The 144,179-nt window shown below is 40.7% G+C and overlaps 1 protein-coding gene and 1 long non-coding RNA gene across 6 annotated transcripts; one reads left to right on the forward strand and one right to left on the reverse strand.

Annotated features, from left to right (window-relative positions):
• The first annotated feature begins 4,228 nt into the window (after nt 1–4,228).
• Nucleotides 4,229–111,621, forward strand: CHRM2 (cholinergic receptor muscarinic 2). Of its 5 annotated transcripts, XM_080390873.1 has the most exons (5): nt 4,229–4,795; nt 90,066–90,164; nt 91,055–95,608; nt 102,841–104,276; nt 107,559–111,621. In XM_080390873.1, the coding sequence occupies exons 4-5, from the start codon at nt 102,880–102,882 to the stop codon at nt 107,578–107,580; spliced, it is 1,419 nt and encodes a 472-aa protein (XP_080246999.1). In that variant the 5' UTR covers nt 4,229–4,795; nt 90,066–90,164; nt 91,055–95,608; nt 102,841–102,879; the 3' UTR covers nt 107,581–111,621. The 5 variants fall into 5 exon arrangements, with proteins under 5 accessions (XP_080246999.1, XP_080247001.1, XP_080246998.1 ...); XM_080390875.1 differs by lacking the exons at nt 90,066–90,164; nt 91,055–95,608; XM_080390872.1 differs by lacking the exon at nt 4,229–4,795 and having other exon boundaries at nt 68,291–92,570.
• On the reverse strand, nt 15,733–68,209 carry LOC308065194. Its single transcript, XR_013928705.1, has 2 exons — nt 17,318–68,209; nt 15,733–16,428 (listed from the first exon to the last, which is right to left on the reverse strand). It is a non-coding gene; the product is annotated as an uncharacterized lncRNA (long non-coding RNA).
• Nucleotides 111,622–144,179: the final 32,558 nt, after the last annotated feature.

Consider the following 144,179-nt stretch of genomic DNA (forward strand, 5'->3'; position numbering starts at 1 on the left):
CAGAGCAGCAGGATGAGTGGTGGTGAGCACAGCCTGCAGCCAGGGTGCTTGGGGGGGGCATTGGGAGCAGCAGCCCCACAGCCTGCACTGGGCCCTGCTGGGAGTGAGGTGCCCAGCTCAGCTGGCTGAGCATGGCTGCCTCCCGCTTTCACTTTGCACCTTGTGTAACAGCCTTGTGCCTCTTGGGTCAAGTGCCTCTTTGCAAGCATCTCTTTTTCCACAGAGATTAAGGCCTTCTCTCTGCTCTTCCCAGTCCCATTGGCCTAAAACTGGTGGCAAAAACTCTAAGGAAAGAGGTGCTCTGAGTAAAGTGGCTCTCAGAGCTACTTCTTTCCCCTTGGAGGCCATGCATCCACCTCCAGCAGGGGCGAGGGAGGGGACCAGAACTCTGAAGAGGAATCAATTGTCTCAGTTTGCAAGGCTAGCTGTGTCTCACACTTGCTTTCTCAGTCCCCAAGAAAGACTTCTGCTGGATGGCAAGCTGATCATCTAAGCCATGGCAAACAAGTTGGGAGGTAACCAAGCCATCAGGATACCCCCCACCAGGCATCCATGCATCTAGGGGTGCTCCCTTCCTCCTAGGAAACTTGGCAAGTCAGAAACAAGTGAGGGGAGCCAGGCTACTTTCCTTGGCCATCCTTATCTGTCTGGGGATAGAAAGAAGCTAACAGAAGGGAAGTTCTCATCTGCCCTGGCTCCATGTGGATATGGGAGTGAGAAGGAAGCTGGCAGGTTTGCCTGGGGTCTGCCCTTTTCTCATATCCCCTCTAACTCCAATCCTGTTGCAGAGGGGTGAAGCAGGGGACAGTAGGCACCGTAGGAGCAGGGGGACGACCCACCCAGGGCACTTTGCTCCTGGCCTCTTTGTATCCTCCCTGGACCTTGAGGGGACCTTGAGTCTCTGCAGATATCTCTGTGGCCCCCGGGTGTGGGTGAGGGCTGAACAGGAGAGAGACCGCACCCCCTGACTATAAGAGGAAAGACCACCTTGGAAGGGGTCCCCATGGACACCCCTCCAGCTTCTCCACCCCTCGCCCACCCCAGCTATAAACCCCTGGGGACAGGGCAGTCAGTCCTGCCGGAGCGCACCCTGATGAGCGTCCCCAAGCCCAGGGGAAAGTGCCATTTGAGAGACGCTTGGCTGAAGGCAGTGATACGGCCCGCAGCAAAGTCTCGCTAGAAATCATTCGGCATCATTGGATACGGATGCGATTCCTTTTGGAAATCTCCTGGCTAAAAGTTACTATCTTTGCCTCCCTTCCCCAGTAGTGCCTCTCGGTCCCTCCGTGGGAGGGGAAGATCATCATTAGCAAATATTCACCTCCTCATGTGCTTTCCTTCTTTCTGCGAGAGAAGGGCTGAGCGCTTTGTTCTGCGTTTTTATGGTGGGTTTCTCTCTACAGCTGTTTAGCACATTGTAAAAGACTCAGCTCGGTCGCTCTCCCTTCTCTTGCACGAGCCTGGAGTGGGGAGGGGGATTTATTTTAAAATGTTTTAAGCTCAGGAGCAGGGTTTTTCCCCCTCAGGAGTTGCGTCTTGCATGGTAGTGCCCTAAAGAGAGGAGCCGCTAATAACAGATGCTCTGTTAAACTTAGAGGCGCTGCTTACCACGGAGTCACCGGGTGCCATCAAGATGTATCTGCTGAGATTGATGAAGAGCAAGGATCCGCGGGCTCAGGCGGGCAGCGCCGCTCACACGTGCTTCGCTGGTGGGGGGAATCTCCACTCCCCCCAAGCAGGCTGGAGACAGGGAATGTGGAGGTGGGGGACACACAGCAGGGTTTTCAACACTGGCCTTTTATTTCTGTGGGAGATCACAGAGGGGGGAGATGTGTGAGAGAAGCGGAGATGCTCCCCGGCTCGGGTGAGGTTTGCATGGCGGAGGATGCCCCTGCAGCCGTCCCAGCGCTGCAGCCCAGAGACCACTCGGCGATGAGCAGCGCGGCATTGGGGAGCCCCCTGCAGCTGGGTAGAGCCACGCTGAGCCCCAGCCCCAGCCTGGAGGTATCTCCTGCCTTCCCTCCAGCCGTGGGGAGCAGCGAGCTGCTGGGAGCGGGTCCTGCCCCGAGACCTCTGCCTCTCTCCTGCGATGGAGGGAGGGACAGTCCCGAAGACTGCCGTGTGGGGCCAGAGTCGCCCCGGGATACAGCCGCCCCCCCGGACCCCTCACTCCGGGAAGGGCTGACTCGTGCTCCTGGTCATTAAATCTCTGGAAATGAGCAGGCACGATCAAACACTCGCGATGTCGCTGGGAGAGAAAACACCACCACCACCACCACCACTAATAATAATAATAATAATAATAACAACAACAACAACAACAATGATGGGAAGAGGAGGCAGGCATTGTCCCTTTTGACGTTGCTGATCATCTTGATTAATGACTGTCAAAATATGTTAAGCACCAAGGTCTTGGAGGCAGCCCCTGGGAGATGCAGAGGGTGGCCGGGCCTGAGGCTGGGGCTCCATCTTGCAAAGGACTGGACAGCCAGGCTATGAGGGTGTCTGTCCCCTGGCCCGGTGTGACTGTGCTACAGCCTGCTCATGGCTTGCTTCCACGCTCCTGGCGCCAGTTCTCATCAGAGTTGCCTGGATAGCTGTCTCGTAACTCTACTGTAAAGTCCAGCCAAAATTTTCTGTGAGAGCCAAGAAACCAAAAGGCAGACGTCAGGTCCCAGCTCTCTTGATGCTCACAAAGAGCTACAAGTGATCGAATCCTTAAACCCTGTGCAAGTGCTTTCAGGTAAAGAAATGCAAACTTGTGTAACACTGAAGCTTGAGTATCTCCAAAATCCAGAGCTCCCCACACCTCCAGATTTAACCCTGCCACCCAAAGCAGGAGAAATACCCACCCCAGGGCAGAGCAGAGGATCTGCTACTCTGCTACCTGCTACCCTGGAGGCACATCACCCTCTTCAGAGTAAATCCACCCCTGAGATCCTTCCAGGAGCAACAGCTAAATATATGGCGAGTAGCATAGGCAGCTCCTCTGCCTGGGGCAAGCCCAGGCCAAGAAGTACTTTCTGTGAATTGAAGAGGTCTTTGGAGTGGAGAGGAGGGGAGTGGTTGGGCCATGGCTCATCAGCCCTTCAAGAAGAGAGATGGGGCAGGGGAGGCAGCAGCCAGAAGCCAGGGTCACCTTCAGAAGGTGCTTCTCTCTCTCCTCTTCACTTATCACTTCTCCCTATCATTTTTCAGACAACAGGCAAGATGGGTTTCCCTGTCCCACTTCCCACGCTGACAGTCCCTATCCCAAGGGAAAAAGCATCACTGTAGACCACAAATCAATTTCGGTCCAGGAGAAAGGCAAACAAAGACGAAGCAAACCTAAAGATGTTTATATGTAGATTATTTTCATCGAACTGGCAAGTTCCCTTAAGCAAAGTAAATACTTCTCAGCCTAGTGACTATTAATTAAAGGGGAACGCTTTACACTCAAGGAGAATTAACTCTTGTTTGCCAAATGTAATCTGTTTCCCATAATTCATTTGTCATTGTGCCGGGGAAGCAGCTTTCCATGAATATTTCCACACAATAATCAGTTTTAAAAACTAAACTGGATTTAATGTAACAACATTTTTCCACAGTGTGTGGAGACCCCGATGACTGCAATAATCTAAAGGTAAGATCTCCTTCTCTCTTTCTTCTCTAGTACCTAGCTTTAGACTTACAGCTATCATGGAACTGCAAAAAAAAGTAACCAGAAATAAAAAGGAGAGCGTGGCGGGGAGAGATGGGGAAGAGGTATGGGGGTGTGGGGGTGTGGGGGTGTGGGGTGTGGGGGGGAATCGGTTCTGATGTGCAAATTGTAGATAAAGACTTCCGATGAGGAAGAGGGGAGTGTCTGATGAGGAAGAGGGGAGAATGTGTTGAGAGATAACAAGAACCAGTGATTTCTATTCAGCAAAGGCACCAAATCAGAGCGCGAGGCAGATCCCATTGGAGGAGAACCTTCAACAGCCACTAATCCTGTCATATGGAAAGAAAATTGTAAATGTTCTCTGCAGAAACCGCCTGCCCATTGCAGCTAATCGAACCCACTTCGCACTCACACACCCCCACCCACCACTACACCCCCCCCACACACACACACCCGCAGGCGGGCAGCAAGCGGACCCGCAGCCGCAGCACCTCAGCAAGGACATTCACCCGAGATGCTCACCTAGGCGCCCGGTTTCCCCTCCCTCACCACCACCCCCCCCCCCCCACACACACACACACACCCCGAAGGTGGCAGCTTGCCCTCATTTCCTCAGAAGCGCTGAGGGAAGTATGAATTATTACCAGCTCACTCATGAGTCCCAGCTTCTGCTATTTTTAATTTCTCCAGCTTTACCTAAAGCGTTAAGCTCGCTTTGATAGCACTATTGCTGTACATTTTTTTATTTATTTTTTTAAAAGCTCAACTTGGCTGAACTGAAGCAGAGACTCCCCAGGGCCAGAGCCACGGAGGGTGCGCGTGTAGATGTGTGTGCCTGTGTGTGTGGGAGGGAGAGAGCGAGCGAGAGACAAAAACTCCACCAGCCTGGACAATGCCAGCTCTTGTTTAAAGCTTCCAAACTGCTATCCTTGCCCCCCCGTTATCACAGTGCCAAGTAATCTGTCTTTCCCCTACCCCAGCCCCCCTCCCTCCCCTCGGAAGATATGGAAGGGAAAGATAAAGCGGCTGCCGCCGGGCGCTGACTGCGCGCAGCCCGCATGCCTCTGCGCCGGAGCCGGGGCCGCTCCGCAGCCGCCGCTTGCAACGAGCCGCTTCCAGCGGGATGGGATGCAACTTCTGGTAATTGGATCACAGGTAGGAAAGCTTTGGGTTTTGCTGACGTTTCTGCTCTTTCTCTCTCTCTCTCTCTCTTTTTAAATTTCCTTTTTCTTTCCGTTTTCTTGTCTTCTTCTCCCCCCCTCCCATTTTTTTTTTTTTCTTTCTCGTCCTCTACCCTCCGCCCCTTCCTCACTGCACCTTGAATTTCATCCGCTCCTGTCATAGGAAAGCTCCCGCCAAGAAAATAATGTCCAAGAAACTAGCTTACGTTTTGCTTCCTGGTAGAAGGAGCAGAACACAACACAGGGAAACTTTTGCTGAAAGGGTCCATAGCGGTGCGGGTCACCGGGGTAAGGCAGTGAGAGGAGAGAAGGCAAAGCGATTGCCCCCAGCACAGAGCCTTTCCCTGTTGAGTTACAGTTGCGATGCTAATCCCATAACCGAGCCTAGCATGGCATAGAGGGAAAGGAGAGACGCAGCAGCCTGATTTAGAGGAATCCTCACAATTTCCAAGCGCTGTCCACAGGGGTTTTATATAAATGCTGCATTCCGACACAGGGACATCTCCCGGACTACCCTTCCCAAATCCCTCTGTGACATGTTTGTTTGACGACTCCTGCAAAATGTCACCAGGAGCCGGGAGCGGAGCCTGCCCGCGGAGCGCGCTGGCGGGCAGACACGGGGCGGGGGGTACCCCTGCCCTGCCGGGGACCATGCGGGGATGAGCGGTATAAGGGGAGGAGGCTTCCGCTGTGTCAGTGCGGTCCCTCGCCCCTTAGCATCCCTCCTGGGGACCGTGCGCCTGCCCGGGTCAGCCCCCGTCTCCGCTGCCTCAGGTCTCCTGTCCTGCCTCGGGCAGGGGGAGCGCGGCCGGGGGGTGCCGCCGGGGGCGGGGAGGGTGCGGGGGTTTCCCCGGCTCGTTTCCGACCCCGCTTCCCCGGCTCGGTGCCCCTACGGTCCGGACCCCGGTGCGGCCAGGGAGCCGGGGGTGGCGGCGCAGGATGCTCCGGGGCCTGGGCCGGCTCACCCCGCTGCCCCGGCCCGACCGAGCCCCAGGCAGGGCTGAGCCGGTCCCGGCCGTGCCTCCGGGCTCCTTTCCCTTTCGCCCGCGCCGCCGCGACGGGGTGCTTGTGGTCAGGAGGAGCGATCCCTTGCGGGGGAGCTCAGATCAAGCCGTGGCAGCAAAACCGCCTCCCAGAAGCGGCTCTGGGGCACAGAGGTGCCGCTGTCCCCCAGAGCCCAGCCACCTCGGAGGCTCTGGAGGGGCAAAGTGCTTTCCGGGACGCTGCTTCTCCGGTGCAAGTCGAGCAGGGCCGTCCCTCCGCGTAGGGCCGCGCTCCGCTCCGCGCCTGCCCCCCGCCCGCTGGCGGCTTCCCCTCGGCCGCCGGCGCCAGGGCGGTGGGGAGCGGGCGGTTGCGGGCGGCCGGGCCGGCCGGGGCTCCCGGGGGCAGCTTTGCTGCCATGGGGCTGCCAGGGGGAGGCTGCCGGGCCCTGTGACTCATTCCCACCGGCCTAGGGGCGAGTTCATCCCTTCGCTGGGGAACGGACGAGGGGCGCTTCCTCCCTGCTCCATAAGACTGTTTTTCCCTACCGTTTTCATGTGCTGAAGTTCCTTTAGGGCAAGGAGTGGTAGCTTTTATTTTCCAACTGGAAGACTCTGAGGAAGGGGTAATTCTTGTGAATGTAGCCAGAATAACAGCTCTCCACATTTTTATGGGGAGTTTGTCTGCACACATTGGCTCGTCCCTATCCTTTAAGGAAGATCTTCCCTTTGCAGGAGGGAAAAAGGCAAGGGGGAGGGTGGGGGAGTACAAGAGCCAACCTCTGCTTGACAGCCTGCCCTTGCAGCTTCAGGGGAAGGGAAAAAAAAGAAAAAAAGACCAACAATGAGGAAGGTTAATACAGGGATCAGAAGTATTGCACGCTGTCTGCTTTTATGGTATTGCATCGCCTGCAATCACAACCCCTGTCTAAATACACACCAGCCTTGATCGTATGGTTTATGACACCAGCAGCTCTCGATGACTCATCTATAAACCGCATTAAGCTACAAAGAGTACATTCCCTCTCTCCTTTAGGCTCTTTTTGATTATAACTTTGGTTGAACTTCCCCTCTTCAGGGTTCCTGGACCGCAAAAGCAGCCTTGTTTGCCTTTGCAGCAGCAGAGTGAGAAGCGCAGTGGGCTCATTGACTTGGCGAGCATGTACCCCACTGAGCTGCCCTCTCTGCCCCTGCCCGCAGTGCTCTGTGGTTTCTGCATTGCAGTCCACTCGGGAAAAGGGCTCAGTACATGTGGAGGGGGTGCCTAGAATGTCCCCGAGTTGCTTTAGATAGTGGTCAAAATAGTAAAAAAAGAGGTCATGCTCTTCCCCCGTCCGCAACCAAGATTATGAGTAATATCCTCTACCCAAAAGGTTGTAACTCTGCATCTGGGTAGAGCTTGGGGAGATTTGGACCATGTGTGATTGGGAATGTCCTGAGGACCTGGAAGGGGCAGCAGGCATGCTGTGCTGTGCCATCGCCCAGGAGGGACACTAAGACACAGAAAGGGGGAAACTGGGGCCATCAGTGAAAAACATCATCGGTGAACAAAAGCTTTTTTTTTCTTTCTCTGTGTTCAGTCCCATGCCCCCATTGTGATTTTGGCTGTCACCTCTGTGCTGACTCCCTGTGTGTGTTTCATGGCTTTCATTTGCTCTAACTGCTTGGATCTTTCAGACCACTGGGTGTCTAAATCAGTAGTCTTTTGAGGACATCTGCTATGAAATCTCCCACTGTTGTTGATACAATCCCAGGCAGTTACTCTGCCCCATCACTCCTGTAACCCACTCACCCATTCACCCAGACTTTCTCTTCTGCACTAATACCATGACCTACATGCAAAAGACTTATTTTCTGGTCTTGTTTCCATAGCAATACAGCATGGGGAACGCAGACAAGCAGATCTGTGAAATCAAGACTTGTTTTAAACTTGAGTTCAATTTTAAGGAAAGTAGGGATCCACAGAGAGTTGAATTCTCAGCCCAAAGTCCAGATCTCCACACCCTCTAGCGCCAGAGGCAGGGGATGGAGAGCATCCTCAGGCACAGGGAGTGTGAGGGCTCACAGAAATTTACAGGGGAGGGAGAGAAACAAGTGATGTTCCCTCAGTGTATGTTCCCAACCAGGTCTTTCCTCTTCCAAATCCCAAGCTGGAAAAAAAAAAAAAAAAAGCAGATGGGATTCAGCTGGTCCTGGTTTGGTCACCCAGAGTTTAATGTTGCAGTGGGTTAAACTATGAAGGAATAAATATAAAGAAATTGAGAAACAGAGGTGGGAAGCCCAGTCTATATCTAGCCATTTATTCACAAATTTTGGATCATTCTGGCTTTGAGCTTCACAGCTTGCAGCAACTTGCAGCTAATTCTGAGAGATTTGAAGGCACGGAAGAGGATTACTCACTTGTGAAAATGTTGCCCTGACCTTTTATGGGTTCTTTGGGTGGGTGGATGGGTAGACAACAGTAATCAGGCTAAGGAAAGCTGAAAGGACTTAGATCCATCTCATATGAATGGCAGGGATAACTTTTTCACAAATGCTTGTAGCTTTAAATCTTAAAAAGCTTAAATTGTATGGTAGCATTTCAAGCCCTGTTAAATCTGAGCCTGGGTTCCCATCTCTAAGAACCAGTCTGCACAAAGGACCAAGCACTGGGAACTGCTGTAATGAAATGAGACAATTAGCACACTTGCCACACACCACCCTACCCATCTTTTCCAGTTCCTGTATTTTGGCAAAGACAGCTTTAAGTTTTGCCAGGGTCGCCACAGCTTTTCCTGGGTCAGAGCTGTCCAAAAGATGCAGTTACCTACTTGCTTGTCCTTGATCCACCAGCTGAACACCAACTGCCTGTGCCTAGCAGACTGCATTCCCTAGCCCTCTCTACCAAGTTGAGTTAGGATCTCTTGTGGACTTCCTACATCTCCCTGATACAAGTGGGCAGAATTAAAACATGAGGCTGCCCCTGGAGTTGTATTAAAATGCTGCATTCCTTTCCCTTTGGTCCCGAGTTGTTTCTATGTAAAAATGTTTTAGGCTGCGGACATGCCTGTCATTTTGGACCATCTGCCCTACCTTTAAAGCTGTATCATTACCTATATCTAGCATCATTTGTTCCCTGTAGAGGGAGATACATAATAGGAGGTGTTCCAAAGATATATGTCTCTCATATAACAAGATTTTAAGTCCTAAAAGGATGGGACAGTGTGGTGAGTTTCATCTCATTTCTGTCAAGAACTTCCTAAAGAATGTTTGCCAGTGAGTCTAAGACATGCAATGAGATTTTAGAGGTCCATGTGCTTCATGTATTCCTTTTTAAGAGTATGATAAGGATAAAATGAAACAGACCATCATTTAGGGCCAGCTGCTTTGCTGAGGGCGTTCTGCCTGTTTTCTTTTTGACGAGATGATCCTCTGATTCCTGTCTTTCCAGTATCTCTTTTGACTCTGATCTTAATTACATTCTTTCAAATCAGGGGTGACTCCACTGACTTTAATTACTTCTGGTTTATTGCAGTGTAACTGAGCTCAGAATTTGACTTTCACAGAAACATAGTAAGTGTTGTAATTAGAATATGCCAGTGTTTTGTCAACTGCTCATGTAAGAGCTCACTTTCGTCAGCTTTTGCCGAAAGGGAAATGCAATGTGATAATGTATGGGGCACCTCTGACAGCGACGACAATGAAAGATGTCTAGGAGCAGCCACAATACAAATAAGTGAGAAATTCTGTAAACCAGCATCTGACAGGGTTTTCCTTAAGCTCTCGCAAAAGCTCTGAGCAAACTGTGGGCAGGTGTAGGGTTTTTTTAGTTTTTTGTTCTTTTGGGGGGAAAGAAGTGGAATGAGACAAAAAATATCTTTATAGATCTTTCTTCTGAATCATTGTGAAAATTAGTGTTGGAAACCAAGGAGATAACATAAACCTAGTCATTTAAAAGAATTCTCTTGCTTAGTAATTGCTCCAGGTCAATTTTTTTTACATAGCCTGAATATATAAACCTGTCTTGATTTTGGTGAAGATAGGATGATCAGCAAACTGAGGATCAGACCCTTCATTTTTATAATCCATTCCAACATGTGAGAAATAAAAATTAGCAAAATCTGTCCATGAAAAAAAAGTAAGTCTCTGGTATAGGCTATAGCATTTTCGTGGATTCCTGGTAAATTTTCTCTCATCTTTGCAATGAATTACTGATGTCTATTTTATACTCATCTATCTCATATTTAGTCAATTAGAAAGCAGAGTGTTCATATATTGAAAATGATTCACGAATTTGCTCATGAATAATGGCAACAGGTTCATTCCACTATGATTTCTGAGGTCATTTAGTGCAAGCCAGTGACCGATGATTTATTAATGAAAATATTCATACACCTCAGAAGTTTCATGAACGTTAGCATGAATAATTAATGGAAATTGTGTTATTTGTTATCATTACTCATTATTTTTTTATTCAAAAAGGCATCAGTCATCCAGTTAAAGAACGTTAGAATGTAATGATTGCAACATTGGATCAGGCAGGTGTTTCGTCTTGTCCAGTTTAGTGTCTTTATCAATGTCCCTTGCCACATGATTCAGAGGCAGGTGCAGGGAAAGCTGCACTGCTCTGAAATAAAATGTTTTAATGCTCACCAGCTTGTATTTGCTCACTGCCCGGAGACCATTTCCAAATGAAAACAGATACCTGCCTTCCTCACCAAATGGAAACCTCTAGCCATTCTAGACAAACTGCAGATATACTCACTGGCCGGATAAACAGCTAATCTGGATTTGCCTCCCCGTGAGTTCACTACCTTAGTGATTGCATGTAGCAGCAAGTTCAGTAGGTTAATTACATATTTTCTCGGGAAAACCACACTTCAAGAAACCTTTGATTTATTTAAATTAGTTGTCTTGCAATGTTATTGCTACCTCTCTGTTATATGACATGAAAAGGGCAACAGAAGCACCCAGTTCATTGTACAGGTACCATTCACTTACTCAACCATGAACCCTCTTGTTCTTTTCTTCTCTCAGTTAGACAGTCCCAGGGTTCCCAGTCACTTTGCGTGTCTTAAAAGCTACTAATTCTTCTACCTCCTTTTTTGGTGATGGACTGACCAATCTGGACACTATTTTCCAGGTGAGGACTATTGGCTTATACAATAAAACTGTTTTCATTTTAACACCTTTTACTCCTTCTGTACACTAATGGACATTTTGTTTTGTCTGTTGGGTCTGAGGTTTTTTTGAACCGCTGCTGTAGTTGAGCAGAATTTGCAACTGGGTTGTCCACAGTGATGCCAATATCCTTCCTTGAGTAGTCACAGCTGGCTTAGAATCCAGGAAGGTTTCTAAGTATTTCACTCCATCGATGATTGTTCTGCATTGGCCAACACTTATTTCCATTTGTGATCTGAATGCTAGGTTCACGCAACTTAATTAGCACACTCTGAAATACTTCAATCCTTATTCCTGTTTTCTAACAGCAATAATTTCATTAAAGAAGTTATACATGGTATAGAATCTTGGGACAGCTCACCTGTTAAACTTTTACAATTAAAAATGGTCATTCATGTGTAGTTCCTGCATTCTCTCCCTTGAACACTTTCCAACTTGTAATAATAAGGTACTTATTCTATGATGACTTAAATTCTTCAAAGAAAATTAGTCAAAGAATTTTAGAAGATATACAAATACTTATATACACACTTATCAAGTTTTTTTTTCTTGCTGTATTAGCTTTATGCTTCAAAGAATATATAGAAGAGACAGCATTTCTTTGAAAGAAGCTATGATTTTTATTCTTTTTTTGTCTGTCCTGTATGTAATTCTAGTTTTCGCTAGTTTCAATTTACCTGGAAGTGAAAACAGATTTTTCAGTACATAATACCTAAAATCAGTCCAGCGCCTGTCCTAAAGATAGGTGTGCTAGCTGCTGTCCTCCAGTCCTTCTGTAGCATATCTGACTTCAGCAACAGCTTGCATATTTTTGCTATCAGCATAGCCACTTAATTTTAAATGCTTTCCAAACCCTCGCATATATAACTACGATGTCCTTGTGACATGCTGCTGTTTAGTTTATCAGTTTGTTCCAGTGTTTCCCTTTTCGACGTTTCATATTCTGAAAGCTCATGTCCTTTCTTGTGTTGAAAAAAGTAGGTCTAGTGTGCACATTGGCACAGCATCATTTGTGGGGAAGATTTACCCGAATGAATCATTTGGAACCTCTGCAAAGTCCTCTTGCTCATTAATTATTCCTATTACCCCCTGGATGTGTAGCAGATCACATTGGCTCCCTACTAAACTGGATGAATTCAAGGCCTTTCAGAAATGCCCTGCAGTTCCCCCTTCTGCCCCCCCACTAAAGCTCTCATGCGAACGCATCCTTGGCCCTCTTGATTTACAGCTGACATTCTGTTTGTCCTTTATTATAATTTCCCTCCCTCAGCCAGGGGTTTCACCAAAGCTGAAGTGTCATTTCCTGAGAGCTGCTTGCTTGACTCAAACAACCTCTTGGACCTTAACATTTCACATTACCTTTTTTTTTTTTTTTTTTCCCTATCTTGCCTTTCAGTTTGCTTTCTGCATGACTTCACTGAATCAGAAACTGTCTAATAATATACCTGTTGTTTTGAATCTATGGATTTTATTTTCTTTTTCTTTCATTCTTTGCTTTTCTTTCTCCCCCTCCCTGTTTTATTTCTATCTACCTCCATTATTTTTTAAGCAGTTCCCTAATTATTATCAGTTTTAACCTCACACCCGTAATGTAGTAATAAGTTCATTACTATTCAGTGGCTGACTGTATCATTTCTTCAGCTACTTCAGACTAAGTTAAAAACACGTGTTGTTATGTTCTCCAGCTATTTTAAAAATCACCTAGAAATTGGGATTTTTGTTTTTTAATCCATTTGTACCAGCTGACCTACCAATATACAGGTGGGTGAAGTCACCCATGATTACCATTTTTATTAGACTTAGGTACCTCTTTGATCTCTCTCCATATAACCCACTGAATATCAGACATTTCCTAGACTAAATGTGCTAATGCTTTGTGCAAGCATCAGGATTTAATTAAAGAAGGATATTTTTATGCTTTGCACACTGGACCAAGACCAAGCAGATCGCGGATAAGATTCTGATCATGCCACCAACCTCCTGCCTGATCTTTGACACATTCCTATGGCCTGACACAAAGCCTGCTGGGGTCAGAGGCAAACTCTTATTACCTTTGGGTAGGCTTTGTCTCGGCATCCTGAAGCGGGAAACTCTTCCTGGTCTCATGACAGGGTTGTGAGGGTTCACTCACCACGTGTTGTCAGGTATTGAGGTTCAGATGTGGTGCTGCACATAAAAACAGGAACAGACAGACTCCATCCACAGGGGCTTTCTTTGCACTGGGGTGTTGGAGAATTGAGCCTTTAGGAGCTGATTATCAGGAAAGTTTCTGTTCAGAACAGATAATAAGCTAAAATGTTCAACATCCCTCAAACAAAAAGGTAACGAAGCTCCTAATTGCTCCAGACCTTGGTGAGGAGTAAAAGAAAAAAATGGCTAATAAGGTCAGTTTTACATGGAATAAAGTAGATCTTATAATCTGGTTTTATTTGAAAAAATGAAAGGAGAGAAGTAAACTGAAGGTAATGTTTAATGACTGGATCAAGGTCTGGGGCTTTACTCAGTTCTTTGTGTTTTCAGCTTAGCCAATGTTAAGTGGGGGTAAAATTGCCAAAGTAGAGTTTACAATGCAATGACTTTGCTCAGATCATATACTGCATCAGAGTTGTCTGTAAAAGTTATAAGGACTTGCTGGTTCTCCTGCTCCCCCCTGCCCCAACACTGATTTCTCATGTAAAACAGAGCTAGTGGACTCTGAAAGCAGGGCACATGAGTGCAGCAATGTCCATATGTAGACAGAGAGGGTACATTTTTCTCCTCCACCATTATCTAGGGTCCTTGAGGACTTGCATTATCGTTACTGTGGTAGATTAAATGTAGTGCTTCACACTTCAGTTGATACCAAGGCCAGATGATGTATTAAAAATTGTTCCCTCCGATACTAACTTTCCCATGTGTCCAGCAGCATTCTGCCATGGTGGGAAATTCAGTTTATTCCATTTTATATCTAATATTGCATGACAGTAAATTAATACATGTGTGGAAAATGAAAATAGATTAGGCCTGGTGGTGGGAACCTTGGTGAGGGTTGGTATGGAACAAGTACATGGACAGTTTGCTCCTCACTGAACTTTAGAACTGCTGCTCAACATGGATGTTGGGGGAAGACTGGCTTTCAGGGGAAGGGGACTAGCCAGGGAGATATCTTCTTTGCTGTTGCTTTTCTGTGCTTAGGCTAAGCTGCAAACTGATCTCCTGAGCTGTTACTGGGATCTTTCACCCACACTAATTTCACTTTTCTAGCAGTGTATTCTCAGCTGATGAAAGCTGTCAGAATATGAGTGACATGAAAGGAGAGGCCATCACCGAACAAAGTGCTATATTTAACCTAGCAATGTCATGCCTTCTCAGGTCTGACCTTGAGCTCTAGCAGTGAGGATATAAACAGGCCATCTTGTTTGTAAAGCTTCTTCCTTTAGCCAAACACCGAAGGCTCTTAAATATATCTATAAAAAAAAAAAAAAAAAAAAAAAAAAAAAAGCAGGGAAGAAAGAAGTTAATACAAGTTACTCTTCTGCTTTTGACATTTGTGATATCCGGCACACCTAACTGCCACTAGAAGGAAAGAATACATGAAGGGCTCACTGTTAAGTTCTCATTATAAGCGTCTGTTTGATGTCTGCAAGTCATTTTCACAATCTTACCCACTGGGAGTAAATGTAAGGATCTTTACTGAAAGGTTTTGGCATCAGAAGCAGTTACCTGCAAGGAATATCCTACTGTTATTAATCATTTTGTGATGTGATTCAATAAAGGGAAAAAAATCCCAAAAGTATACAATTGGAAAGAAGCAAGGAAGGAAAAAGAAAGAAGATGAAGAAAACTGTTTGGTCTGTTTCATCTGAAGAAACCTTGTAACTATCTCTCTTCCTTCCTTTAGCAGAGAGTGAGACTGTAAATGTCCTACTTTGAAGCACAAGGGAATGCAAAATATCTGGTTTTTAAAAAAACAGATAGCTCAAGTATTGCCATTCTTTCGAATGACAAATTTGGCAATTAATATTCCACATTATTGTCTTTAATACCTCTTAGAAATCAAAGTGGGGTGTGGAAATGACACATAACTAAAAAGATGAGGAGCAATTTTCTTGTTACTTCTTTCAGAAAATAGTGACACAAGCTGAATTCCTAGTTTCACCATACATTGCTGATGTGGCCTTGGACAAACTCAGCAGCCTCCTGTACCTCAGCTTCTAACATGGACATTGTAAACAATAGCATTTGCGTTCTTACATCTTTCTTTGCCCTTTCTCTTTAGATTTTAAAGTGTTTGGCAGCACTTCTGTGACAGTCTGCACAGAGGAACCTTACTTAAATTTGAGTATCCATAGAAAGAAATGTTTGATACAGTATCTTTCAAAATCTCAGTTGTTTTTTATTCCATATAAAAATTGGCTTATAACATGGACCTGATCTTTCTCCCCTTTAGGGAGTAAGAGCCTTTCCATTCCCCCCTGGGTGTTGCTGGCACAGGCAGCTATACACGGGATACCTCTCATCAGCCTCTGTCTGGAGCAGGTCTGAGATAGATCTTCTTAAACCCTGAGACCATATCTGCCCATGCATGTGCTGCAGCCATACAGAGGAACTTGGAAAGGTACAGAGGAAGGTGACAAAGATGGTGAGAATTACTTGCCTTCTAGAGAAGAAGTGTTCAATAGACTAGGACTTCTCATCCATCAAATGATGTGACTCATAAGAAATGCCTGTAGGTCTAAGCAACCTTGAAGAAAGGGAAAAGGTAACAGGGGGCTGTTTCATTTTTTTCACAACATCAGACCCAGAGCTCTCAGGTGGACATTAACAGGCATAAATTTAGAAAATCACTGCATGCTTGAGCTGTATGATGTTTTGCTGATTCCAAAGGCATAAATGCATAAAAACCATTCAAGACAGAATACTGCAAGAAAAACACTACCAAAATCTTTGTAATGCAAATACAGTCACAGGGAGCTCCCCACACCACCAGCTGCTTCAATCTAAGAAATGTATGCTGGGGAGGTATCACTGTATACCTGTTCCCTTTGCTTGCTTTTTGCTACTGGTCACTTTTGAGAGAGGACAGTGGGTGAGCTGGCTTAGGGAGAGTTGCTCTTGCACTCAGAGCATCACTTGGAGCCATTGGGGTAGTCATCTTCTTTGGAAGATGCTCAACTTGTTTTGCTTTTGCTGCTCACCAGAAATGTGTTGTCTTTCTGCCTGGGTGCTTTTCAAAACAACCACAAGACATTTTGGAAAGCTGTTTAATTAGCCCCTGACTCCTCAGAAAGACCTCCTACAAATAAATCCAAAGATTCTTTGTTTTATTTGTTCATTATAACAGTTGGAGATTTTTGATATACACGTGGTTTCCAGGCAGATCTCAATGCCAGCCACAGAGTCTGCTTTCCTGACCCACTGTCTGAAACTCTGATATAACAGCCTGAGATAACCTCCTTGCAGACACACTTCTCTTTCAGCTTAATGCCTTTGTGTTCCCTTTATAGGCATTCCTTTTACAGGGGAACAGTGAGTTGAGAAAGGGAAAATGTGGTCGTAGTTCTGCCTTTAGTCTCTCTTCTCATTTAGTCTTCTACTTCCAGCAAGCAAACTGGAACAAACAGGCTATACGTGCCAAAAATGAGGAAGGATGTTGCAGGCTTTAGAAGACCTTTGCATCCCTGTAAAAGTGACAGGAGAGAGCCTCCCTTGGCAGTTGCATGTGTACAATTTCTTACCTCGTTACAGCAGACCTGCCCCTCCCAAACGCCAAAGAGAGATGATTCCTCCTTCTTGCTTTTCACTTGAAAGCTGCAAAATCACAGCCTCCTCAAAGCTCTGTATCATTTTGTGTGCTGTACCAGGATTTAGACAACAGGTTTTTAACTAGTGAGTCCTAAGGAAAAAACCAATTTTACAGAATAGAAAACTAAATCTGAACTTATGATGAAGGAGATACTTCCTGAAGATGATCTCTGCTTCACTGATGTCTTTTATTTCTGTAGGTGGTGGGACATAGGTTCATTGGAAAGCTCTCTAGGTTAAAGTCCTCCTGTTATGACCATGGTCCTGTGGGAATCGCACCATTCTTTCACTTACGCAGGATTGGTCTGTACTGCAACTACATGTCAGTTTAAAGGCATGAACTTAAACGTGAGTTGAAAAGCTTTGAAATGAGCAGAAGTCAAGCTTTCTGTTTATTAAGAAACCCACACAACAACAGTGTTAAATTACATTTCCAAGCTCTTAATAGCTGAGGCCCCCACATTTTCTACTAAATAACTGTAAAAAAAAAAATCTGGGTGCTTTGCTTGCTTAAAAATCAAGCTGTTAGTGTATGTTCTTGACTATGGCTTTAGAAATCCAAGTTTAGGTACAATATTTTTAACTCTAAGCCAAAATCTTTAACTAGCAAAGCAAAATAAATCTGAAGGAAAATGCGGGTTTGGTTCCATTCCATCTGGAACCTAATTTCTTTCCTTCCTACCCACAAGGCTGTAAAAAACTGCAGCTCTGCTTGGGCTACACTTCAAAGCTATTTTATATACATAAGGATGACTGCAAAATACAGGAAGGAAAGGAAAGACAGGCTGATACCACAAAAATTGGCAATGTATTTTTTTCTGGAAGCAGTGTTTGTGGGTATTAGAAACCACTGGGCAACTTTACAGGTAGGTGATGTAATATTAAGACAGGCCTCAGTGAACAGGAGTTTTTCACTTGACAAATATTTCAATGGCATTCTCCAACTTATTGTGAAAAGAGGACAAGGGAAAGAAGTTAGGTTTGGGGATGCTCACCCTTACTTTGTCAGGGCTGGCTAGGCTGTTTAACAGTTTAGCACTGCCTTTCATTTGTGAGTTATCAGTTGCCATGATCTGTCACCAGGTCTATTATTTTTTTTTTCACTTTTCCCAACCCATTTCATTCATTTGGTGATTTCCTCAACATATTTGGTGATACATACATAAACCAACACATGATATATGTTAGTGTAATAGAAATTCCCTCCCATTATGGCTGGTTTGCACAGATGATGTTGAGACAGATTCACATGCATGAAGATTTATTAGTGGAGTCCCAAGTTGATGGCCTAGATTGTTTCTAACTGTGAAAAAATGGGGAAAACATAAGCCAGGGAGAAATAAAATAAAGGCGAGACAGAAGGGAAAAGGAAAGCTATCCTTGTGGCACTTAGCTGGGAAGAGAAGCAGCCAGGGATTCCAGACCTGTCCTGGGCATCCTCTGCTGTGCAGCAGCTGGTTTCCTCATAGTACTCTGCCCACAGTAACCATACAGTTTCCACCAGGACATGTTCAAACCCTGAGCTGGTTGTCACTGCTTATCATTTGCGGTGACTGGAGCATGTGTTGATCTGTGTTGTGGTTTAACCTGGCAGGCAGCTAAACACCTGCTTGGCTCACCACCCCACCTCCACCCCAGTGGAATGGGCAAGACAACTGGGAAAACTAAAAGTAAAAACTGTAGGCTGAGATAAAGACAGTGTAATAGGACAGAAAAGGAAGGGATGATGATGATAATAATAAATAATTAGAATACGCAAAACAAGTGATGCACAATGCAATTACTCACCCCTTGCTGACCAATGCCCAGCCACTTCCCAAGCAGCGGCCCCCAGCCAGCTTTCCCTCTAGTTTATATGGTGAACACAATGTCATATGGTATGGAATATCCCTTTGGCCAATTTGGATCAGCTGTCCTGGTTGTGTCTTGCTGTGGTGTAACCCCAGCCAGCAACCAAGCACCACGCAGCTGCTCACTCACTGCCCCCTTACCCAGAGGGATGGGGAGGACAATCGGAAAAGAATGTAAAACTTGAGGGTTGAGATAAGAACAGTTTAATAGGTCAAGCAAAAGCTGCACACACACCCAAAGCAAAACAAGGAATTAATTCACTACTTTCCATTGGCAGGCAGGTGTTCAGCCATCACCAGCAAAGCAGGGATTCATCAAGTGTAACGGTTACTCAGGAAGAGTTCCCCCCCTTCCTTCTTCTTCCCCCAGCTTATATACTCAGCATAACATCATATGGTATGAATACCTCTTTGGCTAGTTTGGGCCAGCTGCCCTGGCTGTGTCCCCTCCCAATTTCCCGTGCCCCTCCAGCCCTCTCGCTGGCAGGGCCCAAGGAACTGAAAAGTCCTTGACTTAGTATAAACATCACCCAGCAACAATTAAAACCGTCAGTGTCTTATCAACATTATTCTCACACCAAACCCAAAACACAGCACTGCACCAGCTACTAAGAAGAAAATTAATTCTATCCCAGCAGAAACCAGGACATGTCTCCTCCTAGCTTCTGGTGCCCCCCAGCCTACTTGCTGGTGGGGTGGTGTGAGATGCTGAACAGTCCTTGACTTAGTCTAAACACTGCTTAGCAACAACTAAAACGTCAGTGTGTTATCAACATTATTCTTATCCTAAATCCAAAGCACAGCATTGTACCAGCTAGTAGGAAGAAAATTAACTCTGTCCCACTGAAACCAGGACATCTGGGGCAGGACCTGCATGCCCAGTGCTTGTGTGCACGTTGAACATTATTGTGTTTGCTCTCATAAATCACCAAAAGCCATAACCACAATGTAACAAAAGTGGGGAAAAAAGTCTGATTCTCTCATTGGTGGCAATCACTGCCCATGACAACCCACCTCAGAACTATTGGGGTGTGCAGGTGCAAGGCTGTAAGAATAGCAGCATGAGAATTTACAGAATGGGAACAGTGAGTGGAAAACACTGCCCCAGGGGCTCTGAAAACATTGCCCCAGTGGCCTGTATGGGAGCATGCAGAGCTGTGAGGGAAAGGCAGACTGCAAAGTTGCAGAGAGAAGGCCCTTAGCCACACAAACCAGCAACAGCAGTATTTCCCTAGTATGGGAAGATGTGACAAGGCGACAGAGTGGCACCCTAGAACTGAAATGTGCTGCTGTTCAGGGAGAGGCGCTGGATCTGGCTGCTTCGGGCAAAAGGTGCAGTTTCTGAAGACACTTCTGCTGGAGGCTGTCTGAATCATCTTTTCCTTGGGTGGTCACAGGCTGGCTGGCCCTTTCCTCTCTCAAAGATCTTCCTGCTAGAGACTTGAATAAGTACCAAGCCCTTCTTTTTCCACAATTTAACAGTTGAAGCATCAAGTTTCCCCATGGCAGGTCAGCAGACAAGACCAACTGAGGATATGTTGATTCTGTGTTAAGGATGATAGCATAACAAATGCCTACAGTACAACAGCAAAGGAGAAATGCATCATTTGCATTTTCTGATACATTTTAAATGCTATGTTCAGTTGAGTCAGCTGGGAGGAGCAGAGACTCCTGATTGCATGTCTTAGCAGGTGAAAAGCTCTCAATTCAACTGTTATTCCAGCTTGAGTAGAAGCAACAAAGAAAAAAGTCTTCAGCTCTTTCCTTCAAGGCATGAGGAGGCTGTGGTTGAGCTTGTTTCCTAACCCTCTGGCAGTGTTTGTTAATGCAACACAACAATGAGAACAAGGAGAAAAACACAGGAGAGCTCTCCTGGTTTGTTTGAGGGGTTTATTTTTGTTTGGTTTGTGTGTTTTGTTTTTTTTTAAATTATTTATTACACAATAAAAGCTCCATATCAAGATTTCATTTGTTGCACCTCATTGCTTCACAAACCAAGGAAGAAAACTAAACGCACAACAGCCAGGAAGGAAGGAATTTTTTGCAGCTGAGCACGTAGACAGAAAAGAGCTAATAACTAAGTAAATAGAAATCATTTACTTATTTTGAAAGTCTGTTAAGACCTCTGTGGTCGGGATTACACCAGTTTATTTATTTTTGTTGCACTGGCAAACACCCCATCTCTTCGCCCTACTGTGCTCTGCCACAAAGCCAGTTTCTGCACTGCAGCATTAAGAAGGTAATTATTACCCTTTACTGTGTAATGATTAGTTACTGCACAGGCCACTGTGGATGACTTCTGCAGTCGTCATGCCAACTCTCTCCTCCATCCTGATTTAACCCACTCTGCTGCAACAATCAGCCACAAGTGTGCACGGGGGACATTCTGGCTGTGCACATCCCGTTCTGATTTCACTGCATCCTGGACACTAGAAGAGCACATGGTCTCACCTGGTGTGTATGGGCAAAGGGATTTTAAAGACTGTTACCTCCTGCTTAGCCCGAGCTTCCCTGCCATGATCTGAGAGGATTAATATGTACCCTGAGTGCCAGACCTCTTGCTGCTCTACAGTGAACCCCTCTGGGTGCTTAAAGTGCAGCCTCAGAAGGAACCTAATCCAGTCCTTGTCAGCTGGCAGCACGTTTCCTCTGATACGGGGGCTTGGCAAGCTGGGGCTTGATGGGTGTTTAGGAGAGCTGCATGAAAGGAGGGGGAGAGGTGGTAAACAAAGCTGTATCTTACAGAGAACCCAGATGCACTTATTTACTCTGAGAGAAGCCAAGGTGTTTTTCCAGTTACCTCTCAGAGCTGCTGCTGCTAGGATCTTAAAGTGGCTGTTGGTCCTTTTTGGGGGGACAACTGCTAAACTAGAAAGTGAGATCACTGTCTTTGCTTTAAAGCAATGCAACATGCCAGTGGGGAGAAGGGAGAAGGGCTGCATGTTGTCTGCTCTCCCACTGCTCCTTAAACTCTGATGTGAATTGCACAGTGAGGAAAGTGAGAGCTAGTCTTTGCTTAGATAAGCATTCTCTGAGCAAATTTACAAAATAATGACATAGCTGTTTGCATTCCTGCAGGAAATTATGTACATGAAATTCCAGCTTTGGGTTCAGTCCTCCAGTCCTGTGTGCTGAAGAGTACAGGACCAGACCCTTTGTAGCTAGCTCAGCTCATGAATAGCTGGGATTCGATGCAATACTGATATTTAATGCATTTTTTTCTTCTGATGCTTGCTGAAATTAATACCTACAGCCCCTCAAGGGGAAAAGGAAAAAAAATCTGCAAAAAAATTCCACATTCTCCACAACAAAGCACATCATGTCGTGCAGTTGCTCTTACTCTTATTTATACATAGATGATTGTGCTATCTGCCACACTGTAAAGGATGAATGTCTTAATTGGAGAAATAATCTGAAAATAAAAATAATTCTTTTTTTGATGTTTCTTCAAATCATAGATTTTTCCAACATTGCTCCACATTGTTGTTTGGTTTTTTGTTTTTTTTGTTTTTTTTTTTTTAAATAATCTATCAGTTCTGTAATTAAACATCTAACTGATGGGAGCAATACTTTTCTGAAAAGAAGTGAAAGACATTATTTCATGGAAAGGAGCACTCTGGTAACCAGAGCTGATGGGTGATGAGCAAAGGATGGGGAGAGGAGAGAGGAAAGTTTCTTCAGTCTGCATCCAATGCACTAAAACCCGAGGACTCTCCCATTCAGTTTCTGTCCTTCTTACTACCCTCTCCTCCATACACTTCTCCCTTCTGCCATGCACTTCTCACCACTCTTCAAATAGAGGCAGCCCAGAGAGCTGTCAAATGACATAACGTGCTGTTTAAGTCTTTGAGTCAATAGGTTACATGACCATCTAAGATGCCCCAGTCACACACAGAGTTACTGTTCTGCTTGGTACTGCACATTCACTGCGTGAGAGCATTGCTGCATGAACAGTTTGCAATCTGTCTCTTTCAGGGGGGTTATCTGCTCTAAGGAGGAGAGGACAGGACACAAAATGTTGTCAAGATGTAGGTAAAGAATAGATGCAGGACAAAACCTCACAATTGCCTTATATTTCAGCCTGCCACCTTCCCCACTCAGCCTTGCTCATGTGGTCGGTATAGGCTTGTGCCATCCTCTGGGGTAATGATGAAGAAATTTGTTTGCAAGCAAGTAATCTGATCAGGCTGGTGTGCTGGAGCACAGTGCCAACACAAATGGTTATTATGGGACATAATTAGTGGGCTTCTATACAGGAAAATGGCTGTAAATGATTGATTGCCATTAACCTGAAAGACATGAGAAAATTATTGGCTTTCCAAAAGCCCCAAAGACAGTTGTGTGAAGACGGGCTTTTCTGAGAACAGACATTCACTCTGTCCTGAGTGACTGGTCACTGGTCTCATCAGACAGCTGATGCTCTGCTTTCAGATCACTGAAAATAAAATGACCTATGCTGAACTATCTGTTAATTGTAATTAATTTGTCCACTGGATATTTTCCCCCTATATTTTGAATTGTCCATCTGCAAGTGTGCTGGCTAAGCTTGGCAGTCTGATTAATAGTTTCAATGATCATGTCAAGGCCAAGAGGTTCTTCTAAGTTTTTCATGTTCAAACATTGAGAATTTGGTATTTTTGCATGTGATTGTTCATTTAACTCAAGTGACATGGCTTCCACCTCTAATTTAATGACCTGATATTTAATAAGCAGAAGCTGAAGGTGTTCTAGATGGTGGAACAGACAGATAAGCTGGTCAATAACTGTTCCTTTTTGCTCTAAGAAGGGCTCAAGAGCAGCACAGATGAGAGGACAGATACCAAACCAGAAGAATTTTGAAGAAGAGACAAAAAAAGAGGGGCAGGCTGTTCAGCAGGGGCTGTGTTTATTGCCCCTTTTCCCACATCAGATAATTATTGCAAATCTCTGGTGGCTGACTCCACACCTCAGCTTGTTTTCAATGATGGTTTGCAGCAGGATCTTTTGGTTCAATACCTCTGAACATAATGCTGATATGTTACAGTTTAAGGCAAGAAGGGGTGTTATTTTGTATCATCCACTCATCTTTTTGAAGGGAAAGGTAAGGGCCTTTAAAGAGGCATTAAAGTCAAGCACAGGTCCATGCTGTGAGTATCTTTGGGGCAATGGTGGGCAGCACTGGAAACTGCCTTTGAGGACATTTTTATGGCTTGCATCAGGACTGCCACCACACGGGATAGAAACTGTGCTGCATCAACTCTACCCTGGCAGCAGCACTGGGTTCAGTCCACTCCAGAAGTACAAACCTGGTTACCTGTGTGTGTCCCAAAGGAAAGTGTACCATCCCAAGACAGGCCTGGCTTCTCTGGGAAGCTGATTTCTGTCTCACGGTTTCCTTCACTTCAGCATCTGGCTGCTTCATCATCCCCTTTCTTGAATGCTTTGGACCTGCAAAGCAAGCAAAGGGATTCCAGTCTTACAACTTCTCTGCTAGTTTAGCATTGCCATTTTTTATATCATCTGCTGTCTCCTGCTCATTGTAGGATGCTACTGCTCTTTTATGAACTTAGAGTAGTATATCATTGCTGAAGACACGTCCCAGAAATGTTTGTCATATTGAGTGCTACATACTGTAAGTGACAGTCCCTGGGTCTGGGGATACCAAAATACCAAAGGAATGAAATGGTATTCAGTCTGAGCAAACACTACAAAATCTTTCACAATCTTTCTCACATCTTAGCATCTCTTCTCCCCCACATATGACCTGTTCACACATGCTGAAAGTACAGGGCAGCACATTTGAAAATGTTGCAAGGGATATTTTACTCACTGGCTTTCATGCTGTTAGATGGCACACTACAGACAGTTTCTGAACTAAACAGTGTAAGGTGTTTTTGAGAAGCATTGGTCAGTCGTGAAAACAAGCATCACCTCCAGGTATACTAGTTGTTATGCCTTCTATGATTAAAATTACAGATGGTATCGGTTCTTGTGTGCCTGTTTTGCATTGATTACCAAGTCAGAGTTCAAAAAGGTATCCTTCCATTTAAGAAAGTACTGCTGAGGGATGAGCAAAGTGCATGGTTTTCCCTTGAAGCATGAAATAAATATAAATAACTATATGTCAGCATGTATAATTACTGTACTTTTGGGTAGGGGCATCAGTGATCTCTGCCTACATGGAAAGTCATGTTACAAAAAATGTCTCAGATTCATGAAAGAATGACCAAAAGGAACATGGGAAATGCACAGGGCATCAGGGACCTGTAAATAGACAGTTTCTCAGCTAGCATGGTTAAAAAATTCTATTTGAGATGTCACTTCTAAAGAGTCTGTTCTTGATTTGATGCACTTTGTTAGTAAAGCAGAGCTTATAAAAATTTGTTTCCCTGCATCAGAGTAAACAAAGGCAGAAGGAAAACTAAATGGCTTCTGTCTACTCTCATCTTGATGCCAAGGGGACCAGAACCCAGATGTCCCAACTCTGAATTCAGCACCATGCTCTTAGTATTGGACCATCATTTTACATGGAGCTTTTTTTGGGGGGAAGGTGGGGGAGTAGATAGGGGAGGGATGTATTTCTTCACATCACCCAGGACCAAAGAAAAAATATTATGTATAATTATTACATAGCAAGACAGGCTGAGACGTCACCCATCAGAATAATTTAATCTCTGATATTATTCTGTTCCTACTCACCCTCGTGTCAGCACTGCCTCTGCCTTCACCTAGAATCCTTAACACCTCCCTCCTCTGACAGGAGGTACAATAGCCAGAGCAGTATAAATCAAAGCCTAGAATCAGGAAAATTAGAATAGATTGGAAGTGCCAGTTCCTCAAGAAGGAAAAGAAAGAAACAAGACTGCAGGAGATCAGAAGAGTGATTGCAGCTTCATTACGAGGGCCATTGTGCCATCAGAACAGGTTATTGCCTGTCACAAGTTGTTTTTATTTTCCAGCTCCTGACTGATGCAGAGCTTGATCTGAAATAAATGCCATCTATCCACTTACTTTATAAATCTCCTTGCTGTACTCCCATTTAACGTCCACTGGTCTTCACATTTTTCAAGTGAGATATAATTTTATAGTTGTGGTATCTTTATTGTAAAGCAGCAGGAGAGAGGCTAGGGGCTACATAGGAGATCCTACTGATCCATGCTGAGGTGGGACTGACAGGGCATGAACTCAACCGTGTTAAAAGGCAGGATAACCATGGTGGGACTTCCATGCGGTTGAGTGGTCAAAATACTCTAGTACTGAATTTTCAAAGATCTGTTTCATGAATTTACTTAGCAGTTTAAAAAAACCACCAAAACCCATAAACTTCTTCCCAGCAATTCCATAATATCAAGGTTTTGATAACAGAAGAGTTTCAACAGCATGTTTTTAAGAGTTTCACATTTCAAAAGAGCAGTAAAAAAAACCCACACCTGGAGCAGAAAGTGGTAAAGATGGTCACTGTGTGAATGCTGGCTGTGAATGCTGGCTCTTTCTTTGATAAGAACTTTCACTGAGAGCAGATCTTCATACCGATTTTCTTCTGGGGGAAAAAAAAAATCTCTTTAGGATAAAGATTTTTATTTTAAAACCTATGTGTAAAGCAATAACTGATCTTTATATTAGCAACAGCTAACAGTTGTTAGACCTGCTACTTAACACAGACCACACAGTATACCTGGGGATGTTATTTAGCAGTTGCATTTGGTGATAACTGTAGCAACATTTGCAGTATAGCTCACAAATTCGTGGGAAGGCTTGTTCTCCCTGTACTCTGTAAACAGCAAAGTGCTTTGCGTTATACTTTGTGAGTAGCTGCAGTCTTTAAAGCAGCCTCAGTGTCCTTAACCTGAGGTAGAGTGGGTGTTTTTCTCCCATTGACAGTTTTGAAACTGTCACTCTCACGAGTGGGTCCCTCGGATGTAGGTGGGAGATTTGCATGAGTTTAAGGGAGGACTGCAGGACTGGCCTCCCTAACTGGGAATAAGGAGCTGTCTTTGCATGAGCAGCAGCTGTCTCCCAACAGCGAGGGAGTGATCCAGCTCTGATTTGCCGCCTGTGTGTTATAACTCTGTGGAGGAAGGCTGCTAATGACACGGCACAGGAGTTACTGTTTTTAGAAAATGCAGAATGTAAGTGTACGTGTACAAGCATGAGAAAATCGGCTAGTATTCAGTATCAACCCGCTGTAAAAGCTGGTAATGAACAAACTGGTTAGGTTAGTTATGCATTGGTGCCACTGCACTTCGCTGCAGCTGAAGTTTTGTCCCCTGATCCCATTAATCATGTTTTTAGCACATAGCTAGTCTTGGAAGAGAAAATGTTCACTCCATGTTTTACAATAGGTTTTCGGAGACCAAAATGATCTTATATTGGTACTTTAATGAAGTATCACTACACTGTTGCTTTAATTAACAGGAGGCAACAACAGAAGTAAAAAAAAAAATCATCAAGTTTCTTTCATGTACCTGTTTATCTCCTGACTTGCGTTTTCACTACAGTGGAATTTAAGGGTAAGATTTCAGCTGTGTTTGCTTCTATTGAATGGTCAGATTTAGGCCTAAGGGTTACAATTTTAGTTCGCTTTTTTGACCCTTTCTCTTTATAATCCCTAATTAATAATTAAAACTGTGATCTGACACCAGAGTTGCAAGGAGCTTCAATTTCAGACTCAGTCTTTTTTTAAATGGTCTGCTTCTTTCATTTTCAGTCATTATAGTGTTTATTAATGTATTAAACTTCTTTACTTGTATATGTGTTATAGAACTACCTCTGTCTCTAATGAAAGAAAGTATTTGAGCAGAGGAGCTTTATTTCTTTTAAGATACAGTAATTTCCTATGCATAAGCACTAGAAAACACCTGATAGGAGAGGAAGATAAAAAATAAACAGCTCAAACTGCCAGTAACTGACAATAACTGCCATTTATCTGTATTAAAAAAAAAAGAAGGTAAAAATACAGAAAATCAAGAAAATTATTAATAAATATACTTCTTAAAGACTTCTCAGTTAAATACTTGATTTTCTATTAGCTAAAAATTCTAGCAGAAAATATCTGTTTGGATTAAAAGATCAACAACAACAACAAAAATAACCCCCTAATTGCTTCATCAGAAATTCAAAACAATACATTTTCTCAAGTTTTGGCCAGCTCATTGAAACTGTTTGCTTTTAATTACTTTCATTTTAAAACAAAATTTAAAAACCTTGCTGATCTTTTTTGCTTGATATTGTTGTAAGAGATGACAGTACCAGCTCAGCAGTGTGCAAGGTATACGTGGAGAAATCAAATACAATGACAGATCAAATTAGTGGAGGCAAAGAAGTAGAGAAAAAGGACATAGATGCATTAGAAGATAATGGTAATTTTATAAAGATATATTTGTTACTACTGTAATATAGCCCATGAAATGATAAGACTGTGGCCCAAAGGCTTGGCCTTTTTTTTGAGTAAAATAGAGTACGTGTTTTATTTGACTGAATCCATTTATGTTTGAAATGCCTTGTAGTCTCCTATACAATAGGTAATTTTATCTGGTTTTTTTGTGAACAGGCTACTGTGAGAATTTCTTAGAACAGACTGCATTGATTTGCTACATATACACTTTCTGAACCTGAAAACACTTTTTCATGTTTATCTTTAACAGAAATACTTTTTTGTGCCTTCTGTGGGACTGTTCATGTGTTTGGGCAAAGTGGATATTTACAAGTTTGAAAGTAACCCTTCTTCCATCTTTTCCTGTTAAAAGTGCTGCAAGGTGATCACCTTTCTATCAGTATGACTGTAAAACATAAGTACTTGCACAGGATGAAGTATGGTCGCAGTTGTTTGTGAGTGCCTAACTGTATCAAAGCTTTGACTACAAGGCAATTGCATTGCAGGTTAATTTTCTTCAAATTGTCACCTGTCACTCAGTTTCTTTCACTACATGGAGACTTGGAGGGGGGTGAAGTAGTGTTTTGGGGTTGTTATTTTCTTCCAATAAGTTTTCTGTTTATAGACACCTGCTTATATCCTACTAAATTTTAACAACACGCTCAACTGACAGTCGCAACGGGATTCCTGTGGGTGATGTATTTTAGACAGAGACTAGTGAGTATAGGAGAAAACTGAGCAGTCTGACAAGCCACTGCTTGCACCAAAGCTTGTAGGAGCATGTGGGCAGGCAGGTGTTTGGCAGATGGTGGGACATGCCCACCTCGGTGCAGGCATGAAGATACAAGGAGCACTCGAGGTGTGCAGTGCTGGCAAGTGGAATCTTGACAAATGGTTGGGGAGCCGTGGGACAAAATGAAACTGATTGCTGGCTTACACTGATACCAGCAGGAGCACATGTCTTTGCAAGAGATGAACAGGACAGACTACAGAGCTGGAGGGAATAATGCTGAGACAGCACTTTTTTGGCCAGGCTAAATCCAAAGCCACCCCCATGGGGTGGGTGGGATAAAATCCTATTAATGACATTGCTGGTTTGTGGTTTCTACTATTTCATCAGCTCTGGAATAGAAGGTAAGAGCAAGATGGAAAGGAGAAAGCCTGAAACAATAATCTCTGCTTCTTCAGGAAATAACTCAGTCTTGAAATCTGTTTTCTGTTTGCAGCTGAAAGAAAATCATTATAGGAACCAGAGGAGGTCACACAAACAGATATATATATAAAATTATACCTCCATAAAAGTTATGCAGCTTACACATTTTTTTAAACATGATTCCAAACCAGTTAATTATTCCTCTCTATTCTGAGCTAAAATGAGTAACAGATGCCTTTCTTATTCTTATTGTATGCAAAAATGTATGGGAAAATAAATAAAAACATCAAAATCCTTCCCAATATCTGGCCACAGAGATGAAGGAATGGGTTAAGAAGACAGTTTGAGATAACCACCGTATCCCTCCAACAAAACACAGGCAAACCAGTTAAGTGAGAAATGAATGATGTTAGTAAATTATGCTCGTTTTCTTAGCTAAATGAATTGGTGATGGAACCATCCCAGTGCTTTGGGCCAAACTCTGATTTGCCTCTTAAACTGTTTAGCTGTCAGTCATTCCTCCTTCAGGTGTTTTCCTCCCTATCCCAGTGTTTTTTAAACTAACATAGATTTTTCACTGGGATTCAGAAGGAGGTTGTATATTTTACTTAATTTACTACAGGTTGCCTTCATTTTTCCTTTCTTTTTAATTTCTTCTGTTATATTTCCTTTTTAAGTTTCTTTTCCATCTTTTTTTATTTTTCAAGAGGGTTTTTTGCACTTACACAGAGGGATTTTTACAACTTTTTCCTGCCTCTGCTTTCTCTTCTTGACCTTCCTACCTCACATCTTATTCCCTATAGATGTACGTTCATCTGTAGTGATTTTGCAGAGTCAATGATGGCAGCATTCTGACCTCTGATTGTTTGCAAGCTATGAGTGTCACAGAGGGAATTCTAAACCCAAGTGAAATAGCTAGGATTTGGTTCACAAATCTGGGACTTGTTTTTTTGTTTTACTTCTAATGTATACTCTTGAAAGTACAATACAAACTTCTTTTTCATTTCCTGGCTCTTTTTTCCTACCAGCACAGAGGGTGTCAGTGTTCCAGCTCCTGTTACGCAAGGTTACTTAAACAGACCTATCCCAGGATTATTTATATCTTGGTTTCCATTCTTTGGTTTATGTATCTTGGTTTATATTCTTGTTATATTATACCATGCCCTTCCGTTATACCCACAGGTAGGTGCTGGAAAAGAGAGTCCAGCCTCAAACCCATTGACATTACTAATCTCCACAGTGCTTGGAGCAGGCTCACCCCAGCACCTGAACAGCAGGTCATGCTGCTGCGGCAGCTTCTGTCAGAGCACTTACATTTGTATGTCTTTTAGAAATATCTGGCTACAAGAAGAGGGTAAAAGCAATCTGTCTTCCGTCACACCGTCAGCTACCAGTAACGACAATTATTTCAGGGGCACCAGATGCCAGATGAACACCCTTTTCCTGCCTGCTCCCACCACCCTTACACCTGCAGAGAACAGCCTACCAGCAGCGGCCACAATTGCAATAATACAATGAGTGCTAACTTAGACAGACTGGCAATTGCAGGCCGGAGGGACTTCAAAGGTCTCCTACATTAAGCACTTCATATGAGCCCTGAGGAGTGGTCAGTGCCTGGAACAGAAGTGGGAACACACGTGTGCTGGCTCCATTTGTGCCGTATCACCTTAGCAGAGCTTTTGATCCAGGGTATTTCCAGGTTCTCTGGGCTGCCCAGGTGTATTCTACCCACCTGAGCACCTCTAAGTTACCCTGCTTAGATTAATGACCTGACTGCTCAGAATGTGCCACAGCAGAGCTGGTAGGGGGTGAATTCTTCCTGGTCACAGTCCCCTGGGGTGAAAAGAAGCATTTCTCAGCTGTAGAGATGGGAGAGAAATTCTTCTCAAAGCCTAGGCCTCTCTGGAAAGAAAAGAGGACACAGCTCTATTCTCTATGTTTTTATCGCTTGTAATCTTCATGTTTTCTACAGCAAGATATGTTTTCTGTGTATTTATAAGCAGATCTAAACCAAAAAATAGCCAAACAAACAAGCAAAGAAACCCTAGCTCCTTATTCTGCATATGTGTATGGATTTTCTCTGAGTTTTACTGAAGAAGCTCCTGGAAGGTTTAGGCGAAGTAAAAAGATTAATCTTAAAGCACCGCTTGCTGTTCACTCAGTAGTGCTCTTCAGGAGACTTTTCCTTGTTAATGCTAATGTTTGCATAAAAACATTTTTGTCATCCACAGCTGCTTGCAGCTAGCATCCAGTTTACCCTCAAACTATTTAGGAAGTAGTTTGGTCTTTTGACTGGAGAAGGAAAATAGCTCCCAAGATAACTGCAGTCCATAGGTGATACAGAACCTATGTAGTTTTACAGAGAGCCCTCTACTGAGGAGAATAGCTTTGTGGTACATTGGGAAATCATCAGACAGCTGGTAAATGGTGCTTCTGTGTGACATGTTATCCTGCTGTTTATTAAAGTGAAAAGTCCAGAAAATAACTTAAAGCCTGGGATAACAAAAAGTCCCACAAGAGTAAGGATAATTAAAATACGTTTAAAAAGTCTCTTGTTATAGGATATTACCATGAGGTTTCTTGCTGTCCGTTACTTGCTTTCTAACAAGATGCAAAATATTCATGGTGCTGCTTAACTAACTGTGCAATACAGTTCTTATAGGAATTAACATGACAGTGGCAGAAGCAATGAACATCTGCTCTGGTTTTTGTGTTGGTGCACACTGAGCTGAGTTGTGTTCTGCATTTCTCAGTGATATCCTGTACTCTACCAGCCTGTTCTACCCAGTTACCTCTGATATGCACAGCAGCCTGTTCCAAAAATACCGTATTTCTTGGGAGCTGCAGCAGTCAGAGAGGAAACCAGGTCTCCATCCATTTAACTGGGTAAAATCAGTTCTTCAAAAACAATGTTTTGACTGGTAGGAAGAACAATCATCATTTTCTCAAAGCAAAAAGTAAGAAACTGCTCGTCTTCCAGGGTTTTGTTCTGTTGTTGGATTTTTCTGGGGGTTTTTGTTTGTTTTGTTTGTTTTTCCTGCAACACATCACAGCCCTTTAATGAAATTTTGTTGTCTCCATTTAATAAGTTTATCTTTTAACTATGACATCTGCCTGCCTGCCTGCCTTTTCCTTTTACGAAGGAATATATATATATATATATATATATATATATAATTTAGACAAAATTATTACAAACTAGGAAAACCAAAAGAAAAACATACCAAATCAAAGTTGGATTTCCAATTAAGCCTCCAAATAAGACCATTTCTAAATGAGAGCATCCTGCTGGAGATATCTCTGTTTTGAAAGTGCAACTTTCCCATTAGAGAAACGTTTAATTTTCTGTTTAGTTTGGTCAGTATCATTGTACTCTACATATCCATTTTTCATTTAATGCATTCTGTAGTAATGCAGTGTATGACTTTTACTGGGTAGGACTGCTGCCCCTTAGATTGTTCTTTGTGCTTTAATAAGTGTTCTTTCTCTTTGCTATTTGTCATGAATGATGTGTAGCAGACTTACAGAAATTAGGAGCTTTCAGACACTGGGAAAGTAACACGTCTCCCTGAAAATTAACCTGATTTCTTGAGGCTGGCATTACAGCAGAATCACAAGGCTGTGACACCAGAGAATGAGATGTGCTCTCTTACCTTCCCCTTACTGTCACCACTTTCTTTCTGGCAGCATGACTATTTACCCAGTTAAACAAACAAGGAAACAAGTGTCAAAAATAGCATAAGAAACAAAACTCCAAAGCCATTAATAAAAATTTTACTAATAAAGCCACTTGCTGTAACAAGACAAGATCATTTATTTCTACAAAAGGTAAAGCTAAAATCTTAGTAGGTCAGGACTCTTGCAAAAACTATGGTTGTTCTGAGGTCACCACTATGTTCCTGTGAAAAACTGTCCTCTGCATGTGAAGATTGACATCCTACCTAAAAAAGCGTTATGAAACACACTATTCCTATAACAGCACTATGAAAAATAACTACTTCTGTCAAGCCAAAGTTTTTGAGAGTGCAATGGATGGATTATAGTTTGTTAAAATACCATGTGGCTATCCTCAATTAGAAGTTCAGCCTTTTAGCGCACAAAACGGCTTGTGCTGTGCTTGAGATTTTCCCATACATAGATGACTTGGACTCTGGCATTAAGCAAAAGATTAGCACATTGAGAAGCAAGCTGGCAATGAGTTAAAAATCTGAATATGGAAGATAAGCTCTCTTCTCTTGAAAATACCAGGAGTACCAGGCTATTCCTTGTCCTAATTGATTAAGATTAAACATCCCATATTTCTCACAGGAGAAGATAAACTCATCAATCCAGACAATTTTTTGTAGCCAACCCCCAGCAGGATATTTGTTTTTCAATATGTAATGATACAGCTGGTAGGAGGATTTTTTTCAAAGAGCTGACTGATTGAAGTCCCTAAGGGAAATGACCACCATGGGCTGGGGTAGGATTGTCACAGGTGCAGACAGGTAGACTCTTATTTAGCAAACAGATTCGTCCAGTGCCTGAAGCCTCTGATTTTCCTATGGATAACTAATGTTTTAGAATACTGCTCTGTGCAAAACTCCTCAGGACCCAGATTCTCTTCTCTCCTTTTATGGATACATCCAATGAGCAAATTGTTTCACAATGATGTTGTCTTTAATTACACATCCCAGCGTAGATGAAATTATTTCAGACCTCACTTTTCTCTTGGTTTCAGCCACAGTGTTGCCAGATAGTTGCTTGGTTTTATAAGACAATTAAAGCAATTGTAGTAAACCATTCATCATTTCAGCATCTGTTGTAACCGTCTGAAGGAAGACGGCATGTGGCAGTTTTTGGGGACAGGCATTTTGCATGGTCAGTTGTTAAGATATTGGATCATGTCAAAATCATGTCTGAAATGGATTGTGTTGTCCCTTAAAAAGATTTCAGCTGTGTGTTGGTCTTTATTTGTCTTCAGAAAAATGCTGGCCCTTAGAAGAATCATTTCATTTTTGACATACTGCAAAAAGTATATGACTCAGCAGAGTGAAATGCCCTCTAGATAGAATATCCATCAGCAACTATTCATTAGTTCAATAGTACACAGTGTACAGTTCACATCAAAAAAAATCTGCCTGGCTTTCCCCATTAGGTAGAAATCTCAGGTCACAAGCAGCTGTCACAGGAGAAATCTTGTTTCCACTGAGGTCAAAGTAGATCTTCTTTCTCTTCTGTCATCACAAAACCTTATCTTATGCCTTTGTGGATATGTAGTATTAGACAACATCTTATTTCAAATCAAAATGAACCAGCAAAGACACCCAACCTGAGCTCCTAAGAGATAAGGGATTTTTTTTAAAAAAACCCGTACCTGTCTTGATCAAATTATCCACAGAAATTAGTGGAAATTCTTTACTCAGCCAAGATTCCACCCTGGTAGAAATTGTAAACAAATACTAATTTCTCTGACATGTCCCTTTGACTAGTAACTACACAGGAAAAGCGTTGACTTGGCAGGACTTTCATCTTATATGCATAACTTCCACCCAGGATCTTTCACTTCTGTGGTGATTATAAAAATTACTATCTAACCAGAGCTTTCATCTTTTCTGTGCTGCATTCTCTCATGTTAGTAGCAATCATTACAGGAAAGTCTTCAGTAGCGTTTTAGGGAAGCCTATGAAGTTGTTTTTCTGAGATTTTGAGAATCTCTTGCTTTCAGAGCCTTCAGTTGGAGCTGTTAGAGCTCAACACTTCCAAAAATCATGTTAGATCCTCCATTATGTTTAGTCAGATGCTACTGGAAATGGTTTACATTTTCATGTTATCTATCACTTTAAGGGAGTAATAAAATATATTACCAATTAATTGGACTTGAGTATACTGAAAACTCTCCACTGCATCATATTCAGTACACTCCTGGTCTGAAACATGCCAACTGGTTCAGAGTATTTAGCAGAATTACATGTTACCAAAGGATAGAAAATAGAGTATGGTATCCCATTGCAATGCCAGGTAGAATTTTAAATATTGGAATTTAATTACCTAAGTCACATTAGGGTAGCAGTTCTCTATCTCATTTAATCCAGCTCATTATCATTTGAGATCCGAGTCAAGCGCAATTGCTGGTAATTAACTGCTGGTGATACCAGTGGTCTCTGGAGGCCGTTTTATCCAGCCCTTGTAATGTTAAAAGAGAATGACCCAAAACCAGAACTGTTTAAAGGAAAGAGTAAGAAATAAAGGAAAATCTACTTTTAGGAATGTCTTTCATATAACTTCAAATCAATCACTGAAAGACTTTGCAATAACGTACAGCTGAGCCTAGTATTTTGCAGACAATATTATTTTGCAACATTATAACAATAAATCTGAACCCAAACCAAAACCACTAACAGAATTCATGTGTTTTGGAAGGAATAGACTCTCTTAAAACTCCTCTTTGCCTCCTGAGGAGAAAGAAAATCAAAGAAACTAGGTTATCTTGTGAGATTTGCAGAAGAGCTTTGTTCCCTTCTCCATAGAAGCAAATTCTGCTTAATACTGGAGATGGACAGTGATCAGTCATCCAGCAGTTATTATGTATAATTAAGCATGTTAAAGAAATCTTGAAACAGATCCACAGCTAGGACGTTTGCCACAAGCCAAAACAAAATCTAAACATTTTCTGTATCCCATTCCCAAGAAAGAACATTTCAAGCTTTTTATCAGTACATTTATCAGTATACTCTGTTGTTGACAGTCAGGAAGTTCTTAAGAAACTTTCTCTGCTGGTGCACTGGAATTTACTGTTATAGTGATAATATCATAAGGTAAAGAAACCGAATGCAACATCAATTACCATTCCACAGTACTATGGTATCTTGCTGTCAGTCATGACTGCAGCATATTTGAAGTGTAGGTTTACAGTCCAACAGGAGCAGTGGAGAAGGCAGGTGAGGTAAGCAAAAATGAAAAGAGCATTGAAAGGTGGGACTACAAATTTAATCCGTCTTTTACCTTCCCTAGTACTTTATGGCAGCTCCCTATCCCCATTCTTTAAAGATTTTCTCATACCAATTGCTTTAGTAAAACCCTGTTCAGATTCATGCTTGTTAGAAATGAGAGAACAATAAATCTGCGGTGCCATTACACAGTAAAGTGATCAAAGGGCTCCTGATGCCTTGTAGGAAACGTTCAGAAACACACAGTGTTGTACTTTACTCCATGTACCAGATACTGTGTCTTTTATTTATTTTTTCTTTGCAGTTAGATTCTGCCACATTTTTTCATTCTAAGAAGAGCTGTTCTTCTCATCAGACTCACATGTTTCTATGGGTTTACTCAACAGCAGTCCATATACTCCAGCTGGGCTATTTGAAGAATAATGTGTTAGTAAGCAGGAATCCCATACATTTCTGCACAGCAACTGAGGAAGTAATGTACTATTCACTATATAAACTGAATATATGTCATCAACATAATTTGAATTACTATGCATATATTTGCTTGAAATGACTATTGGCAAGTGCGTGAAAACAAAGAATAAGAGTTCATTTGTCCTTTCTGCTTATATTAATTGTTTGTCCCTGCTGTGATATCATGAGCATCTCTGCTGCAACTAAAGTTAATGGCACTAACAGCCCTGTAATTTCAGATTATGAGTAAGCAGCAAAGAACAGATACACATGCCTAAAACCCCTCAGCTTTAGCTCATGTATTTTACGTCTGTGCAAATATTAATTGCAATACATTGCAGAAGGAAACAAACACCAAATACATCCATTGCAGAAACCAGAAATTTCTTCAAATCAAATATTTTAAAGACATCTATGTGAGGCAACTTTATAGGAATGCATTGCAAGATGCAGCAATAATTTCTTTGCTTTAAGCAGTACTTTCTTGATGCAGTGTAGTTTTAAAAACTAAATTGTCACTGGCAGCTATTTATATATTTTTAGAAATATGCATTATATATAGCAATAGTAAATATTAGATCCTGCTTTCCTGTTATGGTAATGTAGCATCTTTTTCTATAGTTCTAGAGAAAAAGAGGATTAGAGAGTAACTTTTACTATGCTGTTGAACAGGAACCTAAGTGTGTGTAGGTTTCCTCTTAAGCTTCCTGAGTTATCCAAGCTTTTATAAAGTGAGCCAGTTGTGTTTGTTTCTTCCCTGTTCATTAGTGGGGTTGGTGGAGCATGCATGAGAAGTCTTCTCTACCCACCAGGAAATGCTGTCATATGTTGTCATTATATATCAGTAATGAATAAATTACTCCTTCTTCCCCCCCCCCCCCAAAAAAAAAAAAAAAAAAAAAAGATGATTCAGGACACAGAAAAAATAGTGACTACCCTACCTGCAACTTACAGGTGTCAAGGCTTTCTAGTGGCTGCTTTTCTGTGTGCAGTTGACTTGTTTGTGTACAGCTGCACAATTTATCCTAAGTCTACCTCTCAAGGTTTTCCTGTACACTCATGTATCCATAACCTCAGAAAATATCTGTGAGGCATGAAGTCTCTAGCAATTACCCCTTGGGGTGATTTTTTTCCCCTTCTTTTGCATTATATTTCACTCATTTAAAAAAACAAAGAAAAAAAAAGAAAAGAAAAGAAAAAAGAAAAAAAAAAAACCAACAGCTTAAACAGAATGCCTTTGCACAGGCATTGAAAAATTAAGAAACACAGGTTGCGAATCAGTAGGAGAGGTGAGTTCCAAAATAGATGCCTATTTGTTAAAAATGTCCTGCTATCACTCCCCAGTGAAGCCAGCTTAACACTCTTGCCAAGAGTGTATCACCACACAATTTAATCAACACATTGGTCAGCTGTTTGCATAAAATAGTAATGTGGCATTTAGTCTTCCTGTGGACCTCAGCATATTCACCTGTAAAATGCATAGTGTGTTGTAAAATTCATATAATACCTTGCAGGGGTTTTGTAAAGCTAAGCTAATTAATGTCAAGCAGTCAGCTGAAATTTGGTCTTTAAGTGAAATTAATTTATCTAAACCTTCACAGGAAGAAGATTTCCTAATACTTTTTCATAAAGCTTCTATAGCCATCATGCTGACCATTTGTTATTTATACATCAAAATCAAACCATAGGAGAGAAAATGGGCAAGCCAGAAAGCTTGAAAATAATAGCCATAGCTTGTAAGAAAGGTCTCATTAGGGACACAAAAGTGAAGTATAGAGTAAGTGGAAGGAAAGGACAGTTTATGGCATTGTACTTGCGTATTTGGCAACGGTAAGAAATGATATTGGAAGATCATCATCAGTCTGCCATAGACTCTAATCTTCTTTGGACATAAGCATGTGATTTGGGGTTGGAAAGACTCTTGTTTAGCAGGTAGAAAGACAATCCAGAATCTGACCATCTTTGAGAAACACTGAGAAACCTCCTTCTTTCACAAAACTTTCTCAGTCAACCAATTATACCTTTCATAACAAATTATCACTTCCTTCACCATCCCTGCAAAACAAAGCACTCACCCAACAAACTTATTCAGAGATGGTTAGGACGTGAAAGAAATCAAAGATTTTGTAATTCCTGCTGAGGGCCCCCACCTTGATATTCTAATCAATACAGGAGCTAGTGAGTATGGAAAATGTAGAGTAACTGCCACTTACCAAATGCTGAAATGAAAACCATGCGTCGCCTCTTGTCCATGTGTATTAAACTGTACAATGGTGGAAAAGGTGTAGTAAAAGAAACTAAAAAAGCTTGCCTGTCATAGAAGAGATGGTAGAGGATTCACAATTCCTGGACTGTTCGACGCACTGAGGATGAAGAGGAGCTCCCCCACCCACTGGAGGCAGTACTGTCATCATAAGTTCATGGTTCGACACCATGGATCTCCAGGTGGGTCAAGATTATAGAGATACACCAACCTGGAGGACTCCATGCTGTTGAGCTGTTCATGAGCAGCGGAAGCCAATAAACTCTTCTCAGCTACCAGGCTGTTTTCCCTGTCTGCCTTTGGAGCTCTTCTGACTGCACTGTTTATGCTCACTTTGGAGGATATTACCCGTGGAGAAAACCAAAAACCTTCCACAAGTGACAAGCAGGAGCAAACCATCTCTCTGTCGGGGACTAAAGCACTATCTATACTGACACACAGCTAAGGAGATTTCCAGGTTGTTACAAAGTGTGTGCGTGTGCATGCACATATATGTACTTTCTTCTGCAGCGGATTTTGTTACATCTTTCTGTGAATGCTGTAAATTTCCATTCATTGTCAAAGTGAGAGGCTGAATGGGCAGATGATGTCCTTGGTGAAGCAGTTAAAACACTAAGTAGATAGCTATCTAAAGCAAAGCAATGAGGCATGTTCTGAAAAGGTATGCCTACACTATCAAAAATCTATGGGTATGAGCCCATTCTCAAACCCTTACCTGCATTCCATCCACAGTGATTGCCTGCAGGGGTGTTAACAGCTCTGGATGTAGGTTATTCTACGATTTTTCTGAGAGGAGAGCCTGAGCCCATTGCCAGCCTCTGCGTGAACCCAAACCCTTGTTTAAGTGATATAGACAGACCAGGCTATGGTGGGGCAGAGCATGTTACACTCCCACAGCAGCAGCAGGTATGTGACATACATCCTTTTCCGTGTATAGTGTGAACATTTGAGCTATAAATACTGGTGTGGATGGAAAGCTTTTAGGTCTGAGGTCATGGGGAATGACATCCTTGCATCTGCTTTTGAGCCCTCTTTTCACCTGGAAGTGTAGACATACCTACAGAGGATCATGTCTTCTGCACGACCTTAAGTATTGTTATGCATTAGTATAATTCAATGTTAAGTCCTCTGTTGTTCACTTGGGTAAAGGCAAGTCTTGTCATACTGGAAAAGTGGAATCACCTTGAAGCAGAAGACAGCTGCTCAGGTAAAAGACCTTGGTGCTGTTGGGTCACTCACTTGTTGCACCTGAGAGCAGTTAGGCTCTTCAAGGAGGCTGACAATGAAAACCATTGCAGATACTTTTGCATTCAGGAATTTTTAGTGGTAAATCTTAGCCCACTGCCTACTGCACTTATTTACGTTTTGTGTTTACTATATGGTATTTCTGTTTAAGGGTTGAGTAGGAGGCTGCAAGACAATAGATGTGAGCAAAAACTCGATAAAGCAGGATGTATCCTTATGCATGCTGCACTGCACTGTAATTTAAATATATCTGGGCTGCCACTGATGAGCACTGTAAAAGTGATGGAATTTTCACAGACCTTTTTTGCTTCCCATAAGGCTTTTCTATTGTCCTTAGGAAAAAACAAAACAACAAAAAAAAAACAACCAACCAACCATCCAAAAAAAACCAAAAACAAACACCCAAAACCCAAACCAATGAAAAGAAAGAAAGAGAGAGAAAGAATTATTTGGGCAAAAAAATGACTTTTGGAGATGAAAAATATATTTAAACAACAATGAACAATAAATGAACAACAAATTATAAAGTATTGATTGTAACATGGCCGTGAGTTCCATGGAATTACAAGCTCTCTTGCTCTCTGTTTCACTAGGGCTATTCCATGTCTCACAAATCCATATGGGACCCACAGCAGAGTGGCCATTTTTTTAATCCTTTTACTGAGGAGCCCATAAAGCTGATGATAATGACTGGGAAGAGGGGGGAGCTGATAACCAGGGAGAGTGGACTGTGTACTACTCACCCTCAAGTGCCCTGCTAGCATACTGCTGAGCTGACGCGGGGTAGCAGCCCACTCCAAAGCAACCTGCAGTAGTGCCACTTGCCAGCAGGAGACCGACAGCAAGAAAGTACATGGGAGTGCATGGGTGTCATTTATTTGCTCCTCACCTAATGTCATAAAAGAAACTTTTTGGATTCCAAAGTGGCCGGGGATCACCAGATCATTGTTACTAAGCAAAATGCATTTCATCGGGAACAAGTGAATGCTCCCCCTTATTCAAAAGTCCTTTTTGGTGTAGTGTGTTAAATTCTAGCTGTGTGAGTGGGTTGTGCTCAAGCAGATCCCTGATGTTTTTGAAAATTATATTCACCCAGTAATGTATCTTTTATCATCCTCAAACAACTCCTGGAGCAAAGCGGGACCCTGCCGAGGCAGAGGGGCTCAGATCTGTCTGTACCCATCTGTCTAGACATGCCGGGAGATAGTAGGGTGTAATCATTGTCACTGTTTTTCCCTTGCCCTCTGAAGAAGGAAATGTATTCCTACTCCCTCAGGTTCCTTTAAAAAACTCTGCTAACTTTTATGGGTTTAAGGCCTTTCCCCCTTATTTATGGCTTTTATTTTTAGACTGTGATTGGTGCTGAATTACAATGCACCATGACAGCTGCTTATTCACGTGTTATAGCTGTAGCTTTAACTCCAGTTGCTCTCTGTCTCATTACAAATCTCTTAAAAATGCAAACATACTTAAAAAGTAGATTACATTTTGAACTCAAGGGAAAAAAATGACCATTTTCATTGTTTATGAAATTTCTTGGCATATGGGTATTTGTTAGCAGGCTAAGTAGTTCCAGCTGGTGCGTTTAGTTTGCACAGTGTAAGGCGTACTGCAAACTGGCTAATCAAGTTGCTCTTTTCAACCTGCTGATTTTATAAGGGTTATAAATCTATCCTTTCCATTCTGGTATGGCTGGATAAACAATGTAGCAAGTGTTTGAAGCTGGTCCAGATAAAACTGGGTAGAACCAATTGCAAAACCGATCCATCAGACTAATCCAGTTTAATATGGCAAGGGTAATGCTTCTAAATCTGTTCAGCATAGTGCACCTTAATACACATTAGGATTTGCTTTCTCCCTTCCACCTTTTCATCATACACACATGGAAAGAAAAAGGAGTAGAGGCAAGTGAAGGAAATCTTACCTTCTAGCATCTAAGTCAACAGAGTACAGATTTTAAATTATGCCACCATCACCACAGTAAGGGTAGCTCTTTCCTCACTAGAAGCATCAGCTACTTCATGTATAGGACACTAGAGAGCAACACAGGAACCTTTACACAGTGTTAAGGTTTCATCTAACATTAGATGGCTCCTTTGCTATTCCTTTCTACAAACATCAGATATGGACTCAGCCTCGACTCAGCCCTGGGGATCTCCCCAGGTCAATGCTGACTGCCCTTCACCAAGCATCTTTTAAAATAAAACATTTTGATTGTTCTCAATTTATTCCAGATGTCAGAATATTTTGATAGAGCAGAATGAGGACTGGAAACTTACCTTCTTTCAAAATACTAGATACTATCATTACCTAATTCACAGAACTGGAGTTTTAGGGGGAAAAAAACCAAAAGGAACAAACATATGACTCATGTTAAAATTACAGGATCCGGCAGTACAGGATTTTGCATCTGATTCATAGAGACTTTTTTTTCCTTACTGGATCATTATTGTCATTTTCAAGAAAAAAAATGAACCACCGAACAACCAAAACCATAAATAAAGATGAGTTCTCAGTAATGGCTTCTTCTTCCAGCTGGAGCTGCTGAGATTAAAGTTCTGTTTGTTGTTCAATATTATTTTATTGGATAAGGAAATTAACACTCTTTTCAAGGACTTCAGTAAGATGAAAGCCAGTTTTAAATAGGAACAGAACCTATTCACAAGTTGGATTATCCCTTTCTTTCTATAGCTGCTTGAAGGATGTAGCCATCTCATTGCTGTGTTTTCTAGTGTAGAGAGTAGAAACCATGACCATCATGCGTGTTCCTTCCTGCTCCTTATTACAGCATCTGTGACACAGGTTGTTTCTTTCATGGCTAGGTGACAGAAGAAATCCTGCACTAAATTCCCAGCCTGAGCTAACATCAGAGCACTCATGCTTATACCGCTTGCTGCCTCCTTGAAGATGTACAGGAGAAGCTTTCTTGCTCCTCTGCATCAAAGATCTTCATTATGGGCAATCCTTAGCAGGTGCTTTCGATGGCCTGTGGTGGAGCAATACCATTACCAATGCCATGAACGAACAGCAGAGCACAAGTCTGCACAGTTAATGCACTCTCAGTTTAAAGTGTGTAAAAAACATTTCTTGGTCCACATTATGTATGTGTCCTTGAATATTTCTGCTTCATTTACTGACCAAACTAAGATTTTCTATTGTTAGCAATGCAGAGCTATTGCAATCTGAAAGAACAAGCTGTGTTCTGTTCTGATGTATGCACCGTCAGCAAAATTGTCAGCTATGTCTTACTCACTGCACTTTTATTATAGGAGGTTTTAGGCATGAGGCTGGGTTTGCAGGGCTTGTAGACACTCAGATTATCTTTTTACTTGTGCACTGAACAGAAGTGGCATAGAAATCTTTGTAAGCCAGCAAACATGGAGTAGAAACCTATTTGATACTTCCACAGTTTTGCTTTTGTGGTTACTACTTATCTTTTGAGTGAGGGTAAAAAAATGCCATTATTACTCTGTTTTGTTCCCAGAATTCCCTTCCATCTCATTTCCACCAACTGTGAGTTCTGTCTCACACACATAACGGAAAGAAGGAAATAATACCTTTAGCTTGAAAGCTTTCTAATCACAGGCTAGAGGATTGACATTTTACATAACAATAGCCAAAGAAATCTGTACTCTAAGAGGCCTTGCTAATGTCAAAGAAAATGAATAATAGCTTTACGATTTAGTAAGCACCAAAACTTTCATAGCACAGTTGTGATGTTGTCTCCTCTTTGTAGTGGGAAGCTCCACAAATGAAATCTGCTCAGTCCAGTAAGATACTCCAGTTTAGTACTGGAGGTGGGATTCCTTCCAGTTAGGTTTCAGTCTACTTGCAAGTTTGTCTTCCAGTTTGCAAGGTCTGGATAGGGTTTCTCTATAGTACAGGAACATCCCCTGGTAGCAATTAGTTCCATCGTACGGTGATGCTAAGAAAGAGAGGATGAATTCCCATCTAGAGGCATCTCTGTGTTATCCTTTACTGTAGAGAGACCCTAGATAAATAGTTTTGGTAAGGTATATAATTTTCAGAACAGTAAAATCACACAAACAGCATCCCACTGAAGGAGAAGGAAAATCACATTTGAATTCTGTTTTGCATGTTGTCTTCTCTTTCCAGCATGAAATCCCAGTGAAGATTTGTTTCAACTGGAAAAGGGCACCTTCCCACAGCCCTTGATATAAGGCTTATGATGAAGAGCAAGGAATGGTGGCCAGAATACCCTAGTGACAGAGCCCTGCTGATCATTGTAGCCCAACAGACAGTGGGTAATAATGGCAACTCAGCTGCCAACAGACCACAATGTCCATCATGGTGTTTTGCACAGCAGTATTTTGGGTGAGATAAGAGACTTGAGCTCTGTGGTCCATATGCTCCCATTTGTCCCGTACACCCTCAAAAGGCCTTGGATTGGGTCAGGGCACAGATGATAGCATGACTGCTTGAAGCTACACAGAGTGAAGATACAACAGGGCTGTTGTTGCTAATGGACTGTCTCTAGTGGCATCTGAAGGTCTCCTTCAGAAAACAATGGATTTTGATAGAAGTGGAGAAGATAACTGCTCTGCCTCCAACAGACTCTGGCCTTAAAGATCTCTGTGCTTGCCTACTCAAAGGGCATAGCAAACTGTTTTGTTAGGACTGAAATATGGTTTATAAGGATGCTCTTTGCAAGCATCTGTAAGGAGCTACTTTTGGCTAGATATTAAGATGAAGGGGCACCCTTTTAGGTGACTAATATGGTTTCTAGGGAAGGCTTGTCCTGCCTAACTTCTTAGATGCTGAGTGGGAACTGGCTTCTAGGCAGAAAATGAGGATGGTCAGCTGAAGTTACTCTATCTTCAGATAGGTTTGAGTGCCTGCATAGGATATTGTCAAGGAGACAGAGATTTCTGGTGGTATGCAGGATGTGCATCTCTCCCTTGGTACTTGAAAGAAGAGACTGAGCTTGTTCTTCTACCTTGCCACCTTGTTGAGACTAGGTTGTGGAAGTTATTGGGAGCTGATTTGTTGCTTTCAGCAGGAGTTTTACCAACACCGCAAGGTGTGTCTGTGAAGAAGTTTTTATGCATTTGCACTGTGGCAAGCATTTTAGTAACCTCTGTTTTTGAAAAATAAAATGTCTATCATCTGGGACCATGAGCCTGGAACATATCGTAACCCTCAGCACAATATTAGCTAATACTCTGTCTTAGTTGTAAGATACAGAGCAAGCTACTTCTGTGTATTAGGGTTTTTTCTAACAAATAAAGGTATGCTCAAAATTGCCACACCTAATTTCACATAGTTAATGGTGCCACTAGAGGAGGATTCAAAGTTCCCAAGAAAATTTCCTTTATACCAGGTACTGAACCAACAGTTAGTTCCAGCTCAGCTCCACACAGCTTAATTCCCTGAACGTTAAAGCTCCACACATAAATTATTTTCAGAAATAAGCAGATAATCAATGTCCTACTAAGATACTGCTGTCAATGATCTTAGTCCCCCTTTCTAACTTAATGTTCTCTGTGCCTCTGAGATGTTTAGTGTGAAAACTTACCTTCTGGAGAGGGAAGAAGTCTTGGTTATTTTTGGGGGGGGGGGGTGTACTTCTTTTTCTAATTCATGTTATTTTATAAAACTAAGACATGCTGTAGTTGCATTTGTACTGTTTATCAACTACAATTATATTTATGTATGTATAAAACTCTCTGATGTGTCAAACAAACTTTTTTCCCCAACAGAGAAACTAGATTTCAAATTACTACATTCCATTTAAGGTTTTTATTTTGGTCACATATTAATTTTAAAATAAATCCATCCAAGCAAGATTTCAGGCAGTGGAGCTGGATTTCTAACTTTTTTTTTTTTTTCTGATGCCAGGCAAAAAAAAAAACAAACCACACCAATGAATGAGTCATTTTCTCCCTTTTGAAATGTACAGATTTTTTTTTTTAAAAAAAGCCATTTAAATTGGGTCAATAGTTTGTGTAGTTCCATTTTTATCTATCCCTTCTTTTGAATTAGCTGAAGCTTGCCTCAGTGCTAAGATTTCAGACTGCTTTTTCTCCATGTGGTTTTAGGTTATCGCAACATGAAATCGCTGTAATATAAAATATTGCAGAATTACTAAAGCCTACAAAATGCCGCCTTCTGCATACTCCACAACAAGTGAGTTCCATGTTTCAAAGCCATACAGACTTAATTTTGTAGTGTAGTTGTTCCATGCACTCTATTAGTGTATCCATACAGACAATTTCTGGATTTTACAGTTTTTCTTCTGCTGTGAAGGATTGCTTTGAACTCCTAATTCTCCTGACAGCCCTTCCAAAATAGGCATATATTTGAATGTAATGACCAGATGAATATGTTTTCAGGTGTTTTGTCAGCAAAGAACTGAATCTTAAAATATAAAAGTATGGGGGTTGGGGGTGGCTTTGCTTTACTCTGAGGTCACTCACCTTTGTTGCCATGCCCTGTGGCATTTTACAAGTATTGGAACTGGCATTTGATTTCATATTACAAAGAACTATGCAGGAAGTTTTATATTATTTCCTTTAACTCTTTGACTCATTGAATTCTTTATTTGATCTTGGCAAATGTATTAAGGGAGCCCAGTGAAAGTACAAAGTGACTTGATTTAGGAAACATAAATGGATAAATGCTTGTATTTTTAGATTGTATGTAAAGCTAAATGACTGTAAGTAGAAATCACATTATGTCAAAAGACATTATATCTTTAGCCAGTCCTAATGTCAGAGTCTCAGCAAATGTTAGATGACATAGCTCCATTACAGTCAATAGAAGGACAATTTGCTGTAGCCAAGAAACAATCCCATTATATTTCCAGCAGCTCAGAAACTACAGGGGGACCTATGCAGAGAATTCTTCTTCCAGTGACTGCAAGTTATTTAAGTTACCTTTTAGAAGATGCATGCAAGTGACTTCCTCAAATTATGTCAGTGTGGATAACAAACTCAATCACACCCAAACCAGAAATACTTGTTCCAGTCTCCTCACATTTACAGACTCCACCACCTCATCTGTGCATCTTCTACCACTGGTTGCTCTTATTTATCCTTCCTGAGTTCATTCTAGGATTTTCTAGGAAAAAAGGTGCATACAGATAGTGTTACATAGCTACACTGAAATTTTGAGAGATATCTTTTGTTTCTTCCCATATATTCACGTTATATGACCTTCTTCATATGGAATAATTACTATTTTTATATAATTTAACCCACTCTGATATAGAATAGTATTGTTGTTCTGTGTAATCACAGACATTCACAGTGCTAAAATTGTGTGTGAATTTGTTAGTCATTCTTAAGAATGCCAAACAATCTCAACAAGATAAAGTTGAAAATCACAGTGAGTAAAAATGGAAAAGAGCTATTAAACCACCCACTGGTGTATGCCTCTTCTCTTTCAGGGTTTTCCTGCAAGTATTATTTTAATAGTGTTATGATTAGACTTTTTAGAAATTGTACCAGTAGATGTTAGAAGGGGACTCATGATGCTTTTACTCTTCCTCCCTGGAAGCAGAATCAAATATATCTTGATTATCCTTAATAGGTGCTTTATGATATGGACGGAGATGTTATAAAACTCTTTTGGTACACTAATGCCGTGTTTAACTGTCCTTTTAGCTAGAACCTTTTCCTAATTAGGAACCAAAATCTTTTTTTGCTGCAGGTCAAAGTAATTATTCCTTGCACTGTTGCTTATGAGTGTAGAGAACAGTTCCTCACCCTTTGAAACAGCCTTCTGAAATTCAAGCTTCTCTAGAATAAAAAAAAAAAAATTCTCCCAACTTTCCCTCTATGGCATGATTTCTTGACCTCTGCTAAGTTTAATTTTACCGCCCTGGACCCCTGATAATACATCTGTGCATTTCTGAAAGTGATGTACTAAATAGAATGTAGTATTCCAGTTAAGTACTCACTACTGTAAGGTACTGGAATAATTATTTTCCTCAATTTGCAGATTACACATTCCATAATCATATTTATCTTTACATAGCAACATTACATACTGTCTCTTACCAACATCCAGATCTTCTTCTCTACAAACACTTTAATCTCCATTTTGTGTTTATCCATCTAATTTTCACTTGCTTTATGTAACACTTTGTTCTTGGCTTTATTAAATTTTATTTTATCCCCCCCCCCTCCCCCCAGTGTACTGGATCATTTGAATTCTGATCCTTATGCTAGGTGCTTATCATTCTTGCCCACATACTAACATTGGCGAAGCCTGTGAGTGATTAGTTCTCATTAACATACCTAGGGATTTTGCAGGGTGAGACTGTCATCTTTGCGGAGCCCTCTGTAGTCTGTCTCCACCTGGCTCACTGAAAAAAATATGCTAGTCCATACTGTGGTTTCGTCACAGTGGCGTGGGAGGGCAACTGCTGCTTTTTCTTTGGTAAATGACTTTTCTAAGGAAAGTGTTAAATCACACAGTTCTTTGGAATCTGTAATGCAGTGCAATATACTATCTCAATGTTCCCTATTCCTCAGGACTCTCTTAATATATTCTTTTTCTCATTTTCATTGAATATTTATATTCTGATTATTTTTCTTCGAATTTGACAATTGATATAAATTTTCTCCTGTTCTGGTTCCAAATCTCCTGAGAATCTAGCTCATTAAAATATCCCCTTGAAGAAAGTGTTTCAAAATATGTTTAATAGTAATCCTGAGTTTTAAATCAAAATTAAAGCATCAGATTTCACAGCTAAAGGGAAAACAGCTCCTCTCCTCTTCTTATTCCTATAGTATAATGCACTCATGAGGACATATGACAAAAAGAGGTGTCATTGTTCAATGTCTTCCATCAATATCCTGGTCGCCACCAGCTCTAGAGATATATTCCTAAAATTTCACATGTAATTTTAAGCATTTTCCTGAATAAGTGACTGCTTAAGTGTTTTCCCAGATCAGAGATCAAGCCAATTTGTATTATTTTTTCCATCTGCTCTATTATTTCCTATAATATATTCACATCGTTTAATTTCTAAACTGTTTATGTTCTTGTATTAATGAATATGTTAAATAAAATTAAATCAAACAGCTTTCCCAGTAACCATATTAGAGGCTATCACTCCCCAGATCAGACGTAACACAGAACTGTTATCTTTCTTTGCAGTCTTTTGCTTTTTCTCAGTTCATGGACAGTACTGTTGCTGTTTAAGTCATATGGTGTTCTAGGGGGAGCAACATTTCATGGAAATCTGCATTAGATACTTCAACACAATAAGCCTTCATTTTAAAAAGCATTCTGTCTCCTACAGCACTATGTGCAAAATCAATATACTGAATATGAATGCAAATTAAAAAATCAATCTATTACTAATTTATCTTTTAGTACCTATAGATACTGAACTGAAGGTTCTGGTATGCATCAAACACACTGTGATCTTTCAGTGAAGCTACCTGGTGTTGATGTATATAATTCAGAGCTGTGTTATAGCTTCTCAGTTGAGACCAAAACTTGCTACCTCTAACACAGGGGCCAGGATCAGGCAGAGAAAAAAGGCTTGACTAGGAGAGAGAGGCAGAGGGTGGGAGCGTCAGGGAAGCACCCAGCAACTACTGCTTATGTCAGGAACCATTGCTGCAGCAGTACCTGGTTTTAGGTGCCTTCTGCTCTTTCCCCTGGCAGCAGCAACCAGGGATTTCCAGAGCTGTGGCACCAGCAAAGCAGGCAACAAGACCTGGGCTGTGTTACTGCTCTGTTTATCTGACACTGCACATAGTGAGTGGTGGTTCTGCCCATCACAACGCCTGTCCCCAAGACTACTGGGACCAAACACTTGTCAGACCCTTACTGAGCTGATTAAAACAATACCACTCTCTAGTATAGACAGGATCCATCCCAGATTGCAGCACATGAAGCATCCAGCTTCTCATACGGCTGGCAAAACACGGGGCCCTGGTGGCACTGCTGTGATGTGCTCTAGCAGGCTGGGAATGTGCAGTCAATCTCACTTTATTGTGATCACCAGATGCTACCCCTCAGCTCAGGCTATGGAGGTCATAAGGCAGCGTACCAGGAGGTCTATTTATAATTGTAACCTTTAGAGAGTTTATTTTCAGGGCTAAGCTCAACAACAAGATAACACCAGGGGGCTGCATCCCAGTTTGGTGGTGGTGTAACACAGTGTCACAGTGGCATGGTATAATGCAGTGTTCTCATGTCATATACTGGCTCGTATCAGTTACAGATAGAAAGCACAATATGGCTAAGTGCTCTGGGGGCAGGATTCAGTCTCCGTTTAGAGTTACTATCTGATATTAATATGGTACTACACTCAATTTTACTTAAAAGCATTAGGATGAGCAGAAGCATCCTGAAGCACAGTGAGAAAGCAAGTTTTTAATGGTATTTCATTCTTCCATCAATATCCTCTATCAAGATTTACTGTATACCTTTCTAAGGTAGAATTTATGGTGATCTGCTGAAAGTAGACATAGATGACAGAGCCCTGTTATTTGATGATGTGCCTGCAACAGCAATTTTTGTCTTTAATTTTTATTAGCTTAAAAAAAAGGCAAAGGAAAAAAATCATCAGTCTTCCTCATCAACAAGCTCAAGTCTTCCTTCTCACCCATTAAAAGAACAAGGACCTTCACTAATCTTAGGCTGCTTCCAGCTATTGTGTGGCCAGAAACCAGCTGAAACTTCTGAAGCTTTAAATATAGGGTGGTTCACTAAGAACAACCACTGGACAAATCCTCCAGGGAAAACCTGTGCTGAATCTGTAAAAGCTTCAGAACATCTCATTTTCCTTTTTTTCCCAGTTTTCATTATTCTTTCTCCATTTTCATGCCTTACATCTGCCCCTTTTTTTCTCCTTTTTTCAGTGGTCTTCCTCCCTCTCTCCTCTTTCCATTCCTCTGTTGCCATACACTTCCCATCATTGCCTTCACTCTTTTATGTGTAGGTTTCAGTCCTGTGATAGGGATGGAGCAGATGCTCTCACAGAAGGTAATCCAAACTGCTTAGAGACATCCAGCGTGCTGTAAGGGAAAATTTCTCAGATGCCAGTATTCAGTCAGGACCAGGGAGCTACTCATTGCTATTCAGTTCCTGAGACTCCGGAGACCACCAGGGCCTTCAGTGTCCGTATCCCTGGTGGGGACCTGATAAGGTACAGTCAGGGACCTCAGGAGTTTGCTCTGAGGTTTTGTTAATCAGTAGACATAGAAACTTCCAGAGATGTAATTGCAGAATAAAGTTCCACTTATTGCAGGAAAGTAAACCTGTATTCAAATCTGCCAGGGCTGCAGAAGGCTTTCAACAGGAATGTTTTTACATTGCAAGGAGATTTGTATTCATTAGGTAGCCTCTAGGACCACTGGTCCACTCTAATAAGTGTTTTGATAAAAGAGGTCATGTCCCCAAAGGTTGTCTGATTGGGAAGTGTCATTTCTCCTGTAAAAGATGATTACAACAGGCAGGCGCTGACTGTCTTCTAACATTCTTAAGGTGACAATCTTTTTTTTTTTTAAAAAAAAAAAACAACTAAACAAATGACACTTTCAAGGTTGTTCAGTGCTGATGAAAGTTATTAGACTGATGACTCTGAGAAACAAAGTCCTCCACCTCATAGCATAAGTACTTTCAGTGAAACAAAATTTTGCATATTTAGCAGTATTGCATGACCAGCAGCATTGAAACCATCATCCAGGGACAATCGTCAAAGTCAATGATAATATGACTCAGTTTTTCTACTCCGGCTAATGCAAGGAGCCACTGCCATGGTGCGTTCACTCCATGATATCTATATGGACTTAGCAGAGCATGGCCATTAGAGTGGATAACTCAGCCTGCAATTTAGTCCTAAGAGATTTCAGAAAGGAATGTGGAGTGAGGTGGAATATTGCTAAATTATTTCTGGAAGCCTCTTCTTTGTTGCACTCTTCCCGTATCACCTGACTAGAAGTGGATCCTCTTGTCTCCTGCTTGTATGTTGTGCATGTCACGCAATCAAGATATCGTAGGATTGGGCATGAGCCTTGTGTGTGAGGAGGCCGTGTCTGCTGTGGGTCTCAGGAGGAAAGGCCAGTGTGCCCAGTCCTCACATGCTTTCATTAGAGGCAGTGGTGCCTCCACCATTGCCTTCACAAAATTAAAGGTTTTTGAGCCATACCTTCAGAAATTATGAGACCAAACATGGAATCTGAGACTTAGTAAGCGACAGAGCTGGAAAAAGGATCTAGAAAGCAGAGGCAGCAAATTATTGATTCTTCCACAGTAGACTGCATTCAGGAGAACACAGCCCAATAGAAAATGTCAAATGTAAATAAAGCAAAATTTGCTCCAAGCATTTATTCAGGGCATACACTGTAATGTCAAAATTTAACTACATAAAGCCAAAAAAGACAGTGAATAGTTCACTGTGCTCTCTTCTCCAGCTTTTTCATTTCCACTGTCCAGTTAAGTTTTCATCACTCAACTTTAAGGAGCGTGCTAGGATGAAGTAATTAATCTTATGGTGAGGCTATGAAGTGTTCAGGTAACAGTCACACAGAGACTACACAAAACACAGATGCCCATCTTTCTTCTGCTTCTTCCTTCACATTTGCAACTTCCTCACACTCCCAATTAATGACATTTTCAGTGTCAGCGTCCTAAATTCTCATTTACCCTCACTGGTCAGTCTCTGGGATTTTGTATCAGTACTCTCAAATCTACATGGGTTTTACTACACCATACTACTCGTGCAAACAAGAGGGACAAATCAGAGTCTAATGGCCTAAAGCATCATTTTTCTTTCTTTCTTCCTCTGTGATGTTTTTATTTCTTTCCTAATATTGTATCATTTTGAAACTCATATGTGGATGCTAAAGATGTTTACAGCAGTCAAACCTTTAAACTAAATGACAGTAAAAAGAAAAAAGGAGAAAAGACACCTTTTTAGACTAACACAGCTGTTTAAATGAAATAACTGCAGGAAAATAGCTATACACTAGCGTAAGTAACATTTCCAAATGAGCCCTATTCCGTATGAGATGAAGAAATGTAGGAACCCAAATGTTGTTTGGAACTCAATGAGAATTGCAGACGCCCTAGTGATTTTTTAAATTTGCAGCCTTCTGAAACAGCTAGGCATGCTTTAAAGTTTTCTTTTTTTCTGCTGCTAATATGATTCATCTAATCTTTAACTGGAGGTGAAAAGACTATAGTCACTCCAGGCACTCTTACTGGGAGTCACCAGGCTGGTGCAAGATGCTGTGCCATTTAGTGGCATTAGGATGGGGCTCACTGTAGTCCTGCTGCCAGACAAGTCCAGATTCCCCTACAGTAAAAACTTGGATCCTCATTTACAAACATAGCTGAAATACAATGCTTATTCCCATCACTCTTAGACAATATTAGAGAATAAAAGCGTAGCAGAAGAAGGACCTGGAACATATTTTTTCTTTCAGTTGTCTCCTTAGATTTACAGGTGTCCAACATATTCTTTATTGAATTAGAATATTGAAAAAAGTCATACAACTAAATAAGACATTTGCTTGGGGGTAGAGCAGAAATAATTGCTGACATTTCAGCTTAAATTAACACCAAATTCTTTACTTCGATATTGTGTGGACCTTCTGGAAGGACTTTATTCTCAGACATGCCACATTTCTGTTATTAAAAGGGGTAATTCCCAATTCTATGAACAATAGTTAACATTTCCCTTCCTCTCCATTCAGAAAGTTCTCCTTGTCCTGTGCATTTCCATGAAATTAAAAGCATTGTCCCTCCTTTTCTCCTTTTAAATATTTACTTATTTATCCATTCCTTCTAGGTTTAAATAAACAAAAGATATTAAAATGCCTATCTAAAATAGCTGCATTACTTCTAGTGCTGCACTTTGATAACCTCTCTTATCCTGGGCACACCTCAGAAATTGCAATTACATCTGTTTATGACTGGGGATTATGAGCCAAGCTTTCTGCTCATATAACCAATGGATTTCTCCAATTGTGTAGTGGAATTTTGCCAACAGGAGATTTGGCAGACAGTCAGGCTGCCACAGCTAGAGAGAAATCAGAATGGAATATAACAGAATTCCTTTGTATTTATTGTTAGAGAAGAAGGGAGGAGAAAAATGGCCAGCTATAAGATCTGATTTCATTTCACCCACAATCTCTCAGATAGAAACCTAAACTTCCTTTTTTATGAGATTCAATTTGTCAGAAAAGGAACATACAAGTTCCACAACCAACTCATTCTAGTGACCTTCTAGAATTTCGTGTAGCCTTGAAATGTTGGCATTGGTGGTGCAGAGAGTTTGCAACATGCTCGTTACCATTAAGACATTTTGTCCCCTGTGCTTCCACAGCAGGGTCTCAGCCCATCCACCTCATTCCTAATGCAGAACCAGCAATCAGGTTGTCAGTCACATCACATTTACGTGCCTCTGGCAGGAAAAGAGAAGCAATGTTTTCTTTGAAAAATTCCTACAACAGTGTTGCTAAATATAAATTAGCCAGAACAGCATCTTTCATTTGCTTAAACAAACTAGACTTCTAATGTCAGGTCATGGCATACAGACCTAAGTATAGGGAAAACAATGTAATTAGATCTTTAATCACATAGCTTTCCGGAGAAAGGGTCTGTGACCAGAAGCACTAAGCTCAGTTATGATGCAGTGCCAGCACCCTTTTAGGGCATGGTTATGAGCTGCCTTTTCCAGGCATCGCAGCTCATTGAATAGGCAATTCTTTGAACTCCTTAGAGCTGCTGTTGGTTGCAGCCACATTTTTTTTGACGACTTTTGGGGACACATAAAGGGACAAAGGAATTGGCTGCTTATAATGAAGCCTTATCTTGATAAGGCTATTTCCTTAGCTTTATGTAAGGTACGACCCCTATTGTACAAATACTGTTGTCTTACCCAAGGCCTAGAGTGCAAGGCTTTGGACAGAGGTGGCCTTCAGCTTCGCCAATGCAAACAGGAAGGTTTCACAGTCTGGATGAAGCCCCCCTGCATAATTCAGCTGGAATGAAAAAGTCATGAAAAAGGAATGAATATTTTGCTAGAAACTGCAAGTAGAAACCTGCTTTGAAGCTTGCCAACCCTGTCACCCACCATGGTCTTAGGGCCAAGCTGGTAACTGAGAGGATTGCAGAGAAATGAAGTGCACAGAACCAGCCTTCCACTGCTAGAAGTATATTAAACAGGGTTCAGATGATGCTCAATTTGCATATTACATGCCCACAGATCCCTGAATGTTAAACTTCCCCAGATTCACCCATCCTTTATCATCCTCTGTAGCAAAAGGCTGGAAGAAAAAATAATTCCCAAGTGCTTCCTTGCTTTTAGTATGTAGCTTCTCCTCAGTCAACCACCACATGTGTGTTTAAGACATGACAGTTGAGAATTATTTCTGCTGGAAAAACAGCCTCCACAGGCAACATTGTTTTCCACAGGGAACATGAAGTCTTCTCACAGTTCTCTGTTACCCAGATATTGTCTGGAAGGGGACTTCAAATACTTGGACCTAACATGAAAAACAACACATCAACATGTACATTATCAAAATCCCAAATTCTGCATCTTGATGAATATTTAAAAAGTAACAGAAACAGGGGGTTTCATTTTATGTTAAATTCAGTGGGGGGGGGTCCTCCACAATTTTGTTTTGCATGGTCAAATTTTTTTTTCAAATATCTTTTTAAAAAATTATAATATATTTTACCCTTTTAAACAGGGAATTTACACTTCAGTCCTGTAAATACTTATATAAATCTAAACCATTAAAATAAGCCCTTCAACAGCTCCTAACTGAAAACTACTTCAAAATACTTTGAATGTTTATGATAATTCTGTCATAGCAATATTCAAGGACTTTGTCCCTTATTACATTATTGGGTTCTTTGGTTACTTATGTCCAATGAATACTTTGAAGACAGATATTTATTGCAAGATAACAGTTCTCCTAATATATCAATTATGCAGAAATGTGAATAATATTATTTTTTCTGAAAACAATATAATCTGCAAAATACACCTTAACTACTTATACTTCATTAATTCCAAATGCTTAAGCCTTCGTAAACTAGAGCTGAATTTGACAATTGCTGTAACAGTGGAATTAACAAGGATACCTCCATGAAATGGGCTGTGTGAAACTTCTGTTTCTCTAACGTTGTCAAGAATCCAAGCAATATATTTGCCCTTTTGGGCCAGATGCAGTGTACTGAATTTCATAATTCAAGGAACTTTTGCCAATGTTGATTGTATTTTCCTTGACAAATACAAAGCCATCCATAAACAGTGACTATGACTTCAAGACTGACTTCAAGAAATCCAATAGTCTGGAAGAGTAGTTCAGTCTTTTACATCTTTAATGATCAGTGTAGTAGTACAGAAACACTTTTTACTTATAAAACACCTTTTAGCTAGGATCTACAAAGTCTCTTACATGTAAAGATTTGCCCTGGGGTGCTTTAAAATGCAAACTTCATATAGGGGATGATGTGCTGTTCTCTTTATACTTTAGTAGTTTCATAGTTTCAGCAATACCATGCAACAATTTAAAATACTACTTTTTGTATTGAATATGTGCTGCAGAGAGTCTGATCTTTCATTCTTCCTCCCTGATAACACTTCCTCTGTTTTTAAAAAGCTGATAGATGTCTATGCAGGGAGTGTTTGCTATAGCCAAGCCATGCAGGTGATTAACCTTGGCATTGTCCCATGTCTCTCAGTGTAAAATTTTCACTGAGCAGATGTCAGGTAAATCATCCAGCCCACTTCACTTGATAGTACCTCTTTAACATGCTCTGCAATTATAATTTGTGCTGTTGAGCTTGGCCATTTTCCTTCTTCATTATTCATTTCTCCCCAAGGGTGGCAGTTTAACAGACATTCCCAGTGAGGTAGGCAGTTAAACGAGGCAGTGAGTTATCTCACTGACCATAGGGTTTCTCTCACTGCAACGACTGCAGCCTGGTGTCATCTTCTTTTCAGGAAGAAATCATCGTCCAACCTAGGCCACTTTGGAAGACTGATAGAGATGGTCCCTTCCCTGCAATTATTAAGCAGAAGGTTGGACAGAGTGGCCTATGTTTTGTGCTCCATTCTGTTGTTCCGGTGGCGTACCTATCCAGCCTCCAGAGACCCCAGCAGCAACGCTATGCAACAGTTGGCAGAAGGCACCAGAGGGATGCTCTGGCTTATGCAGGTCATCAGCCATCCACAGCTGCCCCACTGGGCTTTGGTTTTGCTGTTTCCAAATCCCTGCAAACAGGTTGCAGAGAATGTCACAATTCCAAACCTCATTTTTTACATCGGTTACCTGCACATTCTGATTAGCATATTCTTTCCTCTTCCTGTAGTGGGAACAGTCAGCATGAGGCAGAACACAAAACTATACTTACCTTACCCCAGCTCAGATTCAGCTCCTGGCAACTCTGGGTCACTGACAGGGCCATGGTAGCTCTTTGCCCTTGTGCTTAGCTGGTCTTACTTTTCTGTGGGAAAGAGGCTTTCCTTCCCATTCTTCTCTTTTCCTTCCTCACCTTGGCTCTTTTAAATGATGTGGTCATTGAAAAAGTAGGTTTCTTACACAGCATGGGCAATCATACAGCTGACACTCTCAAAACACTGCCACCTTTAGGTTACCTCTTCATTGTGGCCTCCTTTTTGCAATACCAAGATCCAAAATATTTTGAAATCTACTGATAGGCAAAACCAGCCTCCTGTTCATAGCAAGAAGAGAGACTACATTCTTGGGCAAGAAGGAGTGTTGACAGGGGTGTTGTTGCCATCATTTCCAAAGCACACTGCAGTGAGGGGTTCTGGTGGGATGGTGAAATAGCATTAGGGTTCTCATACCTGTCCATATTTTAAAAGGAGTATTACCTTGTGGTTCACTATGTGTTTTATCTGTGACTCCACAGGGTCACATAATAGCCCCATAATGTCAGCAGCTAGGATTATAAAGGGAAAATAGTTAATATACTTAGCAGACTTCCTGAATCAAAGCCATCCTGGTCTGATAATAGCTATTTTGGCACAGCTTCACTTCTGTAGGAACATTTGAAGAGTCCCAGTTCTGTTTCAGCACAGAATAAAAACCAGTGTTAAGACCATCAAAGCTGCCCTTAAACAGAATGGTTTCCTTCTGAGAAGTGGGAAATAATATGCCAGACACAGATCCTGTGTACAATAAATGGATGTATGTGAACTGAAATTCAGAAAGTGTCATCTCCTTTAGGGTGGGATTCTGTATGTTTAGGAACATGATACTGTGGCAGGATCAAGTGTATATAGATGTGGAATAGTCAAAATATAATTCAGTTTTAGTGAGGTATTTCAGATAGCCATAAAGAATGCATTTATCAGTGCATAAAGTGACCTTGATAACAGGGTCAGTGACTGGAAGTATAAGGAAAAGGGGAAGTAAAGAGGAAATTTAAGAGTTTACACAGAGTAAAGACAAAATCTTTTAAATATAAGCAAACATACACAAACCAAAAGATTAACAGGAAAAGTATGTAGCAGAGATCAAAATCTGTGTTCCTGTGATATAAACTGAAGGGAAGTTGCATTGAAGAATATCAAGATACAAATACAGTAGTGGCTAAGAAATCTTTAAATGTGTCATAGAATTATTTTTGTAACAACTGGTTCCATATTTGATTGACAAAATGTCATTGTGCATTTATTTATTTTGACAAAAATATTTTGGAGAATGACAATGTACTCACATAACCAGGAACGAAGATGAAAAAAGTTAAATAAGAAGGAATGGCAATTTCATGAACAGAAGAGTTAGGAACATCCTCAAAACTGGGTTCGAAACCATACTCTGTCATTAACTTCTTAAGCTTTCCTTTCATAAAATGTTCACAGCAAAGTTTTTTGTTGTATTTTAATTCACACTACCTGTGAAAAAGATTGGTGTCCTTGTTGCTCATACCCAAAGGGAATTTCTCAGTGCAAATTAACTGTAATGGCAGTTTGCATCTGTCACCTTCCTTCTCCACTTCAAGGAGGAAGCAGACAACAAATTTTTTTTATACCAGCCTTCCAGCAATGGAAAGTCCTTTTAGGGGACACCAAACATAAGAGCTATTCTAAGATACTACTTGTCTGTGACTGTCCATGTAAATTAGTATGCTTCCTGATGTGCAACCATGTTCCTGATGTCTTCCTGTCACAGAATGAGTGACACACTTCACTCGTAAGAGAGAAGCAGCAATATGTTTATTGGTATAAAACAGCAATTTAAGGAAGTTTGATAGTAAATGCAACAGTGGTTCAACAAGAGTCAATGGCAAGTTACACTTGATTATTTGCTGCATAGAGAACAAGGTCAAACAAAGCTGTCCGAAAGACGCTTCTGTTTAGTCATGAGGTTCAGAAAGGACACCCTTGTGTTCTAAACTTCTCAGAGGGAAGTTTAGGTGCAGCTAGATCCAGACTTAATCCTACACTCGATCAATGGTTTATGTCTGAAGGGTTATATATACACAATCAATGCTTTATACCACTTAGTTAAGATTTTAAACTTTAGCATGCTATTAATCACTTACTAAGACTGTTGCAGCAAAGAATCTCTCAGCCGCAAGGAGTAACCTTGAGAGGCATCCCTACTCAAGGGGACATCCTGGCACACAGCCTGCTGCCCTGCAGGAGAGCTCAATGGGCACAGGGCTGTCCACTATTTAAGGAGTAAGATAATTGACTTACAGTCATTTTTGCATACTGACTACAGAACGGAGTTGCTTTCAAACTTGGCCTGAGTTGGACCTCGACCAGCAGTGTGGTTAGGTAGGCACAATGTTCAAATTAGCCCTTGGATATTGTGTTGTTATCTCTCTCTCCCTAACCCACTTTGAGTCACATCTAGCATCATGACCAGATGCATCCATTAGGACCACCACTGATGGTTATCACTTGAGAATTGTTACAGAAATAAAAGTTGGGGCAGGGGCCACACAGCACTTCCCCAACTCTGCTGCAGAGATTTTATGATGAAGAAGAAAATGTCACTCTCTATGACTTTATCCCTTAATTATTTGCTTGTAATAAAGAAGTTTTATTACAGACAGTAATATTCCCTTTCTTCCACCCTATCTATCTAGTTGATAAACTCATTGAGAGGGAAGAGCTTCCTTCTTCAAATATTCAAGGGCAATATGCTCAGGCACTGGTACAATTGAATTAAAGCCACAATGGAATTATACTGATTTATCTGAACTGGTGGGTTTGCCCTGAAGATTTTAAAGGAGCACATGCAGTTCCTGCTAGATCTCTGATCTCAAAGTGAGGAAGAAATTTGTTCTGCCCTGAAACAGATTTAGGAAGTACTGCCATCAGTTCAGACAAGCAGTGTGTCGAAAACTCTGTACTTTCCAGGCCTTTGATGTGTCTAATATCATCTTCTGCAGTCACCCTGCACCTCCTCACCTTGTTGCTTTCCATTTAGATTCTGAAAAGTTAGTAACTTTTGTTAAGATTTGTCAAGACAATCATGCAGTTACTAGACAGTGTCCGTTCCTATGCCTTTCCCCTACCCTGTTTTAGTTTCAGAGCAAGTGTACTGTCTATATACATTGGAAACTTAGATTAATCTCTCTGTTAGAATCATTGTTTGTCCATGAACTGTGTTACATGAAAGTAATTGAAACTTGGAGAAAGTTGTGGTGTGAATACAGGAGAACGCTAATGAACCTCAGCTCCTTCTCAAGCATAAGCTCCCAGAAAAGTTATTCTCATTGAGAGAAAAGCTCACATTCAGATTAGGTTTTGGCTGAAGCTGATTGGTGTTTGGTTAGTGGAAATAGTTTATCTAAAATGAGAAATGACCTTAATATTAACTAAAGCTCAAACTAAATCTATTGTCAATTTTGAAAACTTTTGGTTCATGTGTGCATCGGTCCTTTTGTTATATATCCACACAGGAAAATACTAAAGGAGCAAAATAAAGACTGTTCTCATCAATTTAGTTCAAAGAACAGAAGAAATAGGAACTTTCAGATACATCAAGGAAATAAGTGATCAAAATTTCAAGGAATGAGGTCAGCAACATTTCAAATTCTGGTAAACAAAGTGGAAAACTATTCCACAAATGAGTTTCTGTTGCATTTTGGTTCATTATGACAAAATAAGTGATTTTCCTGAGATGTTCAGTGGGATTTGTTTACCAAGGTTCAGAGAAAGTCATTTTCTTTCAGGCAGAACTCTGAACTCCTGGATGCTTATCTGCATTCAGTTAAGCACTCAGAGGGTCATGTACTGCAAATGTAGCCCAAAACCTTAAAAAAACCCCGAAGAAGTCGATTAAATGTTCAAACAGTTCACCTGCTCTGTGTGACCCTACTTGAGCAGGAGGATACACAAGATGACCTCCAGAGGTCAGTTCCAACTTCAGCCATTCTGTGATTCTATGATTACTCTTTTAAATGCTAGTAACCTAAGCTCACCCTGGTCTTTAAAAAAAGGTACAGTATTTTGTCTTTTTTATTCAGATATTGGCACTGAAAATTAAGACGACTGTAATATAGCTATCTGGCAACTTCACTGGTGATATATTAATGTGTCTCATTATTTTGAAAGTTAAGGTGATATGTGCATCTGTGTGCTTCTAATCTTGTGTGCAAACCCTCAGTTTTTCTTTGTCGAAACACTTATGGATTGTTGAAGTTGCAGGACCATAAAGCAGCCTCAGAGTTGCTAAATCTGTTTGTCACATTTCTTCTTTGAGTGAAACTCCATGAAGGACAGGAGTGCCACCCTTCTCCCAACAGCCCTTCCAGGCAGTGTGGCTATGCAAGGAGTGTGTGAGCTGGAACCCCGGCCTCTGGTAGTATTTGGCCATCATTCAGATGGACTTCAGAGACCAAAGCCTTGGTGTCAGGGGGATATGGGTCTTAAGAAATAGCAAAACACACTTCTATCTCCCCTTTTTTTAGTAGGTTTCAATCATTTTAGGCTACAGGTCTAGGACTTCTATGTCCAGAAACCTCTCATCTTGACTACACATCATTGCCTTTCAAGCATGGCCAAAACCCAACTACTCATTTAGGTTCACTGTGGGTTCACAGAGTTTGAGTCCAGCTATATTGACCAGTAGAGTTGAGGAAATGTTCAAGGCACAGCAGCAATGAATGACTGAAGACTTGAACTCTGTTATCCCTCAGTGTAGGCCTAAATATGCCATGCCTGCATTGTGAGTGGGGAGATACAGGCACAGGTTAACCTCTTCAGTAGGTTCTTCTGCCATGTTATCTCAAAAGCCAAAGCTCAGTAGACAAAACATATCTTGGGTGGCTCTAAGCAGGTATGAAACAAGGTACGATGTGTGTTATTGACAAGTGCAATGTGAAAATCATCACTGTTGTAATAGAGGCAAATGAGGCACAGAATTTGGATATTAAGTGTTCTTCTCCATAAGTATCAATTAGAATAGTGTGTCCAACCTAATCTCATGTCTGCTGCTAGTGATAGCATAGAGATAGCCCCTGCAAGCATTGATGGGTGTACTCATTCATGTCTCATTTCCATGCAAAAGTGTCTGAATATCTTTGTATGATAGTATCAGTTGCAACTGTGCACCTTTCCACTGTTAGAGAGCTGTCAACACTGGCTAACTGAAACAAAGACAAACAAGCAGAAAGATTTCAGCAGTCAAAACACTAACAGCAAATGTGCGAGAACCCATCATTGCAATGCATTTGCAGAGAAACAGTGACTTCCATAGGATAATTTAGGGGATACCTACCTGAACTGTGCTGTTAAATATTTTCTGGAGTTTATGTGTATGGATTTTATTATAACTGACAGCCTCTACTGCTCCTACTAAGTTCTTGGTTTAAGACTTCCTTGAAACAGTCATATATGAACAAAATGCCTCTCATCCTAAGCCAGAGAAAAAGAGACGAAAGAATTATGGGCCCAGCTCAAACACTGGACACATGGAAGAATCACAAATATATGTATTTTGTAATAAGACTGTCCTAACTTTAACTTTGGTATATTTTTCCTGATAAAGTATTCACACTAGAAAAGCACGCAAGTATTTCTGTGCAGAGTCAAATACACACACACTATAGGCATGTATAGGTGCATATATATGTGCACACAGACATACATAACTTGAGTTATGAGGTATGAAACCTGGCTCACCACTGCTTTATTTCAGTGTTATGCTGTTGTAAGATAATTTACTTTCCTGTAGGCCAATACAGAAGTGGATTAATATAGAAAGCACCTATATGCTGTGTGTTACAGCTACAGAGGAAGGGCACAGCGGTCATGGCGTTCACTTCAGGAGTCTGATATCTGTCTGCCAGTCCTAGGTTTTCGCTAGGAATTCTGCACCATGATTCCCGTGAGAGCACTCATGGCACTGACAGGTATTCACAACACATAGCAGAGCAGCAGTTAGTGCGAGGAGGTAGGAGTCACTGTACCTAACACTGATACAGTAGTCATAGGCTGTAGACTATGGGAGCAGCAGACGTTTATTTCCTGTATGGTCTCTGTCAAAAGACAGTTCAGATGTTGAAGTGTGTTGGTCAGAAAAAGGGATCCACATTGCTCTCCTTATCAGCAGGCTGAGGCAGGAATAACTTCACCTGGGGGTTACGGGAGTTCCCCCTTCTCTCAATATCTCCTACCTTTTACACAGCTGAAAAGTCTGGAGTTTAATGGCAAAGAATTTTAATCAAACTGCTTAATCTGCAGAACCACTGAAGAGAAACTGCAGTAATAGAGTTAGAGAATAGAATTGCTGCCAGGAAAAAGAAAACAGTTTTTAAAAAGAGAAACACTAGGAGTGGAAAAACAGCTTTGGAGGGAACTATGTTGCACTGACCGGCCCTCCCTTGCCAGATTTTAGCAATTCAATTAGAAGTCTTTACAGGTTTAGCAGCTGGTTGTTGAAAATACACCTCCATCCTACAATGCCTGCTGTTGACACATAATATCTGGTTCTGTATAATCAGGATTTCTCTGTGGCTCAGAGGGCAAGAGAGCCTGAGGCTCTCACATCTGCTGAAGAGCACTCGAGGTTTTAAAAGTGAAGCATGGATAATCCATGGAGAGAAATGGTGAACACCAGCATCTAGTAGCGGTAGGGGAGAAGGGAAACAATCATGCATAGGAATTAGAACTAAAGGGACTTGCCCCCAGAGGAGAAGCTGTCTCGCAGGACATATGGTTGAGCTTCTGGGGTAAAGAAGTTCCAATTTTTGCTTTTTTAGCCTTTGAAATGTGCTGCATGGAACTGCAGGGAGGCAGGTGAGAAGGAGGCAAGGGGGGAGGCTGGGGTTTGGGACTGAAGCGATTGACTAAACCAACAGATGGTCAACTTGCAATGTTGCAATTCCCATAGAGGAGAATTTAGCTTCAGTTTGAACAATAATAAAAAAGTGTTATGAATTGAAGTCTGATTTGGGCAGGGGAGAGGGGTATTATTTGTCTCTTAAGTACCTGGAGAGTCTATCTATGCTGATAAAACTGACATTTCTCAAGTGGCAATGTGGCTAGAGATCTGTTTGTTTTTCACAGAGACAGCAAGAAGTGAGGCACCAGGATTTAGTTCAGTATATGAATTTTTCATTTGTGAGCTATGGCAGAGCTCTCAATTTCAATTTACTATACTTTAGTTTTAAATGTAACAGTTAAATGTCCCAGAAAATCAAAATGGAACCTTATATTTCACCCGGTTTTCACTGGGAAATCTAGTTTTCTTGAAAAAGGCTCCATATTTGCAAAAACAGAATATGAGAGATGATGACTAGGAATCAGGCTTTGGAAACATCGTGAAAAATAGTCAGATGCATGTTGCATGGCTAGGGCTTTGCAGAGAACTGCTTAAATTGCTGTTAAAATTCCTCTAACCCATCCTGGGTTACCCTGACTTTCACCAGTTCCCTTAACTTGGCTGCAAAATGTGTAAATTTAAACGCATCTACCTCATGCAGTTACAGAAGAGCTTTCAGAATTGATATTTGTGAAAGTGATTTTCTAAACTGTAATATATAGTGATATTCCACACAGTCATCACTAAGAGCAACTAAAACAAAACCACAAAAGCACAGTTGTACTGACTTTCCAATTACACAAACAATGAAGGGGGGCAGAAGCAAGACAGACAAACGTTTCCAATATGAAATTGGGAAACCCGAGAGGATAGAAACATGAATGAAAGGCCAATACTAATTTAGGAAATGAAGGATTTTTGATGTCATTTCATTGCGCAGTTTGGTAATGTTTGAAAGTACAGTAGCTGCAGCCTGCTGGTGGAAGAAAATAAAAGCAAAACACTAATTATAGTTTACTCTGTGACCAAATTCTTCAGTCATATGTGATCTGGTTTCCCTGATCTGATGTCTTATATTTCATCACTAAAAAATGAAAGATCACCTTCCAGTGTCTCAGATGGCTCTGCTAGAGGGCAGCCCTGTGGGGTATCCTTGTGCCTTATCTGGTGCCATTCATTCCCACTATTAACAAGCAGCATGAAACTGTGGGCCAGCATGAAACACTTCAGAGTTTTGTAAAGGCCAAATTTAGGCAGAGAAAAAAAAAGGGGGGGGAGGGGAGAGGTAAAAAACCACATAATAAACATAATAAATTTCTGTCAAATGCAAAAGGTCACTGTAATTAAACCAAAACCTATGAGTACATACACATGGAGCCTCTGCTGGCATCAGACCCCAACTTATGGGGGAGATATCTATTGTTCGTTGGCAGAGAAGACACATATGGCAATGTTTTCCAAAACTCTACTTTCCATTCTATGTTGGCACAACATCCAAAAGAAACATTTGAGCCTAAATTAGCTGGCTATTCTTCCTAATAACTTCTGTGATCAATGCAGAGAGGTAAGGTCCTCCAGACAGAAACTCCGAGGAAGAGCCTAATTCATGTGCTCAAAGTCACCTCGCAGAGGGTCCTCTTCCCTTTGGCTCTAGAGATGACCAGAGACACGTGACTGGCAGTGGGAGCAATGAATCCCCCTCCTCCCTATTCATGTCTCTCCGCTCATGTATTACCATAGTTTCTCAGGAAACACCGCTATTGCAGGGTTAACTCAGGCTACCAAAGATGGAGACATGCAATTAAAAGCAATAAAATCTCTGTGTCTTATTGAGTTACAGCTCATCAACTGATTAGAGGTAAGTTGTTAAGCTTCAGTAACTCAATTGCTTCCAGTCATGTGCATGTACCCTTAGAGGCAGCTTGATTCCTCTGGAGCTGGCCTCCCTTGGGCAAACACGGTCACGCCACAAACATTGAAGCTGTGGTGGAAGACTGGCTAGTGAGACACTCTGTGCAGGGATCAGCAGCAAGTGGCTGAATTCTCCCTTATTGGTACAACAATAAGCATTACTCAACCTTCAGCTGGGGCCGGTGACAAACCAGCTAATCCAGCTCTGTTGCAGAATGTCAGACTGGGCGCCAGCTGCTAGCAAGCCTCCACACTCAGGCAAGCAAGACACCAGGCACTTCAGCTCATCCACCAGCACAGGTGTAAAACACAGCAAAGGTGTCTAAATCATTGTGTCATTCAAGTCACAGACTGCTTTGCATGTGCAGGTCAGCTGGGAACGATACTGGAGTTACACCTTGTGCTAATGTTTCACTGAGGACAAGCCCTCCTCAGAAAAACGTTACACTGCAGTGACATACAGCTTCTTAACACTCAAAAGAGAGCACCGTGGGATTTTTAATGCAGTTTAATTCACTCCATTAACTGATTCACTTTGCCTTTACTGCACACACACACACCCCCAGGTAGCCAAGCCTGCAGCGAGGGTTAGCACACCATCAGCTACCTGACTGCGGTGGCAGAGATGAGAAGAAACACTTTTGATATCTGAAAGGCGGCATGTATTTTGCCACAGAACTCTCTCATCCAAATAATCCAAGATAATTCAAATAAGGCAAGGTAACTGGAACATTTAATTTCATCAGCTTTCTTTTTCTGTGGTTGTTGTTAAAACAGATATTCCAGTTGCACAGGTGTTTGTGTGCAATCAAAACCAACATTTTGGTTCTGATCACCAGGCTGTTAGGCTCCATTTCCACACTGAAACAAGATTTTCTCCTTTATTTCCCCCAGTATTAAATTAACAACAGCAAATAAAGACAGCACTACTATAATTTATCACAGGTTATTTTGATGAAAATGAAAACTGGACACAGTTAAGAAAATGTGTTAACCAGGATGTCAGCAAAAATCCCTGGCCCAAGATTATTAAATGAAAACAAGTGAATTTCTGAGTTCACGCAGAAAGATGTGGTGTCTTTCTAAAATGCACATCTCTTCAAAATGCCCCTTCCCTGGCACACTGCAGGAAGAGTGCCTGCATGGATGTGCCTGCATGGATGTTCTCTATATCTTCAGCGAGCCATGTGAGAGTCCTGGCAAAGATGCTCCTTCCATTTTTTTCTGTGAAAAAATAATTAGACAGTTGGAGAGAAGAGAGAAATCTAAAAACTTCTGACAGAAATTTTTCCTTAAATATCTAGAATCTCAATGAAATACAAGTAAATAAATACACCACCCCCACCCTCCCAAAAAAACCCCAACAAACCAAGGTGGTTTTTCTATAACACCAGTTACAGAAATTTCAAATAGAACATTTCAAACAAAGCCTTTCTTTTAAATCTAAAAAAAAACCAACCCAATTCTGATATTGCTAATTTTCAGGATTGCACAATTTTTAAGCATCAAATACATCAGCTTTTTGAGATTAATAAACTTCTCTTTGATCAAAAGAGTAAATATTTTGTCCAATATTTTCAAATTGAGATTCTTTTCCACTTTCTTTGATGTGAGAATAGTTGAGATGTCAAAATTTCAACAGTGTGGGTTCAAAACAAACTCATATTTCCTACAGGAAGACCATTTAATTTTCCACATTTCTCTGACTGAAAATCTATCCAGACCAATGTGTATTTTTATAGCATGCAAGCATTGAAGTACCTGAATACCCTTCTGTCCTATTAAGACATGGTTTATGTTCTGTGTAAGCAAAGCCTCTTCACCTCCATCCTTCAGCTTTCCTCAGAGCCCATACTCTCAAGGAAAAAAATTTCTCAGAGATATAGTAAGCCAACCTTAATAATATTACGTCAAGCCTCAGTATAAGACTGGAAAGATAAATGGACTACTACCTAGATTACTTGTTCTTAGTTGAAATTATTAACAACCTGAAGAAGTCAAGAGGCCAAAGGGAAATGATGAGTTGGCAAAATAAGCTGATGGCAGTGGTTAGGTTAGCCTTTGTCGCAACGGAGGGAAGACACAGTCACTCAATATGAGTGATCAGGAGACTTCCCTCCGTCACGACAAGCCATGACAGAATAGGTAGGGTTCCAAAGTACTCCTAAAGAATTATATTAACATACCAAGGTGTTAAATATGGGCACACCTGAAACTACCTGTGTACATTGATAGGCTTTGAAATCAAAGTAACCTTTCCAGGGAAAGAAAATAACAATTAAGGACCTCTAGTTAATCAGAAACAATACACTGAAGAGGGAGGAAGTGAATAAAAAAGAATGTGAAGTGTCTCATCCAGAGTGGCTTCAGCCCTCTTGTTTTTGGTTTCAGTTGTCTTGTCTTTGGGAAAGACAAGACAGAAATGGGGAAGTCTAAAGGCACTGATGGCAAACATCAATATAAGACATTGAAGAGGTTAGGAGAGTCTACTCCAAGAAGAAGGGAGTTGCATCAATCATGATAGAGTTATAAAAACAAATGAATTGCATAGATAAGGCCAAACAGAGATGTCTGTTTACCTTGAGTCCAATGATACAGGATACATTAATAGGCAGCAAATGTACAACAGGGGAAAACAAATACAGTTTCATGCAACATTTAATTAAATTGGATCTTCTCACTGCAAGAAAAATTTACTGACACTAAAAGCTTGGCAAGATTTACAAAAAGATTGTATTTGTATGAATTACATGGAGTATACATTCCTATGTTTTATAAATTGGTTGATTACAGAAGATACATTATTGGTAAATGAGGTACGTGGCTGGAAACCTGGGGCTTGATCCCATTATCAGTAAAGTATGTGTAGAGCTTTTAGGACAGGAAGAATTTCAAGCCCCTATCCTGCTATGACCCCACTACTATAAATGTCAAGAGTACTTTGTTACTGACTTTAAATGATAACAGAATAAAGCAAATTCTAGGCAATTTTTGGAAGTCTCTTTAATTCTCACTCTGAAACATTCAATGGCAACCAAGGTGGCAGAGAAATTATTTACCACTTCCAGTATGCACCAAAGACCAGCTAAACACTTTACTTCTCATCTTTATTCCTTCAATACAATCCACCTCAGCAGTATGAGGACCCTCAGTCTATAACACTAACTGACAAGAAAGGAAATAAAATTGTTCAACCCAGTTTGCTATTGTTGATTCTCTAGCACATCTCCTACCATGACAGTTAGAAGATAAGCCACCAGTAACAAATCAGCAGTCATACATAAAAAGCAATACTAGGTTTGCACTGGAGACAAAATGATCTTAACAACCCTTAACAAGTTCTGTTTTACACAATATAAAAATAATAATATATAAAGAAGCAGAAGGTGAGCAGTATAATGATCAACAACCCTATTCTGCAATATGTCCTATTATATCTTACAGTTTCACAAGGCCCCAATCTCAAAACTATTGAAACACAGTAGAGAAAAACTTTCTGACTTTAGTAAGCTTGTATTCAGCTCCAGAAATAAATTTAATTTATGACATAACCTTTTCATTTGATCAGAAAGCCAGTTTTCTATGTTCCTTTACCAATCTCAGGTACCATTCATTAGCATTTCTAGACACTTATACTCTATGAATATAGTTTGGGGAAGCTAGGGATAAATGCTTGGAGAACATCTACTAGTCTGGAGAATATTTACCAACGGAAATTTTTGCTGCAGTGAGTTAACTCAGCTGTTATGTGTCCAGTGGTATCGTGTAGTATTGTCCCATATTGAATTTGCATAAAGCAAAGAGTTAATAAAACGTGAAAATCATCCTATCCTTTTTTCCAGAATACTTACTGTTTTCTAGGAAGTTTTTTCTTTTCCACATCTGACCTCAAGCAAGGAAGTGCTCTCCAAAAGGTTTGTGGTGTTCTGCCACTCTTCATTCTTATACTGGGTTTTCTCTTGTTTTACTTCTTAGCTTCTGGAAATTTAGTCTTTGTACCCAAGTGCATTTTTTAATAATAAATAAATTTAGACTGGGATAAATTCCCCAAATGAAGCTGGTGAAGGAAGAGAGCTTTTATCTCTTGTGATATACTTCTGACAAAATATAATTAAAATATTTTCATGCTGGCTTGCCTGCTCTGTCTGCCTTTCATGAATGATGAAGTCTATCAAGCTATTATTTGTCTACACATTGTGTGAGGAAGGATTAAGCCACTGAAGTGTTCAATATCAGTAAATGATCTGGAACTCCATAAAAACATCAATTATTGTGCAGTTGAAGATGTCTTAGTGCTCTCTCAGGAAGCTGGAGTTTTATCTTCATTCCTCTGGTGATGGACTGTGGGAATGACAGTCTCCAGAGAGAGAGACATGACAAAGAGAGCATGTACAACTAAAATGTAAGCTATGGGACTGTGCAGAAGAGACTGATTTTCTGTTATTTATTCGGATATACTGCAAGAAAAATGGAACCTAAGGCAGTGCAGAAAAAATTTCCCTACTTACACCTCTGAAAAGTTGGGCTTCTCTGCCTAAGACCCTTCATTTTGGGCTGATACAACATCAAATCATTTATATTGGAAAGAGCCTTTAAGATCATTGACTCCGTTAACCTAGCACTGCCAAATTCACCACTAAACTATGTCTTTAAGCACCACTTCCACATGCCTTTTAAATACCTCTAGGGATGGTGACTCATCCACTTCCCTGGGCAGCCTGTTCCAATGCTTGACAGTGGTACCATGTCCTGGGGTCACACACTCTTTGACATTTTTTGATGTAGTAACCAAAAAAAAATTGTAACTAATTTGAATGTAGTTGTGTTTGGCTGAGTGGTAGGCAGTCTGGAAACCCACTGAGTGGGGGATGGAGCCCTGCTCAAACCCATACTGGTGCTTTTTATTTTTTTAGCTAGTAGGACTCTACTAGTTTTAATGCAGCTCTACCTATTTACAGCCAAAGAGGATCTGAAAATCACGTGGGCAGATGTATCACTAACTTCTCTCTGATGTCTCAGCATCATGGCTTTCAGACCTGGTGGTACAGGAATGGTACACTTCATATGCAGCTGGGGACATACCACAGTCTTCACCTTTAAGGCTCTCCACCATTTCCAAAGTATTTTCTCTAAGTATAAGAAGAGTTTGAACTAAAACAACTAATATATTTGTTTCTGGTGGGAATTGCATATAGGCCTCAATGTAATTATAACATACAAAAAAAAAAAAAAAAACAACTGGTGACCTTAAAATACACAACAAAGTAACAGAGGACATCTTAAAAATAATTCCAACTCTTTAAAAGCATCACTCAGTTAATGAATGATTCGTATTGCTCAGGGTGTCAAATGTTACCTCAAGTTATAGATTGGGCATATTCTTCCACCACTCCTACTAACCGCAATTATGTCAGTGTAAGCACCTTCAGCTACAAAAGCCAGTACGTTATCCCCTCCAAGCCTTCCTGCCTCATCCTCAGAGTAGGACTAACTAAGGTCTCTAGAGCACACAAGGGTGCAGGGAGAGAGAGTACATTTTTTCAAGAAAGCAGCATCTTTGGGAGATCTAATGCTCTAACAAGGGCTGAAAGATGTGCATGGTCAGGAGTGATCCTCAGCATGCCCCGTGCTATCCAAATAGTGTTGGACTGTAGGAACATAGGACTTGCCCAGTGAGTTTCTAATCCTCTCTGTGTCAGTGTCTGATAGTGCTTCAAATAATCTTATCAGAGATATCAGAAGCTCCCTAAACAAATACCAGAATTAATAGCTGTTACTAGGAAAAAAATAAAAGATCTGTGCAAGTCAGACTGGTTAGAAATTGTCCTAACCTGAAATCCAGCCACAGGTGAGTTAGGATGCCATCTCCACCTGCACCTTGCAATCTTATACTATGAATATTTTATTTATACTTGTTTTTAGCACATACATTCACTCCTTTTTAAATGATGCTGAGTCATTGATCACAAACCTCTCTTGTGGCAGTGAGCTCTGTAGCTACCTGTGCAGTACATGAAAGTCCATCTCCTTGTACAAGACTTGTATCTGTGGAATTTCAGATTTCTCTGAAGTCCCCCTGTCTGAGAGGCATGCAGCAAGATCAACACCCAGTTTAACCTCCATGTGACACAGACTGCTTTTCATGTGATCACTGCATTCCCTCCTTTTTTTCCTCCAAGGTAGACAGTGGCAGTTTGATGTCTCAGTAGGTCAACTAAATAAACCCTGGTAGAGACAGCAAAGATGAAAGACTTTTGTATTTGCAATGTTCAGAGAAAAGAACCTTAACTTAGTGTAGCCATTATACAAGTTGGAAACGATTGCTTAAAGTACTTTGTGGTGAATGCTGAAATGAAGCTTTTATTTCCCTTGTAGTAAAATTGCTTCTTTATTTATTTATTTACTCACTCACTTGTTGGACAACAGGGAGCAGTTAAGCTAACTTTTCAGATAATGAAAACCATAATTGAACCAGGATATGAAAAGTATGTTGTATTTGGATCTTTTCTAGCAGTGAATTTTTCATGATTCAACAGAAAAACAATGAGAAGGAAAGCTTCTTCTATAGTAAAGAACAAAAAGCCTCTGCTTGCTGTAGTGCCAGGATTAGAAGATGTAATATTACGGAGTTGTAGAAGTATCTGCTTTAGGATTTCAGATAAGCTAAATGGTTCAATTTGCGTTTCTAAAATCTATTAACCAGAGAAGTTTATTGACCTTTCTAGAGCTGGGCATGGTTTAGTTTCATTAAGTACTGAAACTCAAGGCACTCTTTCTTCATGTCAAAAGATCGAAGAGGGCAAAGTCAGTTTGGTGCTTATTAAAATAGATACCGAACTGCTATCACGGCTGCCATCACTGCATTCACTGACCTTTTGCCTCAGGTTGACTCAGGGTGAGAAATTGAGCAACTTCTTTCATAGAAATTTCCACTATTATTTTCTACAGCAATGTGCTTGAATTTTTCTCATTTCTTTGTTCCCCCCTTCCCTTACAAAACACACAAATATACCCTTTTCTATCCCTGGCGAATGTTACCACACTAGTGCGGTGCTGGCAGATTTACACTGCTCAGTTTACTAAGAGGTGAACTCCCATTATCTTGTATCTGCCGTCAACTACGTTACCACTGCACACTGCTTAGTTAGACTATACCATAGCTTTTATTCCCCACCCTGAATCCCTCTGCCATTGCTCTGGCATCTCGAATAAACAACGCAGAGCTGCCTGACATGCCAAGGCAATGCATTTGAGGAATGTCCAGTGGCAGTCCCCTACTCCATAGCAACAAAATAAAAAGTCAAAAGAAAAAATAATGGGGCAACACTTGCAGTTTTATGACACAGTTTATTTGTCATGAGCTGGCCACTGCTGGATCTCTCCACCCCCAAGAGCGCACGAGTGCATGCAGATTTGACTTGTAACTCAGCACAAGATGAATGGGCAGCATTAGGGGAATGACACTTGCAGCTGAACATAATAAAAAGTATCTCACAAGGGAGGCTGGCTGGTCAGTTTTATTGCCATGCTGTTTACTCCACTCATTTCAAGGTATTTATAACACACTTAATTGACTGCCATTTTTCTCCATATGAGTTTGCACAGTAAGTTGTGGAGGGGGGATGAAACAAAGATGAGATACTGAAACACGCCCTAAGATTAAACGGAATAACAGAGACTAAATGGCACAGTTCACTCCTTGGCATGATGGGGATTCATGATTCACATCCTTGGGCACCTGGATGGGGGGCTTGGGTTAAAGGTCTAAGACAGAGCATATAGAAAGACTTCAAGAGGCTAATTCAGAGCTCTGAAGACCCAAATCATAGTGAAAGAATCTCTGCCTTCATTCATTGCAGAGCTTAAGATGAGGATGATAACTTAGGTTTCACAATTAAACATCAACTGCTATAGTTATGAAAACACTCTCTATTCTTCTTTTGTCCTGCAGTAATTAACTGGCAAATCAGTAACTATCACTAGCAGCTGGGTACTGAACTGCACACTGACACAACAAGGCCCTTATACTTTTGTTATGATACCATTCCACCTGCATGGCTTTCATTCTTATCCATGGACAAGGACTCTTCCCTATTTTATCCCCTCTTTGACTGTCACATTTTCTCACTCCTTATTTCTTTACTTCCTACAACTTGGTTGCATAATCCTGGAGTGGAGAATCCTGAGTAGGCTCATGAAATTTCAGAAGAGGGAAATGCTCATCTCTCACCCTTCACAAGGCTGAAAATATCAGTGAAGGTTGTTATCATAACCATTACAGTCAATGAGAAGTGATTTCAAAGTATGAACGTAGTAGGCTCAGTCCTACTTACCCACAGAGGCGAAATCTCCTCTAAGCTGATATATGTCACACAGATCACTTGCAATGTCCTGCCCTGTACATTCGTCTCTATTTCCATCTAGGTTTGAAAGTAATTTTAATTGCAGTTTATAAGACTCCGTATACAGTTCTGAGGAACAAAAAAGCAAGTCAACAGAACTATGAGCTGACCAGATCAGGCCAGAGTTCGGAAGCCTTAGACGCTTGTCAAATGCTCTCCAAATGTCAACCCCCCAGTAGACCTTATTCTATTATCAATCTGTTTCCAGTTTTATCCTGGAAATGTCTTATAAGCCAATCATGCCATTGACAGTAATAGTGAACGTGAGTTATCACTCCATGGATTTTTCTGAAGACAGGCATCACTCCATTTCTTAAAAATATGACTCCTGTTTGCAGGCATGTGATGAACACAGCACATTACACTTTTCTGGGACAATCCAGGATGGATTCTTTCCTGTTAACTCTGAAGTTCACCACACTGAAAAAAATGAGACCAGAATGGCCAAAAATCTCTGTTGTGGTTGCTTGTGTCCCTTGGAAATGCACTAAACAGAATTACCCTGCCCATTCTTGTGCACAGTGTATCATCATCAGTATTTTCATGAAAAAAGAAACTGTTGTTACTGGCAACACAGGTTTGCATTTTTATTCTTTTCCTCAAGGGGTCTCTGATGCAGTTTCTGTTCTTTCTAAAGTTGCTGTTACTCTGGGTCCCAATAACAAGAACAGGGCAATCTGTGTAACAGTCATGTGAAGCTGCTAAAGAAGTACCTGGATAGCCGTGGTTCAGCTGCTTCTTCTCAGGCAAATTTTCCTTCACTTTCTTGGGTGCTTTATTGTCAAGAAGGAATATGAATACTAATAACAACTCTTCCATACACAATTTGGGCCACTCAGACACAAGGGGGTTCAGGAAACCATAGAAGTGTTAATTTGTGAAGTGAAAGAACCAGTGTTACTATTAACTGGTACGTTCTTTGCAGAAAGCTGCTCAGGTTCCTATAGAATATTATCAGATATGCCAGGACAAGAAAATAATGAAGTTATACTACTCTGGGTACCCATACCTTGGCTTCTTTTACAGGATTCAAATTAGTTACCATAATGTACAGTTTCTTGCAAGGAATGTGATAATTGTAACTTTCTTTAAAGCTGTGAGCTTCTCCATTTAAGGTATACTTGAAAGTGGTGTTTCAAGTATTTATGATGTTGTTAAGGAATGAAATAATCTAAGTGTCATAAAGGAGATTTTAGACCATGAATTTAGCAAGTTTTATGAGCAACAATCAAATATTTTTAGGTTATGTAAAACAAAGTGGTGAATATCTGGAGCAATTCTTGAGACCCTGAGAACATATAAAATGTGAATACGCATAGAAAGAATAGGATCTGTGTTAGTCATAGACTGTTCATGGTAAAGAGCACTTCAATTGCTTCAACTCCTTCTGACATATCAAGTAGTAAAGAGCATGAATGCTAGACAATGAAATTGTTGAGGCATCTCAGCTGGTAGACTCCCAGCAGAGGCTGGCAGACTGCTGAATAACAGCAGAAGAGCAAGGCATGGTAAACCCTCTGCTCACACAATACCAGACAGGCCAGAAGAGGTGGCAGGAGGAAAGAGCCAAGTAGTTTTCTACTAGGCACCTGTTAATTGATGTGACAAAGATCTAAGGGAGTAATCAGAGAACACCACTTGCACTGCTGAGTGCTGCTGCCACGTGCTTGCAGATAACTGAGGGGTTACAGGTGACAGATTCCTTCAGATATCTGGTACCTCAGTTGACTTGTTTCAGTAACAGGTGGAAAGTGTGTTTGAACAGGGCTGGCATGATCTGAGAGCTCAGCAAATTTGGGACACAAGTATCATTTTGCAAAAAGCTACCTTTGTTCACTGGGGCACCACTAACAGTGGAGGACTGGAACTGGAGACACAGCATTGAACAGTTACAAGTGACAGACTGGAGCACTTGCTGCTAGAGTCTTTCTCTGGACTTGGAGAACTCCTCATAAAGTTTGTACAAATATTTGCAGGAGGAACAGCCAAATGTAGGGGGCTTGCTCTGAAACCAAAGAATGTTAGCCATTTGACAAGATATTTCTTAAACACCTTCAAAGCACCACAGCCCTTCAGGTTTCAGAACTGTCACTTTTATTTCCTGAATGTCTACAAAATTGGAGGTAAGGATTAACAGGAAAAGCAAATAACAGGCAGAATGCATTTCTGAAGTTTGTTTCAGAACGAAAGATATTTCCTCTGAGTAGAAAAAATGAACATCAAAAAAAGCGCCACTTTGTAAGCTGCCCTGTGGAGTCATCAAAACCTAAATAACTTATCTTTGCTAATATCCAGGGAGGATGGCAAACAACAGAACAGAAAGAACCAGTGCACAGCTTAGTGGATACTAACAATGGAACACACTGTGATGTGCATCAAACAGTCTTTAGGGAAGCAAATGTGTTTGGAATATTTTCAGCAGTTTTATTTCAAATGTCATCAGAGGACCAGTTAGCGAAATGGATGAATTAATGAGTCAGAATGTATAGACATTCATGGGAGTTCTTCTGTAACTGGATTTACTGATCTTTTAAAGCAAAAGATAGGTGGTTATGGTGACACGGTCTACTTGGTATCCATGTTAAAAACTACCAAACCACTGCTGTCAAAACATGTTCTAATGGATTCCTTGAGATTCCTTCAGATGTTTCTGATCTTCTCCTTCTGTGTTGTGCATTATGCTTTCCAATATCTTTGCTAAAGTATAGCAAATGTGAATAAGTAATGATGAAAACAGGTTTTGCAAGCATCATACTAGGTGTAGAGCTAGGGGTTTGTTGCATGAATACCAGGTGGTCTCCCAACACCAATTCCTACACACTTAAGTTTTGATCTAGGGTTACTCTGGTCGTCAGCATAAACATATAGGAACACCGCATAAAACAATATCCCTGTGTATGTCTGCATGTGGCCTGACTAAAAGATGTGCAGACAGGCTTGATTCCAGAAATTATTTATTCATCAAATTAAATTAAATCAATTATCTTAATCATATTAGCACAAGGTAAGGGTATGGCATATTTTTTATTTTATTTTTTGGAGTGAGGGAATTAAGAATTTGTTCATCTGTGCAACTACCATCCATCACCTTGCTATGATCAGGAATAGCAGCATACCCTGCCTGCTGTACAAACTGCCCATAAGTCAATAACGCAGCTTTAAAATCTATTTTATAGCTGTGTCTCACTCTGAATTTTCTTTCCTACTTCTTTCTCTTTGTGTGTCACAGATACACAGCTTTCAGCTCTGGTTTACTGTACCTTTCCTTGTTGCCCTGGTTTGTTTTTTTTTTCTGTTATATTCCTATTTTGTCCTTCTACTGTCTAGCATATTCCTTATAATTTCTCTCATTTTTATCCTAAGATTACTGCTCTTTACCATACCTGTGCTTCCCTCCTCTGAACAGTTCAAGCTCCTCGCTGCAGTTTCACGTCTGGTAATGAATCATCCCAAATTATCTCTGCCCTATGGAGGCACAATCATTCCTCACATTCTTTCCATCATGTTACTGGCTCCATCTTTCACACCACTCTCTGATCACCAGCTGCTGTTTGACACATGCACTGTGCATAGTAGCAGTATTTTGTCAGGAAAACAATACACAAATACTTCACCAAAATATGGTTAAGAAATAAATTCCAATATATATTAAACAATAACTGAATATGATTTATGAGCAAATAATTCAGTGATAAAAGTACATGGGAGAAACAAGAAAGATGAGCACATGATCCTGTAGGAAAGAAAGTCACCAATGCAAACTGTAGAAAGTTACTCCTTCCACAGTACCTGCCCTGGAAAAGAGATAATTTTCTCAAAATAAATGAGAAATGATAAATCAGACACCCTATAGCAAACAGGAACAGTGATTTTTAGAGGCGTTAAGCCTGTAATTCTCTTCTGGGATGGGAGACTCTATGATGTGATTCACTCGCATTGTGGCTGAAGAGAGACCACCTTTAGGGTTGTTTTCCACCTTTGGAAGGATGCAGCTCTTCTGGAAACAATGATCTTTAGGACTGGAATAGTGACATGTTATAATGTACTGACTATAACATTCAAATTGGCAGCATTTGTACAACATCCACCCATTGCCTCAGTACTTTTTCTTTTTTCCTCTTCATATGAACAACTCGGCCAATTTCAAAACTCTTTAGTGAAATACAAGATTAAGCTAAAAGCATGTTTGCAATTTTTACAGGGGCTGAAAGTCCAGTAGAAAGGTTCTAAGAAGAAACTGTTTTAAAACACCTGTATACCATACAGACTTACCTCTGAATACACAATAACACAAAAAAATACATAAATCCATGTTTTCATTAGAGCTATCTTATGGAGCACTCATGAAAACTGCAATGGAAAGGCCTGCATGAAGTAATGAGGTAAAGTATTTTCTGGATGAGTCATGAGCTGACCTCCTAAAACACCACCTGAGACGTGCTGTCATCAGGGAGAAAAATCTTCCCTGGATTTGTGCGCCTGTGTCATTACAATAATATTCAAATAGTTCCTCAAAATGAAACCTTGATAATTAGCTAGCCTACTTCTGTAAATACACAGAAGTAATCTTTTCTCAGTATTCAGGATGAGCTGAGTGTTAATACTGGGCACTAGATCCACAGTTTAAAGATGAATTAAAACTAAAAAGACACTTAAACTAACAACACATTTATGTGGTAAAAGTCCTCACTTACAATGCAGTTAGAGAAAGCAGGATATTTTTAAGTTTGGGGGGGCGGGGAGGTCCCACCACAGAATCTTCCTTCTGGTATTCCCCAGTCCTTTTTGACTGAATGAAAATATCCCAGAATACTTCCATCTTGGACTTTTACAGATATCATATTTATGCAGATCTTGTGGGGCAGACTGAAATGAGACTCTGCTCATAAGAAATCATGTTGACATCACTGGGATTATTTTCAGGCTTAGGACCACATATTACTGATGTACCCCAAGATGTATAGAGTCATTTAATGAGGCTTACAAAAATGCCTAAGCAGGCTAGACATCTTACACATAGAAAAGCTAAGAGATGCTAGAATCTGGCTGTGATGATGGAAGTTCACCTCTAAAATTAGGATTTGCTAGGGCTCCAATTTACAGTAGATTCATCAAACTGTGGTACTGGCATAATTTCACCCTGACAAGGGTGGGAAGAGACACCCCCCACCACACCTCCAATGGCCATCTCTGCAGGAGGCTAAATTCCCCTTGCAGTGATTCACTGGGAATTAAATTGCTGCAGAGTTACAAAGCTGCATATTGGCTGAGGATACAGGAGCTTTAAAGAAGCTACAGTGAATATCAGCAACTTTACAGTCCATTTATCAACATGCCAATGGCTCCATTTTAAGGCAGGTGAGGCAATAATATATAAGGATTGAAGAGATTTTCTGTTTCCAGAGTAGTTTAATATATAAAGAAGATGATGGCAGTTGAGGGTGGTGGGTTCCTTGTTTTTGCTTGCTGTTTTTGGGGAAAATACTGCAAACCTGTCAGGCTCTTGCCAGTTCTTGTTATTACAACTGGAGCTCAACACTTGCTTTTTTACTGTTTCACTGAATATGGCAATATGGAATAAGGGCTCACTTACCTTCAGCGTGTAAAGATGAAAGAGAAGGGGAATGATAAGCATGAATCACTTATTATTTAGCATCCTTACTTGGGCTAGGTCTGCTAGGTCACACCAACTTCACGGTATCATTTCAAGGTTTTGATCCAGGTTTTAGCTCAGCTCCACTGCATTAAATGAATCATCTTATCTTCCCTTGCCCCTTTCTCAGACTCTGTTTTCTCCTTTATCTTTGAGCATTGTTCTAGTCCTCCCTTAGCAAAAGCTCTGTGTATGTACATGGAAATGCCCACCATCAGCGATGTGCCCCAAAATCCCACCACTTCCCAGCAAGCACAGGTTCTGTGTAACAACAAGGAAGAACAGAGCTAAAAATAAATTCAGACTCTGCCCATTTCACTGGATGTCCTGTCTGACATCAAACAAGCAAGTCAAAAAGTAAACAAACGGCCAGGTCCCTCCCTTACCTTGAACTGGGGTATGCTGTGTGGTTATACACTAGCTCTAGTGTCTTGAAGACCTTTTGTGCCTGGCATTGCTCAAATGTGAGTAAGATCACCCACACCCTGTAGATTTTTCAGTTCTGAGTTGCAAGATAAACTTGGAGCAGGAGAAAGAGACAAAATGGACAGACAGGAGACTGAAATGGAGAAACAGATTACTATAAGCAATAGTATTTGGGTGCCTGAGATGCCTTTGAGGTCAGGGGTGATGTGCTGTGCACACATTTTTCAGAAACAGACACTGATTCCAGACCAGTTCAATCTAAGATGTTGGTTTTTATGGCGAAACCCTTGTTCCTTCAATGCTATGTGTCACTGTGTGCAGGATCATCATCACTTCTAGTGCAATGGTTCTGCCTTAACACATCTTTCCAGGTCTTTCACACTCAAGTATTTTGCAAAGTAAATTTCTGATACTATTACGACAGCCAAAAAAAAACAGTACTGATCTGGCTGGGTTGTAATTAGAGCTGGACTAATTATGGCGGTAACTATTCAGTGAACATCAGTACCATTTTTAGACTATTCTTCAAATGGAGTGAATCTGTATACCCTCATCCCTTTTGACAATGGATGAAAATCAGGACCACCATGTTAACAGCTGAAATGATAATACAATGACCCTGGATACTTTCCTGCAAGCCTTTATGGTTGAACTGTATGTGATTAATCTCCTTGACGTTTCTGTACTGAGCCTTTACACTGTAAAATGAATCCAAGCTGAATCGTCGTTGCAGACTGCATTTGTGTCAAGGCTATTGTACCTAAAGTGGAAACAGCTGCTCCTTCAAGGCCTACAGGCTTGGGACCAGAGATGGACAACTGTCATTATTGCTGGTAAAAGCAGTTTTCAGGGGAGGGAAAAGATACACATCATGCAATAGAGATGGAAAGGCTTACCCCTCTGTGATCGTGTTCACTATTCTGTGGGTCTGCTAGGGCCTGCTAAAACAGTCATTTCTCCAGCTTATGCATAAGCTAGGGCTTGCTTGGGAGACAGCTTGGGATCTTCTCATTCGCTTTACTACAACAGATACGTGAGCTTGTGGTAGGGAAAGGAAAGAAATAACGGTTAAGGGCAAAATGGGGCTTGATTCACCTGTGCTTAAAGGCCTCTCACTTTGATAGGAGCTGAAATACACACCTGAGTAATCACTCTTGTGGCTGGGTTTCTCCAGCATACAGCTTTGTTCCCAGCATAGGTGTCCTGCTCATGTTGTGCCAGGAAAGCTCACTGGAAGAGGCTGATCTGTGCTCCTTGAGCTACTCTCCATGGGCCCTTCCATCCATCCTTGGGGTCTCTTTCTTTCTGGTTGCAAAGGGTACCTGGTGGTCAACAGCAGGTCAGAGCTGTGGATATTGGGGCAGAGGGGGATTTCTTTCTGATTCTCTGGGGCAATCTCTTAACTTCAGCTCCTGGGAAGCAGCAGACATCCCACATTGCAGGCTACAGGATGGTGACTCCCCCTGGGCAAGCCCTGGGGCAGTAGTTCTAGTGCAGATCAGATGCTGCAGGATCCTTGGCTTGTATGTGTCACCTCTGAGTAAGAAGCCAAGGATCTGCATTATGCTGATTCCTTTTTCTCTCCAGTGTGCTTTTGCCAGATTCCCAGACTGCTCTTTGCACAATCATGTGGGTTGCTTTCATAATATCTGGCTCCATATCAAACAAAATCCTGCTTCCCTGGTCCATAGTACCTGCAAACTCCATGGCGTAAGCTAGAACCACAGAAGCAAAGAGTAGTTTGGGTGGAAGGAGCCTCAGGAGGCCTCTACTCCAACTTTCTGCTCAGAGCAGGGTCAGTGTCGAGCTCACACCAGGTTGCTCAGGGTTTTATAAATCGTATCTTGAAAAACTCCAAGGATAGAGCCTGTACACGTTCTCTGGACAACCTGGTCCACTGCTTTGCTGTCTTCATGGTGAAAGAATTTTCTTAAATCCCTTCAAAACCTTATGTCTGTTTTCTTTCATCCTTCCACCACACACCACTATAGAAAACATCTGGCTCCATCTCGTCTGTAGCTTCCTTGTAGGCACTGGCAGGCTGCTATCAGGAAACCCCAAAGCCATTTCTCCTTCAGGTTAACTGATCATTAAGGTCCCTTCCAACTCAAGCCATTCTATGATTCTATGATTTGCCTCACCTTTTCCTCACAGGCCATATACTTCAGGTTATCAAATAGTAAATCCTCTATTGCTGATCTTGGACCTATGGTTTGCTCTCAGACTACTTTTCAAGATGCATCAGTCACCAGACAAAAGCATTTTTTCTATAGAAATCCCTGCTAGGGTACAGATATTTCTGATCTGCTGGACACAGCCCCCCCGACATACCTTCCGTCTCATGGCTGATGTGAAATGAGGAGATATTCAAAGCCACTGCCCATTGGATGACATCCACTGCCACCAGTGGTAACACTATGAGAATCAGGGCAGAAAGCAATGTGAGTTGGAGGAAACACCACATTTCTCCCAATAGTGATTCTTACCCCTAGTCTTGCAGGCAGAGCCCAGTTGCCCCTGAGAATACTGCATTGCTTCTGCCACTCTGTATGGGTTCAGTAACTGAACTGAAAGAACCAATCTTCCATCCAACAGTTCTTTTAAGAAATTTCCTGTAGTTTCCATTGATTTTTTTTGGAGACAGCAATATATATATAGCACTACCTTTTGCCTTTCCTTTTACAAAGAGAAGACTTTAATTAGTACCCTTTGTGTTAAACCATTAGATGTGGCCACCTGTGGTATCTTGAAGTTATTCACATTTTTAACTGTTTTTAAATGTTGGGTCTAGGCCACCCAGAGATTTTCCAGCAGGGGGAAAAGATTCAATTGCCTGGAAGCTTTTCCATTACCTTACACCACAGGAGTGACATAAAGGAGCTAAAGAAAAGTCTGAATCTAGTACTAATGTTTCTACTATAAGGAACACATTTTCTTAGGAGATGGGAGGGCAAATGTGAGGGATTGTTTTGCTGATATTTATTTATTTATTCTTTTGTATTATTCACTCAGTGACAAGCCCAGAGTAAAAATGGTGATGATTTGGATGTATTGTTTTACTCAGAGAAACACTTGCTCATGGCAGTCATGTAATTCCTTTCCCCTCCTGTCTGCAGCATGATGGCATCCTCTTTGCCAGGACCTCCCCTGTGCCAAGCTATGCCATGCCATCCCACCCCATCCCATCAACTCTTCTCCCTGCAACCATTTCCACAGTTTTAATTTCCAGTATATAAAGGAATGTCTGTTATCCACATCTTCTCCATAGAACAGGTGAATGGCAAAGATGGAATTTATTCCTTAGTTGTTCTGCTGCTTATCGTGTCTGTTCATAATATTATTATTATGCTCTTTGTTACAATGCTTTTGCTAGCCTCTGTCATTTACAAAATGCTTTTATCAGTTAAAGATTGCATGCTACTTTATGAACTTCAAAGGGTTATATACATAGAGATCCATTTGGCCATAAACAGAATGTGTTGGGTGAACTACAGCAGTGGGGAAGCACTTGTCCAGTAAACACATCTGGAAAAAAGTCTGCAAAGCAGACTGCTTTACAGCTTTGGGATACTCAGAAACCCATTAGGCTCCAACCCTAAACTGAGTGTTACACTTTTTAGATGTCTTCTGCAATAAATTATGTGTGCCAACTGTCTGGCGACAGTCACAGCCCCAGGTAGTTTTGCATGACCATTTGCTAAGTAGAGAAAAGGGAAGGGGTGTCCTTCAGAAGGAGGAAACGCTTGGTTAGGCTCTCTGAATGTTACAAAGGAGCACTGAAGACAGACTTTTCTCCTAAGTGATGAATAGCAAGCATGATCCCAGGACAGTTTACAGCAGGGAACAGAAGAATATAATTCTGGAATTAATAAAACAATGAACTGGGACTGGTCCCCAGACACCAATCCTGGTTTTTTCCTGTTTTTGCAGAAAAGTCCTGAACCTACCATGAGCAACAGAGGTTTTGCCATTGGCATACACAGGGCTTTTGACCTATTGATTTTTTTCAGAGCAATTTACCATGGGATTTCAGACTCTGAAACTGGAGTTTGGATGAGTAATGTAGCTTATACAGTAGACCCCTGCTCTCAGTGCTCTCTGAATTTGGCTTCTACTTCCAATGCTGTTGTGTGGAAATTCACAACTCTTCACAAAAATTCTGTGATTCTCTCCCGGTGGTTGCTGTTCTCATGAGCAACCTGATATTTAATTCATTCTTAAGAATATAAACATGCACAAAAGTAGCATATTTGCATAGCAGATGAAGTGAATCTAACACAAGCAAATATTATCTGTGCGTTTTTGTCACGAATAGATAGCTTTGTTAGTTACAGCAGGAGCTCAGATTAATTCTGTGAATCTCAAAACCAAACAGTATAGAGGAAGAGACATCGGAGATACTGCACGTTCAACGGGTGTGCACTTTCTGACAGAAACACTGGTTATTGTTGATTAGCCTGTATAATTTGGATGATATTGGATTTACTGTCCTTTGTCTAATACTCACAGTTCTGTCCAAAATCCTTGTGTACACCATGACAAGAAGACAGATAAACAGGAAAAAATGCAATACAGTTAAACTATATCGAGAAATACATCAGTAAAGAACAAGGACAGGAAATAGCAAGGCTGCAATAGGCTACAATAGAACATAAATATGCATTCCCTACATACACGCACGGAGAAAGAGAGAGTACAATTTGCAGACATCATAGGATTTTGATTTTCTACCTTTTGCAGAACAGATTCCTTTTAAGGAAGCAGCAAAAATAATTGCTTGAATAGTGATTACCACTAACCACCTTTTGTATTTTCTGAAGTAGCTGCTGTCACTGTTGGTGATATAACAGATCCTTGAATAAAAATAGGAGGACAAAAGGAGATAACCAAGACAACACAGTAAGAATAAAGCATCAGGGTCCAGGTTGTAAGAGGAAGGAAAGAAGGAAGGAAAACACTCAACTCCCTTCCTGAAAAAAAAAGGAAACAATACTGAATTAGGGTCGCGTCAGCTGAGCTGAGTAGGATCAGATATAAAATGCACAAGTGAGCCTTCATGCTGTGTGAAAGAGTAGATGCCAGAGATATCTGATACTGGGATGCATTTGCTTTTTATTCACAGGCTTCCTATGTGTGTCCTGCAAGAGAAAAAGGCACACAAGTATCTTCTGAATATTCTCGAAGTAGGGGGACGCAAGCTACGCTGCTCAGATAGCTGTGCTGGTTGGATTATACTGAAAGTTCCTCACACGTACCTGTTTAGGATTGCTTCTTCTGTCCTACTGATGTTTGCCACAGTGAAAATAGGAAGTGAGGGAAAACTTGGAGGGTAACTGTTGCCCAATATGAGTAATAATCTAAGTGAAACTGTACAAGTAATGAAGTCTAATCTGCCAGAAGTACTCAATAGACAAATAATGGATGCTTTTAAGAACTGTAACTAAACCTACTCTGACAAAAGTACATTTGCAGGAGACCAGAGCTCTCCATACACCTTTGCTATGATTTTATTATATGCCCATTACAAACAGAATTATTCCCTAAAGAACACCTTGGTTATGGCAAAAGGTTTCAGACAGGGCAGGGATCTTGCTGTGCTGGGCACTGCACAGCTGCTCCAGAAACAATCCCAGCTGAAACTCACTCATCATTTCGGTGAAACTGTACAGTGGCTCACCAGACTATGCTTAGTTCACATTAAGGTATCAAGAGCTAACAGTTCCTAAAGGAAGCCAGCAGATGCCCATTGTCCCCAAAGATAACAACAAACATGTTAATGATAACAGGGATGAGATATAATCTTTTAAGTTCATTGGATGGGGCACAGCAGCCCATTTGGTTAGTGGGGTCCTTCCCCAGGGCTCCCAGCTAGAGTATATAAGGGGGAAATACAGGTGTGAGGCACATGATTTTTGTGGAAATCAAGGAGAGGGCTTCTGGGGCACAGAGGCCCCTGCAGGGTGCCTGCCAGGGACAGACATTGTTAGAGCCTGGGGAGGGAAATGGAAAGGGCTACCATAAATAAGGAAATTTCACTAGCAAATGGTTGCCTTGTGTCACCAGTTTCTCACTCTCAAGGAAATAGTCCCATCAGAGTCAGAATGGTGTTGACCACCCAGGCTGGCAAGGCAAAATCATGGGGGCTGATTCTCTCTTAACTGACAAAAACATTTAGAAAAAAACTTCAGAATAATTCCAAACATTTCTTAAATCTCAACACTGGTTTTAACCTGCCTAGGCAGGGGGAGACAAACATACGTTATTCATGGCAAGCACTTATTCAAGGTGTTCTTTTGAGGCTGGAGAGGGCTTTCATTTAATTTTTCTCCCAGGAGACTTTTCACAGTCACTTTCCTGGGCTCCAAAGCCATGAAAGAGAGGAAGCTCCAAACTGTGTGTCTTGTCTGCCCAGGAAATAGAAATGCCACATTCTTATGAGCAGTCTTGAATTCATAGACTTAAGAAAGTCATGTATGAGCATCCTAGAAATCATTTGTCAGTCTGCTTGTAACTCTCAAAACACCTTCACGAACTTTCTTCTCAGAAAAAGAAAAAACCTCAAACACCATTTGTCACTTCCTGTGTAGAGTCTTGTAAAAACAAAACTTTTGGGTCACGTATCCAAATTTACTACATAAGCTTTATTTTTATACCAATCACAACAAACTCAGATAGATTGAACTGCTTTCTGACCACAGAAGCACAATGTGCATCACAAGCTCGCAAAAGAGAAACTATGAAACCTATGAACTTTTCCTCTTTTTTTTTTTATGTTGTCTTTATTCTCAGCCAAATACCAGCACACTCTTTGCATCAGAATAGAGTGGATCATTATTTACTTGTTCCCAAACATCACCCTGTTTCCCAATACTGAAAGAACAGAAGGTATTGCAAGCTACGTGCAGCAGATTCATGACAAAATTCCTAAAACGTCTGAAACTCAAAATGTCTATTTGTGTTTGAAGTCCATGTGTATTTACATGGGGGTTTTAAGGTATATTGGCTCTGCCTAGTTCAAGGTAAATTGCTAAATTGCTTCAGTTTCTTGCTATCTGGGGCACTAAACCAGTCCATTGATGTAAAGCAACAAACTCCCTTCACCTGTGGACACTACAAGGCAGCAAGAAGAGATCGTCCTAGAAAAAGTGTAAGAGTTCAGTTCTCTTAAATCTCTCTGCTAAATCTCTAGTAGAAAATAACTATGAACTGTGTTACGTTCAGTTATAAACAGATTGTGCGGAAGTATGGGGTATGAATTAAGTAAATCACAAGACCCAGCAGGAGTAGCTAGAAAAGACGTTTGCCTGATTACCAGATATAATTGTGTTATTTGGGAATGCCATCTTTTGAATGCTAGATCTTCTTTGCACAGATGATGCAATTCAAATGTGCTATCTTTGATCTAAATTGATTATACATTTGCAATGCCTAACTTGGAGGTAACGAAAAAAAGAATTAATACCTCTGTGTAAGATGGAAGTAAGGAATTGTTCTGTATTTTTCCACATTCCTCACATTTTTCTGTCCCTTGCACGTTTCCAGCCTGTGTGGATAACTGAGACATCCCTTGTGTCAGGTGTTAGAAGCATAAGCCAGGTTGTTGATGGAAATGAAGCAGCAATGGTACCATTCTTCACTTTCTGTCTCAGCAGAGGGTTCCCAGGCTCCCGTGAAGCCTCTTATTCCTGTATGCAGGAGTATGAGAAGTGGAAGATATCCAGTTATTTTTTTACCTAATTGTGCTGTCATTGTCCGTTGACCACTTAGCTGATGATAGTGGTCAGCCTGGATCATGTTGGGTGATACTACGAGGCAGGGTGTTTGATACCATTGGACACTGTGTTGATAAATATCTCCTTGCTATCTATTCTAACAGGGCCCATCCTTATCACATATTTAAACTAATATTATTTTCAAATTTCTGTTGCAACTGACAGTCACAATGGCAACTGTTTTCTAAAACAGCAGACCCTGACTTTATCCCCTATGAAAAAGAAAGTAAAAAATAGCTGCCTGCTCTTCCAAATATTTGAGAAATTGGTACAAAGATATAGATAATGTACTGGCATAGTTTTTATTTTATGTAGAATCTATACTAAGTTACATCTCGAGTTTTGTTCTCTGTTTGTCAAAACATTAATAATTTAGACTTTTACTGGAATGCCTCTTCTCAGAAAGATTCTACCTATCCTCAATTAGTTACTGAGATTTTTATTACCTGGGTTACTAAAAGACTTTTCATTTAGATGCAAAAACATAATCTCTTAAGATTCGAAATGCTTCTAGTATATGGTGGGGTAACAGAGAAAGCACACTCTCCCTTGAATTTCATGGTCTGAGATATGCAGACCTTGGACAATTATGAAGAGAATACGTGGTTCTGTCAGTGGCATGGTAGGTTGGATGGCATTTGCTTAAGATGACCAGCATCATTATGAGTGATATAAAAATATCATAGATCTCTGTAGAGAGATGACTGACATTTTTCAATGTTCATTTGCAAAGCAGCAAATGTAAAGAAGCAGATAATTAAATTTAAAGGGCATTTTCCATCCATAACATTAGAAAGATTAAGAGGTTAAACATTAACCTGACTGGAAATCCTCCCATTATGTCTCTTTCTATAAACAAGAGTATCTGCATTTTTACTATTCAGTGTTGTTCAGTGCATGAAATATTCAGTGTGATTGCATTGGGTATCACAAACTAAACCAAAAAGATCCAAATTAACTCATTTAAAATGCAAATAAATAAGTAAATCTAATCTTACTTTACATATATTTTTATACACACATGCCACACACACACACACCCCCCACCAAAAAAAAATACACTTCAGAAACTTCGTGAAAGCCATTCAGGACTTCATGTATGTGGAGAGCATTCATGTTATGATCATATGTTTAAAGCTTTGAAATAGACTGAATTTAGAACTAAACCTCATTTATATTCAGAAATAAGAGAAAATATTGTCTTAGTGATATTGCCTACAGCCTGAAAGGACACAACCAAACCTCAGAGATTTTTTTTACTTACTTTATGACTGGATATGCAGTAGGGAGCAGTATATGCTTTTGTGTGTACTACTACTGGAAGTCCTCATACGAAAAAGTCTGAGAATTGCTGTCTTGGACATCACTCCAGCTCTACCCAAGGAGCCTGCTTAGAGATGGAAAGTTGCTTGCCTGCTTCTTGACAAACCCACTCTAAGATGACAGCATCTGGATCGGGATCACACAGCTGTTTTCTTCCTCAGTGCCAATTTCTTTTTGTGGTCTTTGTAAAGTAAGAAGGAAAAAATAACCCACTGAGAGGCAGCTATACCAAAGAATCTTAAGCCTGTTATATCATGAGCAGAAAAAAAAGGACAAGCAGACAATCTTTCTTTTTTCCCCCTCCCCTTTTTTTCCTCCAAACATTTCCTTTCAGATGTCCCTTTGAAGTCACAGGCTTATAGTGTGAGTGACTGAGAGCAAGGAGCTGTGAAATGCGCCTTTGAGCCATAGACTCCTCAAAGAGTATCACAAGGTATGTATGACTGGGGTACACGACATCTGCAAATCAGCATGGCGTTATCGAGGCTTTGTTCAGCCTCAAACTCTGGAAGCTGCAGAGAAACAAAAACTTCAGAGAGAGAAAATAATTTCTCCTGTCCTGATTCTACCTTTTTTCTTAGGTGGGGCGTGGGGTGTGGGGGTGTGGGTGTCTGTTACTGAATGCAGTGATTGTGCTGGTGTAATTTGCTTATGAAGAAATAATTGAACATACATATACATTGTATATAGAATATAAGTGTGTTATATGTGCATAAATTGGGTATAGTTACCATCTTTTGTTCCACTCAACCTTGTTATGTTCTACTACTACTGGATACTTGCATTGTTAAAAACTTACTACCACTTCTCTGCTGTTGTAAGGTCGTCCCTTCAAACTACCCTGACAAATACATCAATCTTCACACTCACTAGAACCAATTCCTGTTCAGATGGATCTGATTCACTTCATAATCACATGCACAGATCAGCAAAACACCTTAGTCCTGACCGGTTACATCTCCTGATTCTCATGGGTCTTCTGCATTTCTCATCCAAAACAATGTTCATTACTTCTCTTACATGAAGGGTATTATATAAAGGATACTCTGCCCCACTGGTGGTTCTCAAACAGGGAGCAAAACTGGCTTTCATGATTTTGAAACAGCCAGTATTGACATAACAGTTTCTTACAAACTTCAGAGAAAGCTTATGATGGTTAAGACTATTTCTGTAAGCTGTCAGGTGGAGCCACTGATCAGTGTCACCCAATATTAATCTTGAGTGGGAGGGCAGCACCATAGTGTGTCATTACGGCATTGCTTCCTGCCAGACCCGCTAGGAGATTTATATGAGACTGCATAAATCTTTTTTGCCTTTCTGCAGTTTAAAGTGTCAGAGAAATGGGAGCTGAGCACTGCCAGAAAAAAAGGAGTAACTGTCAGACCAGAAGATGAGAAAACCAACACGGTGTAACCTCAGGAAAATGATAGCCAGAAGACTGATCTAAACAGCAGAAGGGTGGGGAACAAGATGAGAAAGACCAGAAAGCTGAAGGGTAGCCAGGTGCTGCACTAGGCAGCAAGGAAAAATGAAAGAGGAATGAATGGGAAGTGATGTGAGTTTGTTCCAGACCCACAGGTTTCTGATCATATCCTGCTTCTCCCTAAAGCAGAGCCACTGCAAAGATCTGAGGGAGGAGTGTCGCTGTTAAGGCAAGGAGATGTGGAGGCAACACTTAGTAATACAACCAGGAGCAGGGGAAAAAAAAGATACCAAGACAACTCAAATCCCCAAGATGTGACTTCACTGAGAGCCATGGGTGTTCCATGGCACTGAGCTGTGCCTCTCCCAGTTCAGCTGAGACAGCAGGGACATGGTGTGCTGGACACCAGCATCCAAGGGTCCCCAGAGTTCAGTCACAGTTTCCCTTTGTTGCTCACTTTAATTCTTTCCATTGTATTTTTGAACAGCTTACCTTCCCCAGGGACCACAGGCAGAAATATAGAAACCCTATGAGAAATGCCAGCTTTGCCCGGAGATAAACATCTGAATCCTGCTCGGCTGTCTGAATCTCGTACCTTTCAGAGGCAGAGCCATCATGGAATTGATTGTAAATGGTCCTAGACCCAAGGTCACAGCTTTGATCCAGAACTGAGCAAGAAAGGAATTATAGAGAGAGGGGGAAATAAGGTCATGTCCACAACATAGATAATAGCAGAGGAAACAACAAAAGCCACCTATGGGGGAAAAAATCATCTCTATAAGAAAGCTGAAAACACTGGAATTCCTAATTAGGGAAGAAAGGGTAACTTTTTGAAAAAATCATTCCTGTCCTTTTCTCCAAATAGGTTATGGAGGCCAAGTCTCAGTGAATGGCAGCAGGATTTAAGAAATTAAATTTTTGAATGGCTATTGGAGATGAGATTTCAGATCTTCAGGTCACTTTGGTGTTTTTACAATACTGCTCAGTGCTAGCTGGTCTCTGTGGGCTGGCATGGGGTAATACAGACAGATACTGAAACTAGGGTAGGTGAGGAATTTCTACTGAAAACAGGCAATAAGGGATGACAATTCAAAGACCCCAGGTGAATGCTCTCACAGAACTATTTGTTTCTCTTGTAGTCACTCTTGCTTTCTCTTCATTAACTTCTCTTTTTCACCCACACCTCAGTCTCATCCCCATCTCTTCCCCCTTGCTTTCACCCCATTTTTTATTTTCTCTTTCCCCTTGCCCCACACCTCCTGATGTATCTGTCTTTAGGCATGACGGAGGCACAATGCAACACAGCAATCACTGCTGAGCGATTCTGCTGCTGCTGCATGGCACAGTAGGAGTGATTTAATCTCTGACATGACACCCCAGGGACTCAGAGGTTTGATGGAGGAGATTGTTCCCTAGGTACATTGCTAGACAGTATTTCACTTCCCATAAGTTTGCTTTACCATCAAGTTCCAATTTAAAGAGTTAAGTAAAGACAGGATTAGATCGAGAGAACCGGACCATGTAGGTGACACTGCAGAAAATGAGGGTAAAGTAAAACCTTAAGAAGCAAAATATATTAGTTAGTGGTCTTTTTCTCCTTGGACATGTTTTCTGTGGAAAGGTAGTCTGAAATAGAGAAGCAGAAACATCAAATTTGCAGACAATAAGAGATAAGCCTGCCAAAGGAAGGGAGAGAGTAAGCTACAGCATAATTGTGGAAATTCAGGTTATTAATATAAACAATTTGAGGTCCTGAATACCAGAAATAGGAGAGCAACTGATTTCACACCAGCCAAGTCATTCTAGCAACAGTCTTGGTGAAGCTGACTTGGTGCTTCTGCCGTGATGTGAACTAAGTTCCCATGCAGTAAAATATAATGGCGCAGTCTCTAGAAGCCTGAATTTCAATATCAACCTATTTGTCTCAAAAATATTTTTGTTTGTTTGTTTGCTTGCTTGTTTTTTAACTCATATTTGAATTACAATGAAATGTGCAAGGGACATCAAGTATATTCATCATCATCACCCTGTAGAAGCTTTGCATCTCATAGACTTCATTGCCAAGGTGACAAGATCAGTTTGCAAACCGCCATGTGAAGATAACAGTTTTTAATCTGCACACTTGTGACCAAGCAGTTCTTGTGACAGGGGCATAAGGGTTTGTGTTTAATAATCATAGCAAACTGTCTCTTATGAGGGAGAAGCTGAGCTGAAGCCTCCTCTGCACCTGGGGACAACATTCTGTGTAGCCTTTTCACGCCTCACAGAGCAGAACTATGCATACAATAACTGCCTGCTTGTCTCTATCCCGCGTTAGTTAATGCCTCTCAGGCTTTTAATGGTTTTGGTTTCAAATAATCCCAATTAGCACTTCCGAAACCTTGCATTTTAAATGTTCCCATTATTTTCTTTTTGCAAACATGCAAGAGAGGTCAAAGTTTGATGTGAACAACCTTTGCAATGTCTTTTAAAAAATCAAAATGAATAGAGAGCTTGAGAATACTTGCTGGTGCATTTAGTCTTCCTGGCCCAGTGAGGCTGACTATATTTTTAACAGGTGTATCATCAGAGACTAGTCCCCAGTATCCTGTTATTAAGTTAACCTTGTTAAACATTGTATTATGGTTTAACTTAGGATAGGGTCTTCTTTTAATGCCATGGTGAATTATTCATACACAAAGCTAAAGTATTTTACCTTGTCAAGTGTAACAGCAGTGTGTCGAGACCAGTATCTGGAGCCGTGCATCAGTGGCAGAATTACACACAGATTCCTTAAACCTGTAGTGGAGTAAAAACGCAATTAGTCTACAACTACGATCTATGTAATTAAAGTAGGTAGCAGTCATTTAATGAAACATAACACAGCCAGAGACTTAGAGAGCCTATAATAACACAGTAACCATGAACATAGATGCTGCAGAAAACTGCTGAATAAATATTTCCTTCCTTTGGCAAGGAATATGTAATCTTTGATGTTCTCTGTCCACAAAAGGGAAGATGATCGTACAGACTCACAGTAAACGTTCATAGATGTGATTAACATGTTTATAATTAGCTATAGCAAACCCTTTGTTTGAGATTTTCAAACATTTTATGAGCATTTTGTTAAGTATTGTTAGCATCTTGCCATCTTTCACACACTTCTCTTAAGACTGCAGAGTGGGTTGGGAAATAGGGATTCTGATTTGGGAATTTAGGCACCATTGCCTTCTAGGAAGGTAAAGAATATTTAGGTTCTTTCACTATTTCATTGTTGCTGCCTTAAATGTGGTCTGCAGAAATACAGGCATAAAAAAAGATTTAGCTGCCCTCTCAGAAATGATTTTGCACTTCAGTTCAATATAGGCTTAAATTCTTGCAAAGAATTTGAGCCAACTCCTTTTATATCTGAGTCAGCTTTCTTCTCTGTGCTTCTAATCTATGTCTTAGGTAAGCTGTTAAGTGAAACGGAAGATGTGTAAAAATTACCAAGATTAATGGACACAGAAGCAGAACAGACTAGGTTTTCAAGCTCTAGAGAATGTCATGTAAGGGTGACCATGATGAACATAACAAGAATTTTAAAAGCATTTACTGAGTAAAGAAACTGGGTACTTTCCAAAGTAGATTTGAGGATCATCTAGAGGTATCACAAGTGAGTCTGCTAGATCATAAGTGAGTGAATAAGGAAATCACTGATAAAAGCAATGTACTAACACCATTTCCAACCAAGGGAAAAGGAAAGATTTTCTTTAACTTCAGTAAGAGTCCCTTTGGGCCCTCAGTACATTAATATTCCTGTCAGAGGCACTACTGAAGGCTGAAAAATCTCTGAGGAACAATGAGAGTCTCTGTGGGTTTATTCAGGATCCCAAAAGAACCTTCATGTCTTGGAGGGGTTTGTGGAGATTCACTGAAATACCACAGCAGCTTTGCTGGACTCACCGGCAGGTTGAGGGGGCTAATCAGTGCTTCTTTGAGACACCCTCTTGTAGTGTATTATGGTTCTTTGCTATTACTTCACCACCAATATTCCTTCAGGCTTTGGCAAAAAAAAATCTTTTAAACCAGGAAAAAAACAGAGTGTATTTTGGGGTGTTTATTTGTTTGATTTTTTTTTTTAAGATCTACCTGTACATGTTTTAAATAAGAGATGAATTTCTGTTGTGCATTAGCTCCAGGTATTTAGAATAAATTGTGAGCTGGTTTTAGTCAGCCTTCTGAACCCTCTGCTCTTTCACTAGCTTTGCCACTTGTCACCCAGGGACTTTGCATAGCTCTCATAAGGTTTTTCTATTTAATAGCACAGGCATGATAGCTGATACAAGGATAATGAAGTACTGTGCCTCCTATTTGTGCTGGGCTGCAGAGGGAGTACTTACCTATCACGGCACTGTTCCTTCAGAGAATATAACCTGAAAGCTAATGATCTTCAATTCAGTCTTAACAGAAGCTTAAAGAACTCTTCTGCTGAGGTAACCTTTCTCATGGATGAGGATATTTATAAATTTAGTCCAAGTTCTAGTAAGAGTATTTTGCCTAAAGTGCTTGAAGAAGATAGTTACAGTCAGATAAAACTTGTTGGGGTTAACTGGTGTGAGGAGCTTCAGTCGACTTCCAGCAGCACTGGTGCAGTGCAAGGAGGAAAAGAGAGGTGACTTACTGCAATCTGTCACTTGGATCGCCCTTTTCTAGCTAGCCTATAACCTCTGCAAGTGAAATCATCACAAGTTCACTGATTCAATGTGTGTGGCATGAGCTAGTCCCTGGTTTTGCTGCCTTTGGGTGACACCAGCCACTCTTCTGACCCACTTATGAACTACTCTGAAACACCACTTTGAATTGAATCATGCCCGAAGTGGTGACGACGTAATACTGGGTGCAGTGGATAATCTCAGGCCTGAGCGTGCGTGTCTGTGCAGCGGCTACCCCAGTCTAATTTCAGCTCAGTGCTGAGACTGTTTGCTACGAGAATATCTAACCATAATGGTTTCAGAATTTCTTCAAATTGTATTTCTGCTCCTTAATTATAATAAAAAGTAAATTGCAATAAATTGTGGGGCTCCTCCATGTAAGATATACGTAAGTAAATTTTCAACATATTGAAGCCACCCTACTGGTGGACAAGCCTGCTTTATGTGGTACCTGCCTTTCTGTGCCTCTAGATGGAGATCCTATCCATTTAACTCAGCCCTTTAGAGGGAACTGTGGGATGCTTCAATAGGAGCTCCACTTTGCTTTTCATACTCCATAGACCAAAAATTACTTTGTTCTTCGATTCCTGAGTTATAAAACTATTTTGATCTTAACAACTGGATTTCTGGACACACACTCCTCTTAAAACTTACCTGAAAAAAGGAAAGAAAATGCTATTCTGGTCTAGCTTTCTACAAAGTGTCCTGAATTATTTACTTTGCCTGAAATGTAGTGGTGAAACCCTCTGTCCTTTCAGTTGCCATTCTGCAAACGCACTCCAAGAAGTAAGCACCTCTGACAAGCTGTGTGCACTGTTGCAGGTGGGACTCAGAAGGAATTATATGAACTGTTGTATTCAGTCACCTTTACCGTACGGGCAACCATATGATATGGTTCCATCAGAGCACAGAGGAAAGCTTTGCCATAACTTCACCAAGACACTTGACTATTTGCTTGCTGGTTTGAGACCAAGGGTTCTTTACACACAATCCTAGCAAGAATAAGGAGACACATAAGTGGAAGTATATCCTCTAGTCCAGGAGGTAAAAACCCCTTTTTGTAGATCAAAACCAGTTAGATTAAAATATGCCTATTAAGCATATTTTTCAGGTTTGCCCAATGCATCAAGATGCTGAATTTAGCTTGTAATGATGTCAGCTGCCCAAAGACAGAATGCAAATTCTTTCTTGATTACACAGGTCCTGAAAAACAAAGACATATCTGTAGCCAAGACCATACTTTCAGAAAGATAATTAAGTGCCCTAGTACCAGTGGGCAACTAATAGCATAGCAAGTGTAATAGTAATGACAACAGCACCAATATAGTAGAAATACATAATTATCAAGACCTTTGAGGAAAAACTGCTTCTTTTTTTGCTGTTTCCTGAAACGAGATGTATTATGCTGTGGTTGTTTGGTTTGGTTTTTTGGGTTTTTTTTTCTATGCTGCTTATAATTTTCTCTGTGTAATTTGGAATACAAACCAGTTGGGCTTGTGGCACTGTATTTGTCAGTTTTAGACTATAAGAAGAGCAGTGAGTAGGATTTAGTTAATAGCTGTACAAATCTTCAGACCCTAACAATAGCACTGAGGCAGCGATATTGATGCTAGCACTGCCACCTACTCATGTACAGTTCCCTGCTGACTTTGGGTGGGTATTTTTATTTTTGCTTTATTTCAGTTGTTGTTAGTGGCACAATGTTAGTTTGCTTTTGTTAATTCTCTACAACTCTGATCTACTTGTTTCAAGATTTATTTTGCCCTTAGGCACCCTTCATGATGAGATGGGGGAAAGTAGATCCAGACAGGCCCACAGAATATCTTTTTTTGTAGGATATGTGTTGATTGAGAAAAACAAAAATACATGAAAATAAGAAGAATAGACCACACCAAGGCAGCAACACTTTGCAAAGATGTTTCTAGTTTCAAACAGATTGTAGAAAGTAGCTCATGTGGTGAAGATTTTAGCCTGGTATTTGGGAATTTTCTGAAATGCATTTTTTACTAAAAGACAGACTAGATCTGTAATCTCTCTTAAAGTCTGTAATAAATCCTAACTAATGTACCTAGTATATTTGTCACAAGCTTAGAGGTTTTGTTTCTCTCTTTTTTTTTCACACCATGGCTTTAAATGGTGCCAGGAAGGAATTTAGAATCAAACCCAGCACAGTTCAGGATGAAAATCAGTTCAGGAACAAAAATTAAACCTATTATTGCTACAGCAAGAGTCAAATCCATTTTACATAGATTCAGACTGGAGAGGAACTGGATCAAAGAGGGGAAGTTAAGAAAGCAAAATTTACTTCTGTTTGAGATTTGAGTGCTGAAAAGCGTTGAGTAGCAGTGTACATAGGTTCCTGGGTTAATGCCATTTAAATCACAAATATAACTTTCAGGTACAGATCATTTGTTGTTTCTTTCATGTCTTGACCTTTACATGCTTTCAGAGGATTCAAAAAAAACATTAAATCCTTACCATATTTAACTTGGCAATATGCACAATACAGAGGAAGGATTTGTCTAACAAACTTTGACAGGCATGGCGTATCAGCCATTTTAAAAAAAAACATATACAACATTTCTACAGTTTGTTTTGTGACAAATGCTGGAGATCTATTCCAAATTTGAAATTACAATGATTGCTACAAGATTCATCTGTACCAAAGGGGTGGGATCCTGTCAGGGCAAGTAGAAAGCACAGTCAGCAGAATGCAATACCTAAGTAGTATAATACCTAAGAATGTAATACCTAAGAATGCAAAACCTACTGTTTGATTTTTTAGCCAGTGTCCAAGAAACAAAAGATGAAGAAATAGATCCATTTGACATTGACTCAGGAAAAGAATTTTCTAATTTTGAGGATCATGATCCTAAGGGATCATGCAGTCCTTGTCCCTTCTCCTTGTCCTCCCATTTCTGCAGGCCTCCTCCTCAGGGTCTGCAATAGAATAGGATGAATAACGTCGATGGCATCATTTTGCTTCCTCACACTCACCACGGTTCCCTTTTACAATGAACCAGCCTACAGATGTCAACCACCAGACCTCTGTTTTGCTGTTCCAAGCAACTACTAGGGAGGTAAATGAAGGAAAGTAAAGCAGATTGTGGCTGCCAGCACGATCTGTGAAGGTTTACTACAGCCTGTGCCATCCGGGACTACATTTCTCATTGTGAGTGGTAAAGGCGGTCAGGTCAACCCACCCATGCCCTGCTTCTGCCTGTCTGCTAGTCACTGCAAAAAGACCTGGCATCACACCAGGCCAAAAGTGCATGTAACACGTAGCTCACCAAATCCCCCAGTTCTGCCCCAAGACCTTCTCTAGTCAAAAGAAGGGAAGGGAACGGTTTTCATCACTATGAATTCTTTAGAGGGGAGAAACTACTGCACTGGAAGTGTTTCCCAACTACATATAAAATACCAAACTGTGAATTATTTTATATGTGGATTTCTTGCTTTGGACATTTTCCATGCAGTGATTATGGTGTTTGTATTCCACAGAGTCATATATGTTTTAAAATATATTTCAGAAGATGAACTCAGTTGATTTTCAGGTCACAAGAGAAATTTCTTGCCTTTTCTGGGTATTTTCTGTTTAGCAAGAATGCACTTAGTACAGCAGGATAAATTATAGTAGCCCACAGGAGTCAGTGCCGTGTTGTGCAACTCACACAAACACCCACGGGCTTGCAGAGGAGAGCTCTGTTTCTTCAAGAATAAGATCTGGTATGTCTCATAACGGGAGGTCATTTTACCTTAAAATGCCTCTGCCCCATAGGTCTGCCTGATGAATACCATCTGTTCCCGTAACAAATGCCTCTCCAGCAAGAAAGATGGGCTCCATGGCATGACAAAAACAAAAGTACTTCACAGGCAGTCCTGTACCAAGGGAGCAAGTGGCCACAATAAGAAACAGAATCCTCACTACAGGCCTGATTCAGACCCTACTGGAGCCAACAGGAAAGAGTCCAGCAGGTTTCAGGTGGTCTTGGGTTAGGAAGTGTGCATACTCCTGTCTCTGCTCATATAGCGGCAGTACTTGAGGCAGAGATGTTACATGTCGATTGAAAAGAAATGCTTCTCCAGCCCTGTACCTTCTCGTTAACACACAGAGCAAAACACAGTTCACTTTACAATCATATTGATGCAAGCAAAGGAAGATTTTACTGGAGTGAGTGATAACAGGTGTGTTACTCCATACTTAAGAAAGCCATAGCTGTCAATGTAACTTGCAATCCAGGACTACCAGCCTTCTCATGGCAGGAAAGTTTTTTGCAAGGAGAGATCACTGGGAAAGGGACTGCTCTGCTTTGCTTCTATTCAAAAAAACACAGTGGAATCCTATTCCTAACAAGTAAAATTACCTTTTAGCCTTCATCCAGCTTCTTGCAGCCCAGATAATAAAATCAGGGGAATTAATAAGAATTACCAATATTTCCACTGGAACTGGAAATGTGTCCCTGCCCTTGCAGGTGGGTTGGAACTAGACAGTCTTTAAGGTCCCTTAACCAACCCAAACCATTCTATAATTCTAAGTGGGTAAAAATTCAGATGAAAAGACTTTGGAACAAAGTTAGCTGTGAGACGGCAATTTGGTTTCACAATGAGTTTCAAGGTTTTAAAATAAATATCAGTTTCTCAGTGGAATGAAAAAAGAAAACCAACCAAAAACCTGAACGTTTTGTTGAAATGGAATTGTAGAGAAACATTTGTTTTTTTATCATAAAGCACAATTTTTTCAGCTCGGATCCTCTCTCACTCTCTTCCCTTCTTGCTCCCCCTCTCACTCTGTCACCAGAGGTAGCTGCAGAGCCCTGGATCACAAACTATTTTCAGCTGAATTTTTTTTAAATCAGTTCACCTCTGTGAGTTATTTTGTCTTTTTGTCAAAAATGCATTCTGTTAGGAATGTTCATGAACAACTCTGCTTGGGAGGAGTTCTTAGCTTGTCCCAAAAAATTGATATCTCACACATCTAACTGGACAGCCAGCTGCTCAGCTGTGAGGCTGTGGGTGAAAAGCACACAGTGAATTGCTGAAACGACAGTCCTATATATTAAAGATATACTCCTGGCTATACTCCTGGCTATTTTTTGCACACAGTATAAATTTTGTTATATTCCACTCAGCCTATTCTTACTGTACAAAGCATATATTTAATTAAAACATTCCTCATCACAGTTTTGTTCTCTTGAACCTGATCACAAGGATTTTAGGGATGTACCTGTGAACAGATTGTAGGAAAACTGTCTGTCCAACCTTATGTTCCTCTGTTCTCTTCAACATGGAATTCATAAACAAATCAGCTGCTTTTACAAGCAAAGGCAAATGCGTGAGCCCCACCTTCTGCCAGTTGTATTTCTTTAAGTGCAAATTACAAGATTACAAAACAGCCTCAGAATAAAAACCTTTACAGTGGTATAGCATTTTGACTTTTCCACAGAGACAGACTTGCTTACTTTTCTTAGAGGTCAGAAGGAGTTTTGCTGTTGTGCTGACATTTTGCATCATCTTCTTCCTTTTGCATCTGAAAGAAAATACGCAGTGCTGAAATGACAGTGAAAATGCATTGCTCTGTTTATGTGACACAGATTGTATATGTCTGTGCATCAGCAGGTTAGTCACAAGGGCCAGAGGAGGATTCCTTAATCCCTGATGTGTAGAGGAGCCAAACATCACTGAACTTTCTGTCTTCCTTTGATTGCACCACCACTTTTAGAAGCTCTGCCTTAAAGAAGTGATGCCTTATGGGTGGGGAAAAAAGGAGAGAATTCCAGTTAGAAAGAGCCTAACTTCTCTGTTACATCTGGCCTTCATGCCTCAATAATCACTTGAGCACAGCTCATAAATAATGAGCGCTTGGAGACTGGCTGTACAATTCCAGTGCATTCTATTGACTTCCAGGGGATGCACAAAAGGATAGTACATATCCTGAAGGCAAAAGCATGTGCGTTTTTCTTGGTCTTCTATCAAATGCATATTGCCAGTAGTTTAATTACTATTTATTGAGTACTGCCAGCAGGCTATACGGGTTACAAAAAGAATTGCTGTATATAAACTGAACTGATTTTTATCTGGTTTTTTCTCTATCATTACCCTGCTATCCATTTCAGACTTTTTCTCGTAGCTTTATATGATAAAGATTAAAAATATTGTAATTTGAAAGAAATGAGAAAAGTACAAGCAAGCAAGCATCAAGAGATAACTTTATAACATTAAAAAACCCAAACAAACAACAACCCCTTTTCCAGTTACAAATAGTCAAATCACACTGAAATGGAAAAATATAAATAAAAATTGTACACATCTAACCAGATTGTCAGATGCTCAACTGAGGTATGTTTACTAACTCTATTGACTTCAACAGATCTACATTTTTTTTTGTTTATTTGCAGACTAATAACTTTAGTTTGATGCAGTGCCAAAATCTTTTCAAGTGTTGACAATAAAAGTAACAGCAGTGTAAGAAAATCAGAGGGACACATGGCACAAACTTGTTCCCTAAACCTCACAGAAACATACCCAGATGGAACATGAAGGAAAGATGGAAACATAAGACACCTTCATGTGATCTGGCTCCTGGTAAACTGCATCTTCACCTCAGGTTAGAAGAATGGCATACCCTCAGGACTAGACTTAGGAATAGGGCTTGAAATGAGCAAAGTGAACTATTTTATTGGTAGGAAAGAAATCCAAATACAGATCCAGTTCCAAATTGTTAAGGTCAATATTAATTTTATAACTGGATAAAGAGAAAAATGCATCTGAGAACTTAAAAATCTAGATGTGGATTCATATGTCTTTGTCACATATTTAGAGGTATCTTACTGGTATGTTACTCCTAAAGGGATATTATATGTTGTAAGGTGTTTTCATCAGCCAAAGCTGACTGGTCCTTCTGAATACATCTTCTACCTTTAAACTCTTTCCAAGTAGAATTTTTGGGATCCATTTCCTAAAAGCAAAGTGACTAATTTAATGGTGATACCTGTTTTGTTTTCTTTCCTCTGCAGGCTTAAGTGATAACTGGGTATCTTGTTAGCAGAGCAGAAATGAATAACTCAACATATATAAACTCTTCCACTGAAAATGTGATGGCTTTGGAGAGCCCCTATAAAACTGTTGAGGTGGTCTTCATCGTCCTGGTAGCAGGGTCTCTCAGTCTAGTCACCATAATTGGCAACATCCTGGTCATGGTGTCGATCAAAGTCAACAGGCACCTGCAGACTGTCAACAACTATTTCCTGTTCAGCTTGGCTTGCGCTGACTTGATCATCGGCATCTTTTCCATGAACCTGTACACCCTCTACACTGTGATAGGCTACTGGCCCTTGGGGCCTGTGGTGTGTGACCTCTGGCTGGCTCTTGACTATGTGGTCAGCAATGCCTCTGTAATGAACCTCCTCATTATCAGCTTTGACAGATACTTCTGTGTCACCAAACCTCTGACATATCCTGTAAAGCGGACCACTAAGATGGCAGGCATGATGATTGCAGCTGCATGGGTCCTGTCCTTCATTCTGTGGGCCCCTGCAATTCTCTTCTGGCAGTTCATTGTGGGAGGAAGGACTGTCCCAGATGGAGATTGCTACATCCAGTTTTTTTCTAATGCTGCTGTCACTTTCGGTACTGCCATTGCAGCTTTCTATTTGCCTGTTATCATCATGACTGTCCTTTACTGGCAAATCTCTCGAGCCAGTAAGAGTCGGATAAAGAAAGGGAAAAAGGAAGCTGCCCAAAACCAAGATACAGTTTCCCCCAGCCTTGTCCAAGGTAAAATAGTGAAACCAAACAATAACAACCTCCCAACCAGTGGGGATGGGTTGGAGCACAGCAAAATTCAGAATGGAAAAACCACTGGAGAGACTGTGACGGAGAACTGTGTTCAAGGGGAGGAGAAGGAGAGCTCCAATGACTCCACCTCTGTCAGTGTGGTTGCTTCCAACATGAAAGAGGATGAAGCTGCCAAAGATGCCAGCCAGGCTTCCGCATCCCAAGACCATCTCAAAGCAGAGAACTCCAAGCTGACGTGCATTAGGATAGTCACCAAGTCCCAAAAGAGTGACTGCTGTGCACCCACCAACACTACCGTGGAGATTGTAGGCACCAACGGGGAGGAGAAGCAGAATAGTGTAGCACGGAAAATCGTCAAGATGACAAAGCAGCCAGCCAAAAAGAAACCACCTCCTTCTAGAGAGAAAAAAGTGACAAGAACTATTTTGGCTATCCTCCTGGCCTTCATCATCACCTGGACCCCATACAACGTGATGGTGCTCATCAACAGCTTCTGCACATCCTGCATCCCCGGCACTGTGTGGACCATAGGTTATTGGCTTTGTTATATCAACAGCACCATCAACCCTGCTTGCTATGCGCTCTGCAATGCTACTTTCAAGAAGACGTTTAAGCACCTTCTTATGTGTCATTACAAGAATATAGGAGCTACAAGGTAAAAATAATAATAAAAATAATACTGAAAAGGGTGAAGAAGTTCCAAATTAATTTAAAAAAAAAAATGCCATAGCACTTTATGCTCTTCTATGGAATGTGCAATCCAGGATGTTAGTGGAAATATTGACGTGGGGCATCAGCTCCACTCCTGAGAACTACATTTAAAAACATTTTTTTAATTATTGAAATTAATCTTGAGGACGTGGGGATGCTTGAGGAAGTATTCAAGTATGTGGACTGGAAGCACAGTTCCTTGCTTTCTGAGAGTATTCTGCAGAAAGGCTTTAGAGTGTAAAAAGTTTTGGTCATTCTGTGTAAAAACCTTGTTGGGGGGTGGGTTGTTCTTTTTTTTTTCTCTCCCCACCCCCACCCCCCCACCCCCGTGTCTGTTTAATATGTCTTCATCTAGGAGGAAAAAAAAAAAAGGAATTTTAACAATGATTGTGTGGAAGAGGCATAGGAGTTTGGAGGATTATTACATAATCCAAATGAATCATAGTAGAAGGTTTCTGTTGTCTAAAGCTTTTTTGTCACTGTTATGTAAGAATGTTAATGTTAGGTAAATCATGGTGAAAGTTATTTTATGTTGTTTATAACACTACCATTTCTAAAACTGCATCAGTTCCGAAATGTATTTATGTTCAACTTGTAACCGTTGCCTAATACTTGTATCATTCAAAGTCTGCCTCTAGCCCCCTTCTAGGGGCTTTTGTTCCATGATTCTTTCATCATGTCAAGGTAAAAGTGAAAAAAGACCGTCTTTTCCAGACTGCTACATCCCAAGACTATTTCAGCATTCATGTAAACCAAAGCTTTTGAGACAATTTTGTTCACTTTGTTTGTTGTATAACATCTACCTGTGGATTTGTCATTTACCTCCATCAGCCTTTCCTTCCTTTTTGTAGCTTTCCTGTCCAGGGTACAAAGACTGAATATCAAAGGAAGTTGTAAATTCGAAGAAAGGTCTCATCCAGTCAGCCACTACAGTGGCCAAACAGAGGGCCTCAGGTGAAGAATAAGAACAAGGTTATTACTAGGAAAATGGAGGGAAGTTAAATCCTTTTAAAATCTGATGTACAAACGAAGAGGTTTGCTGAGGCTCCACAGAATGAATAGTTAATATTGGATCACTCTGCTCTTGGGCAGTCAAAAGATGATTCACATTTATTGAGGAAATGAACAAGACGGACTGACATGCCCACATGGATCAAGCTCTGCCTAAGTCCTCAGTGTGAAACCAGTGTCCTTCCTGGGTGTATCCTGGACAAGATGTTTACTTTGTGGAAAAGATATTGGCTATATTGCCTTTTGTACCAGCTGGGAGCAATATTTTGACTGTAAGCCAAGGGATAACACTAATAAAAAGGCAGAGAGGAAAACAGTGAATTCACAAAACCATATACTGAAATAGTTTGGATGGGAGGCTGGCAGGGGTCAAGTTCAAATATTACCTGCTACTCCAACCAGTTCAAATTCAGATTCTCTCTGCCTGGTAACGAATTTACTATTTCAATATTTGATATTTACTGTAGCACTGAGCGGACAGAAGAAAGTGTATCAGATGACTGAAAATAGCAATTGTCTGCGAGTTATGCATATTCTACTTACCTCCTTCTTAGTAACTCTAACTTCCAGGCACTAGGGAAGGTAGACCTACAGGTTTTATTACCCAAAAAAGTAGCTTGCTGCATAGACAGTGTCCTAAGAGACTGTCTTCTGGATTGAAAGCCACCTACCAAGTAGGACACCAAATCATTCTGTTATTTCATTCTACCACTTTAGAGTCTTCCAAAACGCACTGCAAAATAGCAGCCTTCAAGATTACAGGGAAATTAATCTTGCAGACTTAACTTTTACATTTGACGAGCTTATTGAAACACAGTGTCAAAGCACTTTGGCAATATGACAATTTTCATGTTTCGAAGTACAAATTCCTAGCAGAAGGTGAAAATGAGGAGGATTAAACTGCAGTAAATTAAGGCCACATTAATCTCAGGATTAATGTGTCTTAATACGCATTCATTGATTTTAGACCCCTAGTGATTTCATTCTAATATATCTAAGTGTCTCCATACAGCCAAGGGTCTAATTTTGCAATCCTTACTCACCTTGAGTCATATCTACTATACTACTTTCATCTTCCTGCTTGTAAGGAAGAATAATTCAATGATAAGGCTTGCAAAATTGAGTGCTGCTTGTCTTTTAAAACTACATTCACCAGGCTTATCTTGACAGGTCAGGGGAAAGATTTACATGATCATTTCTACTTCATTCATCCTTCTACAGTGTTAAAAAATTCAGATAAAAACCAAAGATAAAATGAAATCTGTTCATCTGTTAATTTCATTTTCTTTAGAAAAGTTTCATAAAAGGAACACACCTGCTTCTTTCTTTCAGCAAGTGCTATGGGTATCAATAGTACAGGTACTCAAATTGGGAAATAATGGTTTGTATATTCTTATCTAATCTTTTAGGTCCAGTTTTCCAGCAGGTGTGCAAAGCCTTTATTCTGACCTTTGAAACTGTCACTTGTTTATAAGTTATGAATTCTTCTAACAGCTAGGGACACTTCTACAAGTTAAAAAGTGCAAATTAGAGATTACAATTATACGTTTTCAACACTCAAAATAGCATGCAAAAAAAAAAAAAATTTGGGGCCAATATTATGAAACAAACAAAAAAAACCCCAAATCTTGAGTTTGAAGCTTTCAAGCACTTTTCTCTAGCACCATCCCCACTTTTGATCCTAAAGGATAGCATGCTTTGGTTTGTGTTATAGTACATTTAAAAGGCTTGCAGGACACACAATTGTGAGTTTCCACCTTGTACCAGTTCAATAAAAAAATATTCCCATGGTACATCCACATTCACAGCCAACTACACAATGTAAAAGTAGATGACATAATGCACCTACACATGTATGCACAGGCATGCAAACACACACCCCAAAGTGATTTATATACATGGAAAATATTCACATAACTTTCAAGATATTGCATGGGGTTTTGTCTGTGTTGCACTCGTTGGGAACTGGTGGGAGGTGCAGAGCCAACAGTTACTCATGACACTGTCTACCCCTTCCACAAGGCAGAGAGGAGGCAGAGCCTGCCCTGAGATACTGGGAACCTCGCGGGTCTTCAGCTGATTGTGGCTTATCAAAAAAAAAAAAAAAAAAAAAAAGAAGGGGGGATAATCTTTCCAAGATGCAAAATAGTTTGTTCTTTTGAACATCTTTTGAGTTCTCATGTCTTTCCTTTGTGTCCCAAACCACGTTCACCAGGTTTCACTTCCCTTCTGAGTGATAGTTCTGCAAGATCTAGATGTCGGTCTTGAAGAGCAGCGCTCCCTGGGTACCTCCTCCAGCTTCCCCAGCTGTCACCTGCGCCCCGTCGCCCACAAGGCCCCAGGTGCTGCTGGTGCTGCCACATCTTCACCTTGGGCTTGGCCGGAGGATCCCAGCGGCATGTCCACACCATGCTGGCCACTTTTGTTTCACACAGAAATTGAGCAAACTGTGCAGGTGATGCATGAGAAAAATAACAGAAAACAATGACAAAAAACTGCAGCTAGCACTTCTTGCCCTTTCCTTTTCTTCCTCTTAATTATTTCCAGAAACAAGCTAAAACGGAAAAGGCCCACCCAATCTTTGGCAGCAACCCTGCTGCAGCAGGATCTGTCATGTCGGCAGCTCATGGGGAGTGACTGGTACTGTCACAGGCTGGTCCTACCTTCACTCTCCAGGGAGAGAACAACAGCCTGAAGATAAGTCCATCCAGCTGGCACCTTTTCTGAGCCTGAAAGGCATCTGTGGTTTAAAAAATAAAAAGAGAGGGAGGAAAAGAGAAAGAAAGAGAAAACCTGAAGTAATGTTAGGGAATCTGCTTTCCAGTGAGGGCTAAACCTAACAAAAATTTTTATCAGCCTTCTTTCTGTTTGGGATTTTCATTTGATTTACTAGGATTCATGAGGATCTGTTCAGAGATAGCAAAGTGTTTGAACATTGCCTGATGAAAAATCATCCAAAGGCAACAAACACTTCCATATAGGTCAGATTGCTTTTCTTTCTTTCTTTTTTACCTCACAAACGCTCATGGGGATAGAAGTAAGGACCCCAGGGATCAGTTGTTTGACATCTACAAAGCACAAAGGAGACAAAAGCAAGTGTTAAATCTATCACACCTCTGTTTTATATTTTTCTGGTGGAGGAAAATGTATTTACAGAGGAGGCATCTTTAGTGAGCGTGGCCATGGTGAGAACAGCCCACACATCAGTGAGAAAACCTTCAGGGTGGCCCAGCTGCTCCTGGCCATCCCAGCCAGGCCAGGAGCACAAGGGAATGGGCATTTTTTTTGTTTGTGTTCTCATCTCCTGATGGATTTGAATGTGTCCATGTGTCTGCTTTGCAGTGGGGCTTCTTAGTAAACTCACTGCCCCCTTCTCCAGTTTTGACTGATTTTGATCCCAGTTCTTCATTCCTATGGATGCAACAGCTGCCCCAGTGCTGCCTGGGGATACAGGTCCTGGTTTTGCCTGTGGTGCTGAGGTGGCACACTTTGAATTTTCACTTCCACTGACACCACTTCCCCTTGCCACTTCTGTTGCCAAAAAATGGTCCTGGCCTTGCAGTATAAATGGGTAAAGCATCCTCACAGCCGTCATGCTGCAAAGCTGATGTGATGCAGCTGGGGCAGGCAGGAAGAATGCTGCTGATTTTTGTTTTCCCTTCCTCCCGTTACAATAATTTCTAAAAATCTTTATTTTTTTGACAAATCAGGATGCTTCTTGTGAGAAGCTAAAGTCTTAGGAAAGAAACAGCAAGAAAACAAACTTTCTTTCTCTGTGTGGGGAGTGTTTGCTGACAGGTAGTGGGTTTGGACTCTAATGCTTTTGATATTTTTAAAGATCACTTCCTAGATGGCTCTGTGCTCTGAACTGACAGCAGTTCAAGTGGTAAAAGTTGAGAAGCAAAAAGTAGGTGTTTTACATCCCTGGCTCTACAGATGTTTTATATAACATGTCCAGAGACATTTGCTAGGGTGTGATTTCGATACAGTATTGCTTTTATTTCTCTTGTGTATCATGAAAAGCTCTAGACTTTAAAGATTTTTTTTTTAATTTATAGAAAATCTTTCTCTGAAGGAAGCTGAGAGATGGTCCTTAATCTGCTGTGGCTCCTTTTTTCATTTCTTTGCCTGTCTTTCCTCTTTTGTCATAGTCTTGACAAAAAGCTTTCCTCCTCCCTCACTTTAACAAGTATGTTGCCTGCGTTTCAGCTACAGGTGTGCAATTTCTCTTGCCTTTCAGGCACTGAATGCTGGCATTCAGATTCCTAAACCCCACCAAAATATTGCCTTCTCTAGCACGCAGATCCCCCTCCACTGAAGCCCACACTACTATGTGGAGTGAGAAGTTCCATAAATCCTTTCTGCATGGGTTTTAAATTGGAAGTAAAAACCCCACCAACCCTTGCGTGAAACAAAGACAAGTCAATTCTCTTCTTCCCCAGTTTTGTCACCTCCATATTAGAAAGAACAGTGGATAGCAGCAAAGAGTGAATGTTCTTGTACTGGAATATCATGCAGCAACCTGCACAGATTAATTTCATGCCCTGTGCAATGGTAAAGCAGCCCTCCCTTCCCCTGCATACCCTTCCATTCCTGTGCTTACTAGCAGAGCTTTCACTGAGAAACCAAGCCTAAGAATGTAATTATAGCAAGGCTGAGTTGGACATGAATCATTTACCACAACCAGTGCAATTATTTCTCCTGTATTTTTACTTCACGCCTTTTGCTATGGCCTGTTTTGCTACATTATGGAACTTGTGGGTTACACGAGCATATCAGTCCTTCCAGGCCTCCTATTTTAGGATACTGGGTAGACTTGTTGTACATGATTCATTCTGGTATTAACCAAATAAAGGGAAACAAATTCTGGTGTCTTTTTGCCTTCCAAAGCTCTGCATAACCTGAAAAGTGCCATTAGGTAACTACTCTTTTTCATTTTTTATAGTTACTTTTTTTTTTGATTATTCTTGCCAAGAAGCACACAGAAACTGTTTTCTTTGAGATGCCCCAAAGTGCTCTGAGTCTCTGGGAGAAGCAGCTGTGGGTGATATGGGAGGCAGCATGATCACAGTCTGTGTTACGGTGGCCTTTGGAAGGAAGGATTTTGCTGGGTATTTAACATTTGGACTGACTCACCTGACAGCACTGAAGAAAGCACAGCACAAGCTTGGTGTGCCCCAGCTTGCAAGGGGACAGATGGGTCACGGCTGGATTGCTTTTCTGTTCCCCCCAGCTCCTGTAGGCTGGGAGAAGGGAGGGAAGTTTTCTGCCCCCTCCAGCAGCTCTGTCTCTGCACCTGTACCCCAAAGACAGCCCTTCTCTGAAGCACATCATGGTAGTAGTGATAGTAATAATAATAAAAACACTAGTGAGAGTGCCATGGTTGCCAGTAAACACACCTTATATCTTATCCCTTAATTCTGGTGCCACTTTGCAGAGGTGGTTGGTAAGTTAGAGAGTAGCAGTTTGTAAATACCTTTAGATAGTGTGTTTTAACATGACCAACACCATATCTTGACTGTGTAAAAAAATACATTGTGTGTAATAATATCCAGATAAGGTTATAATGTAAATATAGCTACAATGAATGTCCAATTACTCTTCAAGCTCTACGTATGAGGAAAAACCTCATGTCTTCTTGAGACTTTTTTTTTTTAACTTAAGGGTATGGAAAACCTGTTACTCATTTGTATAAATAAACCAACTGCATTCTTTTCTTCAAAAGAAAATACTCTGCAAGAGAGAAGGGAATGCATTACATGTATGTGATATCCAAATTCATATGGTAAAAGTGGGAACTGAGGATCTTACAAGTCGGGGACTGGTCAAATTCTTGATGCCGTACATTTGATCTCATATAAATAAGATAAGCACAAGTTTATGGTTAGCTGAGTAAAGCTGACCCACTTGATTATATACATTATAGATATATATTTATATATGCTGTATCGATGTATACACATTATACACAACATTCATACAGTGAAAGCAAGGTCTGACAAAGTCATATTAACTGGGAATTTGGATGTAGTGTTGTGCTTCATTTGGAAGAAAAACATCTGTGTTATTCAGCAACATTCAAATATATTATGCAGGATGAAGGAAGGTCTTTCACCAAAACAACTCATGAAGGACTGAGGCAGTGAGGGTTTGAAATATCCAGAAGACAATTAAAATTACATGCAATATATGTGTATGTACTTCTGCTGAGTTGTATTCCTAGTTAAAGCATTGCATTAAACAGCAAATTATAATAATAAAAATGTTTTTGTATGTGGCATTTGTTCATTTTTTTCTTTTTACTGAATGAACTACCGTGTGAAATGTAAAACTGGGTTAATAAGTGGAGAAAAATAGTTTCCTGCAGTAGCGACAGGGCTGTGAGACTGACTGTAGTACTCAAGAAAAGAAATCTTTCTCTTTCCTGGCTTTCTTGGCAAGTGTGAAGTTCAAGAGAGATCTGGAGTACCTACTTTACTCATCTTTGTCTTGTCCACATCTCACTTCACCTCTTCCAGTGACTCTGCTTCCTTTAGAAGATTTCACCTTTAGCTGCAAGGTCCCTTCAGCAATCTGATAAGGGCCTTCCAATAAGACATTCCTCCATATATTTCTGTCATCCAAGTGTTAAATGGGAATAGGTAAGACACTTTTAGCCATGCTGTTTTATCAAAGCAAAAGGCATTTTTAGTTAATTATCAGGGGAGATGACACCACTAACACTCAAGTGTATTTTGAGCTACCTAGAAAGCATTTGGGAGTAGGAATAAAGAACAGAGGTTGCATACCTTCAACACCTCATGGTCTCAGGATACTGTCTCACCCCCACTTCAGGAGTAGACAGGGCTCAGATGCAGCAGAGGAAGCAAGTGGCAGAGACTGGGGAACCATTCCTGCCCAGGTAAACTGGGCATTCAGTGCACAGCCAGTCTAGCAATTTGACAAGTGGGTCTCTCCATATAGTGGGTGCATCAGCTCTGTCAGGATCAGGATACCTCATCCCAGCCACCCCAGAATGGAAAGAAGTTATTTTAATAAGATGGTCTATACTAACTTCTTCTAAATTTTTCCTTTCATAATATCTGAGGCTTTTCAGTGTTTCCACCTTTTCAGGACTTCACACCTGTCCTTACCCTCCCTGTTTAGGGCTTCCCACTATTGACATTTGCTTCAGTTCAAGCTCATCTTCAGCCATTTTATCCCCTTCCTTGTCCATAATCTTTCCACAATGAAAGTCAGAAAAGTCAGGGTTTAATCTGACTTTCTCAAAACAGTCAGATAAATGTATGTGCTGTAATATGTCCCCTTGCTCGCCTTGTATTTAAGCCCCTTGCACTCTGCAGAGCATATGCTCTACTAATAGACTGCAAGGTGGGAAAATGCTATTACATCTCTTTTTCAGGTAGATCCTGATTGTCAAGACACTTGTCAAGATCACAATAGAGACATGAATAGGTACCTGAACTCTGTTTTCCCCAGCCACAGTCTACTTATTTCTGATTCATCTCTTCCCTTCAAAGAACAGATTACCACTTTCAGACCCCGCTATGCTAACCATCACATCACAGACCATAGATGGAACTCAAATTGCCAGTATACTGCTACAGTCCAAGTAATTCTTTCTCTCACACACTACACCATCCTATAATGGCCAACATAGGGCTTCAGGGGGGCCTTGAGATGCCGATGGTGAGAGTTTTAACAGACGGAAAAGGTTTCTGCAAATACCATGATTAACTTCCAAATGGGTTGGGTTGCCAATCCCATTTGAAACACAGCACAGCAGGCCAAAACTTAACCCCTGGTCAATATATTTTGGAAAGCAGAGTCCAAAAAAATCCATTTTTCCAGCATGAACTTTATTTGTATGTGTATTTAAGGTCACTTAACATTACAGAAAGCCTACAACTAAGGGTACCTGTAAATTCAGAGCACTGACACTAAACATTTTTTGTCTTCCCAGAGGAGGTTTAGGCACATTTCACTGACTACACACATTTTTTGAAAACTTTGTTGCCAGAGTTGATCATAAACAGGGGAAAAGGGATGCAACTTGTGCCAAACTACTCATCTCCCTGCTTAAGCCATTTGCTCAGACTCAGTTTCACCACTGGGCTGTGAACAAGGATACCTTTTTCTTTAAAGGAGTAAAAACCACACTCGAGGGCAATAAAAATTGCCACCTCAATTTCCACATACAGTGATACTTACAGCTAATGTAACATCTAATAATATTCATCCTCTCCCCTCTAAAGAGATGTCTTTAGAGAATGTCCCCCAGACCAGAAGGGTCTTTATTAAGAACCTCCCTCTGAGAGCTTTTATTAGCAGAAAAAATTGTAAAGTGTAGCTACCTACTTTTCCCGGAGTTACGGAAATACCCTGAAAAAAATCAATAGAGAAACACTGCTATTTTGTAAAAATCCATTAACTCTGTTTCTGGCCTTTTGCCAACCATTGTATGCACCGTCTAGACATGGGAACCTACTTGGCAGGACTAGGAAATTGACTTTGCCACCTTCTTCTCAATGGAGCTTGCCAACTTCATTTGTACTGACACACAGAACCAGGGAGAATAATAAAATTGGCAAGAACAATACCAAAGAAATGGAGAGACAAAACCACCCCTTTCCTTCTTCCCTCAATCATTGCTCTGTCTTCATCCCTCTCTCCCTTGCTCCTTCCTCCCTCCCCCATCCCTTTCTTCCTCTCCTGTCTCTGAAGTGTCCTGGCAAGCCTCTCCAGGTTTCACTCTCTCATTAACAGCTTGCTAAAAGCGCTAAATAAATCACTAAAAGCAAAGCCTTTGGCTGAAAACTGTGAAGCGGTGTATGAGGGAAGGCGGCAAGAAGGAATGCCTCAAAAACCTCTTGAGTTAATTCAGGTTTAGAGACCAAAGGCTTTCCTTAACTCCCACCATAATCACTACTATGACTTTGCCTGAAGTTGAAAAACGCTCAGGAGCAGGGCTGAGCAGAGGTGATTGGATCCATACGGCACAGGAGAAATATTCCCAAATGGAAGAATTACTGGTGGCAGCTGCACCAAATCATTTTCTGGGAGTATGGGCACAATGGATCTGTGGCACTGCAAAATTCTTCCTGCTAAAACTCCAGCCTAGAAAAGAATAGGGAGCAAGGCCAAAGCAGTTAAATCCCTCCAGCACAGAAGATACAGCTCAGCTCCCCTTACCGATGGAAGAGTAAGTGTCAGTAGCAAGTACTTCCCTCTCTGAAAGTCACATTCTTTGGCACAGATTAAGATACTCCTGGGTCACCTGGCCACACTCACTTTGTGTAACAAGGGCTAAGCTAGTGCCAATGATTGCATGTGTTACAGCAGGAGGGTTAGGCTTCAACTTTTCTGCCAGTAGCCAACAGATAAGGATGACAGTAAAATTCAGTGTATACAGGCTTAGGTATTAGAATAGTGGATGTTCCATAAAAAAATAGAAGCGAGACTTTTCAAACATGGACATCAAACCCCAGACTTTGTGATGCTGTCTTGCTAAAATAAAGAAACCAAAAGTTTCAAGTAGTTTTAACAAGCATATTTTCCATCAAATGTATGGGAAAAGCACCTTAATTTTATACAAGAGAGGGGTAATGTCTTCCGTTTCGTGGCTTTCACATCATGCTGAGCTAGACAGCTAAAAATAATGGAGTTGGTTGGGAACTGCCCAGTGAAAATTTTTTCCACTATAAAATGCTGATTTGTTAATTATTTTTTTTTGAAGGGTAGTAAGAGAAGGGATCAATTTCAATTGATTACTGGGTTTTGAAATGTTCTAGGAAAAAAAAAAAAAAATCAAACTTCTCTTAAGAAACTATTGTGACACTTCAAAGAGTTCATTTTTTGGTTTAAATAAGCTTTCATTCTGAAAGCTTAAGTACCAAAAAAATCAACATGAAATAGCTTTTTAAAAACTGTATACTGGTTTATCCATTCTTACCTGGGCAGAAGGAAAGAAGGCATAAAACTCCTCAGAGATTGACTATCTGCCAAGATTTTGGAGGGGAACAGGAATATTTCTGTCATTCAATTGGCTTTTACCAGTTTCACTTGTGCAGTGGACACAAGGGCTGGGATCTGCCATCACCAGACATGCAACGGTGCCTGTACACAGCAGTCTGGGAGATATTTACTAGTAAAAATACCTCTCGGGCATGTGCTTGCAACAGATCTGTCTCCACATTGATCTAAAGTCCTCTCCAAACCTTGTTTTCCCATGTTACTACCTTGTTGGAGAGGATGTTTTTGGTGGCTAGGTGCAGGGTGTCAGGCAGGGCTACGCACCAGGGCAGTGCGCCAAAATCAGTCCTACTTAGGCAACCCCTAGAGAAAAACACATAACAACGCTATGAATAGATTTTGGTGACAAAGCCAGCTGAGTGCTGCTACTCAAACACCTCATTGTAAATTTGCACAAGGCAGGGAGAAGCTGTATGACTTATGCACAGCCTTGAGCAAAGGACATCAAAGAGATGCACCATACTGAAACAAGCATAAGCAGATTTCCGTAGCGCTTCACAGGGAACAAATTACCATGTTTTGTCCTGGGCATGCTTCTGTCATACTCTAAAGCAGACAATCAGCATGATTATGTTTTTAGGAACATTTATAAATGTGCTATTCTAATACTTTGGACCCTGCAAATGGGATCTATAAAAGAGGAATATATGTATTAAAAGATAAATACTAAAATATATGTTAATACCTGGACAGACCCAGTTCAGAGTGAAAAGGGCTGAAAAGTGGAAGTCAATGGTGTTTGCAAAGAACTGTAAAACCACAGGAAGAAACGAAGACAAGGCATGCCACACTTCATCTGTCAGAAGTAGGACACCCTCCTAGGGGCAATTAGAAACACACTTTTCCCTAGAACCCATTGTTTAAATGGGTTGGAGGCCTCTTTGGATACAGTTGTTTCTGCCTGTACCAATGATAGGGAGAGCTAGGGGGACTACTTTAGAAGACCTTTTGAACAGCTCCAGTTAAATGAGATTCTTCCCAGCCCAGGTGTGCACAGCCCCAGGGTTTCAGTCTGTTAGATTTTATAGATGCAGCTGTAACAATTATAGTAACTGGTCTTATGCTGGGGAAAAAAATTACTGCTTAATGATTAATTAGTTGTTGGTGCTCACAGTCAGAATCACATGCATTGTGCAAGGGATGAGACGAAAAGTAGAGATGGGAGGAAAAGAGAAAGACATTATGCAAAGTTGCAAACTGCATGGTAGAAGAAAACAAAATTAATTGGTTCTTATGCCTTTGCTCTGCATCCAGGAGTGTCTTTAGCCTGCATCCCTCCGGGAGAACATTTGGCTCTTGTAACAGCTATTGCTGATTCTGTGATGTCCAGTTTTGCATGTCCTTAGATGCAGCAGAGTCACCTTTCGGATAAGTTTCCCAAGAGCATAGAACAGTCGTTTTCCTGCTCTGGCTGCAGTGGTCACAGCTGACATGGAGCTGCCATTCGCATCCCCCACAAAGTCTCTTCATGTGACCTGAAGAAAGAAATATGGCAGAGAACTCTGGCTTCGTGCAGCACAGGCTGGAAAGAGGCAGAGCAGCACTGCTCTGCTAATGCTGTCTGACATCCCCGTCATCATAGCTCCTCTCCATCACCCCCTGTTAGTGTGCATCTTACTGAAAGGTGCGGGGAAAGTCACTTTGCAATAACGTTGCCACATATGAATACTAACCTGGAAGGAGAGGAGATTTACAAAGGAAACTGCTAATATGATTGCAAAGGCCTAATGTGACAAAGCCCCAAAGGGGAAGGAAGAGACAGACAGTAGTTTCCATGCACTTTTTCCATTTCCATCCTCCCCCTCCCTCTCCTACTTCACATTTTGTGCAAAAGGACAAAAAAATAACAGATTTGGATTCAATTTGATGCAAGCCACTGCTCTGCCTGTTAAGCTGGACACTTAGGTTGTGTCTGTGATGGATAAGCAATAAATATACTGGAAACAAAAACATCCACCCTTGGTTGTTCATTTGCCAGGAGAAGCCCTGAGACTCTGGTTTAAAGTAGCTTCAGTTGCACAGCCTATCTACTACTTTTTTTTTATTACCTTTTGTCTACTGTTCAAAGTTACTTCCTCCAAGGGGCTTGTTTTCCATTAGGTTATGAGCCTAATCATGAGACAGTAATTCTTCAGGGGCCCAGATAGTGCTGATTATCTTCTAATGAGATAAAGTACCTCTCATCTCTAGGTCACTGGTTTGAAATCATATCTAGGTCCTCAGTGGCTAAGAGTGATCACAATCTGTGATGACAAAATATGTTAATGGTGGCAGCTACTGCTTCCCCAAAGCAAAGCACTTACAGGAAGAACCTGGATGAAAATTTATAACTTAGGGTGGGCTATGATTTTTATCTTTGGTTTCTGCTGGCCTTCATCAGGTCAGCAGTTCATTGAGACAAATTCAAAACTAACCTTCAACTCAGAGAAAATATGAGCCCAGTAACAATTTGCGAACACATCTTACCCATGTATTTTTCAGGAAATTCTATTAGGTTGAAACTGTTGTGGTTTTTTCAGTATCATACCCATAGTGACATAAACATCAGAAAAGCAATGTTAAAGCATAAATTTAAAATATCAGTAAAAATGAGAATTTCATTTAACATAATTCCATCATTATCCATTACTTTTTGTATATAGTTCTATATGGTGTTATGACAAATCAGTGGAAGTCATGCAGCATATAACATATCATTTTGAAAACAGATTTTTTTTCAGGATTTCTCATTTCATAGGAAGTTGTAGGAACAAGGGTTTTTTTCCAAGCCTAAGCAAAACAAAAATTCCTAGTTTTCCATGAGTTAAAAACTATAGTTCAAAGCCTGCAATATTTGCATGTCTTCTTCATATGTCTGTGTATATGCATATGTACAACTGAAAATATTTTTCAGTCTCATTGAAAAACTGAAGACTAGGAAGAAATGCTAGACATTATACAACAGCAGGTGCAGAAGCTCAAATATAAATAACTTCCATTTCCTTAGTACATACATTTATTTCAAGATTTATATTAAAATTTGTATTCAGCATAACTGTGCAGTGAATAGGTTTTGAACAGAAAAAAACAAGAAATCTACTATTTTAAACCTCAGGAAACTGAAAGGAAAACTGAGAAGCAGTAGTTTTCCCCAGTCTAAAGCATGGATGCTTGCTGTCCCATTTGTATCCTGTTCCTCAGCTGGGAGGAGGTGGCTGAGCACCAACACACAGCCTGTGCAAACATGCCTCTCCAAACACCTGGGAGTGATGGACCCCTGTGAGGGTTTAAGCCAGCTGAACAAGGGCAAGAAAGACCCTTGTAAGACAAGAAGGGAACCCTGCTCTCGCTGCACAGCCTGGGTGCCAAGTTCCCTGCACCCTTCTGTTTCAGGAGCGCAGTTCTGTGAATTGATCAGCACAATACAGCTGTCCACCCACGTGGTTATTAATGGATACTAAACAGCTCAAGTACCCACAAACACCATTTTTCTTAGTAAGCACCATCCTAGAATTAAATAACAAGAAGGGCTCTAAGAAGTGCTATCAATTGCAGAAGTTATTACACTCTCAGGATGTTTCACTGAAAACTCCCACACAAAGCAATTAGATGTCAGAATGTGCTGCGTCTTAATCATGAGTTTTCAGCAGGTCCAGCATCCCTTATGGGCACTGCCTGGTGTGGAGCAGCCGTCCTGTGCAGACCCATAGGCTCCAAGGTCCATCCTTGTTTAGCAACCTAGGCTGACTACTGCGTGGTCCTCAAAAAGTGAGGGAACAGCCTGAAAGGAGCATGGAGAACAAAGCACAGAAAAAAGTGATCTATGGCTGGCTTCCAGTAAGGAACAGACCCTGGATGCTGGCCAAAAAAAACCTGGAATGTTGTGTGCCTTCCAGGGGAGCCGTGAGGAAACATGTAGCACCCCATTTTCACTGCTTCATGTAAGAGCTTACTACTGGTGCATGTGAAAAGGCAAGAATACCAACACAGGGGAAATTCACCTGATTTTTAGGCCAGTGGAAAAAAAAGAGCTAGATAGATATAAAATTTATGCTTAGGAAAAGCAAGACAAGTTTTCTTTTCCTGGTTGTTTTCCTTAGCAATGAAAAAGTTACATGAAGTAGCCCCAGCTATGTTCTATACCATAAAGCAACTTCCATCCTGGCTTTATCACATTTCTCATACTGAGACTGTAGTGGGCAAAGCAGAAAGGAAAGTTGATTAGTTGTAATGTGAGTTAAGAGAGACAACAAATATTGCAATACACCCATATTGATTAGTTGTCAACAGCTTACCTCTCACTGTGTCTGTTATGGGTCACAGGGTCTCCCACTTGTCTCAGCTACATTGGGCACCAATTGTTGTAGTTGGAGTCCAAGTCAGTCACCCTCACACAGGGCACCAGTTGTTGCAGCACAAGCAAGCTATCACGCTGCACCAAGGCTTTACCATCAGTCAGATTCTACTGTCCATGCTGTTTCTCCTCCCTCCAGAGGCCAGACCACACTACTACTGCTCCTCCCCCACCCAACCACCTCTCCCATTATCCTCAGGGCTCTTTAACCACTTAACAGAAACGAGCTACAGCTGCACATCATCCATGTCAATCCACCCACTGCCTTCGTGGCAAGGCCACAGCTGCATGTTATCAATGCTAATCAACCTGCTGCCTTCACTCCCCTAGAGTGATTGACTTCAGGTCACTAGTCCACAAGGGGAAAAACTGAGCAAGCACCTTCAGCAGAAGTCAGCAATACTGAATAGGTCTCAATTCCCTTGTGCCCACACTTCTGACTTAAGAAACAAATAGTCCAAAATTTTCAGCAAGACTTACAACAAAACATACACAACATACCCATACTTTTTTTGCCATCAGGACAGAGAAGCAGCCATACAAAATGACACAGAAAAATACCCAAAGGACCTAAGAAGAACTTACATGGTAGCTGAGCAGGGACTTCAAGTATGCAAGTACTGGGCACACGGTCCCCATGCAGTAGTAGGACCACAAGCAGAGGACTAAGTAGAAGACTGGTAGAACATCCCTAGTGCCTAAATACTTGCAGCTGCATTGCTAGAGCTGCCTCTGTCTGCTGAGTGCTGACAAGGGAGGGTCTCTGCTCATCCCCAACCTCTGCTGGCATTCAGAAACTCATAAACAATCCTCTGCCTGTCTGGCCTGAGGCAATATGCATTTTTAGAGCAAATTTGCTAGGTGGGCTCTGATGGGCACTGCCAACAGAGCAGCACAACCCACCTTTAGCAGCCCTCCCCCATGGTCATGGCACTTGGGCAGAGCATACCAGCCTAGGTTCCCGCATCCCTGCAGTGATGCAGGATGGTGTCTCCCCAACATGCTCCACAATGGCAGTGTAACCGGGCTGTCAGCAGTGTCTCCTTGTATCTCCTGGCTGAACTTTTCCTACTTTTCAAGATCTACTTAAATTAGTCTGGAGCAAAAGAATGACTCCTTACCCACTTGATAGCTGGCATTAGGACACTCAGCTGGGGCAGCAGATACTTGTGCATGCCTAGATATCAGCTGGGCCAGCTACCAGCACTGACTTTTTCCCCTTTTTTGTCAGTGCTCCAACCACAATGTTAGGTGGTTGCTCTGCTTAGCTCAATAAGCAGAAGAGTTTTAGCTGAATCAATTGCTCTTACAGCTTCAAATCAAAGATGTATGTTTGAATCTTCTTGGACATAACAGGCAGGGACGTGAACTAAGGGTTTCTACACCTAGGCCATCATTCCCGGGCCACTAAAGTATTGCTTCAAGTCTGAGAAACAAGCAGCAATCTGGGGCAAAGTTGCATCTAGGAATACAAAGTAGAAGTTTTCAGAAGTTTTATTAAGGCTTCCCCCCCTGCCTGCCCCCCGCCCCCACTGTCTCATTAACCAGAAAAAGCAGCTCCTTCCCAGCAACCAGCTTTCAGGCTTCCCTCTCCAAGGCACCCAGTTCCTTACAAAGGGAGCTTTTCAGGGCCCTGTCATTGAAGGGAAGCATATCAAAAGGTCTGGCAGTGCAGTGCCCAACTCCTTATGTGGCTCTGAGTTTGTTAATGATGTGGATATTTTGAAGGTCTGCATCTCAACACATGCCAGAAGGTCCAGTCCTATCTATGACATATACTGGGAGCAATTCAAACCCAACAGAATAACTACAGCAGTAGCCTAGGAAAAAGCTACGCTTCCTTTCAGTTCTCTGAGAAGGCACTATATTCCTCATGACACATTCATCATTACAAATGTGTCTGCAGCTGATGATTGTTGTCTGCTCTTTAATCAGAGGGAAATGCATTGCAATGATAAATCATTCCTGTGGAGGAGTTTCACAGGTGGCACTCCCAGCTGGGGACACAAGGCTGCCACCCAAGATGCTCTGCCACCTGCCCAGTGCTTCAGGCTCTTCAAATCAGGATCCAAAGGGGTTTCTTCTTTCCAGCCCTAGAAGAGGGATGTTTTGTATGCAGCTCAGTAACCTGATTTGCCAGCCAACCACAAACACAAAGTAGGCTAATAAGAATTCCACACATAAACAGGCCTGGTAACTGAGATGACGAATCAACTCAGATTTCATTGCTCAGCATTATTTCTTGAATTAAAATTAAGCTCTTGATCTCACTTAATCCTCCCCAGATCTGCTACTCTTTCCTCTTCTCCTACCCCTCAGCTTTCACCTTGGGGAAAGACCTAACAGTGATCCTTTGCCTTGTACTGAGTGGCACAGGCTTCTGAAGTCATGGAGATGCTCTCACTGTGCAAGAGGCTGGATCTGAATATGAACTTGCGTCCTTGTAGGCAGCAATCTTCCTTAAAAACTAAGTTTCAGGGGTATTAGACCCCTGTTCATCTTTGGGACTGTCTGAAATGGGATACCAAAACAAATGTAGGTGGATTGTGAACCCTTTTTCTCTTCTGAAGTAACAGCATGCAAATTTTTGAAAATAATGAGATTAGGTGATTACCATAGTCTTCCATCTGAGAGGTTTTTCAGATTGTGCTATTTATTTTTGAAATAAAACAACAGTTTGGGCAGAGACTCAGATAATCCAAAGCATGTACTGAAGTTTCTTTGAAACTTAATCCATTTGCAAGCTTCTCATTTTACATGAAATGAAGGAAAATTCAAAAGAAATGTATATTTAACAGTGCATTAGATTCACCACACAGTAAGAAACCATCAGGGATGTCATTCCAGAATGACATCTCTGTTTTTTAGGTACACCACCTCTCCATATTCTTGGGAGTTTTCCTCATCTATGGCATGTTTAGCAGAAAATGAAGAGGAGGATGTTTTCAAAGCAAATTATTATACATACATGATTAAAATCTTCTCTTTCATCTCTGGGGAAAGTTGCATGGGTACCTCTCTGCGTAACCTTTGGAATTGTCCTATAGAATCTCAGTGAAAAGAAAGTGAAATTGGGCAGAGTAATAAATTCCTGTGCAGAAATCACCACTAACACTGGTGAGATCCATCATTAGTGTTCTCTTGTAGCCATCTATAACTATTCAGCAGTGAGGTGATCTGATAATACATCAGCCTCTGTCAGGTGTCAATCTGCCTCAATCATGGCAATTTGCAACTCTTTATTAAGCATGATTAGTGAACATCCATATAAACAAGAATCTGTAAATCTATCATCTTTCTAGAGTTTAGACTGCTGCTTAGCCAATCTTCAAGGGAGAAAGCTGGCATGTAAACCCAGCTCCTGCATGCCCTTCAGAACAGGAAAAAGTACCAGAGAGTGAATTCAGATTATTTTCTCAAAATTGTGTCACTTGAGCTTAGATGACAAGGTACAGACTCTTTCAGTACTGGAAAGAAAATTGCATATTTAAGTCAAGCACAGCTATTTGTCTAAAGTTTCACAAAAATTATGCCTGGGAAAGAATAAACCCAAAGTTTTAGAATGAATAATTAAAATATTTCCATGGAAATGTCAAAAGAAAGCAATATTTTTTAAAATTAATCTGAATTACATTTCAGCAAGTGGAAAATTTAAGGAAAGGGATGGAAAAATAAGCTTTGTTTCATTTAAATAGATTTTGACAGGATGTGAGACATAATTTTGACCTAATATTTTTTATTATTATCGTTCACAGTAACTTATGAGACAGAAAAAGTGATTGCAAAAGTTTACCTAGAAAGTTCAATATGATCACCTTGTCTGACCTGTGTAAGACAGACCATGGCATAACATCAAGTGAATCCTACAGCAGGTTCAAAAAATCCATTTGAATTAAAACTTATTTTATAGAAAAACTTTCTGCTGAATCTTGAGATAGTTTTAAAATAATCCTGGTTTAATGACAGCAGTTGCTGGCAGGTATAATCCATTTCTCTAAAAGATGTTTCAGTGATTGATTATCCTTATCTTAAACATTTGCCATTGATTTCTGTTTCAAATTTGAGTAGCTTCAGCTCCCAGCCACAAGAACCTTTTTACAGTTTTTTTATACCTTCAGAAGGTTAAAATGTTGTCTCCTAGTAAATCTGCTCCTCTTATAGGCACTTATCTACTGTGAACAGGCACCATTTACCTTCAAAGATAAACTAAAAAGACTCAATGTCATGAGTTTTTGTAATACAGAAGATTTTCCAGGATTCCAGTATTTCTTGTAGCTCTTTTTGAGACATTTCAGTTTGCCAATATGTTTTTTAAAATATGAAATACAGTTGATTGTGAATACTCTTTTATTTGAAACACCTTTTGTCAATGAAAGCCAAAGCTTTCCATGGAAACATATTGACTTACAGATTTCTGAACTGCCTCAGACCAACAATGAAAATATTTTCCAGGGATGTGGCTGACACATGTTCAAGTCATCCCATTTCAAAGCAGCAATCTTGAATCTTTAACTCCCATAATCCAAGAGATTGACCTAATCACTAAGACAGAAGTGCTCTATGTTGATTGTCTCCAGTTGGAGTTATTGCAATTTTTGTAACTCACTGAAGCTCAGTAGACCCAAACTGAGAAAACAGTAGTCCATAACGTGTTGCAAAAGACCTCTCCTGGAACCACTTCTTGCATGAAAATTTTGGGTTCAAATCCCTGATCCAAATCCAGCAAAGCAGACGCCCTGCAAAGCTTGAGCCATGACGTGGTAGGAAGCACCACCATCCTGGACGTCCTTCTGAGGCTCAGTCCAAAAGGACAAACATGCCCAGGCCCTGCTGCAGCACTCCCATGGGATGGACCTCTGTGGTGGCAGGGAAAAGGGACAGCTGCAGCCTGCAGCCATCAATGATGTCCAAATGCACCAGGTGCCAGGATGCACTGAGGCTCTGAGGCATCCCGTGGGCACTCAATCCAGCCACTTGAATTTACATCCATGATGCCCCAGGAGAGTAGTACCTCTGCTTGTCACAGGCTAGCTTAACTTCCTTTGTGTTCTCTAGCTTTCACACAATAAAAAAGAAAAAAAAATCAATTTCAGTTTGCAGGGCTAAAACCAACTACTTGAAACACCTTGCAAAACAGAATTCCTGCTTTTCAGATAGCCTTGGTTTAAATACAAGAGCTGCATACATTCTCGCTACGTATGGTGGTAACACCACATCTGCTTCTGATTGTTCTTTATTTACTCAATCAAGGACTGCATGGACCCTTGTCTTGCTACTACATCACCCTTAGAGCTCATGTTGCAATGATTAACCACTCTGATCATTCAGTCTTTATCTCAATCATGCTTTTTAAAATAAAGCCTTCATCTTATATAAATATGGCCTACAATTTTCATTCCTAGTTGAATAACCTTACATTTAGCTGTATTAGAAAAAGATGTCTGTTGTTCAGCTGAGCCCCCTATGCTGTCATCAACATACAGCTTTGCAAAGTTTCCATGCACCTCGTCCTTCCAGCTGGAGACAAGATTTCCACAGCAGATGTGACTGAGGGGACTGAGCAAAGGGAAAGGGATCAGGACAGAGAGATGAAAACGGGAAAGCTAGGGAGATTTGCTCTTTACTTGCACATAGAAAGGCAACTCTGAAAACTGCAGTGAAAAGACTTCTGGTTCTCAATCACCTACCAGCTATCCTTCTTATCCAGGAAAACCAGGCCTTTGAGAAATGTTGAGCATCCCACACGTTCCAGAGTCTTCTCTCTGTCTGCAAACTGTCATTAATACTATTTATCCCTTCTTCTGCTTCAGCCCCACATACAGGCAATCAGTTTTGAAAGCTAGTCATGCCCTTCTCCCTCTCTCTGTGACAATAAATAAAAAGTAGTCCAGACAGGAGATGTTATGTGTCTCTGTGAGGATCTGTGTGCGTTTTCCCAAAATACAGGCATAATTACTGGGCCTCAAGCAAAGAGAAAGAGTGACAGAGAAAGAATATGTGCCCAAAGGTACCCTGCTTCACAACTTAACTAGGTCCTGCACAACTCTTCCTGTTAAAGGTACTGTTCAGCTGAATTGTTGCATGCCCGAGTACACATTAGACCTTGTTTTTTCTGAAGCACAGGGTAGAATGTAATGTTTGGTGTGTGTGTTTTTTTTAATGACTATCCAATATATGCTGTGTATTCTAGTAGTTCCAGCCTCCTAATACAGAGCAACTTTCCCAGAAGAATGGTAGGAACTAGTGAAGTGACTGTCTCTGTTCCAGGCAACACAAGCGTACAAAGGAGTCTTTTCTGTTTGGCCTGTACTTTATGAAACACTGTTCCCAGCTCCCTCTATATAAAGTGTAGCTTTTCAAAGATGTGCATGAGCACTCTAGTAGGACTACACCTTATACATGCAAGTTTGCCTGTGGAGTTTGTCTTTTCAATATATTCATATATAGTAGATTATTTGTAATTCATCACTGTGAATGGACTGCTCTTATCAGTATCTGTTTTTCCTATTTATCTTTGGATAAGCACAAGGGATTTATTCACCCCAGCTTTATTCCCAAGACAACTAACCCCATCTTCTCAAGAAAGGGATCCCTGAAGCCTTCAGTATGCTGTTGAGGCTCCCAAATTACCTCTCCATTTCAGAACACAATAGTTTTCTGTCTTTTTTTGATTTGTAGGCACTCAAAAATTTTTCCTTAGAAATGCAGCCTCCTACAAAGCTCATTTTTGCCAGCCAGAAATAAGCTTTCTTTTCTAGTCTACCCTTCATTTATCTCCCCAAAGCCAATGGATTTACAGGGCCCAGAGTGCACAGCTTGAAGAGGCAGGGTATATCCCTGCATGGAAAACATAGTGTGGATGAACAGGACAATGTGCTTAATATATGCAAGTGTTATGACTACAGGTTAATCCAGGCTCTCCCAGTGTCTACTGGTGAAACAGTTCCATTTCTCATTAAATATATTTCCGGTTAGTTACACCATCCAAATTCCAAAGTAATAATCTCTGGGAAAAAACTTAAAATCTCACAGTTAAGAAATGTCTATCCAAAGCTGCCAACACTCTCACCCTTTAACTATAATGAAAACGCAATCTTTTGGATTTTAAAGTTTCTAAATATAAGCCAATAAAGTTCCCAAAGAAAATAGACAGCTTTTATGAGAGCAATGTTTAAGGGAGAGAGCTAACATACCTATAAAATTATATTTCAATAGGAAGATTCTCATTAACTATAATTGTATGTTTTTTAAATTGTAATATAACCTTGGTCTCGCAAACCACTGCATGTGCAAAAAGAAAACACAGACAGCTGGATCTTCCCTGAGGCAGTGGTCAAAGGGAGGGCTTCTATTGCAATGTCTTTAAAAGACACCTGGACAGCTTGTGTCAAACAGGAGTAGCTCTCTACCACCCATTTCACAAACACCCCTGTGAGCCTCCAGGTGTGGCAGCGAGGTGGCATGGGCTGCAGCCTGTCACACAGCTACACAGGCACATCGTTTCACACTAGGAAAACAATCAGTGTCACAGCAGATTAACATAAAACCCTTTTCTTTTCCAGATTGGGGAATTTCTTGATTACCATAAGCTGCAAACTCATTAAAATATCACAAGGAAAAGCATATTTCTGACATTTCCAGTGCTTTTGGTTTTTTGATTCACTCATCCTCACCAGGAGCAGTTCTCAAGAGTGTGGGAGGACAACTCCTGCTAACCAGAAGCACCCTTCAAGGGCAAACAGCTCTGATCCAGGCTCTTGAGGATGAAGGAGAGACAATCCCCAAATGAAGTAAATCTTCAAAGGGTAGCATGAAGGCTATTCTGGGTGAAAGAAATGGGTGTGTCCCCTTCAAGTTTAATATCCCTTTTTTCCTTGACTTTCAGCTTCCAAACCAGTTAAGAATATAAACTGACATCTTTTTTCTTTTTTTCTGGGATACTGCTTTTGGACTCCATTGGGTAACACTTTACAAAAAAACCCAAAACAGGTATTGATGAATGCTGCAGAAAATGAACAGTGTATGAGTTAGGGTGAATACAAAATATGGGTAAAATACTGGAACCCTGTGAAAGGTGAGATGGCAACAGAGCAGTGGAAGCCATCACACAGAGCTACTAGTTTACCACTTTGCAGTTGTTATGATGTCTGTGGGGAGCGGCGCTGGAAAAGCATTTGATATATCTCCAGCTGAGGTTAACCAAATAACTCCTGTTTACTTCAGAGAGCTTGTTTCAAGCTTTCACAGAAAACAGGTGCCAGCTTAGGAAGAAATGTGATGGATTTTTAGTAGCAATGTAAGTACAGGTGTCCCTCCATTTAAAGCAACTCTTGGCTGCTGTTTCTAAGCATTATATAAATTACTGGGCAGACTGAGCTGAGGAGGGTGGTGGAATCCAGCCTCGCAGTACTTCATTTCCTCCAGCAATGCTCTCCTGATGACTAGAATGTGTGGGACTAGATTAGTATCAAACAGGAATTGCATTTGAGAAAATAGATGAAGCTTTACCGCTTGTTTCCTTCTGCACTGGATTAAAGGCCAGACCTCTTTGAGATATACAGTAAAATCAGACAAATTTTGCTCGGAAATCAGTACAGGACAGAGAGTGCTCAAGTTCATGTCCCTGCTGCTTTGGAATTTGCTTTGTCCCAAGCACAAGCACCCCACAGCAAGCTATAATGTCAGTCTCCATGGGGTTATCCATTTGGCAATGCTGTACATTCCTTGCACATGCAACAAATCAGTTTTGAATAAAAGAGAATGTGAACCAGACAGGTTCTGTCACTCTCACATGTTGACATTAGCTGAGAACCAAAAGAGTTCAAGTAACCCACCCCAAGCATCTGCAAGGGATAAAAAGAACTTTTGTTTGAAAATGCAATGCAATGACTAAAAAGTAAATAGTACTTTATACATATCCTGTCACACAGAGATATAAAGGGTATGCAGCCAACAATTACACCAAAAAGTACATATGATATGAAGGACTATATAAAGCAAATGTGAAGATTAAATCTAAAGAAATTAACTTACTAAGGCAGAAATCTAACCAAGGTTACCTAAATTCATAAGCTAAAGTCACAGAGGTATTTGTAAAGTATGAATAGATGAGAATCTCTACAGGAGCATAGGCTTAATAGAAGAAAAGCACCTTCCTCATGATGGACTTTCTTTTGTTTTAATTATTTGCATGAAGTTATTTCAGTATATACCTTAATAAGGGTGGTCAAATGTTACAACTTCTTTATCTGAATCTAAGTAAGTTATAAAATGGGTTTATCAGCTGCTTTGTGATGAGACTAAGCCTGTGTCTCTATAGTTACCCAGTGATCTGAGTTCTTAATATACTAACTTAAGTTAAACAGGCATGAGCTGCCTCTATTGTTACTCATTGCTGCAAAATTACTATCCACATTTTAATTTTGTTCCATCCCTGATGGTTTCCATATACTATTTCCTACACTGTTTTATGCAAGATCTTACACTTAGGTCTACCAAAAGACTTAGAACTGAATGGTAGCTCTACTACTGCACGTGTGCACTTCGACCAGAAGTCCACTCAGTCTAATGTGCCATGTTGGCAAATATGCAGTATCCTAAAAAAAAAAAAAAAAAAAGTTTCCTCTGTTATGGAAGGAATATTGTGAATATCATTTATTACTAAAAATTCACAAATTAGTAAAATAACGTTCTTTGTTCTGCTGTAATTAGACTTTGAATTTTTAAGTAAAAGAAAATCACAGAAAGAAATAGCATCATTTTTTTAAAAACAGATTGCTAACTTAATGAATACTTCTAATCCAGCATCTAGGACATTTCATTCTGAATTACTTAGCACAAAGGCTCCAAGACAGGTCCTCTCTAGGATCCCTCGAGGCTTTTATTGTCCTAAGTACACAATCAAAGAATAAATCCAGGTGCCTCCAAGTAATCTAAAAATCATTTCAGGGACAACCTGTGATTTTGCTCTTCATGCAAAGTGCACCACTACATTAACTGTGAATGGAAATTTATGCATATTCAAATCCCAAATAGCTGACAGGCTTTGGCTGACTTTTCTTTTGTCCCCTCCATTAAGCAATCATGAAAATTTTAGAAGCTCAGATTTTCATAAGAAGTCAGGTCTTTATTGATTAATGAACTGATAGTGAATTGCCAAGGTGCACATGTTACTCCTCTGAAGAGAACATGCCCTTCCATCATCATGGGCTAGATCGCCAGTTAATTCCATGCAAGGGCAGAGAAGGCTCCAGCTTCCAGCTTCCTCCAACACGCAGAACAAGGACTCGTTTCCCTGAAGAAAGAAGTTGCTCACCTCTGGTTTACACTCAGATTGCACTTAAGTCTATATTAGCTAGATGTAGTTACTGCCATGTCTAAACAGGGTCCTTTCCGCGTCCCTTTTGAAATGCTGTAAACAAATGATGCTTTAAGACAAAATCATTAATTCCAAAGAGACATATTTTAGACATATTTTACTGGTGTGGGAGCATGGGACTATTAATCCCACAGTCATGGGTTGTGCCCCACATTGGACGCCAAAAAGGACTATTGTGTGTGAACCCCGGCTGGCAGCTCAGCCCCACACAGCTGCTTGCTCACTGCCCCAGTGGGATGGGGGAGAAAGTCAGAAGGGTAAAAGTGAGAAAACTTGTGGGTTGAGATAAAGACAATTTAATGGGTAAAGGAAAAGTCACACACACAAGTAGAACAAAACAAGGAATTCACTTGTTACTTCCCATCAGCAGGCAGATGGTTATCCATTTCCAGGGAAGCATCATACATAAGCTACTTGGGAAGACAAAAGCCATAACTCCAAATTCCTCCCTGCTTCTTCCCCTAGCTTTTTATTGCTGAGTGTGACATCATATGATATGGAATATCCCTTTGGTTCGTTGGAGTCAGCTGTCCTGGCTGTGTCCCCTCCCAACTTCTTATACACCCCCAGCCTTCTCACTGGCAGAGCAGCATGAGAATCAGAAAAGGCCGTGATGCTGTCCCTATGTTCTCAACGCTGTATTTGTCACAAATCCAAAACATAGCAGCATACAAGCTACTATGAAGAAAATTAACTATATATCTTTACAAGCATGCTAGCTTAATTGGAACATAGAGGAACAGAAACTTGGATTTAAAGGTCTGATTTTATGTTCTGCGTCCCAGGCACTGTGCCTGAGTTTGCCTTGTTTGCATTTTCTCTCTACACCTGTGAGATGGAGATTGGGAAATTGAGGTTATAAACGTGAACTATTTTCCATTGGAAGTGCACACATCTTACTTGTGAGCACATGGGTTTCTGAAGCCAAGCACTGTGCAGGTGTGAGCTGCTCAAACTGCCCTCCACAATTCCTTCATCCCTCTTTATTTTCAGCTGCCCCAGTACAAGCCAGATGGAGAGGCTGGGCTGACTTCTCATGCTTCAAATCATCTACTTTCTCAGCACTGATTCTCAGCACTGAGGCTGATGTAATTAATAATTCCTTTGCAGGTTTCAACAAGAAAAAATGAAACTACCACCACCACCACCTCCTTACTACCTTTCTTTTTTCCTCTACCGGTGATATTAGGGAGAAATTGAATATTGTTCTTTACATGCAGAGAGTGGCTAATTAAACACAGTCACCTCCCTCTGTGTATGTCCACAGTCTTCTAATTACTTTTACAAGGCATCACACATAGGCAACAGAGGAGAGCAAAATAAGGTTTAGCAAAATAAATACACTTATACTCATGGGTCTCAAAGAATTTGTCATAGCTTATTACAGAATCCAACAAAATCTAATGAAACTTCAAGAGGATTTTAGAAAACAATCACTATACTGTTAGTCTGTGAATAGTCTCAAAAGTATGAGGCTAACAGAGAAGGCACTTGAAAAGATCTCTTTTAAACTGAGTGTGCTATATGTCATGATGCTAGTAGGAGTATTTTATTCACACTGAAAGCAGGAAGGATGGGAAACAGATTTTTCATGATAAACAACCTCAGTTCTCAGGCAAGTGAGACAATTACAGCTACATTTCTCTTTGGGATGGCATGTGCCAGAGAGGAAAAGAAAGAGATCCAAAAGTTCCAGCTCAATCCCACCTCTCTTCTACATTCCTGGAGATCATAAATTAGAGGAACCTACTGGGGAAAGGCTTGCTAAGTCCTTCCTCACTTTCCCTCTATCTCAAGAGAATTTCCAAATCCATGTAATGCAACAACCCCCTTTTTGTTCCTCTGTCAGGTTTAATAAGTTGCCCCGAATACTGACATGACAAATACATGGGGCTAATGCTTAATGGTTCTTTCCTGTGTGGATGTTAAGTTCTGAAGGCAAGAAAGAAATAAGCTTTTGCACATTTGTGGTTACAGTGGAATAAAAATCTTTTACTTCATCTTACAGGTACTTGGGCATGTGCGCACATGTACATATTGTGTATGTATGCATACGTATGGACACAGGCTGATGCCTGTGTAAGTGTGTGAGAGTACATTTCTTTTTGTGGCTTACTTTTCCAGCAGAATAAGTGGTGGCATCCTATAGTTTATGTATGTTTATTTGTTGTGCACTAAAACTTTCAATCATACACAGTCCTTCAAAAGCTCCCATGGCGCTGTCTGGTTTGTTTTTTTTTTTCCAGGCAAACAGTTGCTGCCCATAGGAATGCTGCAAGGGAAAGGGACAGCTTGTTTCCAGTGTCAGTTTATCTGCAATAAAATAGTTTTCACTGCCTCACCAGAGAAATATATCTGGAACTTGTAGCTACTCTACAGGTTATTCAGAAACAGGTCACTGACACATTGACAAATGAACTGTATTCATTCTTGTCTACTGCTAGAGCTGGAGGGGACTTCAACTTCCTTCAGAGATGCAGGAAATAATAGGGTGGAATTATTTTAATATTTTTCAAGTAAAAACATACAATATGCCCGAAATTCACCCTCACATTCACGGTCTCCTCACATCATCTTTGAATTATGTCAATCCCTCATCAATTTAGAGCAGAATTTTCTCAATGTGGAACTGAGAGATCAGCAGGTACCACTCCATCAGGATACAAGGATGACATTTGAGAAGCACCTTTGACTTGTTACGGTCTTTCCTCACCAGTGCTGCAGTGTAGCTGTTTCAGGAAGCAGACTTCCAAAGAGACAGACAGACCTCTTTTAAGATGTTGTGACACATCCCTCGGTAATTCTGCAAAGCGCACTTTCAGTGTAATGATATGCCATGATGCCTTGCATAAGATCACAATTGGTGAGTATAACAATTGTGCCAAGACTAATTAAAAGAGTTTATGAAATCAGAAATTTGAAGTCAATGCAGAGAGTAATATAAACCTGAAGAGTCCTAAAAAAACCTAGGAGGATGTAGATGATGGATAGCTAGCTTTGCTTTCTTCTTTACAGTTTCTTGTTCTTTCTTTCTCCTTCTGTGCCTTAGTTAAAAGTCTAGTTCAAATCACTGGAAAAGATTTTCTTTCAACAGAATCCTCAAAATATTGTCTTAAATTTATTGGTAATTCAAATTCTTCACCTTCTGAGGGGGAGGAAAAAGTTGTAGGTGGGTGAGAAAAAAGAATGAATATATGTGGCCACTAATTTACTGATGCAGCACATCAGAGATGGAAATATTCACAATGAATTTTTGCTTTTCTTCACAATATTGAAAATTTGAAAAACAAACAAAACACAAACCCAGCAATAATTTCTAGCAAAAGCAAATTTTCCGTCTCCCTGAGAAAGGCCATCTGGGGAGGCAAAAATAATGTAATGTGAGTGTTCTGCTTTCTTTTCACTCAAGGAGACATTACATAAAACAGCATCATCATTGGTTTAGTCATAACATTTTTCACTTTGAGATTTCAGAACATTGCCAGTATTTATTTTTCCACTGGGCTCATCCTCAAGCGCTTTCTGAATGTGCATAAATAAATTCCTGCCATATATATCCACTTTTAAGAGCAACAATGTAATTGGTCTGGTCATAAGGGCCTATAAGTTAACATTAACAAAGAAGTTATGTTTTCATTGCAATCATTCCTCAAACAAAAATACTCCAAGCATCCAAGAGAACTGGCCTAGGCAAGACTTTGGTGTATAGGAAAGAACAGGAGGATTTCACAGATCCAGCTGAGCTCTCACACATGAAAAGTCGAATTTTAGACCATGCTGGATGCACTTTGCATTAATTTAAAAGCAAGAAACTTCCCTGCAGTCTACATAAGCATCCATGTATCAGCAAAAGGGCTGTGCGCCCATATGCTCACAGCCAGAGCAGGGGAAAGCTGGTTGCAAGGTAATGGCTCTTCTCCTTGAACTGAAGCAGGTGAGGAAACAGAACCAATGCTGTGGATTTTGCATTATTTCAGTTTGTTGCTGGTGTCAGGAAGAGAATTTGAAGCTTTTTAACACTACAGTTTCCGCCCTAGCCTTTGCTCTGCTTGCAGCCTAGCCCTCACTTCCTTCTACAGTTGCTTCTGAGGAACAAACCATTTCCCTAAAGCTGAAACAGCAGCAAAATTATTTCTTTATCCTTTAAATAAGATGTGTGTGTTGCTGTTGTCTGTGCCTGTGATTTGCTTAGATGTGAGCTGCCAAGGCTTCCAGCACAGTGAGCACCATGAGGCATCCGTCACCCAACATACCTAACAGGCTGGGATAGCCCTTGCCTACAGCTTTCTGGCTCTCTCTTCCACTCTTCTGGCTTGGCAGCTAAGCAGCTGCGTGAGGAAATGGAGACAAACAATTTTCTCACTTTTTCCCCACAAATTGGTAATTACAATTTGTTTTTAGTGCACAGCTACTGAGGAAAAACTTTGAGTTAAAAACAAAGCCAGTAATCAATGACAAATTCTTGGGCAAGAAGAAGTGACTGATTCTTCAGTAAGCAGCATCTCACAGATACACCTGTAAATAACCCCAGGGTACCACTGTGACAGCCTAGTCTGGCCAACAGCACAACACAGGTCATGTAGCTTTCAGAAGTGAATTATTTCTGTTTGTACAAGTGTGTCCTCTGTGGAAGAATGACCATTTTTAATGTCACAGTTTTCAAGAATGGAGAATCCATCATAATTCAGTAGAAATTCTTCCAGGCTTAACTACAACCATGGTTTAAAATGTGCTTCACACTTTAAGGAATTGTCTCTCAGGAATGTAATTTGAAACATTCAGGTTAGTAGATGGCTTCAAGTTCAGAAAAAAATCCAAACAAGCTTTCTGAAGGACAGAGCATACTTCTTTCCTAGAACATTTTTTTTTACACACACACACCACAAAGTTTAGAAAATATAACTCTCAAACTGACACATCTGCCTGGCCTTCAGTCTGCCTATTTGAGGTGTGCTGCAGAAGCATATAAGGCCTTTGCTTTTCCTTTAGTCTTTGCACCACTTGGAACTGATAACCACCTATGTATGCTGGCTAACACTCCCCTGAAGGGACCTGGAGTGATGGGAATGTTTACCTCACCAGACACGCTTCCTGTAAAAGCTTATTCTTCTTGCAGTAAGGCACCTACCCTTGTTTGACCCTGCATTTGATGTCAAGATAATATGTTGCTAAGGATGTCACAAGCTCAGCATAATTTTCCTTCACTAGAAGCTCAAAAGCAGTCGAAGGAGGAGATGGGTTCAGAGAAGGCAAGGTCCAATTTAATTGCAAAAATCTATAGAATTAGTGAAAGAAAAACTGGTTTATGACTTATGAATTAAAAAAAAAGCTAAGATTTCAATTTCCAGTGTGGCCCTTGATCCTACTGTCTGGCACAGACATACACTTCCACACTCCTTACATATGTAATAAGTTAATGTGACAACACAATACCAGCCCTATCCACCTATTTTAGAAGGAACTAGCATATTTACATATCTTACATTCACACACTCTATAACAAGTATACTAAATTTAATCAATGGCAATATTGTTGAATTTTCTATTCACTGAAAAATGTGAATGGACAACCACTACACTTTTTTTATATTTCAGATAAAATTCAAAGAAAATAAAGAGACAATTATTATTTTCATATTTTACTTTCCAAACTAAGGAGAAAATCCCACATTTTTTCCACTGCAAGTTGGTTTTCTTCCAGTTCAAGGCTTATGTCTTCAGAAGTCCCTTTAATTGGAAATTTTGAAATGTTTCTTCACCAACTACAAAAAATAAATTTTTTCAACATGAAAACAATTTTGAAAATAAAGTTTTGTGAATGTTTTAATTACAAAAACTAATAATAGCTTCAGCTGTGGCAATGCTAAATAGCTGTAGCTTTTGCAAGACAATTGCACTAAATCGATTCACCTTTCCCATACTAAAAAAATTACCTATGCCAGTGATACAAACCCCAGGGTATTGGCACCATATAACTTCAAGGAGGTTAGAGAACTAACTGGTCATTGCTGAGCTCTGGTTCAGTGGAGGATCCTGTGAGAAAGTGTCTCCAACTCAAGTGTAACTGAGTGCTGAGAGTTTTGCCTGGGGAGGGCAGGAGGTCACTGTCATGCAGGATCCAAAGCAATTTTCTTCCTTTGAGCAAAATGACAACTGGTTCTTCTCTAAAACTTTGTCCCAGTCAGTTCAAGGCCCACAGACAAGATGCAGTCACTGTGCTCTGCTTTACAGAAGGGGAAAAATGGTTATCCCCAATGCAAAGTGGTAGAAATTGTTTGCAAGCCCTTCAGACGGGAGATAGGATTTTTTTGCAAGTAGAGCAAATTCAGTCTGAATCAAACTGATGCTTTTCCTCTGCCACTTGCCACTGTCATTGGTAGTTGTTATTAGCAACAACGAAATAACCCATTGCAGATGTTGCATTGCTTTAAACACTCAGAGCTAAAATGTTACACCACATACTTACAATGATTTTGCATCACTGACACCATTTACATCACTCTTAACGGCATAGCACAGGGCATTCCTCCTCATGCCCACAAGCCAGACAGGACGCTCACAGGTGTGAGCCTGCCCACTGTCATCCTTCATGTAAAGTGAGTGTGAAATGTTAACAAATGCTAAAGCAGTGACTGCAGATGACTACAAACAGCCTGAGATCAGACCAAAACTTACTCACTAGAAGGCTTCACCAGGGATCATCATAAAGACATGAGTCCAAGAGAAAATACAACATACTCTTGAGATGTTAGTTTCCAAATGGACCTAATTAATACCTTAAGATGCTAACTGTGCCCGATGTTACCCAAATCATGTCTCATTTTCTGAACCTTCTTATACTCTTCCATAGTCTTTAGACAAACTGTCAAAAGTCCTTGTACAGTTGACTGTCATCAAATTACCCTTACATAAAGGAATCCTTCAAAGGACAAAGCAGTCACAGTAGAACTCAAGATTGGACTAAAGTTTTATTTCACCTCCTAAAAGACTGCTTCTTTCATTGTTTTTCCTCAGTAATTATAATTGGCTCTTTTTTATCCATAAATGCGCTATTTTCTTTGCATCATGTCTCTTGCTACTGTGAAAGTTAATCTCTGTCATTTCCTGCCTTCCTTCCTTTATTTCTTCAAATCATAGGCCACCTTTAGTGTTGATTAAGTCTAGAAGATTTTGGGACAATACAGAACAAGGATATGACTTTTAAGGTATGACAGTTTATCATTTGCCAAACGTGCTAAAAGGCACAAATGCCTAAGACTGCAATAGCTTACACAGTACATGAGACAATTCATAACAAATTATAGCCTTTTTCTAAGGATGAACTCATTTATCTTGGCTGGCTGTGAGTTTAAAGATAATTATAAATAAAAAAATAAACTGACACACTGTACAGCCAAAACAGAAATTGAGTAGGGAACAAAATAAGACCACATTGCCTGCAATTCCAGCAACTTTCTGAATTGCCTTGAGGTTACTTTTTCCTAGCAGATGCCAATTCACTTCTTTTTTTTGCTTTTAGAAGTGAAATCAGTTCTTTTTGACTGAAGTTTCTTGTCTTCCCTCCTTACTTTTCCATAGTCTTGCAACAGCATGCAAATCCATTGCTACTAGATAGCCATGCAAAAAACTGTGCTGAAGAGCGCATGCTGACAGGCAAATGAGGGATTTCCCTGTATTGGAAGTGTTGTGCTGGAGCCAGGTACACAGGCAGGAGGACACAGCACTGCTGACCGATGAGGTGAATGAGCAGAGCTGGAACACACAGACACTTTTGGCAGCATGGGAATGTAGCTGGAAGGTCTCCGATTCTCTGGCAAAAAAATGGACCAGTCTAAGGGCCTGCCCCAGCTCTGGCTCTAGAACTATTTTTCCCTGTCATATTCTTTTTCATTGCAAAGGATTTATCACCCTTTCTAAATAGACTAAATCAAACCCCAAAAGAGAGAAATGATCTTATAGAAAGTGAACTCTGCTCTGTTCCCTAAAAGCAAGACTTGTTAAAACTAACAGGACTTATAAACCCAAACCAAGCCACTACACAAAATTCTGTACCAAAGCCTACATTAGTAGTTATAAATTGTCAAAAGCAGCTTCATAGATTTTCTGGTGACCTGGTTTGGCAATTTTGTCAATCAGTTCTGATGCAGCAGCTGTTACCTACAGATGAAAATGACAGGCACCTTTGCTGCATTGATGCTCTAATCAGTCCATGCAAGCCAGGTGGAAAAGCATACAGTTATTATTTGACCATTGTTGGAGAGTAAAGACCTTCCTAGAATATTCTAGTATGCCCGAGGGTTCTTCAGGGGCACCACACCTCTAGGAATAAAATGCCCAGTGACAAACTCAATTACTCAGACTCTGTTTTGTCACTTCACTTGAACGACATCAAGATATTTCTCTTAACGCATGAGTATAATAAAATGGAAACGTTAACAAATATGGAACAGCATAGCAATCTGTTGCAAGACTAGTTTGCAATATACATGCTTGTTCAGCATCTCAAGTTAGCTTTCATGTCATTTTCTCCTGTTCTCCTGTGCTAAAGTAGAATATCTCTGTCTGTTACAATGCATTCTCTCTTGGTTTTGTGGTCGTTGCCTCCTTCTCTCTTGCTCTCAGAAGAAAGTGAGAGCACAGATCTCCTTCTTCATTATACCAGGTTCACAGTACTCCTGCTAGAGTCATTCCTCCCTTTCTTTTTGTAACTGTCATATAAAGGCTAACATCAGAAACCTGAAATTGGGAAAGAGGACACCAACACACATGTATATTTTTAATTTCTGAGTGGTTACTCTCCCAGGCATGATGAATTCCTAGCATACAGTTCTCAAATTTTTCCTAAGCTTCAGTTAACTGGGCTTTCTTATTCTGGTACACAGGTAAAAATAGATTCTGATTACTGTATAAGTAACTCCATCACGGACACTGGCTTCTCTCAAAGTTACCTGTTGGTGTGAGTAAGTGAACTAGGTGCAATGTATTGCTGGTAGAAATGGAAAAATATAGATCTTTGGATAAGAAATTTTCTTTATGAAGGTGGAGTGAAAAAAAGACCACACTGGAAAGAGGGGAAATAATATTTTGTGCAAGCAAATGTTGGCTGAAGAAAGTTGTGTCATTACAGCACTTCTGTAAATAGCAGAGAGACACAAGGAGGGTGAGCCCACAGATTTCCCCTCTAGAGCTGTACCTCCTTCCTTACTGTTGTCTTCAGAAATGGTGCTCCTCAGGCAAAGGTTGATCTGGAATATTTCCTTGACCCTTTCAATTTGACCCTGTGGAGTAATGTTCAGGTGGGGATTACTTTCCCGTTCTGGCTGGATAAGTCACCACAGTCATCAGACCAGCAATTCAGATTTCAGAGATTTCAGGTCACCGTGAAGAAGAAGAGCATACAACAAACCTTATTAAAGCCTTAGTGTCTTCTCCTGAAATGTTAATACCTCAGAGATCAAGAACCCCACCAGGATACGATCTCATGGTTTCAGAACAATAGGATTTTCAATTTGGAAAGTCCACATAGTACACAGCAAAATGGATCCCTGCTTGTATTTATTCTGTCCCAGGAATGACAGAAGCCTTTCTGTGTTTGCTAAGCCTCTAATGTCAAAGACGGCTTCCATTAGCTATGGAAAGGTTGCTATCTCTAATCCTACTAATAACAACAACTTGCCAGGCCTCAGTTGCTTAATGGACTCACAAAATGCATACAGCTAGTGATTTCTCTCATTCACTGTCAAAGCTGAGGTCAAAAATGATCTCAAGACACCCCAAATTTGACCTTTTCAAAAGTTTATACTTGTCAGATGTTAGTCCAGAAGATGAATTATCAATGCAAGCACTGGGAGAGCAACAGCTTGACGTGCACAGTGCCTCAGACTGATTCAGATATACGGGCGTTTGTGTGTCAGCAGAATCAGAAACAGGATGATCTGCCAGTGGTGCTCACAACAGACATCTAGCTGCTGTCTAAAATGGACCCATTACCGTTAGCATATCCCTGAATTCATTCTTCGCTTTCTATGTGCAAAGGCAGTAAGGGAAACAGTAAAGTAATGCCATCCGTGTTGCCTCCCACTCCTCTGCAATTAGCTTTCCTTCTAAAAGCCTGCTACAGGCTATATTCACTGTGGGAAAGAATTGCAAATTGTGCAGGAAACCTATTTCTCCTCAGGGAAGGAGTGGGCAATAATTTTATTTCTTAACATTATAAATTACACTATTCTTTTATTTAAAGGTTAGAAAATGCAGTGAAGATTAATAACATCACTGTTATTAATTATGACCCACCAAAATACAAATTCCCACAATAAGGAGGGAGTATTTTCGGTGGGAGACTATTCTGCTGGTGAAGAGAAATGATTTAGGAAATAGCCATGCCTGAGCCAACTGACAGAAGAAAGCAATTAGAGCTTCTTTCCAGCACATAGAAAACAGGCAATAGTATGATTGACTCGTACTTTTTGAAATAGACCAGTAAGACAATGCACAGAAAATATAACCATGACACCTTGTGTCAAACTGGAGTCACAAATCCTGCAGCACAAAATGGTAGCAAAGAAATATAGCAAGACTGAAGGCAGTAAGACCCCAACATTAGAAGCAGGTTAGATAGCTAGACTGGCAGACCACCTGTAAATAATGATGCAACTGTACTTAACACAACATATGAAGATATTTCACTTTGTGAACCTATCCTCAGGTGTTACACATTCTTTTTACTCTGTGCATGTATATGCATAAGGGAAGGGACAAAGATAATTTATGAACAAGCTGCACTCACAGTCCATGGGATAAAAGCAACTCATCTGCCATGGAGTTAGAACAAGATTTCCAAGAAGAATTAAACACCGAATCTAAAAAGAAGCTTAGGTCCTAGAGTGCTGAGCACTGAACATCATAGATGCCAACAGGTAGAGGCCACTGGGTGCTGGGGATCATTGTATGTTCACAGAGAGTCTGGAATCCACAAAGTATATTTTGAGTGTATATTCATAGAGCTAACCAAATAGGGAATCCAAATTAAGGGGTTATGCCATCATTTTTTTGTTGGCAGGCCAGTGGCATCTGCCCTGGAACGTCAAAGATGAATGCAAGCATTAATCTGGAAAAAGTAGTGGTCAAACCAGAACCCCTTTCCTTACTACAACTACTTTCTGTCCATCCATGCGCAACCAGGGGGAAAAAAAAAAAAAAAAAAAAAGTAAAGGGAAAAGCCAGAAGTATGACTCAGTCTACATCCACTGCAGTATCATCACAGTGTATCCTTTGTGCCTTTGGGGGTTGTGGCACTTAACTGTGTTTCTAGGGCTTTGATAGTCACTTTTTTTCAACAATAATACAAATAAATTTTGTGGTTCTTGTATTTTAGGTTTTCTTGATCTGTGCTTCTTGTGTTTTACGTTTCCTGCAAAGTTTTCGGGTCAAAATAAAAATGCATTTTTTGTCACTGTTGAAATAAATGACATTGTACCATCTCAAGCTGGAGTCCAGTGATTTTCAATTAACATTTAAATAGGAAACTGTTTAATATCAATTGTTATTAAATGGGCATATTAGCATTAAATTAATGCTAAATAGCATAGACAAACTTTTCCATTAAGCAAGCCAATATTAAGTGCATTCAATCTTTTACAGTATGCACTATTCAGACTCCAGTTTCCTCAGCTGAAAGATGCTTCCTGATAAATGGGCATTTATCCTTTTTATGCCCCTTTAGCTACCAGCTCCCTCTGATCTCCATTATAAATATTCACTGGATAAGACATTCTTGTAAATTCTGCTGTGCGTTAATTCTATGGCTCCTGCCAACTGATTGTCCTTTTCTTTGAACCTTTTCTTTGAGCTTCATCTCACACATACCATTAACTACTTTTTGCTGTTCCACAGGATGAATTCATAGTGTTTGATGCTTCTCCAACTTAAACGAGGGCCAACTGCTGACATCAACAAAACAGTACTGCAAAGGGAAGAAACAAATGCAAAAAAAGGCTTGATATTCTTAAAAAGATGACCAGTCCCATAGCATACTCCTCACTTACAGAAGCTGGCAGCTTCTAAGATTAAGGAATCATTTTTAAAAATGAGCACTATGTGAATCAAAGAATGGTCATATCAGGATATTTGTTTACTGGAAAACCTTGTTGCTGGCTGAATGATAAATAGATCTTGCATGAGGTGGAAGGGTACATACTCAAATGGGAAACCTAAGAGGACTATATGAGCTGGACTGTATCTGAAATGTATAGGTTCAGATAGTCTTGATGAGAGTAATAGGCTCCTCTGTACCTCTGAGATTCTGAAGCTCCTCTGAAACCTTATTTGTTGGGTACATTAGGATATACCTTGAAATCTCGGTTATTCATAATCAAAGAAACCTTGGCTTTTTTAGTCACCAGATGGACAAGATCTCTTGGGTCTCTGAATCCCACCTCCTGTTCACACAGAGATCACGTTCTTAAACTCCCTGAACAAATCAAACCAACTTAAAAGTTAGCATGGGAGTCTCTAAAGTGGCAGCTATGTCTAGCATCTTGAGTTTGGAACTGAAATACCTTCTCAGAAGGGAAACAAAGACATAGGTAGTGTATTGTGAAAACACAGTATAAATATACTCATATTTTAAAGGGAACTTTTCATTTTTCTCATCTAAAAAAGCAGAGTTCAATAACGTAAAGTGTATTTTTCAGTCAGTTTGTGAAAGCCTCAGCCTGCATGTTCTCATATGGATGAGCTGTTTTAGTCAGAATAAGAAGCGATTCTTGCAGACTGCAAACATTTAGTCTTACTGAATTGTCTTCACAGAGAGAAACCAAAATAGCATTATACAGGAATTTTGTGCAAAACAGCTTGTCCTGTGTGTGTGAAGTGGCAGCATGTTAGAAAACTGGTGCGACAGTTTGCTGGGTTTCCATGGAAACTGCTAGACTTGAATGCATGGGTGCACAAGCAAGCTTGCCAGGTACCCGTTATTGGTTTGGAGGAAGGAAAAATTACATTTCCGTGACAGCTATAGATTAGCTGAGCAAGTCTCTTTCCAAAGTGATGTACTTGCAAAAACAGATAAGCACCGACCAGACTAAAATTTGTTTGCGCTTCCTACAGCAAGCTGTGTAATTCGATCTCCCCCGAAAATGTCCAGATTGCAGTTTCTGCCCATTGACTGTTTCACCCAAGATACTATGGTCTTCTGCTGCAAGGTAATTTTCTGGAAAAAAAACTCATAACACCACAGGTAGGATGAAGAAACCAAGATTGAAATGCGAAAGTTATTCCTCAAAGAAAACTACACAAGCATTTTGGACACCAGTGAGATCTGTAATAGAATGAACCACAAATAGGGCTTATTTGATAATCCTTTACATTCATTACACTTGTCTGCTGGGCTACTTTTACAAATCTGAACATAACCAAGCCCCCAGCTAGGGTAAATCACTATTGCTTTGATGGAATCAGAGTAATGCTGAAAGCCTCTCTAAACTGGAGATTTAAATTAGTATCCTTGAATGGGCAGATATAGATTAGGAACAAGGGACAGGCTGAATTGTACCTGGTGCACCATAAATGATTTCTCAGTGTGAGTCTGTTGTCTTCTTCATTAACTCTCTGAATACAACTGACATTTGAATAAGTAATGTAAATATCAGAAAGTCACAGTCCCACCAAGTGAGAAAGGAAGCGAACAGTTCCAGAGGTAATGACAAGGAGGTTTAGACCTCTGAAAAAGTGTATAGGAATATGATAGGGTAACTGCTCCTCATTGAAGATTTACTTTGGAATCCAACAGATGTGTGAATAAAGTCTCACAGAAGTCAATTCACTGGTTTCATCTGACAAGGAATTTGGGAATACTCAGGGAGGAGAAAAAATGGGCTATACAGAAGACATGCATAGGAGGAATTACAGATATCCTGAAGCACCTGGCCTAAGTCCAAAGAACACAGTGCAAGGGTAAAAGCTCAGATGTTTCATGGTTTTGTCTAGGTCCATGAGTCTGTCACAGTTGAAAGTGAAAATTTTGTATGTAAGTAATATTCTAATACTCAGAGTTTCTGGGAAAACCAGCTTTTAAATGGACTGCCTACAAGTGT

This window comes from Falco punctatus (genome assembly GCF_963210335.1).
Source record: "Falco punctatus genome assembly, chromosome: 6".
Lineage (NCBI taxonomy): Eukaryota > Metazoa > Chordata > Aves > Falconiformes > Falconidae > Falco > Falco punctatus.

Excerpts from the sequence above, each read along its gene's own strand:
- CHRM2 (XM_080390873.1), top strand. The coding sequence starts at position 102,880 with ATGAATAACTCAACATATATAAACTCTTCCACTGAAAATGTGATGGCT. Across the intron at positions 104,277-107,558 it reads AAGAATATAGGAGCTACAAG|GTTTCACTTCCCTTCTGAGT; the intron begins GTAAAAATAATA and ends CACGTTCACCAG.